Source organism: Lissotriton vulgaris, chromosome 2_1, assembly GCF_964263255.1.
Source record: "Lissotriton vulgaris chromosome 2_1, aLisVul1.2, whole genome shotgun sequence".
Taxonomy (NCBI): Eukaryota; Metazoa; Chordata; class Amphibia; order Caudata; family Salamandridae; genus Lissotriton; species Lissotriton vulgaris.
In genome coordinates this window covers 2,028,956,056-2,029,100,234 of record NC_141687.1, presented here as the reverse complement: position 1 = coordinate 2,029,100,234, position 144,179 = coordinate 2,028,956,056, and the positions used below count along the sequence as shown (strand labels likewise).

Here is a 144,179-nt window from a genome sequence, read left to right as displayed (position 1 = left end):
AATTTCTGGACCCATTTGATCCAGTGTAGGAAAAAAGGTCGATGGCGGTGTAAGGCTTGATCTATTAGGTGTGGCTTGACTCAAGTTGTCCATTCCTTCGAAAAACACATGCAATCGTATTTTATGATTTTTTTTTAAAAGATCTTGAAATATTTCAAACCTATTTACTTTTGCATGTGGCACAAAAGACAATATCTTTGTAAGGATAGATTCGGTATAGTTATCAGTGAAGTGAGTACTCAAGTTAAAGATGGGTATCTCATTTACTCGCGCCAATACTGGGCGTGTCTCGACACCAAGAATTGATTGTCGTCTTGGTAGGGGTTCTGTCCTTGCTGGTAAGCTTGAGGTGGTTGGTAATTCCCTTGATATCGTTGTCAATACCGTGGTCTCCATCTGGTTCATTGAGCTCCATGCCTGGCTAAAAAAGGAGGCCGATCCCCCCTATTGTTACCTGCCATATTACGACCTGGATTGTGTGGTTGAAACTGATTGTATCCTTCCACATCGGAATCTGATGTGTCCGAGAAGGTAGTACCCTTTTTAGGATATCTATTATATACAAGTTGGAAATGATCCTCCTGTATAGGCTCTTGTTGGTAAAAGTTGTCCGCCAGATATGGATATGTCTTTTCTTGACTGGCAAACTTTACATCTTTTTTTAGTTTTTCGGTCTTTCTTTTTAGTAAATACTCATTATGTGATGCCATCTCAGATTCTACATCCTCTAGTTTCTTCTTTGCCTCCTCCACTGCTTGGCTACTTTTGATTTTGGCCTCCAATTCCTGTTATTTCCTCTACTAGTGATTGAACAAGTTCCTTCGCAGTCTCTACTATAAGATCCCGGGAGCATCTATTGGCTATTAGTGACTAGCGCTCAAGAAATTTGCAGGTTAGAAACTAGAGACCCATTGTAGCAAGTATTCCATAGCTAAACACCCTTGATTTCACCCAAATGAAGAAGGGAAGCAATTCATACTCACCTACAGGAAAACACTCAAATAGTGGATTAGCAAATAATGGACAGAAAAAGTGGGTCCTGCATTGATTCATCAGGGAACATAAGACTAACTTGATTACTCGTCTGGATGCGTACCAGCAACTATATCACTGCACCAACCCAACCTGTGGTACATACGCTACTCTATCACCAAAGATGGCTCATGGGATTTCCTATTTAAATCAAAGTGTGGAGGCAGCGAAACTAGAAAAACCTTGTCACCTGGTGCTCAGAGGGCAGATTCAAATGCCTATCTTACCTCTCTCACTGATGACATGGGCAGAACGGTAAGGCACCGTGAGAATGTATACAACGAAGAACAAAACTTAAGCCTGTACAATCTTAAAGGGAACGACTCCTGAAGGGGAGACAGAAAAGGAGAACAGTCAACGGATGCTGATTTATTAACATACATTGGAGGGTGTTAACTTATCTAGAGAAGAATTCTAATCAGACCTACAATATCCTAAGCAATATCCACCCAGGGCTCCAGATGCTATATCTCTGATAACCATAGGTTGACTCCTACACTTGAGAATCTTATTGATATTTCTGCATTCAAAGCATCTCTCACAACTACTTCACTTAATAAATCTATTCTTGGCCACCAATAACTTTCTCTGACCCTCTCCTTGGTATGAGATAAACCTGAATGACTCTCACAAGCGTTATCAATCAATTTCAGTCTCAAATATTTGGAAGGAACCAGTCTACTTCTCTTGTGACTAGACCATTCATGAAGAGAGTTCCTCCTTTATATTCCAATACACTTTTTTGATCTCATCACCATTATCGTTCAACTTGCATCACTCTTTTAACTTACGAATCACATCCTGCAAGACTTGATCTCCATCCAGTTCCCTTTTCCATTGCTCTTCTTGTATGATACAGCCTCCGATTTTACACACATTAATTTCTTCATAGATTTCATCATCATAAAATTCATTGATTATGTGTTCATTACCAGATCCAACCACACACATTCTAGACAAACATTCTTCCACTAAATTCATTGCACCTGGGAGATATGTAAAAAAAAATCAACTTTAAGTAGGTGGTAATGCATTCGCAAATGGGAAGGGGTACCCATGCAAATGCATGCGGAAATATTTTTTTAGGTCAAGCAGTTCATCCCATTTTTCTTTAAGGAAAACGTGCTGCATTTGAAAAAAAACCTTCTTTATTTAAAAGCAGTCTCAGACATGGCGATCTGCTGAGCCCAGCAGGCCACCATCCCTGGGAGGCCAAATTGCGGAAGGCTCATTATTATTAATGAACCTCGCAATTTGCGACCCCATTGGGAATCGCAAACATTGTTAAACACACTGTTGTATATTTAATTTTGCACCACACAATTAGTCGCAATTTGCGAGGTGCAAAATAAAATGGTCGTACATCTGGCCCCAAGTGTGTTCGCTTTAAAAATGCTTCTGAGAGGCAACGACGACGAAAGAGAAACAAGCAACGACGGTGGCATCAAAAACAAAAAAGAACAGATAGTCGCAAGTGGCAGCGCATGCGCTGTCTCAGACCTATCCTTAAAAACCTTCAATGCCCTGTGGCTAGTACTCCATAATGCTTTGTATTAACTTCTTCAAAGTGACTTCATTGAAAAGCCTTTGCAACAATTCTGATCTCTCACATGGAGCCTCAGACTAATTCATAATGACCAGACACAATTTCAGATTAGTAACTATTGCGCTCTTAAGGCAAAGCCTTAAAGCAGCTGCCTTACCCTGTTAAATGCTGTCACTTTATACAATAGGGGTAAAAACAACAGTAGGAAAACGCTGGGACTCCATCTGCGATGCAACTCAACAGGGACTGTCAGCCACTTTGAGCGGTGTTTTTAAGTTGTTTGGGCTGGGGCACTTTCAGCCTTAGTTGCTGCGTTATTGATACAATAGACTGCATCCTGTTATTTTGTTCAGATTACCAAAAGAAAGATTGAGTTGGAGGTTGCACCTGAAAGTTTGATGCTGATCTATCCGCTCCAGGTACCCAGGCAGTTTCTTGCGCTTCTAAGAAGCCAGTTCAGGCAATGCACTCCCATATGGAGCACTCACACTGTGCGCTTGCCGAGCAAAAAGCTCTAGGAGGCTTAGGGCCTGATTTAGATCTTAGTGCTATGGACATTCAATCACAACGGTGATGGAGTTGCCATACCAACAAGACTGTGGTCCACCCGCCTGATCTAAATGTGGGCGGACTTTTAATCACAGCGGAGTCTACTCTGTGTCTCTATGATTAAACACCTCCGGCGCCTCAACAAACCCTGGCGGCAAAACTGCAAACGTTCCCCTCGCAATGGGAGCGTGTCTGTTATTTTGAAGAAGAAAATCCGACTTCGAGATTTTATTTCTGAGAATTAAAAAGAAAAAAGTTTGCCATGCGGTTGATCATGCTCGACGGGGCTGTGCCTCAAACTGTAAACTATTGACAGAACCGCTGCGATGGCAGTTCCTGGCAATGCTTTAAGAAATGATCATCATCAGTGTGGCGTTCATTTAATAATTTGGCAGACGGAGGTGCAGTCAAGGTGAGGGTGTAAATTGATCAGTCGCCCTGACTGTCAAACCTCCACCCTCCAAATTATAAATCTGTCTCTAAATTAGTATTTCCGAGACAGAAAAAAATGGAAATTGTTGTCGAATTAACTTCAGTGCAGTATATAAGGATTTGAACCTCTGTGGCCAGGGTAATGTACGGTGAGCCAGGGACACATGATCTTGCCACTACAAGCTCAACAGGTCTTGAGATGCGCAATTTTAAAGCTACTGTAAATTGTACATTTGGCGTTTTAAAAAAAATCATTCGTAATGCTGCTACTAGGATTGTCTGCAATCGTAGCATGGATCTAAATTATTTTAAAACTTTCACGCTGATACATTAATGAATTGTATTGGCAAGTGAAAAGTATTGGCAAAGCCAGTTGGTCTGGCCTGGGCCACCCACTGTGAAGGTGAATTATTTAATATGTGTTTATTGCCTAGGCCACAAATAGAAAGCAAGGCACCACCGAAATGTGACCACCACATGCTTACAATAACAAATATTTTACAAAACATTCATTGGTTTGGCTGTTTTACTAGTCATGCTTTTTATCTTAAAAGTCTGTAAGGTGCAACATGCACACTATTATCATTATTGATTTAGATGGAGACAAGATGTAATCACAACCTAAGTACTCATATGGTAGCATATTACAATGTTATAATGTCACATAAGCACTTTATAAATACTATACCCAACACAGCCAAAGCCAATTGCTCTGGATTTATTTTTATATCTGAAAGTACTTGTGGAATAAGCAAGTGGGTGCATGATGAGAGAGTGCATGATTAGACGAACCTAGGAGTGAGTGCAAGAACGAGAGTGTCAGCAGCAGCATAGAGAATGGGAAAGCAATGGGACAGCGGCCACCTCTAGCACCAAGGCCTCGGCTATCAGTGCTATCGATCACTGATCTTACCTATGTACACGTTTTCCACTCACTTAATCATCCCTCTCCTATAAGCAAAGGTATTGCATTCCAAGAACAATACCAAGCTCTGTCCCCTCAGAAAACAGTAGCCCTAGACGGTGCTTTTTTTTGGGCTAGTGTACACATCATCCTCTCTCATTTAGGCCTTTTACCAAGACGAGGCTTTGTCAGTGGAGATCTCGGCTAGTGGCCAAAATTCAAATGTTGGAATCGGGGCATTTGGGTTTGGCTCCCAGCTAATGTATTTGACAAAATTGTGCAAAGTTGAGAAAGTCAGTATGAGTTTGTCAGTTCTCAATTGCGAGCGATTCAAGAAACTGTTCCCCTTTGTAATACAATAGCAGAAACCCTTTGTGTGGCTCACATTTCCAAGGGAAATCCAAGGCGAAAAGCATGAACAGAGGTTATACACTATTTATAAAATGGCAAGGAAGCAAGACTTTGGCAGCAAGAACTATCGAATCAATTAAGGAGAAGTATTTTATCGTGCTGCAGCATATGGAATTGCCTCTAGGTGCTACCTTGCTGAAGAAGATCAGATTTGTCAAAGTTTAGTCAGCAACGACCAAGGACCTTAGCAAACAGGTCACCCCAGTATTCTCAATAAGCTCATGCGAGTATAGAAAAGGTGTCAGGTTCCATTTTTTATCAGACTTAGGGGCATATTCACGAGGATTTATCTCCGAATTATCCAAACTTTAAAACATCAAAAGTTAACACCCTATTCACAAGCTGGTGCAAACTGCAGTCAACACCAGTATTCCTGCGATAACTCCCCCCAAATTTATTTCCACAGTGGACACCACCAACTAACACTAATGAGATGCAGAGTAGGCGTTCCCATGCAAAAACACATGAGAAAAACACAACACCACATTCACAAAGAACTGCCAGGTCTGCGAAGTGAAGCAAAAACAGGGGATAACCCGCGGTAGCACCAGGGATTTTACACCTTCCTTTTGCTGGTGTTAAGCAGGACGACTACCTGCAGCATGGAAGGGAATACAGCCAGGAGCCTTTTAAGATGCAGGTATTCCAGATGGAAGGTGTCTGCCGAAGTTAGCACCATTAAAATAACAGTATTTATGAATAAAACAAATGGTCAGACTTCGAGGAAGCTGATTGCCGCGGTCACCAGGCTGCCAGTCTCACAGTGACACCCGCTTCCAGCAGGGGCAGTGTTAGACCGGGAGCTAAAAGTAGTGATGATGGGACTTTTCAGCCGATAACTCGCCATTCAGAACGTATCGCCGGCTAACGCAGGATTTTAATTCACCATTGCGATGATTAGTACGTAGGATTTGACGCCCCTTCCCTGTTACTATCGCCATGTACTGCAGGCTTGAAAATAGCCCACTAACACGGTGATATTAATCAGGGTTAGGCAGCGCTAACTTTTCTTGCGATGACTGACGATGGCGATAGTTATCGCCCGTCTTTGTGAATATACCCCTTAGTGTCAGAGTTATAGATAATATGTCATAACAGGTGCAAATATATCATAATGCCCCAGTGTCTAAGGTAGAGATTCTATATGTCAGCTACTTAGATGTCAAGGTTACAGAATGTGTCAGAGTTCCAGCTGCCCTCACCAAGCAGAACCAGGAGCTCTGCTGGCAGTGCAAGCGTCCAAACATGCTCTGCTACCACTATTAGCAGCTCTTCGAACAGTTTAGAAGGTCTAGTACTACACTGGGCCAGGGAGAGGAGTCAGTGCATGGTACATAGCTACCATCATTACTGAATCCTCTGTAAAGAGAGAACACACAGTGTCAGATCTACAGACTCCTAAATCAGTCAGGTGACAGACACCAACCACACCAAGCATATCTATGCACTCTATGGGACGCACTGGTCGAGCTCTGCAGGAAGGTCGCCTCAGAATGCTCATCTGCCATTGTGATGGTAGGAGGTGTCCATTTCCACCATTATCGCACACTGTAGGCTGCACAAAGGCCAATATCACACACATAAATCAAGATTATACATAGTGTCAGACTTATGTACACCAACATCACGGAAAGTCTAGATAGATCACAGGCGTATATACTGTGTAGGCCTGTAGGTTATGCGTGTGTTTGCAAATAAAAAGTATTACAATAAAATGAAAACCAAAATATCTGTTACCTATAACCTGATGATATAAAAGCGAGAAAGCAAAAGACCTTGTTAAATACAGGTTTTAAAAACAACTCATTAGCCAGCCGTTTTGAATCCCCCCATCTTTAGGACAGTTTCCATAGATTTAATAACAACTGTTGATTGATTCGATTCAACATGAAACAAAATTAGGCTACAATACTCACTGTTGTACAACCACATTTTCAAATTAATAGACGTAACAATTTCTTTCTTCCTTAGTCGGACACAAGCATAAAATATGTTCAGAACAACACAGACCACAGTGTTTGTCACAAACCATTTTACCTTTCAATAAACCCGGAACTGAGACAAAGGAATGTAAAGCAATTTAAACTGAAAGAAATTACTTTTGTTGCACAGTGTCAGCTTCTCCCAACCAAGCGAGACTCCGAGAGTCTACACACGGAGCTTTAAATGTAGTTTAGCTCCGCTTCCTCAAGTAGCACTCTGCATTGCTGTACAGAGTGTAGGAGAATATGGCCTGCTTCCTATGGCCACCCCCACTTTTTGCTGTGATTTTCAGTTTTTTCGACTTTAGTGTGGCTGTGGGCCTGCTAATCAGACCCACAGCCCAGCTGTTCTCTCTCTAAATTGATACCATGTACTTTAGGTACATACCTGATTGGGTATTGGGTCACCTTTGTGAGCCCCTGTACAGTGTACCATAGGTACCCAGGTCATAGGTGCATCCAAGGCCTACCAGGGGCTGCAGCATGTATTATGCCACCCCTTGCTGGGCATCCAAACTGACACCACAGGTCTGCACTTGCAGCCTGGAAAAGGTGGTGTAATCACCCCTTACTTAGATATAGTAGATCTATATCTACCTTATATATAGACACATATGCACCTATAAGTCACTTGTATGGTAGGCCTCGACAATCCTGGAGGCAGAATGCTTAGTTTTATGTGAGAGGGTGCCCTAGCATGAGCTAAGCCCCTCTGCAGCTTTCGGAACCATCTCCTTATAGCTGTTCTATGATATAATCATACCATATACTCTTAAGTGCATTATAATCCTCGCGGTTAATGCTAACTTTGGTTTTGCCTTATCAAAACATGTCGTGTAAGGTGTCAAACACTTTGGAATACTACCCCCCGCCAATTCCGGCGGCGGGGGTAGCATTCCACCCTTCTAGAGGGAAAAGACTTGTATGTTACTGCTTTACCCGGTTAAAGTTAAACAGAGCCCCAGCATCACAAAATGGATGCTGCTGCCACAGACACAAGTCTGACCTCCTGCTGCTGGACGACAGTCCGGCAGGGGAGGCCTGGACAATAGGTTTCCTGTCCAGGGAGGTGCCAGCACCTCCTCAGACAGGCTGATGTGTATTGGGACAGGGAGGGCTGCATCAGCAGATGCTTTTTGAGACACTGCCCTGGGCACAGAGGTGCTCCATGCATAGCCCTGTTCAAACCAGTTGCTGGGGCACTCCAGCCCCGCTCTGGTGTGAAACTGGACAAAGGGAAAGGGGTGTAACCACCCCTTCCCAGGTCCACCCATAGGAGGGACCTAGCAGGTAATCCAGCCCATTTTCTTAGTATAAAGATAGGTGCTGTGTTCCTAGGACTTTAGATTATCCTGGAACAAAACTCTGATACGAAACTCTTGGACCTTCGACGTTCTATTTTGACTAGAAGATTGAAGATATCTTCCTTGTGGTCAAGGAGTGACCACCCTGTGCAAACAGGCACTGCCAGTAACTTGCCAGTTTGCTTTGTTGACGCTCCCGCCGGACCCCGAAGACTCAGCTACACAGGAACTGGACTCTCAGACTTCTCTGACTCCGACCCACATCCACAGCAAAGCTGAGACCCGTGGTGGACACGAGAGATGTGGAACCGGACACCCTGGACATCCTGTATTAAGCTAACAGCTCGACTACCGAGGTATCCTCGCAGTTGTGCATTGGGTTACGAGAAGCCCCAGACCCGAACCCCATTTGCACCGAAGCTCAGCCCTCCACACTCCACGAGTGCCGTGTGGGTCCCGCTCTTGCATTTCAGCTCAATGCGTCCTCCCAGGTTGCTAGCCCGCTGGCTAGTGAGCCCCCTGAAGACCAACCTTTGAAACCAAACTGCTTTCCTGGTTGCTGGAGGCTTGTTCCAGCTTCCGTGCAAAGGAGAATTTCATCGGACCTTGCTGGTCTGCTCCGAAGCCAATCTTCACTTCCTGCGTGGATTGCGTTTGCCAAGGCTTGTTGGGTCCAGTCCGGATACCGACACTGCAGTCAACTAGATCCTTTGTGGGATAGCTCGAATCCAGCTCCTGGTTGTCATCGACACCTCCTGGTCCTCGTGGCTGCAGAGACACGCTTCACCTTTTCACCTGAGATCATCGCAACATCGCCTGGTTCCTTCATGGTTCCTTCCTGGTCACTGGCTAGTGACCCAGACTCTGTCCCCTCTGCTTTCATTTCATTTCAATCTTTATTTTGATCTATTTAGATAATAGAAGAAGTGCAAACAGTTTACAATCAATTTAAAATAATACCCGATAAAACAAAAATTAAAAGGCATTACAATAAGGCTGTTAAAATCAATTACTGTATGTTACATTTAAAAATCATCAATGCAGTTCATTTATCCAGAGTCTACCTCAGACTTCATATAGCGGGAGCGGGTGTGCCACATCGCTGTTAAAAATGTTGCCACCGCAAACACAATCGAGGGAGAAAGATCCGGCTTTAAAATTCTGTAGGCTGGGAGGTATTGACTGAAACCTAAGTTTTTAAGAAGAGGTACAAGCCAATATTTCCTAGATCTTTGATACGCATTACAGAAAAATATGATGTGCAGGTCGTTTTCCTGGTGGTATGAGCATGCCGGGCACTGTTCTTTAGTCAATGACTGAGCCCAGCGGTTAGTAAATGCCCTAATAGGAAGTGTACCGTAGCGCCACTGCATAAATAATTTTCTGGTCAGAACGGGGGTGATACCATCGAGGACATGCTCGAGATAGTATACATCTTTAGATTTAATCAACAGATTTGTAAGGGACCCCTCCCGTGTGCTCCCAGTTGAAGCCAGTAACTTCAGCTCATAATAATCCCTCGAGAGGAGTTTGCGTGGGATCCTACTGCATGCATTTTCTGGATCTAACCATAATTCTTGTCTTCCTAGGCTCTCACATGTTTGTTTTATGTATCTCAGCCATGGGATTTGTGTTGCATTGGGTAGGCGTAGGATCTCTTGGAGCTCAGTCCTATAATTCATAAGTTCTGGCGTGCTCCAGATATGGCACCAAAAGGTTATTGGTCTTAGTCCCAACTCCTTCGTGATTGGTCTCAGACCCAGGTCCAGTCTCATCAGGAGGAGCGGGGTGCTTGCTGGTAAAGCCGCCAACTGTCTGATGAATTTATTTTCGGTAGTCAGCAGATTTTGGACAAGAATATGACCCCACAGTTCCCCTCCATATAAAACTGCCCCTCTTGCCTGCATTTTATAAATTTGAAGCACAGGACCAAAAGGTTTATAGGTCGACCTGCTTGCCATCCTGCAAATGCCACCCGTTAACTGGACCAGTTTCATATTAGCCTTGGTTCGGTGCGTGTCCCATGTCATATCCTGATTGATAGTTACACCCAGGTATTCAAAAGTGCGAACCCTCTCGAGTCTTAGTGCACCTATGGTAGGGTTGGGGCGTGTTGAGGAGGGGGGTTGAGAATCATGAATTTGGTTTTCAAGGCATTGATCTCAAGCCCCCGCTCGACACAAAAAACTGAAAACCCATCCAAGACCCGTTGTATTCCCATAGGGGACTTGGACAGCAGCAGGGTGTCGTCCGCGAACATAATAGCAGGCACCCTGCTGCCATTTAACTTGGGGGTGTCAATATCACCCATCCTAGTCAGATGGGCGATTACCCCATTGACAAAGAGGCAGAACAGGGTCGTCGCAAGCACACAACCCTGTCTCACCCCCCTGTCAACGGGGAACCTTCCAGGAAGTGCCCCATTTCTACTGCACCTGACACGTGCAAAATTTCCCTGGTGAAGTCTTATCAAAATGGTCAGGATGTCAGCCGGAATACCCAGCTCCGCCAGTACGGTCCATAGTCTGCATCTTGGAACTAAGTCGAAGGCGGCTCACAAGTCCACAAATACTGTGTACAAGCTGCCGCCCTCGATTGCCGCAGTCTTCCAGAACAGAAGATTCAGACCGAAGATCTGGTCCATGGTTGAGACCCCTCTTCTGAATCCCGCCTGGTAGGGGCTAAGAATGTTGGATTCCTCTATCCAGTTTTGGAGGCGGTCTAGTATTAGCCTACCAAATAATTTCTGGGGTACATCTATGAAGCTGATGGGCCTGTAGTTGGCTGGGAGCAGAGGTGATCCCTTCTTAAATATGGGAACAATCTCTGCCCCCAGCCAAGTACAGGGGACCTCCATACCCCGCGGGACAGCATTGAATATAAGCACCAGATAGGGGGCCCATACATCCGGCTCCTGTTTAAATAAGTCACCCTGCAAGCCATCCAATCCCGGGGGGGCTGCTGCCGAAGGGGGAACCAACCACGCGGCATCCTCCTCCTGGGTTAATCCATCCAATAAACCTAAGAGGGGCTCGAAGTGACAGTTAAAATCACTTCCTACCAAAAAGGGTGTGCCCTGGGGGATGTCACTGAGAAAAACTGAGAGTTCCTCGATGGTATGTGACTCTTGCGTGATTTTTACCGGCCTGGAGTAAACATTTACCACGGCCAGTCTACTCAAGTTCCGCCACTCCAACAAAACACCAAGGATATCCTCTGAAGCTGAGGGGAGAAGTGTGGCCTCACAGCCCAGGTCGACAGCCACCCAGGTTGCGAGACCTCCAGACGGGCGCCCCTTGCCCCCCCATTTCGCTGGAATTGAGAATGCCGCAAAACCTGTGCGGGAGACAACCTCTCTTGCCCAGGTTTCCTGAAACAGGCATACATCTTTGCCCTCAATAAACGAACTCCAGTCTGGGCAATTCAGTTTGTTCCCCAGGCCAGCCACATTCCAGGACAATATCTTGAAGGAGGGTGGTCTGGGATTCAAGATAGAAAGAGAAGGTGTAACCGTGTTAATTGGGCTCGCCAATAGTTTGGCGATATGCGGTCGTTCCACTAGTTCGTCTGTGGATTCCTTCATGCTGGATGGGGGTCCTTTAGTGCTTGGGTGGGCCACTTTTTTAATGTTTTGCTCCTCCCGATAGTCCTTCTCCAAGGGTTTGGCAGGGCATGCAATAGGGGAAATGGTATTTCCTTCTTTGGAGTCCCTATGTAAATCACAGGCCTCCCACCTCCTGCCCCCGTTCTGTCAACCCACCATATCCAGACAGCTATACCTATTAAATGTTGGAAAGTAATCAGGCTGCTGGAATATGGGACGGTGGAAGTCACCTCTTTCTCTATTGCCCCAACCTCTCCCCCTCCTGGGGATTGTGTCCTATCCCTCCTTCTCACATAGATTAATCAGTGGTGGGTAAAAAAAGGATAGGGGTAGGGACTGAATAGATGTCTCCTGCTCAGGGTTCGACCAATTGCATATGTGGGAAACAGTCCAAGGATGCCTAAAGTTAATTAGGACGCAATCTCCGTTGATTGATTTCCTTGTGTTACCCAACCATGGGACTCTCCTTACCATAAGAACCTCATTCAATATTCCATAAGGTAGCGGTCTGTTTATGGTAAGCCAATTAGCCACCTTATTTTTCAGAGCAGAAACGGATTCTTTAGAATCGGGTTTCAACTCTGGTACACCGGCCAAAATGACTGTGTACGGGCTCGCCTCTGGCGGCAGGTTCATTGTCCCAAATTTTTTAGTGAAGACATGTGCTCCCTGCATGCCGGTGGCTTTCTTTTCTGGGTGGCTATATATTGGAGTATGATCAGTCGCCTGGGGGGTAGCAATGTGTGATGTGGGCGGCCGTGTTTGTGATATCTTGGGAGCTACACCAGCGTCCTTTACTATGGGCGCTGGTATGACCTTCTTATTTCTGTGCTCTGCCCCGCCTCTAGCTACATTGTTGTTTATTTTAAAACTGTCAGCAAGCTGAACAGTTGCTTTTTCTATAACCACTAGCCTGGCTTCAATCTTTAGCAGGCGTGCTTCAAGAGGTGATAGAATTCACTTTTCGATGCCCTAATTACCCTGTGATGATGTGCGAATTAGCATCATATGACTAACTAATGAATTTCATATATGTACCTATGCTGAAATATTATTCATGCCTTTGCTTATATTCAAATGTACGTGTGATCATATTAGTTTCTTAGCTTAGCCTGTGTGCCACCATTTTGCGTAACCCTCTGTGCCTGCGGGCCCTTCTCGCTCATATGCCCCTCCCGCAGGAATACAGAAATGTACTAAGACAGCAGTTTTCGTTTCTCGGCTTACTGTGGCCGAAACTAACAAGTCTCATTATCAGTAACGTTCTCATACCCAGAGACGCCGAAGCCTAGCTCCATGGCCTTGAGTAAAGATAATAATGTATCCCTTGCAGGTGCAGATGCCTGCTGTATGAGAGCATTGTCTACTGGTCTGAGGCTCAGTGATTTTCCACAAGGGGCGTACCCCTCGTTACTGTATTGCATTATAATGTATTGCTGTGATGCAGAGAGTCAGTCCTCTCGTTCGCACTCCTAGGAGTGAGGTCGGACAGGGCCCTCTCATATGAGTGTTGTTTGGCCTAATAAAGACTTTTGTTTATTCTTCTCCACTGTCCGGCTGACTTCCTGTATAGCGACTATAGGTGAGTGCGGTAAGTCACTCGGGTGGATTTGAGCCACGCTTATCAGATGGCGCCCGAACAGGGACCCCGCGATAAGGATCTTTCTCACCCGTAAGTGGGTAGCAGAAGACCGGGGACCCGCTGGTCGGCACGGTGGGCCCGGGATCCCATCTGATGCCGAGCTTGGTTCTCGCAGCGCTGCCCCACCCTGCTGATCGGGAGAGGTCCCGGTTCGGATCTTACGCCGGGGTCCAGAAGGCGGAACTTGAAGCTGACCGTGTTGGTCCTGGCAGCCGGAGGTGGAGAACGGTAGAGGTCGGTGCCGCCTACGGAAGGTGAGTGGTCCACCTATGATTGTTTGAGGAACAGGAGTGTTCCGGGAGACTAGGGTGTCTTCAGTGGTTTGAGGAGCCGGTGTGCTCCTGGGGCTATTGTGCTCCGGGGAACTCAGAGCGCGAGTTGGTGCTCTGACAGACTTGACGAGGTGGGGGACGTACTTAGGTGTAATTGTTGGTAGCGATCCGACCGGATGGTACTGTGGTGACGGCGTGGCTCATTGTGGGCAGACTCTGGTGCGCTTACCCTGAACTCCTAGTGTGGTGATTCAGTGGAGGTGTGATCTGGGTTTCCCGCGGTAAAGTGCGCAGTGATCCATAGTGCCGCACGGGTGGCGGATCTGTTCCCCGTCCTCAGAACAGTGAGTGTACTGTTCGGTCTGCGGTAGAGTCCAGGTTCCCCAGGACTTGGTCGACGGGCCTTGTCCCATTTGGTAACACGTGTTTGGAGATATTGTGTATGTGTGGGTTTCTTATATATGTTTATGTGTGTGTATGAACGAGCTCGAGCTGGTCTGTGGTGAAGTGTTTTCTTTCACACCGAAGTTAAAATGCCGTGTTTTAGTAAGTTACGTTGTTTTGGATGCTGTTGTCGACCCTCAGATACTAGACTGGCTGAGAGCCAACCCGCACCCCCAGAAGGGACTCCGAGCTTTGATATGTATGTCAAACATGGACTGGTCCCGCTTCTGTTTGGTACTTTGTGGCACCGATACACTGCTGATAATGTGGATTTACAATGGCCTTTGAAGGGTTCTTTCGATGAAGCTAAGCTGGACTACTTGCAGGACAAGCTGTTTGCTAGGCGTAGCCGTCAGAGTATGTTTGATTCTTTGCGAGTGTGGCAGAAAGAGGCCAGGAAACGCAAGATACGAGAGGAGAAAGAGGAGTATAAAAGGTCCACCAAGACTATGGCGCAGAAGGCGAGTGAGCAGGATGGAAGGGAGAATGCGCTACGTATGGAGCGCTCAGATAGACTTTGTAGGTTAAAAGAAAATAAAAGTTATGTAGTGCGAGAGGACGACCCGGATGAGATAGAAGATATTTTGAATACCCGACCCCCTCCCCCTTATGCCCCACAGCCCTTGTATCCCTCCTTGCCGATTCCAGCCCCCGTTAGTGGAGTTCCGGGTCCTTCGGCCACTGCCCCCCAACAATACTCGCCCTCGACACCCCTCATTTCCTTACTCCAGGCCACCTCGCCTACACCCTCCCAATTTTCTTTGGCACTCCCTAGTGTTTCAGCTAGTACTACCCCCAGTCAGGAGATGCTAACACCGAGTCGAGGCGCAGGTAGCGGACTACTGTCGCAGGTACGGAAGCTGCTTACGCGTTCTACAATTGGTTTAGATGAAAAAAGTATGGTGGCTAATCAGGCATGTCAGTGGGCCAGGAATAATATTTATTCGTTTGAAGATATTTGGTCCACTATGAAAGATTTTGAGCCCTTGATGCAGCAGCACGCTTTGTGGCACATGTCCAATGTATTGATACCGCTATGGGAGCAGGGTTATGGAGGTGTGGCCCCGGCGGTTTTATGAGATGTACAGGCTGGAGCATATAGAACGAACACAGGGGTGAAAGAAGTGATGAGTAGTTTGCGTGCACTATTGCAATACAGGAATGAATTACCCTCTGCCGGCACACCCCACTTCCCAGGTCTCCACCCAATGCGCGAGGTGCACCCTATTTTTCATCCCGAGGTCCCCGAGTTGTTAGATCCAGTCACGAAGGCTATTACTAGGAACAGGATCGATGCACATTTCCAGGAGCAATGGGTGTATACGCCATGGAAGAGAAGTGAGGTGTTGTCATTAAAGGCTCAGCTACCGGATTCTAGAAAGAATCCGACTGCCTATTACAAAGAGCTTACGGAAGCAGCGTCTTCTACTGTGATGACGTTGGCTGATGTTGAATTGTTTTTCGGGCTTTTGGTCCCGGTTGATGTGTGGCGGCAAGTGAAAGGTACGGATCATAAGGAGGAGCTGGGAGGTACATGGCAGGAGTTGCAGGATTGGGACAAGGAGCGTAAGCCAGGGGAGAAGCCGAAGGCTGAGATATTAGCTTTGCCAGGGCGCATTATAAAGTATATGCATTCTCTCATTCCCCCGAAAAAGGTAGATTGGGACAAGTTAACGGCTTGTAAGCAGAAGAAGGATGAGGCGGTCTCTGATTTCTTTACGAGGTTTGAGGAAACGTTTATGGATTTTAGTGGGCAGGATGTGTCACAGGATGGAGGGTTACGACTCTTCGTCAACAGGTTTGTTACAAACCTATTGCCTGAAATATCAGCCAGACTGCAAGCGTCGGAGAGCACGTGGACAACGTCCTCTCCTTCGGGAATACTCAGTATGGCGCAATATTATGAGCACAGGGAAAATGAGAACAAGGACAAGCAAGAAAAGAAACCTAAGGACTTAAAGACAAGGGTTTTGTTGCAGCAGGTTGCGAGAGGCAGAGGCAGGGGAGCGGTGTCGAGTCGAGGAGGTGGATTTGGGAGAGGTGAGAGTAGGGAAAGGCTGGGACCGAATCAGTGCGCGAAGTGCAAGCAGGAGGGGCACTGGTGGAGAGATTGCCCGCTGCTTCAGTCGAGTACTGGTGTAGGGCGCGGGCGTGGAAGAGGTGGTGGTGATCCTGGAAGACAGGTGGTACGATCGGAAGGAGGCGGGAGGCCGGGTGGAAATTATTTTGACAATACTACAAACAGGCAACAGTTGCAGAGTGATGGTGGCCAGCACTATAACGATGATTACTCAGTTGATGATTTGACAGGGTTCTCCCACAACTAGGACAGCGTAGGACAGAGCCTGGGACCAGTACTGATGGAAGTTGATCAGAGGGGACCTTATGTCGAAGGTGACTTAATGGGGTCTCAACAAACATTTCTAGTAGATACGGGTGCAATGAAAAGTTCAGTGGCTCGTTCTCGGGTCTCAGGGGCGGCTCTGTCTGGCAAGAATAATATATCCGTGGGTTTTGCAGGTACTCCGGTGATTAGCCCCATTTCTAAACCTCTCACGTTGACGATTGGCCCTTTCTCTGTTGATTCACCGTTTTTATTGACATCAAATTGTGGAGAAAATTTGCTGGGTCTAGATTTATTGAAAAGATTGCACGCTACCATTTATTGTTCCCCGGATGGCGTGTACCTTACTCTGGGCCCGAATGTTGCCCGCCCATTGCAATGTTTTTCAAAAGATGACCCGTTACCACCTGAATTCCGAGGCGTACCCGACAGCTTGTGGGCTGTCAGTGATACTGATGTTGGTAAAATGGATATTGCCCCGGTGTCAATAAGAGTGAAGGTGGGAGCCAAATTGCCCAGGATTCCTCAATATAGAATTCCTAGGGAGGGAGAGAAGGCCTTGCTGCAGATAATTCAAGATTTAATACGGTCTGGAGTAGTGGAAGAGACTGATTCGAACATATGTAACAGCCCTATTTTGCCCATCCTTAAAAGACGGTCGCCTGATGCTACTGATAATACTCCTGATGTTTATAGATTTGTGATTGATTTGCGGCATGTCAATAGAGTAGTGGAGCCACAGTACCCGGTGGTCTCGGACATCACTACAATTTTGACCATGATACCACCTTCGGCCAAATATTTCTCTGTCCTAGACTTGAAAAATGCTTTCTTCAGTATTCCAGTACATGAGGAAAGCCGTTATCTCTTCGGATTCTCATTGGCTGGCCGAAGCTTCCGCTTCAAGAGAATTCCTCAGGGGTACACTGAGAGTCCGAGCATATACAGTCAGGCTCTAAAGGCACAATTGGATGAACTGGAACTTCCACCTGGCAATGTCATGTTGCAATATGTGGATGATATCCTAATAGCATCGGACGACGAGCAGGGTTGTCGGGATGCTACTGTGAAATTGTTGCACCATTTGGCTAACAGGGGGCATAAAGTGTCCCTTCCGAAATTTCAATACTGTCGAACGGAGGTCACCTACCTCGGTCACCTCCTTTCGAAAGTGGGGAGGAGATTGACGCCGGAGCGCATAAAAGCGATCACTAACATGCAAGTACCTAACACGCAGCGAGAGGTGCGCGCGTTCTTAGGCATAACATCGTATTGTCGCCAGTGGATACCTAACTATGCGTTACTAACAAAACCCCTATTGTATCTGACTACCAAGGAAGTGCGCGAGCCCCTACCCTGGACCCCCGCATGTCAAGAAGCGTTTGAGTCACTAAAAACGTCTCTGTGTTCTGCGCCAGTTCTTGGAACACCTGATTACCAGAAGCCTTTTGTTCTCTATGTGCACGAGGCGGAAGGTTGCGCGCTGTCTGTCTTAACTCAGTGTTTCGGGGGGAAACAGAGACCGTGCGCTTACTTCTCTGCCATGCTCGATAATGTGGCAAGAGCGCTGCCGAGCTGTCTGAGAGCCACGGCGGCTGCTGCGGTTTCTATAAGACAGTCGGCAGGGCTCGTACTGGGAACAGACCTCACAGTGATGGTACCGCATGCTGTGGACATTTTGTTGAACAGGACACAGACGCAGCACTTAACTAGTGCTCGTCTTACGGGTTATGAGATGACTCTTTTTGCACCTCATGTCACCATCAAAAGGTGTGCTACACTGAATCCGGCCACCTTGTTACCTATCCCCACAGATACAGATACCAAAGACGATGACATACATGATTGTCTGTTTAGGACTGAAGAGGAAACAAAGGGGAGGGTGGATCTGACAGACAGGCCCTTGGACGAACCAGATGGGGAATTGTATGTTGATGGATCCTGTTTTAAATTACCAGACGGTACATCGACAGCAGCATATGCAATAACAACATTACAGACGGTGGTAGAGACTTCTAGAATACCTTACAATTCTGCCCAGGCTGCCGAGATTATTGCCTTACTGAGAGCATGTGAGTTGAGTGAGGGGTTGGATGTGAACATTTATACTGACAGCCAATACGCCTTTGGCGTGGCTCATAATTATGGGTGACTTTGGGCAGAACGGGGATTCCTGACCTCTCATGGACAACGCATCCAACATGGCCCCCTGATATTACGACTGTTAACGGCCCTGACATTACCCAAAAGATTGGCTGTGATAAAATGTAGCGCACACAAGACAATAGTGGACGATGTAGGGCGAGGCAACACTTTCGCCGATGAAATAGCAAAAGAGACTGCTAGAGAAAAATTACCACGAATGTTTGTGGCAGGACCAGCCAGATGGGTCCCAGATGTTCACATGTTCGCATACACTGTACAAAGTGTCAAGAACATACAGAGTAAAGCGACAGATGAGGAATTGAGAGCATGGAAGGATGGACAGGGACGACTGGATGCGGATGAATGTTGGACGGATGTGACAGACAAAAGACGATGGATGCTCCCGAATGCGTATGTTCTTCCAGTAGTGACGATGGCGCATGGGCCTGCCCATGTTAGTGCAAAGGGCATATGCAAACTGTTAGACCCAGTGTGGAGCAATAAGAATATCTCTAAAACAGCCACTCACCTAGTCCGTCAATGTATGGTGTGTTTGAGACACAATCCTGGAAAGGGTACCCCTGTCCCAACTGGAAATTTTGCACCCCCCTCTTTCCCTTTCGAGGTGATTCAGATGGATTACATCGAAATGGAAAGGGTCAACAACTTGAAGTACGTCCTTGTGGTCGTATGTGCTTTTAGTAGGTGGGTGGAGGCGTATCCAACGAAAGACTGTACGGCCATTTCCACCGCAAAAATGTTGATAAAGGAGTATTTCTCCCGCTTCGGATTACCTAGGGTGATCTGGAGTGATAATGGCACGTCCTTTAATGCTGAATTAGTGAAACAAATATGTAAAGGTTTGCACATCTCACAGAAGTTCCACTCAGCCTTGCACCTTCAGGCAGCAGGACTGGTGGAACGGTTTAACGGCACGCTCAAACTCAAAATGGCCAAGATATGCGAGAGTACAGGTCTCCGTTGGCCAGACGCACTTCCCTTAGCTTTGCTTTCAACGAGAGTCACTGTAAATGCAAAGATGGGCGTCTCTCCTCATGAAGTGATATTCGGCCGCCCGGCCAATATCTGGGGAGTGCCAAGACCTAAATGTTTTTCTGATGTACCATATCCTCTGTTGACAGATTATCTGTATGCTTTGACTAAAGATCTTCGTTCTATTCATCAGCAGGTAGCAGACAATTTGAAGCCGCTGCCGGAGGGGCCTGGACACACCATCCACCCAGGGGACTGGGTTGTGGTGCGACGATACCAGCGGAAGTCTTGTCTGGAGCCGAGGTGGTCAGAGCCGCGCCAGGTGCTTCTCACCACGCGTACTGCACTTCGGGTCGACGGAAGGAAGGCGTGGACCCATGCCTCACATGTGAAGAGGGTCCCACTCCCGTTGCCCTATGACCAATGGGTAAAGGATGGCATTGCTGATGAAGAACATGAAAATATCCCGAGGTATGTTCCTTTCTCGGATGCTTCACTGATTGGAGAAGAGCGAAGCGGAATTGAGAATACTGTGAGCTCTACCACTCCCCTTGTTACTAGTGAAGAGACACCAGAAAGTCCAGCATCTGCCACTGATACACCTGCTTTGTTTACTGATCCCGAAGTGCCAGGGAGCACTCGCTATAATTTGAGGCCCCGAAGAAAATAAGAAATAGTGCTGAAGTATGATGGACTAAACACTGGAAGAAGGGCTTAGTGGACATTCTGAATACAGAAGATTTAGTGGCAGGGATGGACTTGTAAGAGCCCTGGTGTTTAGCCGAAGATTGTGTTCTTTGAGACTATAGAGTGGTGCGGGGCCCAAATTAAGTGCTTCCCTCGTTTCAAATTGTTGAACAGCAACGGTGGAATTAGGTATGGACGGTAAAAGCCTGCCTGTGAGGCTTTGAAGGACACAGGGAGAAGATCCCTTTTTAAGGGTTGAAGAACCCCTCTTGCCGGTTGAGGATTGTCTGGGACTATTTTTTTTAGTAGTAGTGTGATTTTTATTTTTATTTTTGATTTTTGGTACTAAGAGTATACAGAATGTATCCCTTTGGGCGGCCCATTCCTGATGAGGAGCAGCCCTTTGCAGCTCCACCGAGACCTGAGCCTGATTCCCCCTGGTTGGCCCTTCCCCGAAAGGGAAAAATAGTGGTTATAATTGTCATTCTGATTGCCTTTCTAGTGACTCTTGGAATACTGTTTTTCCTAGATAAACATTATCCCGTTCATGTGTTTGCACCCACACCCACCGCTGTTCCAGAACATAATATGATTACTGTTGATTATGGTGAGAGAATGATGAGAAAAAATTACAAGGACAATGTTTTCATTAAGACTTTGCACCATGCACACGCCACTACCAACTTGACAGATTGTTGGGTTTGCGGGCTTTTACCTTCTGCTGCCTATAAAAAAGATAGATTCCTCGCTCTCCCTTTAACGCCAGTGAATAGTTGTGTGGGGTGGTATACTCTTATAGGTCTTGTTAAATATTTCCAGCAGCCAGATTCTCTGACTCCACGCCTGCAGAATAGGGGGTGGACAATGACAATGCGAGTGCGGCCTTTGCCTTCAGCTTCCCTTGGACGAATATATACTGACGGACGTTTTGACCAGACTTTTATAGAGACATGTGAGAAAAAGTTGGGTCGATTCTTGACACCTAATGATACTGATCGACTTAGGGAAAGTTTCATGAAATTGAACGCCACTTTGTCTTATAGGCATCCCCCAAAGAGTAACGACAGTTCCAAGTCTTTGATACCCCTGGCTGTGGTGGGTCCTTCTCCATTTTTCTGTATAGAGGGAAGGGGTCCCATAAAAGTTGGTAATAGCTCTTGTAATGTGACTGCTTCAATACGCCTGCTCGTTAGCCCCTCTTTGATTGCCCCACCCAGTGTCTATTTTGTTTGCGGTAATAATGGATACTTATGGTTGCCCGAGGGTTGGGGTGGGGTGTGCTACCTGGCCTATATGATTCCTCCTGTGTATGTGGCTCCCTCTGATTACCACAAAACTCATCGACGATTCCCCAGTCCTCAGGAACAGCCGCTAGAGCAGCGTAAAAGGAGGGAACTACAGGTAGATGACGTGGATCAGACGGACACCTCATACCAACAATGGACTGATTTTTCGAAGGGTTTGCTTCCTTTCTGGGGCCCTATATTCAACAGTAGAGCTATTAGACGACTGTCTAGGGTAATGGAAAAAGTGGTCCTAACTGAGGCTGACATTACGACTAACATATCTGTTGAGGTTCAGGCTATGAGATTATTCACGATCCAGAACAGGATGGTCCTTGACGTCATACTAGCTGATAGGGGCGGGGCCTGTCGCGTCATCGGGACGTCTTGCTGCGTTTACATCCCTGACTCCGCCCCGACTGTTAACTTGGCAGTACAAAAATTACATAGATTAGCGACGGAACTACATCAGGATAATGGGACCTGGTCCTTACAAGGGTGGCTCTGGGGTGCCTTCTCTTCCTGGGGTTGGAAAATATTGATGGGCTTGGTTGGTGTAGTGAGTGTCATACTGTCTTGCTGCCTTTGCATATACTGCCTCCCTCCATGTTGTTCAATGTGTGCTGCGAATATGGGTCCGAAGAAGAAGTTACATGGTCAATATACAACTTCCATGGTCACTGAAATTCCTGCTGATGCAAGTTGGTTGATGTTCATTGCAGAAGATGTTCTAGACTAAAGAAATAAAGTCCTGCCCCTAGACTGGATGTCGGCACTACCTTTTGCAAATAAATGAGGCTATAGTTAGCCAATGATGCTAAAAGGAGGGTCTGATAGAATTCACTTTTCGATGCCCTAATTACCCTGTGATGATGTGCGAATTAGCATCATATGACTAACTAATGAATTTCATATATGTACCTATGCTGAAATATTATTCATGCCTTTGCTTATATTCAAATGTACGTGTGATCATATTAGTTTCTTAGCTTAGCCTGTGTGCCACCATTTTGCGTAACCCTCTGTGCCTGCGGGCCCTTCTCGCTCATATGCCCCTCCCGCAGGAATACAGAAATGTACTAAGACAGCAGTTTTCGTTTCTCGGCTTACTGTGGCCGAAACTAACAAGTCTCATTATCAGTAACGTTCTCATACCCAGAGACGCCGAAGCCTAGCTCCATGGCCTTGAGTAAAGATAATAATGTATCCCTTGCAGGTGCAGATGCCTGCTGTATGAGAGCATTGTCTACTGGTCTGAGGCTCGGTGATTTTCCACAAGGGGCGTACCCCTCGTTACTGTATTGTATTATAATGTATTGCTGTGATGCAGAGAGTCAGTCCTCTCGTTCGCACTCCTAGGAGTGAGGTCAGACAGGGCCCTCTCATATGAGTGTTGTTTGGCCTAATAAAGACTTTTGTTTATTCTTCTCCACTGTCCGGCTGACTTCCTGTATAGCGACTATAGGTGAGTGCGGTAAGTCACTCGGGTGGATTTGAGCCACGCTTATCAGAGGGCTTAATAATGTCTTAAAAAGTGCGTCAATGTTGGAGAGAGTAAGGTCATTGGCGTCTGTATTTCCCCTGGATGGTGGAAATGTCAATTCTGTTATCTGCGGAAGTAGGTTAACGGTAAGTGGTATCGTGGTTTTATCTAATGATGTGGGTCCTTTTTTACTTGGTCCTTGTCTATTGCCCACTACTGTGCTGTTGTGCTTTGCGATTTTAGCCTTGCGCCCCCCAGGATTTTGTGCCCCTCTTTTTCTTTTTAGTATAGCTCCTTCCCTTTGCTCCTGGGTTGGACAGCTAACACTATCGTTAATATCGTCCGAGTTGGCCGTGATGACAGTAGGTAGGGGGTGGGTGGGCTGCGCTTGAATCTTGGGTAGGGGTAGAAGACTAAACTTATCGGGGGCACTGATATCATTGTCAATGTTAAAAAAGGTAGAATTGGTTAAGTTAGAGAGAGCTAGTGTCACATTAACCACATTTTCCCCGTTATCAGGGGCAATGCCATATATTCCAGTCTCCAGTCTATTTTCCGGTGTCTTTGCCTGGGCTATGGGACCCATAGAGGATCTTCTAACCCAATCTTTTTCTTGGGATATGCGCCTTTCAAGTATCGTGATTTCGTCAATCAAAAGAGACCCGGCTTTAGCAAAATAAGTGTCCAAAGTACCATTTGCTGCTCCCACAGCCAGCGTGGTCTTGCTCCTTGTTTCTCTGGTGGCCATAGTTCGCGAATTTAAGCTGTAATCATAAAACTCAACGAGAGGAGCAAGAGCAAGGGGATAGCCCGGTCCCGGTCTCGACCGTTCTCGAACGGCCTCAAACGGGCCGCACTTTGCCCGGGCTTAGCCCGTCTGGTCCCGCGCGCGTCCCGTGATGCGCGATGGGGGCGTAATTGAATACACATGGGGAGGCGGGCTGCCACGGGAAGAGGCACCAGCTGGAGATCGATATAGGAATGCTGGTCCTCGCAGTAGGCGTCCTTTCAGTCAGGGTCCGCACACAGTTCCTGGCAGTTTTAATGGTCCTCAGCAACTCATCCACCCAAAATCCGAGACAGAAAGAGATTAGGGCAGAATGACTGCAGCGCGCGGCACCTCTGCTTTCAGGTTCTTCACTTCACCGATTCACCCTTGGATCCACCCGGACACTTTTCCTCTGGTCGCCTGCAGCACTTCTTCGCAGATCTCCATAGAAAACTATGAAATCCGACAAGAAAAGACACCTATGCACCCGGCTTCCCTGGGTGAGGTAACACGAGTACGCCGCTGCTCCCGTGGGTCTTGACTCTCGAAGTGTCCTAGTCTAAAGGGGTTTTACCGTAGTCCATCCGGAAGTGTCCTTAAACAGTAACTTTGTAACTTCTTCGTTCTCCATTATAAGTCAATTGTAACTCGCGACTGTGTTTAGACTCTGCACGCGTCTCCCGTGGGTCTCCTACTTCCTAACCTTTGGTTGTTTAGTGTAGCCCAAGCGATTTCCTAGGCCCTAGGCCTATTCACTATTTCTGAAGTGGTTCTTATACCAGTTACTTAGTATATGGTTTGTGAGGCCCCTAGGGCATAACTGTATTTGTGCAATTTATCGTATGCTAATTGAGTATACTTGTGATGTACTTCGATCTCTGACCTCATAAAGAGTGCAGAGGGGTTGTGTTAGAAATAAATGCATATATATATATATATACCTGGGATGGTGTCCTTTCATTTGGTATTCAAGGGATTATAATTGGTAAAACAACGTGCTTCACATGCTCTCTGAAGTCTTAGCCTAAAACTGCTGGTCCATGCTACCACTAGGATAGCTTGTCTATAAGGTTGACTTTACAACCACCATCAATAAGGGTCGTTTAGACTGGTGCAAGGTGCCCACTAGAATAGTGGACATCATATGCCAGGCTAACTTCTCACACAGTGGTGCTAGATTCAACCATTTTAGTAATAGGAAGACATGCATGCAGACCTGTATCCATTAGAGCCAATGTCTGCATTCAGAGGCAGATGCATCTAGAAAAGTTGATGTATGAATTAGGCATGTTTTTAACTCGCCAGATCGTGAGAAAAATAGGTTATGAACCATTTCATTGAGAAACTAGAGATTTATTCTCTCGGAATTGTCTGTAATTACTAAATTCTAGACAATCAGCCATATGTTAAAATCAGTCTTTGTCAGAAACAAGACAGTGGTGTGTCTGTGATATAGCCATTGATGGAAAATCTATGCTTAGAAGATGAGCGAGTACTGAGTAAAGTGTAGCAGGTCCTGAGATGGATTGTCACAGCCAGATCTTAAATATTCAGTTTGCACGGACTAACATTCTGGGTTTTGGAATCCCATATTGAGCTATCACCCCCTGAGACCATTATTCCTTTGTTTGGTAAGTGAGAAAGAGGTATTTTGGAAGTGCCATCCGCCGCCAGCTTTGAACACTCAGCAACAAAATCAGGGCCGGACTGGCCATAGAGGCACCGGGCAATCCCCCGGTGCGCCGCTCAGGTGGAGGCCGGTTTAGCTACAAAATCGGCCCAGTACCAAGATCGGCCGAAAACCGGCCCCAGCAAAGAGCTCAACAGCACCTCCAACCCCCCCCCCCCGAGTGAGGAGGGGAGGGTGGGGGTGTCAGGCCAAGCACTTTGCCAGGGCCGGTTGGGGTTCCCAGTCCGGCCCTGAAAAAAATGTGTTCTAGGATGGTACCAGGTACTTTTGCCGGCCCAGAACAAAACTTTCCAGATGAAAGGGATTGCAGGAACATTCTAGTACAGTTTAACTGATCAGAGATTTTAATTTTGGGGGAATAAGATACCTTCTGTAATCTAGAAAATATGTACATTTGGATTACCTGTCCTTTCATAATCACTTGTTCCTGGCAACTCAAAGTAATGGGTTTTAACTGGGCTGGACTGGATTGGAAGTATCAGATTTAAATTCTCACTGATTCAACAGAGAGTTGTTTCTTGGCTAGATCATGTCGTTTTCCAGGAATGTTTGAATGTCCTAACAAATCTAATCTAAGTTGGAAGATAGTCTAGCTATTCAGCTTTCTAGCAAGCCTGGCAGGCAGTACCGGCAGGCATCTATGGGGAGGGGGGCAGGCACACACACAAAATAAAAAATATAAACTTACCTGAACGCGACGTCCTCCTCTGGTCCTCTTCTCTCCACCGGAACTGGCAGCAGCAACTCCCTGGACCAATCGGGGCGCTGCTCTCATGTATCATGAGAGCAGTGCCCTGGAGGGAGGGAGCAGCCTCCCTCGGCACTCCAAAGCGCTGTTTTGGCTTTGGCTTGCTCTAGGAACTGTTCAAAGTGTGCATGTGTGGCTGGCCGTCTCAAGACAGGCGGTCAAAAAGACATAAACACTATGAACAGTGCTATACAGGCCCACCCTCCTCGCTGCTGAGTGACATGCTGTGGTCACTCAGTAGTGGCCCCGCCCCCTGTCCTGACTCTCTGTTCAGGATGAGGAAGAACATTAATTACCATTTTATTTTTATGGGGCTTGGGGTGGATTTTAAGTGTTTAGCTGAAACTGTAGATACAAAATTGAAAGAAAAACATGGAGGCTTTTACAATGTCTTGGATGTTAGATTGGAATTGATAGTTCTGCTGAAGGACAACTTTAATCAGCATTACAAACAAGGACTACCCTGGTTTAGTCAGAACATTTAATACTTAACCAATCTTGAAAACCAGGAAGAAAATGAACAAATCCAAGGAAGCCAGAAGACACATCTGCTGTAAAACTAAATTGAGTCTGCATATAAAAATCAAGGAAGCAAAAAAGGAATGTTAAACAATCAATTACATCAGGACAAACACCTCACCTGATCTTTTCATGAACACAAACGTTCTTCCTTCGCAAACTTTGATGGAGGCATTGATGATGATTTCTGGGTTTCTGGACCCCCTGCCACCAAAGGATTTGTCAATGTGCCAACACAAGACCGAAAGCTAACTGGACTTCATCCACCCCACCACACACTGAGCAATGTTTAAGGGAGATGGGTTTCGGGAACGATCAATCCTGTGACACTTTACAGGGATCGTCCGTGGAATCCAACCCCTCTTTTATTAAAGGAAGGCGCACTCAATAACAAATGATGCCCATATTTTAATGATGTATTTTAACATCAATCACCCATGCTACTGCACAAGATATGAATTATAACCACATTAAAGGTAAATAAAATATTGGCTGCAATTTTTAACAAAATCATGAACAACATGTACTCAAACATATTGGCAGTATCACTTTATTTTAATACCATGCTCATTCTTCTATTTACTTAGCTAATCTTAACACTAAAATGAAAGCCCAAGTCGAGGTTTAAAGACTGCTTAGACCTGCATACCACAGTAAAGGTTATGTTCAATAAAATAGCAGTCTGCTAATCTTATCTCTGCTAGCAGCCGGGCTGAGGCTGAATGTCTCCTTCTAGCCTTCAGCAAAAGTAGGTGATGAAATGCAGCATGGCCTGTCTCGTCCATCACAAAGTTCCTCTCCAACCCTTCACACCCTATCCTTAGCTTATATAACATTGTTTAGTAATTGTTGAGTTTTTCAGGATAAACAATTAGGATAAAGTGGCCTGGTGCCCTTTTACTTATTTCCTTTCTGCACAACTGTGTACTTTGAACAATAGTATATGAAAAACTTGATTTACAAGCCCCTTGCGCCGCCGGTGCAGCACGTTGCATGACCCACCAGTGGCGCAGCCTGCTAAGGGATATTTACAAGCACAGGTAAAGTCACCCTGCGTGACTTAACCTGTGCTTGTAAATATCGCCCCTGTTCACGCAGCACTTTGAGGGTTAGGGGCGTGACATGGGTGTTGCTGTGGGTGTTCCCACATAACACCCATGTCCACTGATGCATTTCCAGATTTACGAGAAGTCGTAAACCTGGAAATGCGTCCGTTTGCTGCGACACCACAGGGGTGGCGTAACGAGGCACAACGAGGAGAAATGTTTATATTTCTCCTTGTTTTTCCTCTTTCAATGCGTGCTGCATTTTACAGCACACATTGATAGAGGAAATGCCTGCAGTGATTGCTTTTGTGCGGGAAGGGGCCCCTTACTTCACAAAAGCAATCTCCCCATGGTACAGGCATCCTTGCACCATGGTGCAAGGGTGCCTGCGCCAACGCATGGCAGCTGTTTCTGCGCCAGCGCTGGGCAGAGCACAGGAATGTGACATATTCTTGTAAATATGTTGCAATCCTGTGCTCTGAAAGTGCCGCAGCGTGGCGCAGCCAAAAGGCTTGTGGTGCCGCGCTGCAGCACTTTTTTGTAGATTTGCCCCTAAGTTATCCACTTTTCATTAAACATTGTCCACAACTTAACCATGATATTTAGAACAGAACAGTCAAATACTGATAATATATTTGAGCAGACTTGATTATCACGTTGCAAAGAAAAGTTATGTGAAATAAATGTGCATTATATAAATTATTACTATTCACATCTAAACAACTAACATGTGTAACCTAAGAGGGAAATACCTAGAAGAGAAAGACATAATAATCATAACAGTTCCATTCCTATAAGTACGTCTGTGTGAAATAAAGTCATACGCTTTGTACGCTTTGTACCCATCTATGTGTAGCTTGAGCATGCTGTAGTCGCCCTCCACTCTGAAAAGACAGTCGCTACCCATTGGGCTTAGCAAACCTCAGGACAATCTCAAGTCTTCCTGTGATGGCTAAAGTCGTGGAGAGAGTGGTCAATAAGTAACTTCGACAATGGCGAATGGGCACTGTAAAGCACAGAGGGCCATATTATCAAGAAAGGGCGATACAATATCGCCGCTGTTATCGGCAGGAAACTGCAGTTAAAGTGGCGATAATGGGCTTGATAATATGCCCTTGTGAATTCCCATAGAAGCCCAGGTTCTGGTGTAAACCTGGGCTTCTATGGGAATTCACAAGGTCATATTATCAAGCCCATTATCGCCGTTTAAGCGGCAGTTTCCTGCAGATAAAAGCGGCGATAATGTATCGCCCTTTCTTGATAGTATGGCCCACAGTTCCTTCACAACAGATCCCAGAGTCAAAGTGAATCAATCTCTATCTCAGCCCTCTAGAGTATCCATGGAGGTCCCACAAGGGTCTTCCCTATCGCCCATACTCTTCAACCTATTTCTGGAACTGTTAGCAAATGGACTAAACGCCATGAACATTCTTTTTCATATGTATGCAGGTGACACGCAACTTTACCTGAAAATCACCTCCCCTGAAGACTTCAAATCACTCAACTCCACCCTGACGAATACCCCAAACTGGCTAACCAAGAACCACCTCCTGCTCAACACTTCCAAAACCGAATTCCTTCTCATCTCGCCTCCTAATCACACCCCTAAAATAGGTCTCTGGATGAAACACCTCATAGCCTTCAACTGCTCTCCTCACATTATTGATTCAGCTAAATCCCTCGGAATCACCCTGGACATGCACTTTAACATGAAGAATCGTATTAGTAATATTTGCAAGGGTGCTAATCACCAGAAGAGGTTACTCCGGAATCTCAAACCATTCCTTCCACATGATTACTTCAAACAGGTGGCGCTTGTATTGTAGAGGCTAGACTATGGCTGTGCTTCGCTCAGTGGCCTCCGCAAATATACCTTGGCCCCTACTAGGGGCTTCCTTGAATGCAGCAGCCAGATTGATTACCGGTACAAAAGAAATGCACACATATTCCCAGCCCTAAAATCTCTAAATTGGTTGCCCGATGAAGCAAGAATACAGCTAAAGAATGCCTGCTTGGCTCACAAAGCCCTCTATTTTAAAACCTCCTGTTATCTGGCACATAAGCTAGAATTATCTGGAAGGGGTAGACCATCACAAAGTACAAACTCATTCCTCTTGAAACCACAGATTTTTCACCAAAAGAGAACGAGTCACAGAACTTTCTCAGGCTCTGCCTCGAAGATTTTGTACTCTCTCCCACCGTAAATCCACAGAATCTTCTCCACTGCTTCTTTCACAAAGGAAGTAAAGATAATTCTAATGAACAAGTTCCTGCCCTAAATGGCCATGGCTCATCTGTTTACTCATCACCCTCTGATTACTAACACTGGTGAAGCCCACAGTTGCCTGCTGTATGCAGATAAGTTATGTTTGTTCTTCTCCCAGTACGTTATTGTCTTGCTAAATGTGATTTTCTTTGAAACCCCCTCTGTTATTGTTCTTGCTTGCATACTTAAATGACGCTGGTCCTTCCCTTTATTATTTCCTACCCTTCTCAATTGTGAAGCGCTCTGGTAACCGCCTGGGTCATGTACGCGCGCTACAAAACTTTATAAATAAATAAACACAGGAACAAGATTATTGGTCAGAAATGGAGAGAATCGATTACTAGTTTACCTCCGGATTGGGAATTATGTCCAAATGGTTGTAAGAAAGTTGGGAAAGCAGTCCATTTATGTTGACCAAAGTATCATAGCTGTAAACGGAGTGTGTTTTAAAAATTATAAACAAACGTGCTTAGGTATGTACACACACACAGACCTAAGCATGCCTCTATCATACTTCAATCAATCAATCAAGACATTTGTTAAGTGCGCTACATACCCGTGAGGGTCTCAAGGTGCTGGGGGGCAGGGGGAGGGGAGTGCTGCTACTGATCAAAGAGCCAAGTTTGAGAAGACATCTGAAGGCCAGGAGATCTTGGGTCTGCCGTAGGTTGGTGGGGAAGGTGTTCCAGGTCTTGGCGGCGAGTTGGGAGAAGGATCTGCCGCCGGCAGTTGTTCTTCAGATGCGCAGCACTCTAGTGAGGGCGAGGTCAGCGGAGCAGAGCTTGCAGGTAGGGGCGTAGAAGCTGAGTCGTTTGTTAAGGTACGCTGGGCCGGCGTTGTGGAGGGCCCTGTGTGCGTGGATGAGGAGTTTGAAGGTTATCCTCTTGTTGACGGGGAGCCAGTGTAGCTCGCTGAGGTGCGGTGTGATGTGGCTGCGGCAGGGGATGTCGAGTATCAGTCGTGCCGAGGTGTTCTGGATGCGTTGCAGCCGTCTCAGGAGCATGTTTGATGTTCCTGCATAGAGGGCATTTCCGTAGTCCAGTCTGTTGGTGACAAGGGCCTGGGTTACAGTTCTTCTCGTTTCAGTGGGGATCCACTTAAATATCCTGCGGAGCATTCGTAGGGTGTTGAAGCAGGATGAGGATACGGCTTTGACCTGTTTAGTCATGGAGAGGTTAGAGTCAAGGATGACCCACAGGTTGCGTGCGTGGTCAGTGGGTGTTGGGGCTGTTCCCAGTGATGTCGGCTACCAGGAGTCATCCCATGCTGAGGGGTTGGAGCCGAGGATGAGGACCTCCGTCTTGTCCGAGTTCAGCTTCAGTCGGCTGTTCCTCATCCATTCGGCGACGGCCTTCATTCCTTCATGGAGGTTGGTTTTGGCGGTGAGGTTCTTTGGTGAGGGAGATGATCAGCTGGGTGTCCTCGGCGTAGGAGATGATGTTGAGGTCGTGCGGACGGGCGACGGAGGCGAGGGGTGCCATGTATTTGTTGAACAGCGTTGGACTGAGGGAGGAGCCCTGGGGTACGCCGCAGGTGATCTTGGTGGCGGTGGAGCTGAAGGAGGGGAGGCAGACGCTCTGTGTTCTGCCGGCGAGGAAGGATGTGGTCCAGCCCAGGGCCTTCTCTTGGATCCCGGCGTTGTGTAGACGTGTTCGTAGTGTGCAGTGGCAGACCGTGTCTAAGGCGGCTGACAGATCCAGGAGTATGAGGGCTGCCGTTTCCCCGTTGTCGAGCAGGGTCCTGATGTCGTCGGTGGCGGCGATGAGGGCGGTTTCGGTGCTGTGGTGGCCTCGGAAGCCTGATTGGGATTGGTCCATTATGTTGTCCTCTAGGTAGCGGGTCAGTTGTTTGTTGACGAGTTTCTCGGTGACCTTTGCCGGGAACGGGAGCAGGGAGATGGGACGGAAGTTCTTGCGGTCCATGGGGTCTGCCTTGGGTTTCTTGAGTAAGGCGTTGATCTCGGCGTGCTTCCTGCTCTCTGGGAACGGTGCTGTCTCGAGGGAGGTGTTGATGACTTTCCTGAGATGGGGTGCGATGATTGTGCTGGCTTTGTTGAAGATGTGGCGTGGGCATGGGTCAGACGGGGATCCAGAGTGAATGGAGTTCATGGCCTTGATGGTTTCATCGTCGCTGATGTTGGACCATGCGATCAGACGGCCGGTGGTTGTAGCTGTGGGGGTCTCGATGGTTGGTGGGGTGGTCGTGGCATTGAAGCTGTCGTGGATGTCTGCGATCTTGCGGTGGAAGTAGGTGGCCAGTGAGTCGCACAGGTCCTGCGAAGGGGGATGTTGTTGGTGTTGGAGCTGGGGTTGGAGAGTTCCTTCACTATGCTGAAGAGCTCTTTGCTTTTGTATGCGTTGTTATCCAGGCGGTCCTCTTGGCGGTTCTTATGAGTTGATGGTGTCTGCGGGTGGCGTTCTTGAGGGTTGTGTAGTTGTCTGCTGATCGTTCGCGGAGCCAGTTCTTCTCCAGTCTCCAGCATGTACGCTTGGAGGCTTGGAGGTCTTCAGTGTACCAGGTGTGGCTTTCTTGCTGGTGTGGTTGTTGGAGGGTGTCTTGAGCGGGGCGAGGGTGTTGGCGTAGTCATTTATCCACTGTTGGAGGTTGAGGGAGGTGGTGTCGGGTTCGGTGGGGTCGGCTGGTGGGTTCTGGGCGAGGGCGGTGGCTAGCTGCTTTTCCCCAGCAGCGACGGGGCATCTGTTGGGTGCGGCGATGTGCAGTCGGCTTCCCCAAGGTGAAGTGGACGCAGCAGTGATCGGTCCAGTGGGGTTCGGTGGTGTGGTTGAAGGAGACATGGGGGCTTGCAGAGAAGATGGGGTCGAGCATGTGAACGGCGGCATGTGTGGGTGTTGTCACAAGCTGTCTGAGTCCGAGGTTGTCGATCAGGGTGGTGGATTTTACTTCGTTTTTCTCGAGGTGGAAGTTCAGGTCCCTGAGGAGGATGTAGTCAGTGTAGGCGAGGGCGTGGTTGCTGATGAGGTCGGTGATGGAGTCGCTGAACTGTGGTCTGGGTCCAGGGGTCTGTAGATGAGGGTTCCTCTGAGGGTGGTGTTGGTGTCAATGTGAATCTGGAAGTGCAGGTGTTCGGTGGTGCTGAGGGTGTCGTCGGTGTTGGTCGAGATGCTGAGGGTGTTCTTGTGGCCGATAGCAATTCCACCTCCTGTTCCGTTGATGCGGTCTCTGCGGGCAATCTTGTATCCTTCCGGGATGGCTATGGCGATGTCTGGTGCTGAGGAGGGGGTCAGCCAGATCTCCGTCAGGAAGGCGACGTCTCCACTGATGTTTCCCCCAGTGATCCTGCATCGTCCTCATAAAAACCTCTCCAGGCAGTTATGATGGATGCGGTAGACCAGGACTCGGCTGCAGTGACACAGGCCTTCCTTACATACCTGTTTGCCTCCTTCAAAGCAGACTTACAAGAGCTCATGAGAAACCCATCCCAAGACCTGAAGAAGGTGAGGCACGACCTGAGCTCAATGGGTAATAGGGTATTTGTGCTAGAAGACAACAAACAAGCCAGGGGAGAAGAGGTTGAGATGCTGTGGTAGGAAGTTCTTCCCTGCACAAAAGGTAGGCAGAACTCCAGGCACATGCAGAGGACTTGGAGTATAGGTCCGGACATAACAACATTCATCTATGAGGAGTTCCGGTGGGCACCAAAGAGTCAGACTTTTGCAGTTATATCCAAGCGCTATTCCACTTTATCCTAGACCGAGCTGAAGATATCGCTTTGCAGCTTGACAGGATCAACTAGGTGGGCCGACCCGGAAATGGCAATCCAAGACCTTCGGATATACTGGTGTGTGGCCACGCTTTCTAGTTCCTCAAGAACATCAGGGACTTGCACCCCATATAATTCAGAGGTAATACATTGTCACTCCTCCAGGACATATCTGTGCTCACTCTACAGAGCCACAGAGACAAGGATGGCCACAGTTCTATCCCTCTTGGAGCAGAGCAACCGTGACATCTGCCTACTTCAAGAGACACATCTTTTAGCCGAGGATGAATACATAATGAAATACCGTGGGTTCCCTCGTCACTTTTGTTCCTCGGGACTCACGAAGAAGTGTAGGGTGTTGATTTAATCTCTCAAGAGCCTTTCAGGGAGAGGTGGTGGGTAAATTGGCAACGATTAAAGGCCAAATGCTCACATATCGCATAAAAGTTGGTCATCTCCATATGGCGCTCGCCTCCCTATATGCACCCAATGACCAGCAGGAACTATGCACTGTAGGGGCCCTGACACAAATACTACAATCTCCAGGCATGTCCATTTTGGTGCGAGGGTACCTAAAGCTTGTCATGAACAATGACTTGGACCAGTTGAGTCAGTGCTTTGGCCAAACTGGGCCTTCTCGGCTAGAGGTTTGAGGTGGTAGACAAATGTTGCCTGGGTAACTCATGGAGGCAATGCCATCCTACTGTTTAAGACGATACATTCTACTCCGCAGCCCACGAAACATATGCCTGTATTGACTACTACCTAGTCACCACAGAATACAAAACCTTATTAAAGATGTGAGCATTGCTCCTATATCCTTATCAGATCATGCCCTCCTTTGTTTTGGTCCTGTAGGTGGATAGGGTTGGTGTCCTGCCCTCACCCTGGTGTCTCTGCGATAGCCTCCTCCAGAACGGGACCAATCTCGCCACATTTAGGGCAGTGATTTCTGACTTCCTCCTGATCAACGACACGGGGAGACACCAATGGCCACCCATTGGGATACGCTAAAGTTGGTTGAAATGAAAGCAACTGAAAAAGACAGTACATGAGTTAGAAGCCATACACAAGCGAACAAGGGCTCGCAGGGTCTGGCAGAAACTAGATAAGGTGCAGACACACCTTAAGCAGCTGGACCTCCAGAGGGCAGAGTATGCATTGGAACGACAAACACAAATTAAATATAGGGAGTAACAAATGTGGCGGATGTTGGTCTTTGGGCCAAAATGCAAGTAGACATCATCAAAGTAATCCACGATAAAGGGGGCGGGGGGTGAGAATCCACAGGGACAAGCAAACCACTCTTACCTCAATTCAGGCTGACAGCTTGGAGGCCTATCAAAATTGAAGAGGTAATCTCTGCCAGTGCTAGACTGAAGCCACTAAAGTCCCTAGGCCCTGACAGCTTCTCTCCCCAATTCTGTAAAACACTCTGCAACTCACTAGCTCCACTCCTCACTAGACTTTTCAACACCTTCGCTGATGCCTGGACAATGACTGACACTATGCTCTAGGCCTCCATCACAATCATTATCAAGCCTGAGAAAGATAAAACACTGTGCTGCTCTAAGAGACCTAGTTCGCCTCTTAGTGTTGACGCTAAACTGTTCACGAGTTCCTGGCGCACTGCCTCAACTCCCTGATGCCTGGCCTGATCGACCCTGGCTGGGTTCATCCCAAATAGGTATGGCAGAGACAATACTGAGAGTATCCTCCATCTCATTGACAAGATCCACCAGTCCAAGAAGGAGGCACTGCTTCTTTCAATCGACGTAGAAAAAGCGTTGCTACAGTGCATTGGCCTTATCTATTTGCAACTTCAAAACATTTTGGCTTTGGGAATACGTTTTTCCGGTGGATTCAGAGTATCTATAGCTCCCCACGGGCCACAGTGGGTTAGTGGAGTATTGTCCCGGCCCTTTCCAATTCAGAGGGGTACACAAAAGGGGTGTCCACTTTCCCCTCTTCTATTGGCACTTTACATGGAGCCTTTCGATCACTGGGTGAGATCATGGGCAGACCCCAACATTATGGGCATCCCCTTTGGAGGGGCTTCACAAACCAACAGCCTCTATGCTGATGTTATAACAGCACTCACGAAGCAATATCAATCCTACCTGCTCTGGTGGTGGAACTTCGGTATTTTGGAGATGTCTCTGGGTTCAAGGTCAATTTTCAAAAATCCCAAATACTTGACCTGTCTTTTCCCAACACATGAAAAATGCCTTCACACTGCATTCAGCATTGCCTGGGCGGGAGCGTCCATACTGCCATAAGTAGGGAATCAGCTGGCCCAAACAGTAGACAGAATTGTGGAGACCAATTATTCTGCTCTCACCTCGTAAGTTCAGGCGGATGTAGATAGTTGGCACTGGCTTCAACTATCCTATTTTGCCATTATAGCAGCTGTTAAAATGACTATCCTTCTAAAGATCCTCTTCATCTTCCAATCCCTATCGCTGACACCTGCTAAACAGACCCTTTGGTCCCTGCAAATAGGGATCAATAGCCATCTGGGATGGAAAAAAGCTGCAACTCTGTAGACCGCTCCTGTACTGTAGGACAATCTAGGGTGGACTAGGTGTCCTTATGATAACAAGATGTTACTTAGCTCTGCTTCATGGTGGAATGGGGAGAACCAGCCACAGAAAAGCAGTGGTGCTTTATGGATCAGGCGGTGGTTGGAACTCACATTTGGAAGGAGCCCTGGCGGCCCTGTAGACATAGGGCACGGGGCATATACTCATCACCGGTGACTAGGTCCACCCTTAAGATGTGGGATGACATGGCACTCTGGGCTTAGCTGACTTTCTTCCCTTTCCCAATGACCCCCATAGTGGCCAACTCTGACTTCTTGCTGGGCATGTGGGAGGAGGGCTTCCACAGAAGGCAGGAGGGGGGCTGCAAGCACGTAGGTTGCCTGTTTGACAACCATGGGATGATCCTATTCGACCGTATGAAGACGGATTGTGTGCTGGAGGAGACAGACTGAAACCAATACTTACAAATTTGACACTTTGGTGATGCACTATTCTGTTCAATCGCAGACTGAGCAGCCCCTCACGCCCTTTGAGAGATGGGTATTCCTTGAGAGAGACAATTCTGCTACACTTAGGCTGACCAATGCTACCATCCTCTGGCGCTAAGGAATAGGGCGTGAAGTCCAGGACAGACTCTACCAATAGCCCTGGTCGGATTGCTAGATGGCAAGCGCCTAGCTGTGCATTACCTCTTTGCAGGAGTGATGGCGGGGGAGAGAAAGTTTCATGGGGTAAAATTGGATTTTGTTATTTATTTATATGTACATGACACTGTCGCCCCATGGGTTGTAGGTGGACAGCTGTGCATGAAAATTACCTAAGCATATGTTTAACCCTAATAAACAGAATTGATCCCTAAAATTAATGGTTTAAAAAATGGACATTTCAAAGTCCGTCTGCCAGTGATGGAAATGGAAAGACTGAACACTCTACCAAGAGAAAAAGCCTTCACTGGTAGGCACTGCTAGGGGCAGGGTTGAGGCCTCAAGGTCTGATTCAACTGGTAGCTTATTTATGGGAAATTTAGTTCTGGAACCCATTTTACTATGCCCATTTAGGCGCCAATGCTTGTTGTCCATGATCAGTGCAAACATTTGCAGCATGGCTGCTAGAGCGTGGTGTACTTAGCTTAAACAGAAGTTCAGCAACAGTATCCCGAAAATAGGGTCCAGTGCCAACAAAACAGAGAACCCAGCAAGGTGACAAGATGGTACTCCCAAGAATCACACTCAATCAATCTCCTTGCTGTAAGGTCTGTTTGAAGTGTTCCTCTTCTAGGAATTGATAGAGGACTAAGCTTGACCATTTGATATATGAGCTGAAATTTGGCTAAATGTTCTTGTCCATCATTGTCTGCCTTTTTTGAGAAGGCATTTATAAACAAACTGCCAGTCAGATCATGATGTTCCTCTTCAGCTAACCTGTTTGAGGCACATGCTTACATCAGACTCAGACAAGTGGTCCCTTCTTTCCCATCCATGCTTCAAACTTAAGGAACTCAATACCGAATGATCTGAGAGGGACCTTGAATCTGTTGACATATTGTTGGAAACTGAAGGCATGGCTCTGCTCAACTTTACCTTCTTCAGTTTAGCACTAAGCATGGGCGAATTTTGCGGATCTCGCGTTCGCGGATTTTGCGGATTTGCGAACTCGCAATCCGCAAAATCCGCGACTTCTCGCGAATTTGCGGATTTTTTTTTTATGTTCGCACGGGTTTCTGCAAGTTCGCGAGGGTTTTGTACAATTTCACAAATTGCGAAATTGTACAAAACGCGTGCGAACTTGCAGCAACCCGTGAGAACACAATAATATGAAGAGAAAGAAGCTCCTGGTCACAGGAACAGCACGGGGATTGCGCTCATGAAAGTCAAGGATGCAAAGGCCTCTACCCAGCATCACAGCTGACTTTCCACGGTAGATTTGTGAAGAGGCACACCTGTCCAGCCTCGAAGACGCTCATGATTGTTTTTGGGCTAATGAATGAGTCACTGAATTTGAGCATCAAGGGCCAGATGTAGGTAAGTAACATTTACCGAATCTTAATTACCGAAAATTACCGAATTTTACCGATTCGGTAATTAAGATTCGGTAAATGTGAGGGGTTGGTATGTAGGGAATCCAGATGTTCCCTTTTACCGAATCGGTAAAATTCGGTATTTACCGATTCGGTAAATACCGAATCGGTTAAGCCTATTGATTCCTATGGGCTTCAAAGCCCATAGAAATCAATAGGCTTTACCGATTCGGTATTTACCGAATCGGTAAATACCGAATTTCACAAGGGTGCAGGGGGTGTCACTTTGACACCCCCTGGCACCCCCTAAACAGGCACAGGTGCCATGTGGCAGGCATACCTGCCCTAAGGGCAGGTCTGCCTGTCACATGACATAGGTGTGCATGCACACCGGAATCGGTATTTTACCATGGATTTGTATTCCATGGTAAAATACCGATTCTGTAAGCCATGTGCACAAGGTACATTGCCTACCTACATTGCATTTTCGGTAATTTTACCGAATCGGTAAATATTACCGAATCGGTAATTATTTTACCGATTCGGTACATATTACCGAATCGGTAAATTTACCGATTCGGTAATGATACCGATTCGGTAAATTTACCGAAAATGTGCCCCTACATCTCAATAGCCCTTTACCGATCGGAAACGGCCGAAAATCGGTATTTTCGGCCGATTCCGATCGGTAAAGGGCTACCTACATCTGGCCCAACTAGTTCGAGCGACCATGTGTGTGTTACTATGCAATCGCCCCGAAGGGCGCAGGGGTCCCTTGAGTGAGCTGTCCATCATAGTGGGTGAATGGCGGGAAGACGGTGCAAACCGCGAGTGTGTGCGCGGGGCCAAACGTGCGGGGCTTCCATGCGAGTTCACATGCCTCTTGTGTGCATAAAAGGTCAGAGAAAGATCAGTTCAGCAGATGAAGAGAAAAAGCTCCACAGGAAGGGTCACAGGAAGGGCATTTGTAAATATTTTAGGATGGCGCCGGCAAGCTGCCAGCGCCATCCTAAAATACTTACTAAATTAGCTTCAACAGGAAGCTCTAATAGATAAAATAAAGCAGTTGCGAGCACCTGCTTTATTTTATCTATTAGAGCTTCCTGTTGAAGCTAACTTAGTAACTATTTTAGGATGGCGCTGGCAGCTTGCCGGCGCCATCCTAAAATAGTTACAACAGGGCAGGCTTGAACTTTTGCCCCCGGAAAAATACGCCGCTCGCGGATTTGCGGATTTTCGGTAAATTCGCGGGAGTTCGCGGATTGCGAATTTACCGAAAATCCGCAAAATCCGCGAGCGGAACGGATTTTCCGCCCATGCTTATTTAGCACTGTTCCTTCTCAACACAAATCTTCTGTTAGGAGTTCCCTGGTGAAAGATACACTTAATAAATAGAAATCCCATGATACTGTGATATGATATGTATCTTATAATTTCCTGATATATACTATGTGGGGATGTATGACGGTACGACGCGTACCGTCACAACGCGTTCCTTTACAGCGCGTCCCTTACAACGCAAGTCGTTACAACGACTTGCGTTGGGGGCGCGGATTTAGAAAAGTATAATTTACTATTCTAACACCAGTCCCCGTGGACACTAGGGAAGGTGTTGGAATAGTAAATATACTATTCTTAATCCTGTAGCGCCCTCCAGCGCAAGCCGTGGTTACGACTTGCGTTGTAACGGATGCGTTCTAAAAGCCACGCGGAGTAAAATCCGCGTGGTAAAGAATGTTTCCCACTATGTGGCATCCTCATAGTGTAATCGATCATGCACTGAAAGGCGGATGCAAGGGTAATGGTATTTATACTGCATGCTTATTGTTGCTTGGGCAAGAGTCTGCTCCAAATTTAATATAAAAGCAATGTGGACTTATAAATTCCTGTTTCATTATGCTTTGGAAGGTGCAACCATTAATAGCGATAAAGAAACTAATACTGCTTTCAAACTCAGTGCCAATTTCAACAATTACCATTGGAAGGAACAAACATGTCAGCTGAGTTTTCTAAATCACAGTTTTCACAATTAACTAATCCCATTTTGCGATCAGTACGTGAATCGCAAAATGAGGTTAGAAATGCATTATGAATCGCAAATTGGAGGGGCGTGCTTAGGGCCTACCTCCCAAATTTTGATTTAGAATGCTGTGTATCAATGGTTTGCGACTACTGATAGATTACAGACTTCTCAAATGAGGTGGTGGTAATCCATTCTTAAAGGGGAAGAGGTCCTTGTGTGATCCCTTAATGAATTTTTTTTAAACAAATGCATTTTCTTTCCTTAAAAGCAGGCCCATTTTCTTTAAGCAAAACAGACTACACTGAAAAAAGTACTTTATCAGAGACCCGATAGTCTGCTGTCCCCAGCAGCAAACATCCGTGTGATGGCTTTCAATTGGAGTGAGCAGCGACTGGTGATCTACCTCATGAATATTGATGAGGTAGGTCAATTTGCAAACCACTTGTATTTTGATTTTTTGTCAAGAAGACAGTGTGCAATTTAGTACCACTTTTTGAAATTGATTCTATGTACTTCTGGCCGCAGGCATCACTGGCAAAACCTGAGCCTTTTACAGCTGTGTTGTAACTTCAGAAAATGTTACCAGTCTGGACCATAACGCAGTAGTTGCCAGACCAGCAGAAGACTGACATAGGTACTGGAAATCCAAAGAGAAGCAAGAGACTGGAGCAATAGATGGGCTGAGTGGGCAGCAGACAAACAGCAGACATTCTTACATTACCTTAGGTATTAGTGGGAAGCTGCGGAAGTGGTATGAGCAGATGTCAGTCAGGACTGCTGAGGATTGCAGTCAGGACTGCTGCTCCATGCCAGCCACCTCACCAGGTTCGCCTGCTGCATTATGCGCGTACAAACGTGTGTGTGTGTATATATATATATATATATATATATATCACGAAAGATTCCTTACTTGAAAGAATCGGAGAGACACAGCGGGGAATACCAGAAGAAAATTTAATATCACGGGAGCCATGGCATGACGCGTTTCGGTCTGTGCCTTCATCAGATGCCTACTCCATCACAGCAAATTCCGACAGGCACCCGCAAAGTAGTCCCAATCGTTCTTCCGTTGGTGGATGCTCAGGTGGGTGGAGTAAAGTCACGAACAGTACTGCAGTTGCGTAGGCAGACTGCAAGTACCAGCATGCACCTCTCGCGGCTTGCAGGTAAGTTCCTTTCTCCCAAACCCTGTGTCCTTAGGTGGGCCCTGAGCAAAATGAGAGCGTGGGTTGCGGTTCTTGGCAGGCAGAAGCTGGTGAGTTAAATTGTCCTCCTGGGTCCCCAACGCTTCACCCGCATTTGGTCCAAACTCAATGTCGGCCTGAGAGAGATGATACAGTGATCCCAATCCCTCCGTGAAGTCACGAACTGCCAATGGTGCAGCTGCACCTTACTGAGACTGGATGCGGTGGGTTAGAGCTTGTCCAATACCTTGGAATGAGAGATTTGCCGAAGCTGTCCTTGTGGCTCTTCCCCTAGACGAAGCGGGTCTGCTCCAAAGCGCCCAGGACTGGCGCGGGATTATGTCACGAAAGATTCCTTACTTGAAAGAATCGGAGAGACACAGCGGGGAATACCAGAAGAAAATGTAATATCACGGGAGCCATGGCATGACGCGTTTCGGTCTGTGCCTTCATCAGATGCCTACTCCATCACAGCAAATGCCGAACAGGCACCCGCAAAGTAGTCCTTATGATAACAAGATGTTACTTAGCTCTGCTTCATGGTGGAATGGGGAGAACCAGCCACAGAAAAGCAGTGGTGCTTTATGGATCAGGCGGTGGTTGGAACTCACATTTGGAAGGAGCCCAGGCTGCCCTGTAGACATAGGGCACTAGGAATATACTCATTACCGGTGGCTAGGTCCACCCTCAAGATGTGGGATGACATGGCACTCTGGGCTTAGCTGAATTTCTTCCCTTTCCCAATGACCCCCTAGTGGCCAACCCTGACTTCTTGCTGGGCATGTGGGAGGAGGGCTTCCACAGATGGCAGGAGGGGGGCTGCAAGCACGTAGGTTGCCTGTTTGACAACCATGGGATCACCCTATTCGACCGTATAAAGACAGATCATGTGCTGGAGGAGACAGACTGAAACCAGTACTTACAAATTTGACACTTTGGTGATGCACCCTTCTGTTAAACCGCAGACTGAGCAGCCCCTCACGCCCTTTGAGAGATGGGTATTCTTTAAGAGAGACAATTCTACTACACTTAAGCCGACCACTGCAACCATCCTTAGAGACGACCTCTGGCGCTAAGGAATAGGGTGTGAAGTTCAGGACAGACTCTACCAATAGCCCTGGTCGGATTGCTAGATGGCAAGCGCCTAGCTGTGCATTACCTCTTTGCACGAGTGATGGCGGGGGAGAGAAAGTTTCATGGGGTAAAATTGGATTTTGTTATTTATTTATATGTACATGACACTGTCGCCCCATGGGTTGTAGGTGGACAGCTGTGCATGAAAATGACCTAAGCATATGTTTAACCCTACTAAACAAAATTGATCCCTAAAATTAATGGTTTAAAAATGGATATTTCAAAGTCCGTCTGCCAGTGCTGGAAATGGAAAAACTGAACACTCTACCAAGAGAAAAAGCCTTCACTGGGGCACGAGTCAGGCACTGCTAGGGGCAGGGTTGAGGCCTCAAGGTCTGATTCAACTGGTAGCTTATTTATGTGAAATTTAGTTCTGGAACCCATTTTACTATGCCCATTTAGGTGCCAATGCTTGTTGTCCATGATCAGTGCAAACATTTGCAGCATGGCTGCTAGAGCGTGGTGTACTTAGCTTAAACAGACATTCAGCAATAATATGCTCCCTTTTTATGTAAACATCACGCCAATAGGGTCCAGTGCCAACAAAACAGGAAACCTAGCAGGGTGACAAGCTGGTACTCCCAGAATCACACTCAATCAATCTCCTTGCTGTAAGGTCTGTTTGAAGTGTCCCTCTTTTAAGAATTGATAGAGGACTAAGCTTGACCATTTGATATATGAGCTGAAATTTGGCTAAATGTTCTTGTCCATCATTGTCTGCCTTTTGTGGGAAGGCATTTATAAACAAACTGCCAGTCAGATCATGACGTTCCTCTTCAGCTAACCTGTTTGAGGCACATGCTTACATCAAACTCAGACAAGTGGTCCCTTCTTTCCCATCCATGCTTCAAACTTATGGAACTCAATACCGAATGATCTGAGAGGGACCTTGAATCTGTTGACGTATTGTTGGAAACTGAAGGCATTGCTCTGCTCAACTTTACCTTCTTCAGTTTAGCACTGTTCCTTCTCAACACAAATCTTCTGTTAGGAGTTCCATGGTGAAAGATACACTTAATAAATAGAAATCCCATGATACTGTGATATGATAATGATATGTATCTTATAATTTCCTGATATATACTATGTGGGGATGTATGACGGTACGACACGTACCGTCACAACGCGTTCCTTTACAACGCGTCCCTTACAACGCAAGTCGTTACAACGACTTGCGTTGGGGGCGCGGATTTAGAATAGTATAATTTACTATTCTAACACCAGTCACCGTGGACACTAGGGAAGGTGTTGGAATAGTAAATATACTATTCTTAATCCTGTAGCGCCCTCCAGCGCAAGTCGTGGTTACGACTTGCGTTGTAACGGACGCGTTCTAAAAGCCACGCGGAGTAAAATCCGTGTGGTAAAGGATGTTTCCCACTATGTGGTATCCTCATAGTGTAATCGATCATGCACTGAAAGGCGGATGCAAGGGTAATTGTATTTATACTGCACGCTTATTGTCGCTTGGGCAAGAGTCTGCTCCAAATTTAATATAAAAGCAATGTGGACTTATAAATTCCTGTTTCATTATGCTTTGGAAGGTACAACCATTAGTAGCGATAAAGAAACTAATACTGCTTTCAAACTCAGTGCCAATTTCAACAAATACCATTAGAAGGAACAAACATGTCAGCTGAGTTTTCTAAATCACAGTTTTCACAATTAACTAATCCCATTTTGCAATCAGTACGTGAATCGCAAAATGAGGTTAGAAATGCATTATGAATCGCAATTTGGAGGGGCGTGCTTAGGGCCTACCTCCCAAATTTTGATTTAGAATGCTGTGTATCAATGGTTTGCGACTACTGATAAGATTACAGACTTCTCAAATGAGGTGGTGGTAACCCATTCTTAAAGGGGAAGAGGTCCTTGTGTGATCCCTTAATGATTTTTTTTTTAAACAAATGCATTTTCTTTCCTTAAAAGCAGATCCATTTTCTTGAAGGAAAACAGACTACACTGAAAAAAGTACTTTATCAGAGACCCGATGGTCTGCTGTCCCCAGCAGCAAACATCCGTGTGATGGCTTTCAATTGGAGTGAGCAGCGACTGGTGATCTACCTCATGAATATTGATGAGGTAGGCCAATTTGCAACCCACTTGTAATTAGATTTTTTGTCAAATAGACAGTGTGCAATTTAGTACCACTTTTTGAAATTGATTCTATGTACTTCTGGCCGCAGGCATCACTGGCAAAACCTGAGCCTTTTACAGCTGTGTTGTAACTTCAGAAAATGTTACCAGTCTGGACCATAACGCAGTAGTTGCCAGACCAGCAGAAGACTGACATAGGTACTGGAAATCCAAAGAGAAGCAAGAGACAGGAGCAATAGATGGGCTGAGTGGGCAGCAGACAAACAGCAGATATTCTTACATTACCTTAGGTATTAGTGGGAAGCTGCGGAAGTGGTATGAGCAGATGTCAGTCAGGACTGCTGAGGATTGCAGTCAGGACTGCTGCTCCATGCCAGCCACCTTACCAGGTTCGCCTGCTGCATTATGCGCGTACAAACACATATACATATATATATATATATTTCATGGGGAACAGGAATAATTGTCCAGCACTGTACTCCCAGTTCACTGGTTACCCCACCAGTGTATATATTATGTCAATATAATACAATATCCAATTTTCTGAAGGGAGAAATCTTCAAAAGATAAAGTCTCTTTATTTCTTTCTAGAACTTCATTGATTTCCAGATTTTATTAATAATGTTCTCAACATATCACTGTTCTCAACACAAATGTAATTGTCAATCTAACATCCGAGTAACAGCCAACGTCGGTGTTGTATCTGGACGTGTTTTGTGATTGCTTATGTTTATCAGATTCCCTTATTTATCACTTGTGGTGTGTCGACTAGAACAGACCCTCTCTGAACACGAATTCTAAGCATGTCCAGACACCATAATAAGGTAAACCAAGAGAAATTAAAGAGAGGTGTGAAGATAACATTATTTACATAACCCAGCTGAAACACTTGTTGGCTGTTACCCTGGTGTGAGATCTACCATTACATTTATATTGTGAATGGTGACATGTTGAGAAAATATGAAGAGTTTTAGTGAATCCTCGTTGCGCCAATCTAATGCCTGCTTTTGCATGAAGTTAGTTTTTGTTGCTGCCTCAGATTTACAGAACCTTTTAAATTTGCGGCAGCATCAAAAAGCAATGGGTGTTTTCCGCTGGAACACCAATTTAACGCCCCTTTCACACAGAAAACTGTGTGAATGGGTTCCATACTTACAAAGCAGCGTTCAGCCACAAAAAGTAACTTAACACCTTGTAAATATGGTGCAGGGCATTGTGCAACCGGAACATTGGAAAAAATGATGTTCCGGTGGTGCAATCGCCTAGTAAATATGCTTCTAAGCATTTTGAGAAAACTCTTGGCATTTTCAAACTTGTACAGATTCATCAAGGGGGCAGCTCACAAGAGGACGGGAGGGGAAACAAGTGTTTATTTGTTAATATGTTTTTTCGATTTACTAATATCATTGGTATCGTTTAATGGAGCTGCACAACATTTGACGGAGATTTAGCCTGTTTCTCTTGAAATTTTTAGGCTTGCGTGGCTTCCCCAGGGGTGGAAAGTTCCAAGTGGAGGGGGAGTAAGTGATCATTTGGCTAATAGCACTGGCAATCTGTGACCAAAATTTGCACACTGTGCAGAAACCTGGAAAGTTTCGTTTTCAATTAGTATGTCAAAGCTAATGCCAATTCATCGGTGGCAAAGTTAAAGTGGGGCAATAACATTTCATTTGCTTATAACTTTCATGTTTTAGATGAATCTTCATCAAATGTGACCAACAGTAGGTTACATCCATTGCAAGTGATGTGCAGATTTAAAGAGGTTGGGGGGGCTACAAGGTGGAGGGGTGAAAACATTTATAAATCACTAATCCCTTTAGTGCTGTTTTAAGGAACTTTACATGATTTGTCAGAGCCCAGCAAATTTTCCCTACCCAAAGTTTTCTCAATTTCATGCAGGTCCACCAGCCGCATCTTTCAAGGGGGGAGGGGAAAAAATGTTCGTTTGATCATATATGAGGCATCATTTCATGAATCCGCACAAAATATACTAGAGGTTTATAGGGTTTAGCTTTCTGTTGGTTATATCAATTTCTGAGTAGAATCCTTCAAGGGATGACATAGGTAAATGAGAGCAGTACATTTTTCATTCACTAATGTTGGTACTGTTGGATCTGCATGACATTTGGCAGGTAGCCTGGCAGGCACTGCCACCGCCATTTGCTGTGCACTGCCTAAGCAGGGTTGGGAGCAAGGACTGGCTAAAGGCTGTGCATGACACAGAATATGTACAAGGCGGTCGAATGCAGTATATGATGAGAAAATATGAAATTCAATGAAGAAAAACAAATAAAGTTTAGTTATGGTTCAGCGAACACAAAACGCCCTGACATTCATCAGTTGTGGTGTGCAATCCACAATGCACACCATAACGCCCATCACCAACCATACTGAGAACACTCCAGAGCGGAAAGCATGTAAAAATAAAAGACATTTCACAAAGGGCAACACGGTGGGAGGCAGGGGTTAATGGTGTGCATTATGACATCCACACCATAACGGACGAAATGAGTGCTCTTTTAGCTTTGTGTTTGCCTGAACCATAATTGACATTTAACTGTCGCTTTTTGAATGAAAATATATCCATAATAAATAAAATACATATATATTGAAGTCTTCTAGTGAGATCATAAACCACAAGACTGAACGCAGAATGGTTTGTAAATATCATTAGAGTGCTGAGATGACCATACAAGACCATATTATACATTGAACCCAATATGTATTTTTATATTGCATGTTTATCTTGTGGTTCTTTGCTTGAAAAGTGATTTTTTATCGAAGTGCAGCTAACAGTGGGAATTGGCGGGAATTGAATTAGAATGTGTAGTGTTTATTTACCTTTCTTAACTAAACTATTAAAAAAAACAATGGGCTATGGTGAGGGTCGGTTCTGTAGCTGCCACTTTATCGTATAACTATGGATGTACTGTATTTGCCACAAAATTAGCATATTTAAAAAAAAAATTGTTTCTATCTCAAATGGCTTAACTAATTCTGACTGAAAATGTGCTGCATAATTTGCATTTTTACTGCATAATTTAGATAACCTTTCTGCATAATTTGGTCCTACATGCCACATAGTCCTATTAGTCCTGACAATGTGAAAGCTCTGCAGAGAGGTTTTATGGATGTTGTTATGATTATGCAATACATGTCACAGACCATAATGAAATATTTCTCTATTTCACTCTTCCCTATGGAAAATGGGTTTTCTAATACTGCATTTTGTACATAAAGCACCAAGGGCCAGATGTATCAAGATACACTTTTGCGATTCTCAAATAGCGATTTTTAAGGAATCGCTATTTGAGAATTGCAAAATGGTATGTATGTAGAAATTCGCGATCTTTTAGCGATTTCTTAAACTTCCTTAAATTAGCAAATTGCTAATCGCAATTAAGAAATAATTTCCCATTCATTTCTATGGGCCAGTAGGCCCATAGGAATGAATGTGAAATTATTCTCACTTTGCGATTCGCAATTTGCTAATCGCAAATTGAGAATAGTTTCTCAAATTGAAATAAGCATGGGTGCACATGTGGTGCACATACATGCCCTAAGGGCATGTATGTGCATCACATGGCACTTTGAAAAATGCGAAAATTGGCATTTTTCAAGAAATTCGCGAATTACCACCAACTTGAAGTTGGTGGTAATTTTGCTTCATACATTGCATTTAAGGAATCGCAAATTTTTAGATTCCTTAAATGCAATCGCAAAATAAGGAATCGCAAATTTGCGATTCCTTATTTTGCACTGAAATTTGCTACATACATACCATTTTGCTCAAAGGAGTTCGCAAATTTCTGCGTTTGCGAACCCATTTCAGCTTCATACATATGGCCCCAAATATATAATTATATACATACATACTTTCAGGGTTATAACATCTGACTTCACTTTCTGTTCATAACACAAAAGCAATCAAAGTGAATGAGATGCATGTTCTGCAAACAAAATGATGAAACCAAGTTTCTTAAAGGACGATTTATTCATACGCAGCATTTTAGTTCTCAGTGCAATGTGCAGTCGGTCAAGTGCCCATGATAAAGATTCCAGTTTATAACAATGTTTTCAACCAAGCTTAGCTATTCACATAAGCTTAAAGCCAGAAGCAAAACATATATATATCCGAGAGATGACAACATCGATAAAAGATAGGAAGACATCTGGAATTCTTCACCTAGATCTGTTGAATGAATAAAAATGGTAGAGAGAATTAAATACATTTCTAGCTTGTCAATTTAGTTAACATTCTTCTTCCTGGTCAACTAGTAAATTGAAGCGCTACCAAAGTTCAAAAGTGCTAACAATTCAAATTTCGAATTAAAGATTATGCATTGTTGCATAAACCAGTTCACAAACAGATTTGCCCTGGTTTAGTTGACATTGATATCTGCACGAAACAGTGTTCCTGAAGTACCGCTGCATTCATGAGACACGTGCTCTTACTGGCAAGAGGGAATCCTTTGAATTAGAGGAGATTTGCCCACCTATTACAGAACATACACTTCGCTTTTGGCAAGCGCATATTGTAATTGTATTTATTTAGCGCTTATTACCCCTGACTAGGCGTTGAAGCGCTTTTTGGCAAGTAGCACGCTACTCTAGAATCCAAGGTTAGACTTTTTTTGTTAGCAGATTAGTGATGTTGTTTTGGTTTTCTCTGGGTGATTAGTGGTGGAAATTCCCTAAGTGTATAGTTTGAAGGGATATATTGGTTCTGGTAGAGTAGCAGAGGAAACATGTAAACTGTTATGTGAGTGGTGGAAGTGTGCACCTGTTAGTTGGATGAATAGAATAAACTAGTTAAGAGTTTGGGAAGGGTTATTTGTGAGTCCACAGTAGTATGAGAGGTTTGGGATGAGTCAGAGAATGGAAGTAGGAGCATAATTTGAAAGAGGTTTAGGGTGAGTCAGAGAGCAGAGGTATGGGCAGAGTTGTAAAGGTTTCTTTTCACTGGTGTAAGTGGAACATATATAGAAACATACCCCGCATAACATATACATACGTAGAGATGTTAACATATTACAAACATGCAGCATAAACTAGAAGTATGAAATTGGGCTATATAAGGAACCATAAATATTTACTAACTCAGGCATTCACATTTTTGCATAGTTTAAATCTCCCCACCCTCAATATTTCAATAGTTAAGCACTTATAAATACACTTCTCGTAATCATATTTACACATTGTGATAGATGAGTTATCATTAAAACATAAACCCCTAAGCATAGCCTCATAACTTATATTTTATCTATATATCAACCTATTTATATATAATAAGGATATAAATATATATATATATTTTATTTTTTTCTTCAGGAAATATAAAAGCATATAAATGTAGATACATATCCACCTTGATGATATATAGGCAAAACGTACATAGTTATTCACATTAACACATTATGTAATGCAATGTTTGTGTACTATTGAAGATAAGCCTACATTATAAACACCTATAGGTACAGGAGGGCTTTATTATTTACAAAGTGAGGCGTTCACATTTTAGCTGTGTATAATTTATATGTTTTAAATTATTTAAGTAGATAAATAGTTAAGCCCTCCTGTATGTTCCCTATAGAATATGCAATACGTATAATTATAGGATGCCATGCTCTCTCAGGCAGAGTATTTACACCAGAGACCAACATCTATCAAAGGTCATCTGGCAGCATACCCGGATTGGTGTCAGTACAACGCATACATTTACAACGACCTACCATTACAACGGAACTTTTACAACGCAAAAACGTTTACAGCGCATGTATTTACAACGCATTTTTTTACAACGCAGGTACCTTTACAACGCATACCATTACAACGTAAGTATTGGTAAATATATATTAATTTTATTATCGTAAATTAATTGAAAAAATGTATAATTTAATGTAATTTAATTTAATTTCATTTCATTTAATTAATTTAATTTAAAATTAATTTTAATTTATTTTTACCCTGTACCCCTGTACCCCAAAACCCAAAAACTGACCCTCAACCCTAAAAATACCTCTTTACCCAAAAACCCAAAACTGACCCTCAACCCCATAAATACCTCTTTACCCAAAAACCCAAAACTGACCCTGAACCCCAAAAATACCCCTTTACCCAAAAACCCAAAACTGACCCTGAACCCCAAAAATACCCCTTTACCCAAAAACTAAAAACTGACCCTGAACCCCAAAAATACCCCTTTACCCAAAAACTAAAAACTGACCCTGAACCCCAAAAATACCCCTTTACCCAAAAACTAAAAACTGACCCTGAACCCCAAAAATACCCCTTTACCCAAAAACTAAAAACTGACCCTGAACCCCAAAAATACCCCTTTACCCAAAAACTAAAAACTGATCCTGAACCCTAAAAATACCCCTTTATCCCAAACATATCACATTTAGAATATAATTATATACTTACCAATACTTACGTTGTAATGATATGCGTTGTAAAGGTACCTGCGTTGTAAAAAAATGCGTTGTAAATACATGCGTTGTAAAAGTTTTTGCGTTGTAAAAGTTCCGTTGTAATGGTATGTCGTTGTAAAAGTTGCGTTGTAAGTGATGTTTCCCGCATACCCTGCACCCTTGTCTGTGTAAGCTGAGGGCGGCTTCAGGCATGCAGCCTCAGCTTTGTTCATATTGCATGCTTTCATTATCGTTACCACTGCCACAAAAAGTGTGACATTTGGTACCACTGTTCTGTACTGAGCTGACATAATAAAGATCTCTAAAAACACTGGTTCAGATATCTTGTGTGTGTGGACTAACTATGGAAAAGGGTTAATGAGAACTTATCTATGACCTGTCAGTCTAGCAGGACTGTTTATAGTGCCAACAAGGATCTTTGTTCGGGTAAACTAGCGTAGCGTCTTCCTGAGACACCTGTTTACATGCTCTGCTGTGCAGATAAAGGGGGGGTGGGGGATGCATCTTTAATATCTATGGAATCAAAAGATTTCTACTAGGTGCAACCAAGACTTCTCTGCAAAGTAACAATATGTGGCATCACAATGAGTGTATTAACCCCTTCGCTGCGGCGGGAATTCCGCCGCAGAGCTAAGGGGGCGGGGGGCCGAGCGGCGCTCGCATGCTCGTGACGGAGCCGCTCCGTCACGAGCCGCGGTTGAGCTGTGCTCATGACAGAGCGGTTCCGTCATGGCCCCGCCCGCTCAATGGAACGTCCAGCGCAGGCGCAGAATTCGCGCCACGCAGGTGCGCCGAGAGGGCCATGACACAGCTCAACCGAGGCTCATGACGGAGCATAGAAGGGGTTAAAATGTGTTGTGGTGCATATCTACCATTCAACCAAAGTGTTTTCTAATAGAATATACAAACATAAATGCATAAATACGTGTTTACTGTCTTATTTAAAGAGATATTATAGTTCTCTATAAACCCCAGATAGGAATTCTGTGAAAAAATAAATGCCTTTTAGAGTAACTTGATGGTTATGATGGTTATGATCTGACACCTAACAATTACACAAAATAACCAGTTATGCTCATTACCTGCAGTCTTATAACGTCTCCATGCCCTTCCCACCCTTGGTGCACTGCTGAGACCTCACGAGCTACATTCTAGAAGATATCTATGATAACACGACTAGAGACATCACCAAGAAGCGGCCTGGAAACTGATTTGCCAACATGCATTTTACATTAATTTTTTGCACACATTTGGGTGTGCTTGGCTCCATAGGGTTGACGTACACACATCTTTCCCTCCTATTGCACCAGCAATGTTTGTCCTACACATGCTTGTACAGACCATATGTGGGTTCCAGCTTTACAAAAAATCTAAGAAGTCAGAGTAAAGGGTACATTCTGAAGTGCAACCTAGTAGAATACTGCACTTTATCAAAAATGTAGTTTAGTGAACAGTAATGAGGGCACTGAATTGAATTGCTAAATTCAAACCTATTAAAACTTTAAGCTGAAAGCTGTTCTTTACAAGCACTCATTTGCCCCAATGGGGAAATTGCTCTATATACATCACCTACTGGTCGGAAGGGACAGGCAATGGCCTTTGTTGATCTCCGTGTAGCATTTTCGTAACTATTCTTAATAATATCAATAGTAACCATAAAAAAATTCCACTTTTACCCAATGTCATATCTTCTGGCTCTGTAGACCTTCAAACTTGGCTGGAAAGGTTTTTTCTTGGGAAAACCTGTGACAAGGGCTAAGGAGACTCTTCCACTGGGCTGCCCTTTGACACTACGGTCCCCTCATGGCCGTACAATTTTCCAAAAGCAGCGCAGGCGCCCTGGTACACAGACATAGAACACTGGCCGGACCCAGTACAAATACCTGCCCACCAGTTCAATCGAATCTAACCTTGGGTGACATGTAAGGGGAGTGCAGTCAGAAATTGCACCCATCACAACGAAGGGTAATGACTGTGAATGCATTAACCTCGTATGGGGACTTCAACCGAATGCAAAAGCTGGGGGAGGGAGGGAAGCATGAAGATGACTGTGACAAGTATGAGCCAGGCATCACATGTCAGTAAGCATCTTTTAAGGCATAGCGACCACAATACACTATGAGCTGCAACAACTCTTGACTTCTTCAGGCACAGAGTACGTGCACGGAGGCTATCCCAATCACGGAGCAGGCGTCCTCTACATACTATGGCGTTACATTTTTAAACCCTGTGACTTTGTTTTTCTATTACTAGATCCTCCCAGTTACGTCAGAACTGCAACGGTATCCGGCTTTGCTACACCTTCCCCCACTTCAAATGCTCTTTCCCTATGATCCCAGTTTTTTGGCTGACCCTGTCATAGTCTACAGTATTTGGAGCACTAATCAGCCAAATATGATCCAGACTTCCCAACTGACACAGTATACTTTTTTTACAGCCTTAAATGGTGTGCAATAAATCTTTCTGTGGATAAAATGCATAGATGTAAAAGTGCTATTACAAACTGCTTTTTACCTTTGTACGCAAGCATTCATCGATCTTGTTCTGAATATCACCATAAACTGAATTGAACAATTCTTCCTTGGATTTTGTTCCATCCAGTCTCACTGGGGGAAGAAATAACATACTTAATACACTTAGACTCATTTGGAAAAATGAGTACATGCTGTCAGCAGTCTACCGAGCATGTGAGTGGGTAGATAGGTTGATAGAGGAAGGATGGTGACAAAGGGAACAAGCATTGGTTATGTATTGGTTTAGCCTATGTCAGTCAGTCAGTCAAAAGGGCTTTATTTCGATAATCAAATCTTAAAAAGCAGTACATACAGTATAAAAAGATTCAAAACAGTACATTCTTTAAGATTTCCATAAAACGATAACATTTATAAATGAGCTAAAACAGACACAATTAATAACTCAGATTAAATAATTAATTTAAGCCTTCTTGACCTGATCACCCAGGCCCAACTTAAAAATTTGGCAATGCCACACACAAATAAGGGCCTAGTGTCGTGTTTTAAAATTCTCAGGGCTACCATACAAGTGGAAATGGTTTACACCGGGATTTTCCAGGCCGATGTCAATTCTCTCACTGGTAAAATACCCAATCTAAATTTAATAAACAGGGCACTGTCTCTAGATTTTAATATTACATCGAGATAGGGTTCCTGAGAAAACACATCCTTTACCAAGATAAAGTCCCTTGAGGATCTACAAAGATCGGGGTTCGAGATTCTCTTCCCCGACAACCAGTCCCAATAAATCCTCTTCAGGGTAGATTTGGGCGGGGCAGTCCTAGAATACCATGACTCCCAAAGCCCTAACTCCCCAAGCAGTAATTTTACATCCCGCAGCCACCCAATCTTTCACCATCCAGGCAGTTCTAATATCTCCCTGAGACCATCTGCATAAATAGAAAGTTCTGGGACTCTCCAGAGGCGAGCCCAGAGAAGCAGAGGGCGCAGCCTTGCCTGGTCCTTGATGGGGCGACATCCCAAATCCAAAAATAGTGGTAAGGTTGGGGTACTGTAAGGGAGGGAAAGTAAATCTTTCAAAAAATTGGACTCTGAGCATGCTAACTGGTGAACATTCTCCAAACCCCAAAGCTCAGCGCCGTACAGGGCCCCACTAACCCCTCTGGCTGAATAAATGTCCAATACAGGAGCTATAGGTTTAAAGGAAGATGAGCGCTGCTCTTTAAGAAGAGCCCCTACCACCTTTTTATGGCTCAACAACATCTTTTAGAGGTGTGTTGACCACCTCATGGTGTCGGACAAACGAATGCCCAAATAATCAAATTCTTTGACCCTTTCCAAGTGTACCCGATTTAATAATGGTGGTTTCCCAGGCTTTTTCGGAGGATTGAGGATCAAATATTTGGTTTTATCTGTATTAATTTGAAGGCCCCTTTTCTCGCAAAAGAGTTGAAAGTTGTCGAGGAGATTTTGTAATCCCATAGGTGACTTAGAAATGAGCAGGGTGTCATCGGCGAAGAGTAGGGTGGGAACTCTCCTGCCCGCCAGGGATGGTGAGTCGGACAGACTTTCCAGAAGATGTTCCACCACTCCGTTCACGTACAACGAGAACAGAGTGGGGGCGAGCACACATCCCTGGCGGACACCCCTATTTACCTGTATTTGAGCTGTCTTCTCACCCTGCTTACCCCACCTCACCCGGGCAAAGTTCCCCGAATGGAGCTTGATCACCAAAGATAAAAGATAAATAGGCATTCCCAAATCGAGCAGAACCTTCCACAAGTGGCTCCGGGGGACAAAATCGAACGCCGTCCGTAGATCAATAAAGGCGAGATATAAGCTGCCTTTACCCAAGATGACCACTTTCCAATACAGGAGCATCAGTCTGAAGGTTTGCTCGATGGTCCCAGTACCTGACCTAAACCCAGCCTGCAGGTCTGAAAGAATTTTATTATCCTCCATCCACTGGAGTACTCTCCCCAGAACCACCTTCCCTGCCACCTTCTGGGACGAGTCAATTAGGCTTATAGGCCTATAATTTGCTGGGTCGTCCCTATCCCCCTTCTTAAAGATAGGAACGACCTCAGCGCCCATCCATGAATCAGGAAGGACTGCACCACAATAGGAAGCATTGAGCAATGAAGAGATGAGTAGTCCCCATTCAGTCAAATTTAAACGAAACAAATCCCCGGTACCTCATCTGGACCCGATGCTTTGTGGGGTACTAAAGAAGAAATTACCCTCTCCACCTCCTTTGGTGTAAAGGATTGGATTTCACTAAACTCAGCCGGACTCATTGGAGGCAGGACAAACAACCTGCCGAAGTCGGCCTGGGAGGAGGAGTAAAGTTTAGAGAAGTGGTTGAACCACACCTCCTCCGGACTATTGCGAGTTAGCAAGGAGTCGACCGGCCTATTTCTTGACCTAACTAGATTCCAAAAACCCCTCGAGTCCCTCCCAGCACTAGCCTCTTTCAGGTCTAACCAAAACTGGTCATCCCACTCATTTTTGGCATTATTAATGGCATTTTTATAAGCCTTCCTAGCCACCCCAATTCTCTCCGGGCTCTTAGACTTTACTGCTTCAATCAAGACCCTTTTCGCCCTCCGACATTTCTGAGAATACCATCCATGGGACCCTCTAGGTTCTCTATACAACTTCTTAGGAGGATCCTTATTGCGAGTCACAAAAAGCTCACCAAGGGCATCAATAGTGTTACAAAAAAGGGAGGAAACAGGTGAGAAAGTAAAGGGACTACCACCAAGATGTGGAGAAGTGTGGCTCAATGGTTAGAGCGGCAGACCCTGATGCAGAGGTCTAGCCCGGGAGCAGGGTTCAATTCCCCGCCTCGGCGGGTCTTGGGCTCAAAATTCCACGGATCTGATAATTCTCGCCTCGGTGCCTATTCTAATCATAGAGTCCCACTCTGCAACTCTGGGCAATAGCTTGCTTAATCTCAACAACGGCCCCCACAACGCTAAGGATGCCTGGCCTTCACCCTGGGGGTGCCCAGGAGTGGACGCCTCGCAGGGAAAGCCAGGACGGGTTCCACAGCGGTATTTGTACAAGCGCCTTGAGACCCTTGCGGGTGAGTAGTGTGCTATACAAGTATCAATTTACATTTACATTTACAAGACAAGTCATAGCCTTGGACATAATCAAGCCTATTCCATGGACCTTTCCCTCATCCATACTGACCTTTTGCCACTTAAGTCGCCTCCCACAGTTTGCCGGACAGACTTCACCAGTTGTTCGCAAGACTGAAACTTCCCGCGAACGGGGGAGAGCCGTCAACATTGGCAAAAGCGACAGGGAAAGCGGATTATGATCGCTTTCTGTAGAAGGAATTACAGCCATATCAGACATAAAAGCCCAAAGCTTATAATCCAATAAAAAATAATCTATTCTAGATAAATAGCCAACCCTATTAAAAGTATGCGAAAGTATGCGAACCATAAGGGTCCGACTTGGATCTACCATTAGCCGCCCTTAAGCCATACTCAAGAACTAAGGCATTCAGCTGTGTAGCACGTTTGGACCATCTTTTTATGGGTGCTAATGCTAAAGGTGGAATGCCCCTCCTCATGTCCTCCTCTGCTATCCCAAGGGTATCATCTGCAGTAAGGGGCTCAAACTTGCAGTTAAGGTCACCAGCAACCAAAACATACATGTTGGGAGTACACAAGCTGAGATCACGTTCCAACCCCAATATGGTGGGAGAGGACAAGTCCCTACAACCGCCTCTGGCATTGATGTTGACGATTTCCAAAGACCACTAAGAGAAAGTCTCATTAAATCAGGTGACAAGGAAACACACTGCCTAACATCAAGCCCTAATGAAATGCTGACCCAAATAAGTAGGCCCCCTGAGGGACGACCTTTCCCTGAGATAGAGGGAGTAGCCAGAATAAAGTGGGAGGTATACCCTACCTTATAACAAGGCTCGAGGCACCAAGGTTCCTGAAAAATACATATTCCAAAGGACTCCATGAACAAATTCCAGTCCGGATGATCTAAATTCTTGGTAATCCCCGCTATGTTCCAACAAACAATTTTCAGGGGAGTAACAATTTTTCCCTGATCCAATTGCAACTGAGAAATTGAAGGAGGTACAACACCAGACACAGAAGCAGAAGCTGCGTCCCCCAGCGCTGCACAATTACTCTCCAAGTGGTCCAAAACCAAAGCATCCATGCTAAAAGTACCAAAAAACTGAGTGGGCACAGTAGCCGGGGGGGAAAGAGACATCCGTCCATCCCTAATCTGCACCATAGAACAACTCACAGGCCTAACTATAGGGGCATGTGATCTCCCCTCTGTGTGAGAAAGAGCTACCGGTCAACAACCCCATCTCGGCCACTGAGGTGCTGGCCCAAAAGAGTGTGAAAACAAGCTATGAGGAGGGAGTTTGTGGTTGGATTGCACCTTTATCCTACCCCCCCCCCCCCCAGTTTGGCATATTCACTGACTGCTGGAAGGCTTGGCGAGGGTAAAAGTAGTTCAGCTCATGTGTATTCATTCCAGATTTACCATCTTTGGGAAAATGATTACAGATAAAACCAGCTACTCTGACATTTAGCCTATGTGATTAATAACAAACTAGTTCAATTCAATTCAAAATTTCTTTATTCGACTGACAGAAAAGCAGTCATAAAAGCACATAATACAGTAATATACAATTCATTCATAGTAGGAAATTTTCCAGCAAACACGTTAAAAAATAAGCAATTCGCGAGAGAGTTTTTTAAAAAGAAAAGATACAGTAGTCCAGTGTGAATGTACTTAGTCAAGACAAGATTACATCTATAATACAATTCAGCTTGGAATCATCCTGCCATACTTAATCTAAACTTCAAGGCTGTTTTTAAAAACTTGCAGGTAAAAAAAGTGCTATCTTCGTGCAACATTTGAAGGTATAGGAGTGCAGGCTTAATTTGTATAAAATTCATCCTTTTGAGCAAAGGTTTTAAAAACATATTTCGTGGACTCGAATAATAAGAACATAGGAATAAAAAGTGAGCCAAATCTTGCGGAGACTTATTGTCGCAGCCGCAAGTGGGCAACACTTGACCTCTATGGGCTCCACTCGGCACAGCTAGGAGCAGATGGTAGAGACCAAATCGGAATCTGCTCAGCAGGAAGCGCTCGTATCTGGATATATTCCATGATAAATATGGTTCGGAGAACACACAGGTCTTTGTTAATGTGTGGCTCCTTACGCTGGACTTCTTTAACTCAATTTCTTCCCTGACAAGTTGTCGCTTCAGTATGAAAGTGTTTTTTACAAAATTGACATCTTTCTTGGTGGTGTTCTGGGGTGTTAGGTAAAGGTCCAATCTACCCAGATCTTTACAGCAGTTTCTAATGTATTTCAACCAGGGTAACTTGAGTTGTCCTTCCCAAGTAAGGGCTTCAGCAAGGATGTTATGAGTCAGTGGTATAGATATATTGCGCCAGCAGTTTAACCAGCAGAGCAGAGGGTGTGCAGCGATTTTGTCTCCTAGGTACGGTGTGCCCAGTTCCTCATGTACAGAGAAGTTAGCGGTACTCTTTGGCAAACTCATGACCTGTTTCAGAAAGTTATTTTCAAGAGTCACCAGGGCATCTACTGGTAAGAACCCCCACAGTTCACTTCCGTAACATGCCACCGCAACGCTTTTTGCCTGATAAAGCTTCATTATGGCGGACACTGGAGTATTACCCAATTTACGAGCAAAATCCATTATTCCAGAGTTGGTCCTTAATATTTCGCCTTTCTTTTTGGTTATGGCAGGGCCCCATGTAAGTTTGTGGTCAAACAGTACTCCTGAATACGAAAATGTTTTTGTTAGCGGTATGTTTTCCCCATTGACTGAGAAGGGGTATCGTTTTTTGGGAGTTAATCCAACCGTCATGACAAAAGATTTGGAGTTATTGATATTCAGGCCACGTGAGGACATAAATTGATAAAAAGAATCCAATAATTTTTGGAGACCGAGTGCGGTTCTGGATAAAAGAACGGCATCGTCCGCGTACAGCAGGACCGGCACGCCTGTTTTCCCAATACGAGGGTAATCCGTGTCCGTTTTTACCAAGTGGTCTTCGAGTCCATTTATATATAAATTAAAAAGAAAAGGTGCAAAAATACAGCCCTGCCTGACTCCCCGGTTAATTTTAAAATCTCTCGTTACTTTCAAGTCTCTTGTAAAATGTACATTTGCACGGGTGTCGTTGTGTAGGTCGGCCAGAAAGTTGATCAAATTATTTTCAACGCCCATATTTTGCAGGACTTCCCATAATTTGCTCCTATCAACACAGTCAAAAGCCGAAGAAAGGTCCATAAAGGCCATATACAAAGTTCCCTCTCTTGCTTGGGTGTATTTACCACTTATTAGATATAAATTCAGACACTGTGTAGTTGTTGCATGTCCTGGTCTGAATCCATACTGTGCAGGGGTCATTATGTTGTTTTGTTTGGCCCATGCATTCAGCCTCTTTAGTAGTACCCCGCCCACTACCTTCGCAACAGAGTTTATCAGGGAGATTGGTCTGTAACAGGCCGCTTTTGTTCTGTCACCCTTTTTGTAAACAGGGATGATAGTAGATGCTCCCCAGGATTTAGGAGCCCCCACTTCGACCCCGGCGTTGATGACAGATGTGAGAATTGGTGCCCATAAGGTGATGTTAGATTTGAATAGGTCAGGTGGAAGACCATCAGGGCCCGGGGCTTTGTTACTGGAGAGACCAAGTATCCCTAGTTCAATTTCTTTAGTTGAAAAATGTAGCGGACTACTTTCAGGGAGATGAAGTGGTTTTAATGACTGTGGAGCGTCGCTCTTAAAAATAGATCCAAAGTGGGTGATCCATTCATTCTCCGGTATGACTGTACCGAGACTCTCATCATTTGGGTCCCATAAAAAGTGGCTTGTTTATTATGTTCCAGAATTTTGAGCTGTTGCCCAAAGTAGAGGGGTCGAGCAAAGATTCCCATGTTTTAATTTTAATTGACTTTTTGCGTGAAGCAAGGGCGTTTTTGTAATCTGCTCGAAGGGCCTTAATAAGTGCAGAGTCTCTCGGTTTGTTTTTAAGAGCAGCTTTTAATTTACGGTTTGCTGAAGAACAGGCGTGATCAAACCAACGAGGATGTTGAGCAGTTGTTCCCTTAGTGGTTACCGTCAATAGTTGATCAATTCTTTTGGACACCACAGCAAAGGCGGATAAAATGGATTCTGGTGGAGCGGAATTTGTGGCACAGAGCTTAAGTTCAGGTTCACATTGTAAAGCAACGGTCTCGTACAATTTGTCGCTATTTACCAGGTTCCATTTCAAGCGACGGTTGTTGTTGACCGACTTAAGTACCCCGGTGTCCTTGATGTTTTTTTGGAGTACTAGGGGGCCGCATTGTAGTTCAAGGTGCAGAGGATTGTGATCACTATGAATGCTGTCAAGAATATCAAAGTTTAAAACCTGTTGGACAACCCCAGCAGAAAGGAGGATATGATCTATAAAAGACCCTGACTCAGATCCTTTATAGGTTGGATTTTTGAAGGAAAAGGAGTCGTCTTTCATAGATAGTGCCATGATCAAGTTCATTGTATCCATTAGGGTATTCAGTTTAGTTCCACGATGGCAATGTGTGAAGTGGGGACCTGTTCTGAGTCCGCAGCCCAAGGATCCCAGAGTGGTTAAAAGAGGATTGCCGCAAATATGTGTATTAAAATCACCAAGAAGAATTTTATCCTGTGGCAATTTTGTCCCATTTTCATTTAGGTAACTTTCAAGATTGTCAATATTGCAGTCATTCGAATTGGCGACAGAGTTGTAGAAGTTAATTAGGGTTATAGCTTTCTTCCCCCTTCTGAGGGTCAGTATCTGTATATTCCTGCTATCCAACTGCACACGGTTAATCTGCATTTTAAGAGACAGACTAATAAATATTGCCAAGCCCCCCTTTGCCCTGCCACTGGGTGAAGGGGATGCGGGAACAAAAAAGCTTTGAAAACCCTCAATGAAGGTGTTGTTATCTATTAGCCATGTTTCCTGAAAACACAGGATGGTGTAATTTTTGACAAAAACTTCCCATGACGGGTCTTTGATTTTAGAGGCCAATCCTGCAATATTCCAAGACAATGTTTTGATTGAATTAGGGACATTGTGCTCTAGGTTTAATGCAGGTGTTATAATAGAAAGAGGGCACAGTTCTGGGTTGTCCCTTGTCACAGGGTTCGTCCTTGGAATTACAGGTGATGATTGAAGTTGGCAAACTGTAGGTGTAGGAAAACTGCCTACCTCGTCCGCTAAAGGGGCCAGGGCTTGCTTTGCTTGAGGGCTGACCGAGTGGCTTAATCTCATCGTGAAGGTGGTATTGGATGGAATGACCACTGGGGAGTTAGATGTTTTAGATGAAGTGGTCATATTTTCTACATAGCCGTTTGTCTTATCAGAAAATGAGACGGGAGACAAGTCAGATGGCAGTCAATCAACCTCATCCAATTGGTCGTGGTTGAAGAGAGCATCGTATCTGTTGGCTGTTGGAAACCCGTAGTCATTATATTGTGAGGTAGTATGGTTATAGGCTCGGTAGAAACCATGCCCTTGTCGTTCGGCTATTTCTGTTGGTTGGTAGTTGTACACTTTGTTTCCCCATGGGTGAGAATATAGGTGTTGATCTAGGCCCATTGGTATGTCTAGACGGGGTGGAACAGAGGCCAGCCAAGGTTGATTATTTTGCTGTGTCCTGTAAGGCCCTTCTTGGGTATAATTGTGTTTGGTTTTGTTCCTGTAGGTGTCTAAACGGACTGGATAAAAGTAGCTTAGTCCCATGGTTCAGATCAAACTGTTTGTCCCAGGGCTTCTCCAATCTGCGATGAATTTTGCCGGTCCTAGATATTTAAAGGTGACCACAATGCAGTCACCCTCTGTGGATTTGAAGCGCGTACCCACCCACTCTACTCTTTTGACATGTTGGATGATACCTATTATGTTTGGGGGGAGGGGCCTATGTGTGGAAAGCCATTGCATTACTTTGTTCCTTAGTTCCTCCCGCGTTTCCTCCCTGTTGTCATCAACTTTTGGTACCCCAATCATGACTATTGTGTAGGGGTTGGACTGTGGGGGTAGGTTAATATGTGTTAATGAGCGTGTTGTAAGGTCTGGGGGGCTGTGTTCCTGATTCTTTAAGTTGAGTGTTAACTTTAGGAGGAGCCGTGCGTCTCTTGTCCTCAGATGCGCCTACGTTTGTACTAGGTAGGTGACCCTCTGCAGCCCACTCACTGTCATCCTCATCCTCATCTATTTGGGTATTTGACGTGTTGAGTATGGGTGTCATTGTAATCACCGTGGTGGTGGGAACTGATTGTGAGTTTGGTGTTTGATCAGTTGTGGGTAGGCTCAGAGGTTGTGGTTTATTTAGCTGTCCTGTATTCTTTAATGTGTTACCTGCTTTTTTCAATGTTTTTGAGTTTTTTACATTAAGTGTCGTTGAAGATGGAACAAAGGTGGTAGGCGTATTAGTTGTTTTAAGCAATCTGAGGATACTAGAGGAAATATCATTTTGAGCCCTCTCAAATTTACTCAGCGCCCTTTCTATATTATCAATCTGGTGGCTAATAGGTTGTAGAAGTGTTTTGATTAGGGCTTCAATCTCTCTCATTGATGGTAAGATCGTACTACTCTTCTTATCAATGTGTCCTGTTTCCTCATTAACTAAAGAAATACCTAAGTTGGACTTAGTGTTTCCATGTGCATCATAGACTAATGGGGAAATTGATAAGGGCCCCCCCCGTATTGGGTCAGGGAGTTTCTCTGGACTTTTCTTCTGCCACATGTCTTTGAGCGATCGCTTGGGTTTGCCTGAGAGGAGATGGATTTTCCTTTTAGAGAGTTTGATTCTAGGCTTTTTTCGCTTGGTCTTTGGAGAGTTGCGTTGTTTTGGTGGTTGAGTTTCAGTTATAGCAATGGCTAATGGGGCATTCTCCACAGTGTGAACTTCCAGTGCAAAAGGGGGTTCTTTTGCCTGCTGGACGATATTTGCGCTGCTAGTTAGAATCATGAGGCTATTATCCAGGGTGTTAGCTAATAGCTCCATGGAAGAAGAATTAGAGGGTTTTTCCTTGATATGTGATCTTGGTAGTTCCGAAAATGATTGCATTAGAAGGGACTCCTGTGATGAGGCCGTGTCCTCCATATTTTGGTCTTCTGTAGTAGTATGTGAGGACAGATCTGGGAAGCATAGATTAGGTGTCAGAGAGAGCCTCCTCTCCGTGTCCTGAATGGCATCCGCCACAACATTTATAGTTTTTTGCAGCATTTTATCTATAGCGGTAATAGTGGGCAAAGGTGTACTCACTGTTTTTAGTCTGCTGGTGGATCGTGTGGCCATCGGAGTTTTACAAGTTTTGGTCATCTTGGAGCAGTATTTTCAGCCCCTTTACTCCGGTTATAACGTAGGGTTGGCTTGTGGCTCCGGAAGAACGTGCCTGGGGAAGTGGCCCGACCCGGCCACTTCAGGCCCCTGCGGGCCCCAGAGGGCCCGCCCTTTGCCCGGGCTTAGCCCCGGGCGTCCCGCTCGCGTCCCGCGACGCGGGGGCTCTCCTGCTTTTATCCTCCTCTTGCGCTCTCAGGAGCGCGACCCGCGTCACTGTGTACGCGCAGCCGCGAGGCCTGCCGGGATTTGTGGTCTCCCGGAGCGGCGGCGCGGAGTCCGGTGTCCTAGGACTCTTGGCGGTGGCGGCGGCGTCCCCTGGAGCCTTCTCTGCTGCTTAGCTGACTCGTGGCGGTGGCGGCAGAAAGGTGAGTGATTTCCCCGCTTTGCCGGGGCTCTCCTGCTTTTATCCTCCTCTTGCGCTCTCAGGAGCGCGACCCGCGTCACTGTGTACGCGCCGCCGCGAGGCCTGCCGGGATTTGTGGTCTCCCGGAGCGGCGGCGCGGAGTCCGGTGTCCTAGGACTCTTGGCGGTGGCGGCGGCGTCCCCTGGAGCCTTCTCTGCTGCTTAGCTGACTCGTGGCGGTGGCGGCAGAAAGGTGAGTGATTTCCCCGCTTTGCCGGGGCTCTCCTGCTTTTATCCTCCTCTTGCGCTCTCAGGAGCGCGACCCGCGTCACTGTGTACGCGCCGCCGCGAGGCCTGCCGGGATTTGTGGTCTCCCGGAGCGGCGGCGCGGAGTCCGGTGTCCTAGGACTCTTGGCGGTGGCGGCGGCGTCCCCTGGAGCCTTCTCTGCTGCTTAGCTGACTCGTGGCGGTGGCGGCAGAAAGGTGAGTGATTTCCCCGCTTTGCCGGGGCTCTCCTGCTTTTATCCTCCTCTTGCGCTCTCAGGAGCGCGACCCGCGTCACTGTGTACGCGCCGCCGCGAGGCCTGCCGGGATTTGTGGTCTCCCGGAGCGGCGGCGCGGAGTCCGGTGTCCTAGGACTCTTGGCTGTGGCGGCGGCGGCCCCTGGAGCCTTCTCTGCTGCTTAGCTGACTCGTGGCGGTGGCGGCAGAAAGGTGAGTGATTTCCAAACAAACTAGTTTTTTTGTAAGTTGTAGCTTAGTGAGAAATTGTGCAATATAAATTACTGAAACTCCTCTAAAGTGTTATGACTTGTTTATGGAGAAAGACAATGTATTGTGCGCTACTACGACTCAAGAAGATAATGCCAATTATAATTGTGAATCTGTGGGAAAGTGTGTAAAGGAGAAACACAGCTCTCAACATATTGACAGTGCCTCCCGCCCCCCCCCATAAAATGCAGTGGCCTGGAAAGCATTAAGGTTTAACAGCCTGATTCATCAACGGGCCGTTTTGCGAGCCCCTAATAGCGAATCGCTATGATTCGCTATTAAGGACTCGCAAAACGGTAATCATGTAGGAATTGCATAATAAAATGCGATTCCTACTGAATCCTTATTTGCGATTAGCAAATTGCTAATCGCAAATAAGGAATAACTCGCCATTCATTCCTATGGGCCAAAAGGCCCATAGGAATGAATGGGGAGTATTCCTTATTTGCGATTAGCAATTAGCTAATCGCAAATAAGATTGCGATTTGAAGGGTGCCAGGGGTGTCCACAGGACACCCTGTAGCACCCCTCAAATGAAATTTCACACAGGTGTTGCACACACACATGTCCAAAGGACATGTGTGTGTGTAACATGCAACTCAGAAAAATGCATTTAAATGGATTTTTCTGAGTTATTGCAATTTACCGCGAGGTCTGACCTCGCGGTAAATTGCAGCAAGAAATTGCGAAATCGCAAATTTAAATTGGATGTTGAATTGCATTTAAGGAATCTCTAATAGAGATTCCTTAAATGTAATTCCTCGCACATTTGCGACATCGCAATTAGCGATTTTTGCATTTGGGATGCTGAATCCCAAAGGTGTAAGCGCTGTGTAGGCGAAACCTAAAAATAAATAAAAGCATGTCATTTTAAGCTTGCACTCCTTACACTGCCAACAATGCAAAACCAACCTGTGAGGCATACAGCATTTTGAGTCATTTTTTCCATCAGCCAGCGGTTACTCTTTCTTCTTAACTCAAAATTAATTTGCTCACTTGGCACTTTATCTTGACGTTGAGATGTTTAAAACATGCTAAACGTCATTGAACTGAGCACCTCAAATAACTTGAACTTCAGCTGAGTGCTGGAATATTTCTGGCTTCTAACTATGTAGCAATGTTCTGAATGTGAATTAAAAGGCGAGTTATGCTTACATACTTCCTATACCTCCAATTAATCACACTTAAGAACACAAGTTGTGGAAATCTATATAGTGAAATGGAGATTTGAAGGATCAAATCATAGAATGAATACACAGGAAGAAATCTGAGGGTTAGACAAATATGGCTAATTTTAATATTTCTCTCTTTCCTTGTCACGCCTTCCTTGAACTTCACATTAAAGAATAAACTGATGTCACAACACAAATCAGAGTGAACTCGTTTGGTGGTGCAACGGGGCACAAAGAAATAGCCACCACCTAAAATTTGTGTCATCGTTATGTTTGTTATGCAGCTATTTAAAGACTCAGACAAAATGTTATCCAGTCCTAACATTTTTTTGATCTTTTGGTTCACAGTATTAAAAACTACACTTTTTACTGGACTGTAAAATGAAGCATCAGTGGTGGATTACTGTGCATACAAACTGCTGACATCCGAATCAATCAATTAAACCCCTTCCTTCCCTCAGATACACTTTTTTCTCTTTCCCTCAAGACCCTTTCTTCGATACTAAAATAGTACAATAACTGTTCAGAATCTACAAGGTAGTATTATGGAACAATGGGCTCTCTGACCCAGCAAGGGCCACCTAAAAGATGTATTTACAAATTAAAGCCAAAACCATACATACCAGGACCATCGGAGGACGTTAACCTAACATGCAGAGAACAAAAGAATTGTGACTGGCATGCAAAAGACCCACTGATTGATGCAAACTAAACCTGAACGTGAAAAAAGTTGTGATGGGCCCCACCGGGATTAAAAATTCAGCGATAATCTGTGCCAGGCCTGCAATTCACACACGTCAGGCGGGAAAAATCACTATAAAAGTAGAAAAAAAACCACCAACAAAACCAAAGCAACTGTGAAGCACAATGGAGGTAGCCGGAGCAAGTACAGAGGACAACCAGAACCGCACAAGCCCCACGGAGGACCAGCCTGGCACCTCGGGGTCAGGGAAGGGCATGGAGGAGAAGAAGAGGAAAGCACATTCAGTCCGCAGGAAAACAGGATTCTCAATCAATCAATCAGGGAACTGTAAGTGGGCTGCTCACCTGTGAGGGTCTCTTAAGGCGCTGAGGGGGTGGGAGGGTCTGCAGATCTATTTAGCTGAAGAGCCACGTCTTGAGGGCCTTCCTGAAGGTGTTCAGGGAGGGGGTGCGTCTGATGTCTGCCAATACCTCATTCCAGGTCTTGGCTGCAATGTGAGAGAAGGATCTTCTGCCTGCTCTGGCTCTGTGGATGTACGGGGTTTCGGCCAGTGCGAGGTTGGAAGATCAGAGGTACGTGGAAGTTGATTCTGTCGTTCAGGTATTTGGGTCCGTTGTTGTGTAGGCATTTGTAGGCTTGAGTGAGGATTTTGAAAGTGACTCTTTTCTCCACGGGGAGCCAGTAGAGACTTCGTAGCTGTTGACTGGTGTTTTCCGTGTCGGGGGATGCCGAGGACGAGTCTGGCGGTGGTGTTCTGTATTGTCTGGAGTTTTGGGAGTAGGGACTTGTTGCTGCCGGCTTAGAGTGCGTTTCCATTGTCCAGTCTGCTGGTGATGAGTGCGTGGGTGACTGTCTTCCTTGACTCAGGGGGGATCCACTTGAAGGTCTTGCGGAGGGTGTTGAAGCAGCTGGATGTGATGGCTTTGACCTGTCGCTTCATGGTGAGTGAGTCGAGTACAATGCTGAGGTTCTTGGCTTGGTTTGCGGGGGTAGGTGGGCTTCCAAGAGCGGTCGGCCACCAGATGCTGTCCCATGCAGAAGGGGTGGTACAGAGGTCGAGGACTTCTGTCTTCTCAGCGCTGAGCTTCAGGCAGCTGTTGGTCATCCAGACTGTGACGTCTTGCATTCCTTTCTGGAAGTTGTGTTTGGCAGTGGTGGGGTCTTTGGTGAGGGAGAAGATGAGCTGGGTGTCATCAGTGTAGGATACGATGTTGAGGCTGTGTTGTCAGACGATGGCTGCGAGGGGGGCCATGCAGATGTTGAAGAGGGTGGGGTTCAGGGATGAATCATGTGGGACTCCACAAGTGATTTTCGTGGGGTTGGAGAGGAAGAGTTGGTGTCTGATCCTTTGGCTTCTTTCGGTGAGGAATGATCGGATCCAGTCCAGGGATGTTCCTTGTATGCCTGTATCACGTAGTCTAGCGACTAGCACGCAATGGGAGACATTGTCGAAGGCCGCTGATAGGTCGCGTAGGATGAGGGCTGTAGAGTGGTCTTGGTCCAGGAGGGTGCTGATGTCGACTGTGGCGGCGAGTAGGGTGGTCTCTGTGCTGTGGTTGCTTCGAAATCTGGATTGGTACGGGTCGAGGATGGCGTTCTCTTCAATGAATGGTGTCAGTTTCCTGTTGACTGTTTTCTCTGCAACTTTGGCTACAAGGGGCAGGAGCGAGATGGGCCGATAGTTCTTGAGGTCAGTGGGGTCAGCTGAGGGCTTCTTGAGCAAAGGTCTGACTTCTGTGCGCTTCCAGTCGTCTGGGAAGGTGCCTGTTTTGAAGGTGGCGTTAATGGTGCGTTGTAGTTCAGGTGCAATGGTGGCTGCGGCTCTATGGTAGATGTGATGGGGGCAGGGGTTGGTGGGGGCCCCAGAGTGGATGCTTTTCAAGGTCAAGGAATTGTCTTCGACCGTGATCGATGTCCAGTTGGTGGGCTGGCTGGTGTTTCTGGGGGCAGGGGGATGTCTGTGGCACCTGGTGGATGGTCAATGAAGTTGTCGTAGAGATTTTTGATCCTGAGGTGGACATAGGTTCCAAGCTTGTCGCAGAGGTCATGAGATGGGGTGATATCTGTGGCTTTGCAGCGCAGGTTGGGGAATTCTTGATTGACATTGAATAGTTCCTTGAAGTTGGTGGAGTTGGCCAAGATTTTATCGGTGGAGTTGGCCAAGTTCCTCTTGGTGGCTCTGATCTGGTTGTGGTAGTCCGTCATGGGGTCCTGTAGGTGGTGTGTTTTTCGGTTGTCTTGGTGTTTCTACAGTTCTTCTCCAGGCGTCTGCAGATGTGTCTGGCTTCTTGGAGAGCGGTGGTGAACCAGGCGGCTTTCTTGGGGCGTTGACTGTCAGGGTTGCGTAGCAGGGTGAGCTTGTCTGCACAGTCGGAGATCCATGTGTGGAGTTCTCTGGCTGCGACGTTTGCATCGGGTGACCAGGTGTGGTTGTCTCGGGTGAGGGCAGAGTTAAGTTGCTTGTCTGTAACCTTGCACCAGTACCTTCATGGTGGGCGTGGGCCTGGTTTGGGTGCCTTGGGTTTGTTGATGGCAAAGTGTACGCAGCTGCGGTCGGTCCATGGCGGCTGCATTGTGTGGCTGAATTTGAAGCTTTTTCCTGCCGCAAAGATGGGGTCAAGGGTGTGTCCTGTTCTGTGGGTAGGTGTGTTGACAAGTTGTTTAAGTACGATGCTGGCGAGGTTGTCACGAAGGATAGTGGAGTTTGGGTCCCTGGGGTTGTCGAGGTGGAAGTTCAGGTTTCCAATGAGTATGCAGTTTGTTGAGGTGATGGCGTAGGGTGCGATGAAGTTGGTGGTGGCGAATGGTGTTCGGGAGCCGGGGGGTCTGTAGACGAGAGTTCCTTGGAGTGTGGCTTTGGGGGTTGTCTGGATCTGGAAGTGCATGCGTTCGGCGGAGGGGAAGGTTTTGCAGGAGGTGGTGAGGCAGCAGGTCCTCTTGTGGGCGACGGCGAGGCCCCCTCCTGGGTGGTTGGGTTGGTCTTTCCTCTGGATCATGTTTTCCGTTTGGGATGGCAGTGCTGATGTCGGGGGTGGAGAATGCGTTGGTCCAGGTCTCTGTGAAAAAAGCGATGTCTGGCGAGAGAGAGTCGAGTAGGTTCCATATTTCCATGGCGTGTTTATGTACGAAGCCTACTTTGAGGAGGATGCATTTTAGGGTGTCACCGATGCTGGTGTCGGCGGTGTTGGAGGCAGGAGAACTGGCCTTGGGTCGTGTTCGGCGAGGCATGTTGGCATTCTCTAAGTCTTCCAGGGTTGAGTACGAGGAGGGTGGTGGTATTGTAGCGATGGGTAGTGGGAGGTCCAGGGTTCCTGGCTGTAGTCGGGTCACGGACAGGCGCAGAAGGGCTTTCAATAAGTAGGGGAGGTGGGAGGGAGGAGAGGCTGGGAGGCGGGAGCGGGGGAATTCCAGGGAATTCCCGGGTGGAATTCCGGGGGCTAGGGGCTGCAGGGGCAGCAGTGGCAAAAGGAACAGGCAGGCACGAGAAAATAAAAACAGTAGTGGAATTAGAGCAAGATACAGATGGGCACAAGAGTGAAAAATTAAGAAGAAAAAACGTATGAGAAAAGTTATGGTGGTTGCAGTCTGGTCCCAGTTAGATCGGGCAGCAGGCGCAGGAACGGACAGCAGCCTCGAACCGCCCAAGGAGGAGGTTGGGGTCTGGACGGCACAGCAGAGCTGCGAGGAGAGAGTGGACCTAGACCGAGGGTCGAAGAACACCATCAACTACTGTTCTTCACCCCCACTGTGTCATTGGCAACAAAAAATGGAATATGGCTGTCCATTGTGGACAAGGTGAATGAAATGTCCACGGTCACGCATCAAATAGGCAGCTCATCCCAAACAGTCACAATGTACACTGTCATGCAGTCTGCATGTAAACATGTACAATGCGTCTACATACATGTGAACACAATGTTAAACTGCATCTCCCCTTCACATTGCAGAGGGAGAATCAATGCCTCCTGCAGAGCAGACACAACAACTCTTCCCTGATGACGAAGGAGACCTCCGCACCTTCGACACCGATGCCCTTCAAGAGCTCATGGACAGCTTCGGCACCCAACCTCCAGGAGCAGGGCAGCCCAGCTGCATCGAGGAGACCCCACCCCCTGCACAGACCACACAGAAGGAATCACCCACCACCACTGCTGTCTCCCAGGACCCTCACGAACAATGCATGGACTTCCAACGCCATGTGTTAGGGTGCGAGGAGAAGATGGCTGAATAGGTGCGGATGGGGTTCGACCTCATGGCATCCAAACTAGATGCCATACATGGGTGTCTAAGTCCCATCAGGGACCACTCACAGTCCCTAACGGACACCTACAGTCTGCTCCATGCTCTCCAAAGATCCATGGCTGACGTCACTGGAGTCCTGACTTGGAGACAAGAACAATTGTCTAGTCAGAGTGGCTCCAGCAATGTCAGCCGGGAGTTGGGGCACATGGAGAACGTGGAGCGGATGCAGGCGGAAAGAACGTCTGCACACCAGCAAAAGGTAGCTGGGTTCTTCCATGCCCTGCAGACCCTCATCCTGGCATTTCCACAAGGCATGGCGAGAATGAATGCTGCTGCTACCACTCCATCCACATCTCTGTGCCCTGAAGTGTCAGTGATTCAGAAAAGGGGGTGGTGATGGACAGAGTATCTGAATTAAGCAGACCACTCCTACCCAGTCCAAAGATCAGGGCTTGATCCATCACCGTTTTTTAGCTCTCGGCACCATCCCAGCTCAGAACCTGGCTACATGCAAATTAGTCTGTCCCTGGCCCAGTGCATCATGGGAACAGGACAGACCAAACTACCAAGCCAATGCTTTTACTGGAAAGGAAACAAGCTTCCGGGGACCGGTTTCTGGCATTACATCCGTCTTCGGCCCAGCTTGCTTGAATCCTGATGGTGCAGTGAGCAAGGGACTCACATCTGAGCATACCCTTCCACGCTTATGGTGGACAAAACGATTCAGAAAAGGGGGTGGTGAAGGACAGAGTATCTGAATAAAGCAGACCACTACTTCCCAGTCCAAAGATCAGGGATTGATCCATCACAGTTTTTTATCTCACTGCACCATCCCAGCTCAGAACCTGGCTACATGCAAATTAGTCTGTCCCTGGCCCAGTGCATCATGGGAACAGGGCAGACCAAACTACCAAGCCAATTCTTTACTGGAAAGGAAACAAGCTTCCGGGGACCGGTTTCTGGCATTACAGCCGTCTTCGGCCCGGCTTGCTTGAATCCTGATGGTGCCGTGAGCAAGGGACTCACATCTGAGCATACCCTCCCACGCTTATGGTGGACAAAACGATTCAGAAAAGGGGGTGGTGATGGACAGAGTATCTGAATTAAGCAGACCACTCCTACCCAGTTCAAAGATCAGGGCTTGATCCATCACCGTTTTTTAGCTCACTGCACCATCCCAGCTCAGAACTTGGCTACATGGAAATTAGTCTGTCCCTGGCCCAGTGCATCATGGGAACAGGGCAGACCAAACTACCAAGCCAATTCTTTTACTGGAAAGGAAACAAGCTTCCGGGGACTGGTCTCTGGCATTACAGTCGTCTTCGGCCTGGCTTGCTTGAATCCTGATGGTGCAGTGAGCAAGGGACTCACATCTGAGCATACCCTTCCACGCTTATGGTGGACAAAACGATTCAGAAAAGGGGGTGGTGATGGACAGAGTATCTGAATTAAGCAGACCGGTGCCCACTCTGATCAGCGATCACACTCGGCAACTCTGGGCATTAGCTTGCCTCATCTTCACTAACGGCCCCACCAGACCGCCGGGGATGCCTGGTCTCACCCTGGAGATACCCATTAAGGGACCATCTCTCAGGGAAGCCAGGAAGGGTTTCGCAGCGGTCGAAGCGCCTTGGGACCCTCCGGGTAAGTAGTGCGCTATATAAATGCCTATACATTTACACATTTACATTTACCCAGTCCAAAGATCAGGGCTTGATCCATCACAGTTTTTTAGCTCACTGCACCATCCCAGCTCAGAACCTGGCTACATGCAAATTAGTCTGTCCCTGGCCCAGTGCATCATGGGAACAGGGCAGACCACACTACCAAGTCAATTCTTTTACTGGAAAGGAAACAAGCTTCCGGGGACCGGTTTCTGGCATTACAGCCGTCTTCGGCCCGGCTTGCTTGAATCCTGATGGTGCAGTGAGCAAGGGACTCACATCTGAGCATACTCTTCCACGCTTATGGTGGACAAAACGATTCAGAAAAGGGGGTGGTGATGGACAGAGTATCTGAATTAATCAGACCACTCCTACCCAGCCCAAAAATCAGGGCTTGATCCATCACCGTTTTTTAGCTCACTGCACCATCCCAGCTCAGAACCTGGCTACATGCAAATTAGTCTGTCCCTGGCCCAGTGCATCATGGGAACAGGGCAGACCAAACTACCAAGCCAATTCTTTTACTGGAAAGGAAACAAGCTTCCGGGGACCCGTTTCTGGCATTACAGCCGTCTTCGGCCCGGCTTGCTTGAATCCTGATGGTGCAGTGAGCAAGGGACTCACATCTGAGCATACCCTTCCACGCTTATGGTGGACAAAACGATTCAGAAAAGGGGGTGGTGATGGACAGAGTATCTGAATTAAGCAGACCACTCCTACCCAGTTCAAAGATCAGGGCTTGATCCATCACCGTTTTTTAGCTCACTGCACCATCCCAGCTCAGAACCTGGCTACATGCAAATTAGTCTGTCCCTGGCCCAGTGCATCAAGGGAACAGGGCAGACCAAACTACCAAGCCAATTCTTTTACTGGAAAAGAAACAAGCTTCCGGGGACCAGTTTCTGGCATTACAGCCGTCTTCGGCCCGGCTTGCTTGAATCCTAATGGTGCAGTGAGCAAGGGACTCACATCTGAGCATACCCTTCCACGCTTATGGTGGACAAAACGATTCAGAAAAGGGGGTGGTGATGGACAGAGTATCTGAATTAAGCAGACCACTCCTACCCAGTCCAAAGATCATGGCTTGATCCATGACCGTTTTTTAGCTCACTGCACCATCCCAGCTCAGAACTTGGCTACATGCAAATTAGTCTGTCCCTGGCCCAGTGCATCATGGGAACAGGGCAGACCAAACTACCAAGCCAATTCTTTTACTGGAAAGGAAACAAGCTTCCAGGGACCGGTTTCTGGCATTACAGCCGTCTTCGGCCCGGCTTGCTTGAATCCTGATGGTGCAGTGAGCAAGGGACTCACATCTGAGCATACCCTTCCACGCTTATGGTGGACAAAACGATTCAGAAAAGGGGGTGGTGATGGACAGAGTATCTGAATTAAGCAGACCACTCCTACCCAGTCCAAAGATCAGGGCTTGATCCATCACCGTTTTTTAGCTCACTGCATCATCCCAGCTCAGAACCTGGCTACATGCAAATTAGTCTGTCCCTGGCCCAGTGCATCATGGGAACAGGGCAGACCAAACTACCAAGCCAATTATTTTACTGGAAAGGAAACAAGCTTCCGGGGACCGGTTTCTGGTATTACAGCCGTCTTCGGCCCGGCTTGCTTGAATCCTGATGGTGCAGTGAGCAAGAGACTCACATCTAAGCAGTGCCACACAGTGCGGCAGACATTCCACCTCACCTCCACAAAACAACACCACCCACATGTGAGGCACATGATACATCAGAGGACGAAGATGCAGAAGATTCTGCCTCAGTGGTAAGAAGGACGCAGTAGCATTCATCTCCACCATATGGCCTGTTTCTGCTTGGTTCTGCCCTCTTCATCATCACCTTCCACTGTCCCCCGATATACTCTGCGACGCTCGCCTTGGACCTCGACTGCCATATTCTGTTTGGTTACCAATGACACAGCAATCAGACTGCGGACTGAACTCTTCCTCTTCCGATGAACTTGTTATTCCCTAAAGGACTCTGGCTAGCCCTCAACGGGGCAGCAATGTACAGTGGGGCTTGCATGGCCCTTTACTGCTCCAGCTACAACACTCCACTGAATGTGCATTAAATATTCAAATTCACACAGATGTGTCATGTATATGATCATTCAAGTGTGAAAGTATGGATGAATGTAGGGTCAGTGATTCCCCCTTACGTCCATGTTGCTCATGTTGTGGGACTTGAGTCACAGGGTGCAACATTACTGATTGCGGTCTGGGGGTAGCCAACACTACAACAGAGACACACGCTTTAGTTACTTCCTTGTCCAGCCCAGAACGGAACCATGCCCAGAGCCCCGGGGTCATTGTTCACACTCCTACGCTGGACTGGCATACGCCAGGCCATCCCACTCCGCTTATGCTAATAGGGGGGACGACAACGCTACATGTCCCAGATATTCCCTATAGTGATCTGCTGATCACAGGTCTAGTTGTTAGCATGCCACAGCCACTTCCTGAGGGCTGGTTGACACCCACACCACACCCATCCAGCACCGGCATCACAGGACATGTGACCCTGCCAACAAAACGGGTGCACTTGCTCGAGGCCATTTCCACTATCTATCAGAGTGTGTCTGGGTGGTCATTATTTATGCATGAAGGCCTAGGGCCCTACCACATCACATATCCCACTGCCAGAGGTGACATGATGGCGTCCGCACCATGAGACACAACCATAAAGTGCACAGAGTTGGTGGCGCTGAGTTAGTTCCACCAGAGCTGAGCAACCTGCGATGATGTGTAGGCCTCAATACGCCGTCCTGCCAATCATGATTCGATTTGAATTGTGAGTCCGGCTGAACCGCAGTGTATGCCGAAGGCAGCAGGCAGCACAGACATGACTCCGCGGTGCGGTGCAGCAGGGTGCGCTGGGGTCCTGTGGCACAGAATCCTGCTGAGGATGTTGCACCGGCACGTGGTGGGCCCTCATGGAGACACGCCGGTGGCAGCAGGTGAGTATTGAGGCCTGGGTGTGCAGGGTCGGGCAGTCATCGCTGGGCGGCGGACCGGTCTGGGGAGCAAGGCTGGGGTGCTTGCGGAAGATGTAGGAATCATGCACTCTGCCTGGGAAGTTTGCGACGACATTGGTGAACAGGCCCTGGTGGTCCACTTTTGCCTGCACACTGATGGACTGTGTGTGGTTTCTGTTGCGGTGACTGTGTGCGGTGTCAGCAGGGGGCACAAGTAGTACATGTGTGCAGTCAATTGCCCCCAACACATGCAGGAAGCCTGCTATGGCGTGGTTCCCTTGCTTGGTCTCCAGCTGTTCCTGCGCAGTGTGGGGGAAGTGCAGGGGTATCAAGCTAATACAAACCGTGATGCTTACAGGTATGATAAATCCTGCCTAATGAGACCATAACAGAAGTTTGTGTGGTTGTAACCTTCACGGTCTTTTTGTGCAGGATTGATCATACCTGTAAGCATTCCGGTTTGTCCAAGTGCAATACACTGTGCCAGATTGAGTTTGTGACTCTACGGACGCTTGACCATTGTCACCCTTTGTCCAACAAGTTTCTGAATACTGACTTTACTTTCGGAGAATGGAATTGTATTGGGGAGTTCCCGCAGCTTATGCAGTTACTTGAATTCACACGTTGCCCTGTTGAAGTTCCCTGTTGGGCATTGACTGTGCTTTTCGTATTGTTTATTTGTGTAATTGTAATAAAGGACTGTTTTTGCACTACTGTTGACTACTGGACTTCATCACAGTGCGCACCTCCATTTCAGTTACTACAATCTTGGATCTGGGGCACAGAGGCGTCTAACAATGGCTGCCGTTGGGGTTGGTTGCACAGGAACACTACGAATTTGAATTGTTGTGGTGTGGATACAGGGACCCGCTGTTGCTATTGTGGACATGCATCCAAGACATGTGTGAGGAAGTTTGATACCGCTGGCCGTGAGACTCCTCCGACTCTGGATGTTGTTGGTTGGGAGGTACCAGGGGTCAACAGGTGCAGCACAGCCAGCAGCCTAGTCTAAAGAGGGATGTTGGTTGTCCGCTGTGTTGGTATTGTCAGCCTGTGTACAATGTGGCTCAGGATGTGGAGGAGGGTTGTCCTTTTGTGCCTGTATTGAGACAATGACTTCCTCTGGCATTGAATCTCTGAGGCTGGTGCGTGTTAGGTACGTCCACCGTCCTGTTCTGCGTTGCCTTGGTGGTAGTCCGGGGGGGTGTGGTCCGGGGGGTGGGCCTGGGGGGGTGGCGTTGGGTGTTGTGGACCTCTTGGGTCTCCAAGCTGCATGATCAGTGTCTCCATGACAACATGTGTTGGTCTTCAGATGTGGCTCTGGGCTTGGCTACCTTTCATACTGCAGGTAGTCGTCCTGCTTTACACCAGTAAAAGGCAGGTGTTAAATACCTGCTGCTAACGCGCCATATCGCCTGTTTTTGGATCACAGATCTGGCTGGTCGTTGAGAATTTCGTAAAGTGGTGTTTTTGTGTGTTTTTGCACCGGAACGCCTAATCTGCATATCAATAAGGTTTAGTTGTCGCTCTCATCGTGGTGATGTTTTTTGCTGCACCTATCACTGGAAAACTGGCGATGTAATCAGTTTGCACCAGCTTGAGAATGGGGCGATAATTCTTTCGCCACTTTTGCTGCGCTAAAGTGCTGATAACTCGGCGATAAATCCTTGAGAATATGCTCCAATGTTTCATGGATGATTTATAAAGGCACCAAGTCAGCCTAAAACGTCACACTGGAATAGGCAGCTGCAGTCTGCTGGCTGCGGTCACAGCTTGTTGTGTGATAACAGGACATAGAGGACAGGGAATCCTGCAACCAAAGTGCTCTGCTTTTTGTCCTGGTGGGTCTCTGAAGTTGCTAGAGACCCATGCAGCAGGGTGTGGTGCAGGGGTCAGTGCTCCTGACTCGAGAGCTGGGGATCCCAGTTCAAGTCTCTGCGTCCTCAGTTGGACTACTGATTACACACTTGCCTGCAAGCACTCAAATATGATTGTGCCCAGAGCAGCGAAAACAATAAATGTTAAGTCAGAGGGTCTTCACAGCGGAAAAAAGCTGTGCGTTGAGACCACTGCAGTGTTTCCGTGCATCACTTATATCGAGTGTTTGTGTGTGATCACTTAAAGTTAAAGAACTGTGCAGGTAAAACCATAAGAAAATAGTTCCCCAAAAGTGGATAGATACAGTACTTTGCTGATGGGAAACTGATAAGAGAAGCAATAGGAGGAATAAGCATTGGTAAATGCAGAACATATGCTACCACCAATAGAAATGGAGGAAAAGTAAGTGGCAGACACAGGAACCAATGAAAGGTTAGGAAAGTGAAAGGGCAGGATGTAAGCCCCTTCTAAGATGTATATGTGTTTATTTAAGAAGCTTATAGAGTGTGCAGCCACCCAAAAGGGTCTCCTGGTGCTCGAGGCAGACAGTAAGCAGAGATGCTAGGGCAAACTGCAGACACAGCAACATACCTGAGTGGGGAAGGATCTTGATTATGGGCATCATATAGTGAAAAAATAATCTGGGAGTCATCTGCATGTGAAAATATGGTGAGGCTAGACTTTTCTATTACTTTCTTTGAGGGGCAAAGGTAAATGTTAAAAAGTAGGGGACTCAATATAGATCCCTGTGGAACCCCCGAGGTCAGAGTTAGGGTCGTAGATGTATTGTTAGCTTATGAGACCTGAAACGTTTGATCTATATATTAAAAACAATCGATTTCACAAGCGCAAGCGCTATGCAGGCGAAACCTAAAAAAGGGGAACCCATCACATCCGCTAACATAGTACTGCCAGCATCAGGTCACCTCAACTACCAGTGCTCAGAGCCTGAAGTATGTGGACTGCAGTTAATTATTGTTTCTTATTTAGACAGTTTTCTCAGTGTAACTACCAGAATTTGCTCTCTCTAGTGAAGAGAGGAAATGGTGTGTAACAAAGGCAATCAGAAGGCAAACAACTGCCAGTGAAGGCACACTTAAAAGATGCTTTAAAAGTCAGAGGTTTTGTGATTTCTTGAGATAATATGGGCTACAGTTTCTTCCGATGTGTATATTGAAAAAGTTGGTGGTAATAGTCTAATGGTTAATAGTTGTTTGGAAGAGAACAATTTAGACTAGCAAAATGTGATGATAATTTTTTTGATTATGTTGAGTTGTTGTTGGTGATGTTTAGTACACAAGAACCTTCTTGTTGTGGGCGACATTCTTAATAAGTCCTACAGATGTAAGCTCTAATGCATGAACATAGGCGTTCTGGTTCTATTGGATGGGTGAAGATGATGCAAGATTAGACAGGTTTTCTAGAATGTATGCAATTTGTTGTACATCACTGCCACAGCTTGAGGTAAAGGGTGTTTTTAGGGTAACAGAGAGCTGTTTTTAGCCATCTATGTTTTTGGATGGCTTATCACCTGCTTCTTTTTTTTATTTTTATGAGTTGCAGTGTTTTCTTTATTCTGTAACCCTGACATGTTTCAGGTGTTGTTAGTAAAGTCTGCCATGGTATTATACTAAGGTGTAGGGATTTTTAAAATGTAAATGAGGTAAGGGGTATTACCTTTTGATACCATCAGTACAAGTGACATTTAGAGCATTTAGACCATTTGCATTCTCAGTTTAAAAAACATTAATATTTAGATTTATGTTTTTTATTTGACCAAACCATTAAATTCCTTTCTACTCACCCACATCTATCTGGAGATTGTCCATTATGTTACTGTGTTTAATATACATCGGCCAGACGTGACCATCAAATAGTCCGGGTGGATCAGGAACAGTGTAGTTTCTTGAACTAAGGACAAACAAACAAAATAAAGTAAGCAGTCTAATCAAATAAATCAATGTGGAGAAAGCTGGGTATTTACTATTGGTGAGAAAGGTGGTTTCATGGTTATTAGCAAAGCAAGAAGAAGTAGATAGCTGATGTTACTCCTGCCTGGATTTCTCTTTCTACCCTCATTCAGAATATTACAGCAAAGTCCATAAACCGCGAAACACCAACTGTAGAGGCTTCCATTTCAACTTCAATATCATTCCATCAGATACCTTAATTGAAATCCACCTAATAAGGCGCCCCCATGTAACACTTTAGAAATTCACAATAGTGCCTAAGTCAATACAAATATGGAGCTTTTTTCTTGGAAACATTTATTAGTGAACAACCTTGCATCCAATTTTCTCAAAGTATTCTACAAGGCTCTCCCTATACCCCTTAACCATATATATATATATATATATATATATATATATATATATATATATATATATATATATATATATATATATATATATATATATATATATATATATATATATATATATATATATATATATATATATATATATATATATATATATATATATATATATATATATATATATTTATATATATTTACACACACACACACACACACACACACACACACACACACACACTGAAAAAGACAGTGATGTAATTTGAGATGTCATGATTTATGTCACTGACCACGTCATAAATGATGTAATATCTGAGGCCATTAAGCAGGGCATTGCGGGGGTGTAAGTTAAAGTTAGCTCATGTAACTATTACTGCTGAATTTCACAGGTTTTGTGCGAGTGAAATCTAAGCCTAACTATAAAGTCCCTGTAACCTCTGTTTTTTTCATTACATTTCTAAGGTTTTTTAAATTCTATTTCCTAACTATAACGTCCCTGTAACCTTTGTTTTTTTCAGTGAATTTCAATGTTTTTTAAATTCTATTTCCGAACTATAAAGTCCCTATAACCATTGGTTTTCTGAGTGAATTTTAGAATTTTTAAGGAAATTTGTAAGGTTTATTTAAACTTCATTTCGTAACTGTAACCAATAACCTTTGACAATAGGTGTGTTAGAGAGAGCATGAGTGTCTCAGTTGGTGTATGAGTGTTTGAATAGGTTTGTAAGTGGGTGTGAGATAATGAGCGGGCTGTAAATAGGTATATGAGTGTCTCAGTGGTTCTGTGAGTGGGTGTATGAGCTTCTCATTGGGGTGGGCGGTAAACTCTGCTCCACCAGCAGTTTTTGCAGAGTTTTACCACTGCGCTCCACGTGGAATGCAGAGTTTGGCAAAAACTAGGCCAGCTGCCAGCAGAGCAGTTTACCGGAGCACTCTCACCGAGACTTCTTTCTCCAACCATTAGGGCGCCAGGAGGCCCCTTTGCATGTGGTTGAGAAAGGGGTTGGGGTTTCCGACTAGGTCTGAGCTATTCTGCCGTGGGGGACTTACTTGTGGATGTTTTTTAGCCCTGGGCGGTGATGGTCCCCGTGTCTAAATAAGACTCAGGGGGTCCCTGTACTCCCCCCTTCTTTAAATTATCTATGAGCCCACATGCTCCCGGGACCTGGCCCACCCGGGGGCTAAAGTGTAAAGAAGCGTGATTGGCCATGATTTTTTTTCGGTGGGAGCAGCAAAACAGCATGACTCCCACCAAAATAAAATTACTAAATAAAACGTTTTGCCCTCCCCTAGAAGGCCTAGGGGGTCAGGGTATTCCTAACCTGCCCCCTTCTCTTTTTAAAAAAAAACTTTCTTGTGAGACTCAGCTAAAGCGGAGACCCAAGATGGCAGCCAATACTTCCTGGCCGAAGTGTTTGCAGCCAATCACATTTCAGCATAGGATTGTCGGTTCCTCTGAGGATTCCCGTCCCTACATACACAAATTAGTTTTTTTTAATTTCTCCAAAACTACTGAACAGATTGACACCAAATAACCAAAAGCACTCTTTCTGGACCAAGAGCTAGATTTCTGCAAAGTTTGGTGTAATTCCGTTCAACAGTTTAGGCTGTAGTTCCCTACAGGAATTAACATTGGAATATACTTTTTTTGGCCCCCACTTTTTCTTGGTGTCTACTTGACAGATCACCCCAAAACCTTCCAAGTACAAGAATAACTGGCACACTTTTTGGGCAAAATTTTGTTAATTTTTTTCGAACTGTTAAAGATATAGGTAGGTAAAAAACATTGTTTTCTCCTATGGAAACTAGGTCCTAACTATAACAACCTCCTGCCGATATACATAGTTAAGGGGTATATGGAGAGCCCTGTAGAACAGTTTGAGAAAAATAGATGCAGTGTCATTCAGTAAAATATATATATATTGTTTGTTAGACCAGAATCCGCCGTCTTAGATAGGATGAGTATGATACACTTGTCCTATAACCTGTGCTCACTGTTAGGTAGCTTGGCAAAGAGCGGATAGGCTTAGCCTCAGGGTCAAAGTGGAAAGTGCTGGCACACATTTCACCCTTGCAACACACCGTGTAAGCTACAAAAAGACTCCACATTGTATGTTACAGACAGAGAAAACAAAACAACATACACATTGGATATATATGTTAAAGTTATATGCAATTCTCAAACTTTTCCATAAGCAGCAGTACGGTATGAACATATATGTACTAATCATAGGTATTCACTTGCCATGTTATCCCCTCAGCCTCGTAAGCAACATAAACCAATGTGCGTACTTCTCTGAGGTGTTCACAATCAAAGTAATCCCTCCCACATCAAAAGGGACAGTAAACACATATGCAGGCTGTTCAGAGGTATTCCACTTTCCCGCTAACACATTAGCATAAAATACGACATTCCCAATATCACATACCCCATACGGTTGTAAGGGTCAAGAAATCATAGGATTTGACTACGCCTCATGACCCAGCCCCTCAGCCACTCAAACTACACCAGCCAAAGATACATGTTGCACCCAGTAGTGACACTTTGATCAGATTGTCAAGACCACTTAAAGAAGAAGGAAGCAGCTCCGTGTTCCCCTCCATCCGGAGTAGGTCCTCAGGCACCCAGCGGCACCTTCATGAATGCAGGATCACTCTCTACACCCCCCCAGGCAAAAGATTGTGACACCAGAAGCGCATGCGCTTCCAATTTGGAGAATTGTTTCCCCCTCTGGCTGAGGTGCGAGCTGCAGTTGCTCAAGTCTGCCAGCCATGAGTGCACACAAGGCAACAAAACCCTTCGGGTCCAGTTACAGTATTTTCAACAACAGAGTATCTTGTGGTGTGGGTCCAGGAAGAGGAAGCCAGCAACCTCAGACTGAGGTCGCGATGTCTGGCACTGTCGCTCTCCCGCTTTGGTGGTCAGAGACCGTTTAGACTGTCAGTACAGTTCCTACAGATTCCGCAAACTTCCCCCAACACCCCTCAAACGCACCCGCAATGGAATGCGAGCTAGCAAAGGTTTCTAGTTGTAAGCTTTGGTCCATTGGACTCAGCAAACTTGCCCGTACTCCTTGAATTCCTCATGCTACAGCATCCCCAGGTGGGATTCTGATTGTTACGAGCACACTCCTCTGCACAGTGTGATTATTGCACACATCTGGACGTTCCTTGTCCCAATCGATGATCACTTCCACTTGTTTCTTCTGCACCCTGTGCGGTCCTAATGATCTTGTGGAAACGGAGAGATCCTTTCTGTCACTTGGATCTCTCTGGACAGAAGGCCAGCCAACCGGCCCTTGAAGAGTGCTTATGGACCCAATATTAGCCGCAAGCCAGCAACATCCAGGCAAAAAACACCAAATGATGGTTCCCTTCCTAAAGCATGTCAAGCCCTAGGCCACCACAAGTCTGCGAATAATCCAGTTGCAGTCCCTCCTGCAACAATTGTTCCTCTTGTCAATGTCCCAGCATCGAACCAGCGTAGTATGGTTCCCCTCCCACAAGTGTGTCTAACTCCTAAGGGCAGAGCCCCAGTAGTTATACTTTGAAGATGAGATCAGTACAATCGACCACTTATGAAATGCACTGGCCCTCTCTAAATGTTGTCTTGTTTGTCATTCTACCCCGGGAGGCTTAATCAAAATCTTTAGTGGGGCCAAGACCCTCCCCCTTGGAATACAGGTGCCAATTCTACCCCCAACTATCCGTCCCAGGACGGCTCCTCAGAATCAGAGGTCTACATTTTCCTTTGAGCCCCTTGTTTATGGCCATCTTAGCAGGAATAAACAGATAAATCTGTCCCCCCTGCACCCAGATGTGGATTGTAAATATATTGACAAAAACACACAGCCACAAGAGAGGAAGGCCTACTTTCCTAAAGTGGGATTTTAACGTTAGAAATGTAGAATTCACTCGCACCACCTGAGGGAATTTGACATTACTACTTAATTGATATCAAACACTATACTGCTACTCTTCTGCCTATAGAAAATACAGCTCAATAGCCGTTCCCCAGATCCATCTTTTCAATCCAATGTGAGAAGTAGACTATACTGTATCGAACATACCATCCGATGCCCTTCACCACCAGGGCATGTAGCACACAGGTGCAAATGCCCTAACTCTTCTCGACACTGCACACTGCCCCCAGGGAGTACTCCGATGTAGCGAAATAACACGGTTCTAAGCCCTTCCAACCGGAACCGGAATCGGCCCCAAAGTTTTACCCCTCCGCTATCCAACACTTTCCCTACTGTTGCACTGACTGGAGTTGGAATAGTAATTATTAGCTCTCCGCTATCCAACATTTTCTTTACTATTGTACTTACTGGAGTGGGAATCTTAAGTTTTACCCCTCTGCTATCGAACACTTTCCCTACTGTTGCACCCACTGGAATGGGAATAGTAATTTTTACATCTCCACTATCCAACACTTTCCCTACTGTTGCACTCACTGGAATGGGAATAGTCATTTTTACCCCTCCGCTATCAACACTTTCCCTCCTGTTGCACTCAATGGAGTGCAAAATTTAAATTGGAAGACTATTAAATATTTTTAATTAATATACATTTTTTATTAGATTTTATGTTATAAGTGTATGTAAATATATAAATGTATTTTGAAATTTTTATAAATTTATAAAATTATTAAAATGAATAGTTTAATAATTATTTTAAAGGAAATATATATATATATGTGGATATATTACATTTTATATATGTATGTTTAAATATTTTTTATTACATTTATTTTATTATATTTGTTAAACTGTATATTAAATCTAAAACAGTTTTTAAGTTAATTTATTATTTAATATATTTAACATGTATTTTAATTTAAATAAAAAAATCGATATTCTGTACATCTATATTTTTTACATCAATATTTTAGTTTCGATATTTTTGTACTTACAATTTTAAAAATAGGATATTGATATTTTTGGCATCAATATTTTTGCATCGATATTTGTGATGGGGATATTTTGGGAATCGATATTCTATCAGTGAACCCAGTTTACCTTCACGCTGAGTGTATTTTGCCATGTACCAGATCCAGATGTTTAATACTACCCACCTCAATAGAACTTATTTTATCGACCTCAAACGCATGAAAGATCAAGTATACCCACCAGGAGTTGATCCTATGACTATGGGTCAAACATAGATCACTGATGTTTGACACATTAGTGCACCACAAAACCTGTCTGTGGGAACTTGTATACTAATTTCCTTTGAAGTGCATTTACGTATTAACTGTGACAATGCGTTACTTGGGCAGTTAAACACTGAAGCTAAACATGTAGGGGGAGATTTACCAACTTTTCACGTAGCGCACTGCAGCAGCCACAAATGCTGTGCTGCGCTACATGAAAAGGAGGATGGAGGAGAGCGCCAGATTTACTCAAATAAGGCACACTCCTCCCCTCTCACTAGCGCCAGCACAGAAATCAGCTGCCCTGTGCCACGGAGACACCTTTGCGCCATGGTGCAAGGGTGTCTCTGTGAGTCTAGCATAGGTTTTGTACTGAAAGGATACCCTTCCAGTATAAAATACTTTGCTGAGACTCACTTCAAACCTTTTCCCTCTTTGTATGTGTGCTGTACAGTGCAGCACATGTGCAACATCTGAAAAGGAAGGCAAAATTGAAGCATTTCTCCTTCCTTGCGCATACTTGAAAGGGGCGCAGTTTTCCCATGCTGAAACCAGTCTACTTTACTTAGTAAATTGGATTTAGCGTTAGAAACCTTGGGTGGTTGCATGGGAATGTCAGTGCTCCACCCTTGGTAAGCCCCCATGGCACAAAGTAATTCAAAGCAGCACTATGCGCTGCTTCGCGTTACTTTGCTGCTATTTCCAGTAAGGGGCCTATTTACAAGCCCCTTGCGCCACCGGTGCGCCACTTTTTGTGACGCATTTTCCTGCCCCATATTACAAGGACAGGAAAAGCCACCCTGCTAATGCAGCACACACAGAAGGTGAGAAATGCCATTTCAGATTGTTTGTGCCGGAAGGGACACCTTCCTGCGCATTAACAATCATCCCCGTGACGCATGCTTCCTTGCACAATGATGCAAGGGTGCCTGCATCGGTGAATGGCAGCCAATAGTGCACCAGCGCAGGGGGAAGCACAGGGATGCGACATATTATTGTAAATATGTTGCATCCCTGTGCTTTGAAAGTTCTGCAAAGTTTTTGTAAATTAGGCCCCAAATTGGAAAAAAAAGATTGTGCACCGATTTAACACAGCGCAAAATCTTACTAAATCTCCCCTGAACTGTTTTTGAACTAGTTATCTGGTTTAGTGCCAAAGGGAACTTCTGTCTTCTAGCGTCTCGCGTCCTTTTATTATTTCACAAATATGACTGGTTCTCATAGCCGCATGTGTCAGTAACTATTTAACACCTCACGTCAGCCAGCCCCAGCTCAGTCCTGGAAGTGGCAAATGTAGGGATGCTAGACAGAACAGCAACAGGACAGTAAACACCAGAGCTAAGTACAAGGTGGAACTCGCCAGGAATGGCGGATAACTGAAGTGTTTATGTGTGTTCTGATTGTTAATTAGTGTAGGATTCAGTCTAAATGTATCGTTAACCACCTGACCCAGCTGTCTCAACGTTATTATCCTAGATATAATGCAATTCTCAAGAAATATATTTTTAAACTACCTTCCTGGAAAAAAAACGCTACCTGAGTTTTAGCTGCGATTTTTCGAAAAAAAAAGGCTTATTTACAAGCCCCTTGCGCCGCTGGTACGTCACTTTTAAAATGGGAAAAAGTGACGTACCGGCGGCGCAAGGGTTTGTAAATAAGCCCCAAAATGATAGCGGCCCAATGCTTAGGAACAGTGAGGCATATTACCTACAAACAGCGATATTTATCGCTAAGTAGGGATGGCGGCCAAATAATTATCGCCGCGCTTCACCGATTTTTATCGCTGAGATTACTTGCTATTAGCAAGGTTTATCTCAAAAACGATAAAAATCAGGTGAAATGCGTGAATATCGCTGACAATACAGCAATATTCACACATTAGCGTGAAACAGCTCTTAGCCATGGATAACATGGCTAAGAACTAGTATTAGCAGGCGTTAGCTTTTGGAGATAATCGCGCTTAGCGCGAATATTTCCATTGCTTCGCCTTTGTGGATAATAGGCGATAGCGATGTTAGCGACTGTTTTCAGTCGCTAAAATTTTGGCACGCCCACTTTGCATGTCATTAGCGATAATTATCGCTGACATGCAAAGCGGGCACCAAAATGCTCGCTATCGCCTACATGCTGTCGCTAACTGCTTAACGACAGCTTGGTAATTGGGCGATAAAATTATTGCCGCTTTAGTGAGAATAAGTCCCGCTAGTAATATACCCCAGTGTCCTTTACCATAATTCTCAGTTGGAACTTGAAGACCAGTGATACAGAATTACATTATTCTCTACGCCTTAATTAACACGATGGGGGCTTATTTACAAGCCCCTGGCGCCCCATTGCTTCACCTTGTGCCCGGGGGCGTCACTTTTTCCCAAATTAACAGGACTTGGGGCTTGTAAATAAGCTGCGATGTTTCTTACATCCTGCCTTTCACATTCACTGTGTAGGACTAGAGACCAGCCAACATTAACGTAAGGGAAATCCTGCTATTAATAGTACCCCCTCCCCCACAGCCCAACTGAGCAGGCAATATTTAGCAGGTGCTGACAGCTCAAGGCTACGCCCCTGAAAGACATCGGACAGGAGGTCTTTCGTTAATTAAAACACAAAACTCCACTTTAACTGCAGTGACAGTAGAATCCCACTTTGAATCTCACTGACGACAAATCGCTTGACTTCTGGGAGCTTGAGTGAATCATTACCACCACATTCTTAGCTTTCTACCCTGAAAAGTGTGACGGGCAGGAGAGGAGTGAATTTAGGGGCATATTAGCAAGAACATCGTTAAAATTATCGCCGTTTTAGCGGCAGGAAACTGCCGCTAAAGAAGGCGATAAAGGGCTTGCTAATATGCGTTATAGAATTCCAATAGAAGCCCAGGTTAAATGTGCAGGACATCTACCCTGGGCTTCCATTGAAATTCTACAATTCATATTTGCAAGTCTATTATCACCGATTTAGCGGCAGTTTCCTGCCGCTAAAACGGCGATAATTTTAACGAGGTTCTTGCTAATATGCCCCTTAGTGATGTAAAGCGTGTGTCAAACGTCCAGTTGCAAACATTCAGGTCTAAGGGGAGATGCACAGTTCGCATCTTTAACAGTAGTGTACGATATTACAATCTGTGTCAGAGGCGCTTACGTGTACAACGGGTAAACATCTGTCATACAAGTAGTGCCTAATACCAAGTGTACAAGCTTTTAGATTCGTTATATTCACAAGGATGCCTGTTTAAAGGTTACTGGCACAGGATTATCTGCCCACGGCCCGCCCAGGTTTTACTGCCCGCAGAATGACTAGGGGTGGGCGAGCCAACAGATTAACTGGGAGAGCCGAGCCGGTGCTGGGCCAAGGGTCTGGCTCGGCTCTTAGAGCCCGTGCACGAACAGAGCCTCAATATGTTTGCTATGCACACATCACGTGAAGTATGATAAAGCCTATTCAAACAAAAAAAAATAGTGTATTTCTTTACTATGTGGAAGCTTTGGCATTAGTACAGTGCACTGAGGAGTACTTATTAAAAGTGATCGTTTTTTAACATACACCATTAGTGAACTAAGAGGCAAGACAATTGTGATGTAAACCCTGTACACCCAGATTAATATAGAGCAACATTATAGTCTAATAAATGAAACAATAGGTTTTTAGATAACTGGAATTCTGAACTCACATATTTGAAAGTTCTGTCATGTGGGATAATGAAGACAACTATTGGCAAAGCCAATAGGTTTCACCTATGATAGTGCTGTTGGCTCTGGCAATATGTTTTAGCCATGTCGTATACCAGTGTGGCTGCTGTTCAGCATGGCTAAAAGTTAGTAGAGTGGGGTGGAGTGAGTTCGATTGGATTGGGTAGATTGGGGTAGACTTGAGTGGGGTAGATTGGAGAGGGGGTATATTGGGGTAGGTTGGAATGGAAAATTGAGGTGGATTGCAGAGGAGTGGGGTAGATTGGATTGAGGTTTATTGGAGTTTGGTAGATTGCGGTAGGGAGGAGGGAGAACATTGGAATGGAGAGGGGTAGATTGGAGTGGATTGGGGTAGATTGGATGGGAGTGGTGTAGACTGGGGTGGAGTAGATTTAGTGGAAGTGGAGTGGGATTGTTTGGATTTGAGTGTGGTAGACTGGAGTGAAGTGGATTAGATTTGGGGTACATTTGGAGTGGGGTAGATTGGAGTGGAGTGTTGCAGACTTGAGTGGGGTGGAGTAGGGTGGATTGGATTGGAGTATTGTGGATTGAGGTAGACTGGCGTGGAGTGGGGTAGATTGAAGTAGAGTAGGGTAGATGGGAGTGTAGTGGGGTATACTGGATGGGTTGCTGTGAAGTGGGGTAGAGTTGGAATCTGGTAGAGTGGAGTGGGGCTGATTGGGGTAGAGTGAGTGAGGTAGTTTGGGGTACAGTGGGATAGAATGGCATTGAATGGAGTGAAGTGGGGTAGATTGGGGCTGGAGTGGGGTAGTTTGGGGTAGAGTGGGGTGGTTTCGAGTGGGGTAGTTTTGAGTAGTGTGGAATGGAGTGTGGGAGACGGGAGTACACTAGAGTGGGGTTGATTGTAGTGAAGTGGGGTTGGGAAGACTGGAGTGGATTTGGGTTGAATGAACAGGGGTAGATTGGGGTAGGTTGGAGTGGAGTAGAATGGAGTGGAGCAGACTGGAGTGAAATAGGGCAGATTGGAGTAAAATGGATTGGGGTAGATTGGCAAGGCGTGGAGTGTGGTGGGGTAGAGTGGGATGGGGTAGATTAGGGTGGTGTGTGGTAGATTGGGATGGAGCGTGATAGATCAGAGTGGGGTTGATTGGAGTAGGGTGGGGTAGACTGGAGTGGAATGGAGTAGATTTTTAGTGGATTAGGCTAGAGTTGAGTGGGGTAGATCGGAGTGGGTAGAGTGGGGTGGAGTGGGGTATATTGTAATGCAGTATATTGGGGTGGTGTGGGGTAGATTGGAGTGGGAAGGCTGTGATGGAGTGGGGTAGATTGGAGTGGAGTGGGGTAGGTTGAAGTGGGGTACACTGCGATATATTGGAGTGGAGTGGAGTTGGGTAGATAGGAGTGAAGTACATCTGAATGGATGGAGTGGAGACTGGAGTGGGTAGAGTGGGGTAGGGTCGTTTGAAGTGCAGAGGTGTAGACGAGTGGAATGGGTTAGATTGGAGTGTAGTAAGGTAGACTGGAGTGGAGTGAGGTAGATTGGAGTGGAGTGGGGTAGCCTCAGTGAACTGGGTAGACGGGCTTGGAGTGGGGTAGAATAGAGTGGAATGAGAAAAATCAGGGGTTAATTTGGGTAGATGGAGTAGGGTCGATTGGAGTGGAGAGGGGTAGATTGGGATAGATGGAGTGGGGTGGGGTAGATTGGTGTGGAAGAGTAGACTGTATTGGAGTGGGGTAGATAGGAGTGGAGTGGGGTAGACTGGAATGGAGTTGGGTAGATTAGAGTAGAGTGAAGTGGAGTGGGGTGGATTGGGGCAGGCCGGCTCTAGGGTGGTGCGATTGCTGCCACCGCACCCGGCGCTGACTTCTGGGGGCGCTGCGTTGTTAACTATATATTGGTTTAAAAGTACCTGCTGCAGCGTTCCCTGCCTCCAGCAATTTTCAAGCAACAATCGAAATGTCAAGATAACTCTGGTGATTAATGGACCTACTGGAAAGCGACTGCGTTTTGTCTAGTGGAAGTTTTGACTCATCATAAACAAGCCCAGAGGGTTAATATGCTTGCTGCCAAGCACGTGTACCATGCAAATCACAGAAGTGCATAGAATGTAAATAGTTCCGTGGGTTACGGCTATTGTTGAAGAGATCCTTCTCTTACTTACAATTTATAAATTAAAATCCTAATATAGAACGGTGAGCTGTTAACTGTCATCAAAGCACTGCGTGAAAACTGCAGGTTAGAGCATTACGATTTTTCCCCCAAGTGTTCATTATCTCAATGTTGCAAAAAGGGTTCAATTGGGTAGAAATCAATTCTTATTAGTTAAGACAATCCCCAACCATGGTGGTACGTTTTAAATTCTTAGTTTGTGCTTCTCTAGATCAAGCACTCTTAAACTATACTGCCTACAAGTACTTTCATGCCATCTGACTTATATACCTTGTAGACTTCCTTTATGTAACATTTCCCATACAATGATTTATACATGTGTGATTCATTGTCTCTGTGTAACGTTTATGTGATGTAAAGTGCTGTGAGGCCATACACTGGTAGGAGTAGCACTATAAAACAAAAGAAAAGCATGGGACAGAGAGTGGTTATGGGGACTTGAGGGGCACTGATAAAGGGTGGTCGTGAGGGAATGCATAGAGAAGGAGGTCATTGGGGGGCGCCAACAACAATAGATGCACATGGTGCCACTAGGACGAAAGCCCGCCCTGAGGTAGGCTGGAGAGGAGTGGATTGGAGTAAATTGCAGTGGAGTGGAGTGGAGTGAAGTGGAGGGTGGTACATTGGAGTGGAGTGGTGTAGTTTGGAGTGGTATGGAGTGGAGTGGAGTTGTGTAGCTTGGGGTAGGTTGGATTGGAGTGGGTTCGACTCGAGTGGTGTGGGGTAGATTGGAGTGGAGTAGGGCTCAAACGGCCTTCACTGTTTACAGCATCCCTTGCAGCAACTGCGCTTGTGCGCTGTTAGGAAAGACCTAAAAAAGGAGCTTTGGTGAAATAAAATATTTGCCTAACATCACACAATCCAAGCAGGGAAGCCATGATTTATCCATGCTTTCTGGTTTCCCTTTGTACACATCGGCCTAACTTTTTTATGTTACAGCTTTATTTATACCTCTTTAAGCATTTTTTTTATATAGCGAGAACTAGACTCATAGGTCTTTACAGAGCTTTACTTGACCACCAGTCACATTACTTTTTACAGGCATGTAGGGATTAAGTGATTTGCCCAGTACCACAGGATGCTGAGCCAACACCAAGATGCAACCCTGCTTCTCTAGTTTTAAAGTCTGCAGCTCTGGCTGTCGCCGCATTCGGGGAAGAGGGAGAGCGGCAGGCAGAAGCCACTTGAAAGCTCGACTCATTCTGGGCTTGAGGTTCCAGCAGGACATTGAGCGGAGCCAAGGCAGGCTGCAGGGTCGAGCCTGGCACGTGCTTACAGTGGCTCGACAACCTCTTAGAACAACTGCCCAGAAGTTACTGACTACAAAAGTGAAGCAAGCAGGCACCTGCTCTTAAGAGACCCGGAAAAGGGTAAGGCAGGAGCGGAAGTAAGGGTGTAATGCCAGACCCTGGTGGAGGGCAACCCTTCATGGGAGGTCCCCATTCAGCACAATGCCAATGAATATTTTTGAGATATGGGAGACTCCAGGGGTCTTCATTACTTTCCGCAGGGGCGGGGCATCATCCGCCCCTGAGTGGAAGGGCAGGATGTGGAGTAGGGCGGAAGGAAACTCTGTGGAGAGTACGAGTCCCAAAGAGACAAGGATGCAAGCCATTTGTGGGAGCACTGGGGTTAATGTTTTTTCTGCTCCATGCATATGCATCACCTGCCACACAGTAGGCTCGAATTATAAGAAAAGTAAACAAACTCCTGTGTGTATAAAACAGACAGATATTTGTGTAAACACAAAAGTCTTTGCTAATGTGGATTTGCACTTAGACGTTTTTTCCATCGCGGCGGAAATATTTTCCCTGTTTCGAAACGTCTTCGCAAATAAGCTGAAAAAGTTTCTTAAAGATCCTCAATTTAATGCAGAAAATAGAGAAGCAAAACAAATGAAATGCCATTCGGTATTTTTATGCGAACCATTCACCCTCTAAAAGCAAAAGAAATGAAATATGCAAGGTGGTTGCACAGTTGTGCACATTTGTCCTCAGTCCCTCCCGGCCCGCGCGCACTCTCTCTCCTCACTCTCACATCACTGTTACAGCACACAGACTTGGCATGCCAGGAAACCGGAAGTTACCTTCGGCATCTGCATTGGTAAAGCATGAGAATGACGCAGCTAAACTAAAATGGGGGCTGCACGGCCCACGCACACGCACCCAGAACTACTGATACTCGTTAGTTCAGAAATACATCTTTTGTAAAAGCTGCACTGCAGTGTTTATTGGCCACATATGCAGCACATTATGAAACCTCAATTAGTTAATGCACTGCAGAGATCTGTGTCTGTAACCAGAGAGCCTGATAGGGAAAATGAAGAATGGAGGAACAAAAAACTGCACATCAGGGCCAGTAGCGTGGTTATTATTTTTTTTCTAAATAAAAAAGTTTGCTAATTGGGGGCTTTAACATGGCACTCACTCAGCAAGCCTTCAGTGCTGTGAAGGTACCGCCAATACGCTGGCAAAAATCTCCAAATGGGTGGACCAGCAACTATCCGCCAGAGTGTAACAGGTCCACCTGGTTCTTTTATGGTGAAATCTCAAGAGATAAATGGTCACGTATTGTGATGTATTATGATATGTAAAATTAGCCAAAAAAGCAGTAACATTTCTCCACCCCTCTTCCTGCAAAAAATTAACAAAACGTTTAAAATCTCAATCCAAAACTTACCTTCTCCTCAATTTACAAACGTCGTATGGAATGGAAAGAAAGTAGCGTTGGTGGAACAAATCAATCAGTGGTCTGAAAAGTAATAGATGTATATATTTTAATGATAATCTAACACTCGCCCAATTACATAACTAAATTAAACATGGCAAGGAAAAAAGTACACTATTAAGACAGTTTCAACATGCAAATACTTCCCTATTATGCAGCCACGGCCAGTCCATATGGATGGGGGGCCACTCCACCCCAATATCCCTCCTCTAACAAGTAGAGTGCCTGTCATGCAGAGGAACGGTCAGTCTCACACTCTTCTAGTTCAAGTCAGGCAGCCAGAAGCTAGAAATGCTCTAAATGCACAGGCGTCTGTCTGCTTGAGCTGAACTTTGTCAGGCCGAGGATTTCACAGTCCTGGGGCGGAACTCCTCATCCTGGCAAAAGTACCTCAAGGTCCTCCTCTTGTGACGAGGAGGAGCGTCGCTGATTGCCTTGGGCCTGGCTGCTTCAGTGTTAAGCCAAAAACGCCCAGGGCCCAGTGAGTGCCAATCAGTGAGACGTCATCACAGAGGGAGGTGGGGCGTCAGCAGTCTCACTGACCCCATCTCACTCGGTGCTGACTGCTGCCTTCCCTCCTGGGCTGACCCAAGGATAGTCCAGGAGGGAAGGCAGCAGTTCAAACCCTCCTGTAACCTCCAATGCTTCACTTTCCAAGATATACAGGAAAGGTGCATTTGATGTTTTTGAGGTTTGCTGCGTGCATGTATGAGTGTCGTGAATGGGTGTGTGTGTGTGCACATGTGTGAATGCATGGGTGTGAGTATGTATGTGTACGTGTGTGGCCCCCAGGCTCCACCCCTGCTAAAATTACCGGCTGCCACTGTATTATGACTATCAATACAAGTTATGTAATACATACTCGCATGTCCTTTTGCCAACATTTATATTTACTCACACTTTAGTAATTATATGTTGCTCTGTTTGCATGCTGTTCCTCCTTACTACCTGGTTGGAAATTGTCTATTGCCACAGACAGAGACAGAAAAAATCTACCCAAATATAGTGTTTATTTTAAATGTTTTATTGGGCTATATGGCCTTCAGTATGCACAGGTCCCCCACTTCTTACTTGTGCATCACTGATTGTTCCCATTCTGTTCCTGCTTAAGTGCATAAGTGAGGGTATCCTGGTGCTGAGCAGGTGTGAGTCTAGCCAAATCTAGTGCCTAGTGAATTTACTTGAAAAGCCAGCTCTTCCGCTTCTTGCTGAATTCAGGAAGCGACGAGGAGGCTCTTATGGGTAGCAGCAGGTCATTCTACGCTTTAGGAGTCAGATAGGTAAAGGGGTCAACTTCTCCAGTATTTCACTTTTAGGAGGCAAAACCAGCTTTTTCAGAATAACATTTTGAAAATAAAGTTGACTCTCTCTGTAATTCTGTTTACAACAGGCTTCAAACAGTGAAGCAGGTGCAGTGGACAGTTCCCAGGCTCTGACTCACACATAACCTGCATTTCAACCTTCTGAAAGTTCCATCTGATGTGATTCTGCGCTTCTCTGCTAGTGCTGAGCTGAAGAAGCTGTATCAAGCTAAAACAAAAAGAGTCCGTACCGCAGACCATCACTTGACAGAAGCTTTCAGACCCAGGTAAGCAAGGTCTGGTAAAGAGCACAGAACCCTGGCTGCCAAAGACTATTCAGACATGGCTGTGGGTTGCCCCCTATTCTGAGCTCCTCAACTGTTTGTTCCAGACTGGTACTCTGGGGCAGCACGCATGTAATGGCTCGAAGGACTGCTGAGACTTCTGCTTTGCCATGAAAACATGAATGCATAAGATTAGAACTCTGCAACAGCATCTACCTCTGCACTTAAATCACTTTGAGATCAGACGAGCCTAACTTACAGAAAATGGCAGCTAATCAGCACAGCGAGTCCCTTCAAGGATGCACTTCAGAGTAGAATCTTCTAAAAGGCCCCCCTTCCCAGGTCCCTCTGCCACTTCATCAATTTTAGAGTGGGAGGCGATGGGGTAGACGCAAAACACACTTCACCCCTTCCTACCATTGCTAGATTGGAGAGCCTTGTGCCTGATAAATTAGAATATGCATACCGCTGCTGCGCGCTGCTATGAAAAACTCTACTAGGAATCAGGGCAAAAGCAAATGGTGTAGACCCTGCTAGTGGCGCGTGACGAGTACATCAACACTCTTCAGGCTACTCCAGATGCAGTTATCTCTTTAATCACTTACTCAGCAGATAAAGGAATCCTTGCAAAGTTGTTTATTGATCTCTCAGCGATTCGGCATACCTTAATAAACTGGACAAATTCCCTCAGAACACGCACGTGAAAAGAGACCGTGAACCTCTGGCCTGCTGTGACAATGATCTTAGTTAGGAGATGGCCTTTTATGGGCATTTTGGTAGCAATCGCCTTTGACGGCAGAAGTTATACATTTCATACCTTGACTTCTGAAGAACCATCCAAAGTCTTAACAAGGAAAAGGCGGTCCTCTGGGCTATGAACACCCAAAATATAGAATCCAAAATATAAACATGCCAGAATATCGACTTCAAAATATAGATAGGACAGAATATGGAATCACCAAAATATGGTTAGTCAGTATATCGAAATTGGGGTAGGAAATATCGATTTCCATAATTTCGAATTTAAAATATCGATTTCCATAATATACATTTTTTTAGTGTTATGTATGGTGTATATGTTTTAAAATGATGTATTATTTTTATAATGTATGTTTAATTTTTTAAAAGTAATGAATGTTATGTAATTTAATTTTTGCGTAATTAAATTCCGCAGCGGGTTGTGGGTTTATGGGGGAATAGGGTGGGAAGTAATTTAATTATAGTAAATTAAATATTATTTTTTATTTATATGTATTGATAATTCATTGACTGATAATTAATTATTAACTGGTAATTCCTTTTTATTAATGGGTAATTCATTATTATTCATTGGTAATTCATTTTTATTAATTGATTAATTGATAATTATGTTAATTGTATTATTTATTATTTGGAGTGGGTAGTGGGTTTATAGGGAAATGGGGTGGGAAGTAATTTAATTGTAATGAAGTAAATATTTTTTTTTTATATGTATTGATAATTATTTGATAATTAATTATTAATTGGTAATTTTTTTAAATTGGGAATAACTTTTTCTAAATTGATAATTCATTTTTATTAATTGGTAATTCTTTCTAATTAATTTTTTATTAGTATTGATAATTAATGTAATATTATTTTAATATTAAACCATTACTTTCCCTACTGTTGCACTCTTAGGAGTGGGAATAGTAATTTTTACCCCTATGCTATCCAACGCTTTGCCTACTGTTGCACTCTCTGGAGTGGGAATAGTAATTTTTACCCTCCCGCTATCCAATGCTTTCCCTACTGTTGCACTCTTTGGAGTGGGAATAGTTATTTTGACCCCTACGCTATCCAATGCTTTCCCTACTGTTGCACTCACTGAAGTGGGAATAGTAATTTTTACCCTCCCGCTATCCATCGCTTTCCCTACTGTTGCACTCTCTGGAGTGGGAATAGTAATTTTTACCCCTATGCTATTCAACGCTTTCCCTACTGTTGCACTCTCTGGAGTGGGAATAGTAATTTTTATCCTCCCGCTATCCAACGCTTTCCCTACTGTTGCACTCTCTGGAGTGGGAATAGTCCTTTTTACCCTCCCGCTATCCAACTCTTTCCCTACTGTTGCACTGTTTGGAGTGGGAATAGTTATTTTTACCCCTATGCTATCCAATGCTTTCCCTACTGTTGCACTCACTGGAGGAGTGGGAATAGTAATTTTTACCCTCCCGCTATCCATCGCTTTCCCTACTCTTGCACTCTCTGGAGTGGGAATAGTACTTTTTACCGTCCCGCTATCCAACGCTTTCCCTCCTGTTGCACTCTCTGGAGTGGGAATAGTCCTTTTTACCCTCCCGCTAGCCAACGCTTTCCCTACTGTTGCACTGTTTGGAGTGGGAATAGTTATTTTTACCCCTATGCTATCCAATGCTTTCCCTACTGTTGCACTCACTGGAGTGGGAATAGTAATTTTTACCCTCCCGCTATCCATCGCTTTCATTACTCTTGCACTCTCTGGAGTGGGAATAGTAATTTTTACCCCTACACTATCCAACGCTTTTCCCTACTGTTGCACTCTGTGGAGTGGGAATAGTAAATTTTACCCTCCCGCTATCCAACACTTTCCCTACATTTTAAGCTTTTTTACATTATTTTAAGTATGTTTTATTTAATTGTTTTAAATATTTAATTACTTTTATATTATTTTTAATACATTTAAAAAATTCGTTATTTTAGTCCACTATATTTTAACAATCTGAGGGGCTTATTAGCAAGAACCTCGTTAAAATTATTGCTGGTTTTTTTACGGCAGGAAACTGCCGCTAAAACGGCGATAATGGGCTTGTTAATATGCGTTATAGAATTCCAATAGAAGCCCAGGTTAGATGTGCAGGACATATAATCTGGGCTTCTATTGGAATTCTATAACGCATATTAGCAAGCCCATTATCGCCGTACAGCCGCTAAAACAGCGATAATTTTAACGAGGTTCTTGCTAATATGCCCCTAGATTTTGGATTCGATATTTTAGTACCTACCTGTTTGTAGATAGGGATTCTATATTCTGTACTTCGATATTTTAGAGTCAATATTTTGGGCATTCTATATTATGTCCCTCGATATTTAGTCACTGAACCCCTCTGGGCAGCTGCTTCTTTCATTGCAAAAACAGCGCCAATTTCACTGTTTTCGAGTATTGCAAACTGGGCCATGTATTGGCTTAAAAAACAACTTTTAATCTGGATATTTTAAAAACATTTTATTTGGAGAGAATCAGCTTTTTCTTCAGACTTCTGAACGTTTGTCAGCTACGTTGGGATTATCTTTTGCATCGAGGTGGTCAAAGGCCACTGTGGCAAAATAAAACTTTTTCCTGCATTTCTAAATTACATAAAATATAAAGGGTAAGGGTATTAATTCTCATGACACCAGTGCAAAAGCAGCACCAGTGGATTTTCTAATACAAGCACCAACTGGAAATCTGTAGTGCAACATGTGATACCCCTAGTGGCTTTTGTAAACATTGTCTTCATGTACCTTCATAGTGATTCCTATCTCCCATGTTTGCAACCTCCACAAATTAAATGGCCGCCAAGCACATGCCATGACTGATCAGCTGATAACACATGGATGGGGAATTGGGTCACCTGTGCTCATGACCCTCTAAAACGTTTAAAGTGACAGCTTTCTTCTTGAGAATCTCCCTATGGTTCTGCTTGTCTCTGCACGCTTCTGCTGTTCAGTGTTAACTAAACACAGCAAGGACTCACCAAGAATTAAATCGTACCAACTCTCCCAAAAGGGCATCAAGCTAGGTGTACAATTTATATAAAGAGAAGCATAAACTAGAGGAAGCACTGCTGGCAGCCACAGGGCAGCCGAGGCTTTATGAACGAACATGTAATAAAGGTTAACACAGAGAAGTTCCAATAGATTCTCACTATTGCTCTTCTGAGACCTCACTGGAAAGTTGTCATCAACACTGAAACAGGCACAGAAGATGTAGTTCCAAATTGTAGGGTTAAGAAAGCTTAACTACCTATTTGCTTTATGCCAGCCATTACTTTAGTGTTTAAGATCCCCCTAAACAAGAGCATCAACATTTTTTAATAAAAAAGTATATACACACTGAAAATACAGGACATCATTTAAAACACATAACAAAAGTGACATGATGATTGTTTGAGGCGAAGTACCGTTCAAGGGATAGTTTAAGGTAAAAGCCTACATGTGCTGCGCGTGGTGATAAAGTACTGTGATAAAGTACACTACATGATTATACCTACTAGCAATAAATAATTATTCACATATGGCTCAATTGGTGGTCTAAGTGAATTAAAAACAATTTGAGAACGGTGATCCTGTGTACAATGGGAGTTGGGGTTAGAAGTGTGGGGGCTGGGTCAAAGGCGTGGCTGAAAAATCAAAATATTTTTTAGCTTTTTTCGGCCTTTCACCTTCAAGTCTCTATATCTTATATTAAGCTGGGCTTAAATCAAAAAATGAATGCAAGTCAAGTTGAGAAGTGCAAATCGTAGATTATGAAAGCTCTTTTAGTTAACGCACTGCAGAGGTCTGTGTGTGTAACCAGAGAGCCACAGAGCTGAATCCCGGTTGGTGCAGTGGAGAATAGTGACTTCTGTATGTTTAGTGCTACGAGGTCCCAGTCTGTGACAGAAGCACAGTGAATATGTACATTTTACACTGTACACAGAATAAGATAGGCTGGCACAAAATGCGCAAAAATGTTTAAGATAAAAATAGGACTTCCAAAATATGGATTTTAGTAATACCTAGACTGTAAATAGTGCTATTTTCTTTTATAATTTTCCTTGAGAAGAACACACCTCACAGCTCACCATTAACTCCCTTGTAATACCACTCAAAAAGAATAAACCTGTGTTATCAGAAAGCTTCAAGGGATTGTGTTAATTAAAGCCTATCCAGGTACCCTTTACATTTACGGATTAATCAGTTTTACAAATTTACATTTCTTCCAGGCAACCTGGCAAGAAGGTTTGTTTAGCTGCCTGCCCCTCTCTCGGTTTCACAGCACAGGAGACTCCCTGCCTCACAGTTACACTTAAGCATTTCAACTCGCGGAATTAACCATCCAGGATGGGTGTCTTTTTACAAAAATTAAGAGAACTGTTTTTTTTTTCAATTACAAACGTATGGGCACTTCGTGCCCCTCAGATCCCGCCCACTTTGATCACTGAGCTCTAATAATGTACATGTCGTTTCGCCACGCTACCTATGTTCTTGCTATGCCTTCTCAGTCCTTCTCCACCAACCAACCGAAAAATGTCAACAAATTACAACTTATAAAGAATCATGCTGTTTTAATAAATCGCCAGTCTGTGAACTGAGAACCACAACATCCCTCCCCCAGTAGGTGCTCCACTGGCTGCCCATCAAAAAATAGAAGGTATTCCTGGCGCTCTTAATCTTCCTCAAACTCACCACTGTTAGATCATGCATCAAAAGCAACCATCCCAAAATTCGGACTAACACTGAGTTACTAGGGAGCAACCATCTGAAAGGACTTGCACCAGACCATGGGAGCCCGAGAGACCCTAACATCCTGAAGAAGATTCTTCACATATCTCTCTTTAAGATGTGTTACAGCTGTTAATGATAGCTTGAGACTGATCGCAATTCAGCTCCTCCGGCAAGTGCACGCTGTTGACCTATCTGTTACTTTAGGTTGTATTTTTGGAAGCAAGCCTATTAGCAAGCACACCCTTTCTAGATGCATCACCATACACCATGCGTGTGAATAGGTGGCCTTCGTCAGTAGTAGTGCTGAATAATTGCTGCATGAGTATCACTAGAGTTATATTTGAAGTTTGGCATTTGCTGCATTTTGCTTCCACACCCTGAAGATGCTGAGGAAGATCTGCGATTAGCTCCCAAGCAACACCAGAAAAACTGTCACTCACGCCCTAGTCACCAGCAAATGGACAATGGGAACACTCTCTATGCCAGGATCACCAAGCAACTCACTAGAAGACTGCAGCCCACCAATAACTCGGCAGCCAGACTAATCCTCAACCTACCACACAGAACTACACTGGTTCTTGAGGCACTAACACACTCATATCAAACACCTCTCACACACATTTTAAAGGCATTATGCAATTCTGGCCCCACCTACTTGAACAGTCTCATCTCCTTCCACCAACCACCCAGACACATCTGATCTGCAGGATTCCTACTCACACCCATCCCATGCATTCACAGAACCAGGTCAGGAGGGCGGGAGTTCTCTATCATCGCTCCTAAGGCGTGGAAAGACATCCCACTCAACACCACAGCCTCCTCTCTTCTTGAATTCCACAAGACGCTGAAGACCTGGCTGTTCACATAACTGGCCTACCATAGACAGGGGTAAGCACAAACACCTGCTCAGCACACGGATACCCACGGTGGAGGATGGTGCACTCTACAAATACACAAAATATAGCTACCCATTTACAATCAAAGACTGCGCAGTACAACTTCAACAAGAACATTACCTACTTTTCGAATCAAAGGCAGTTAAAGCTTTGAAAAAATTCAGAAGAATAACGAAACAGATATTGTCTGCCAGCTTGTTTGATTATCCGACATACATATACAAAGACACGTTACAGGACTGCACTGCATACAGTATAAGCTTCACTGTCTTGTCAAATATCCCAGTTTAAGGAATGTGGCATTTTGAAACCTATGTCAGCTGTTAGCTTTGAATGTAAAAATGTTTTGAAGTGAAATGAATACCGTGTAATTATCAACTGGACTGCAGGCCAGCAACCCAGGAGTTGTCAGCTCTTGGCTGACTCTCCACATGATCTTGGCCAGCTCGCTGAACAGGATAGCCATGTCTAACGCCTAAGACAGAGGTAACTTTCTAGCCTGAGACACAGATACGTACATTATGTGAGAGATAACATCTAATTTCTGCCTCACATAATGTATGTGTAACCAAAGGTTGCTCTTCAATCCATTGTCAGAGACACACGCAATGCACTTTGTGTTTTACCTGTAGGTGTACAGGAGGAAGCCCTCGACAATAAGAATGTGGACCACCTCCTTCTTAGAGTCTTGGAGGAGATCAGCATCCGCTGTGTTGTTGATGCCATGCGAGCGCTCAAACTTGCTTGGGTCTTTTATCCAGGCTTCAATAGTGCTTACCATCGCCTCCATATCTAGTGCAGAAATAACTGGAAGCAAATAGACACACCAAGGATTAAGGCAACTCCAGACTCAGGTCTGTATTTGTAAACTAGATTCAAAGTAGAAGGCCACCTTACCATCGTACTGCTTAAATCCATCTTCAAATGCTATCTGGTCCTGGGGCTGAAACAGTATTAAAAAAAAATGATCATCAATTTCCAGGATTTTTGAGAATTATGTTTCGTGATAGATACAAATGATGATTTAAGTTTTGAGAGCTCTGACACTGCAGCCATTTAGATGTTTCATAAGTAAGTGTCATTTCATACAAAGAGCATCAAACTAAATATATGAAAAAATTAAGTGTGCTGTGTCATATCTTAGACAGGGCAGAACCAGTTTAGCAGAAGAAATTATACTGGGCAAGAGGCAGCGCTGTAGAAGAGAATTTGAATTTCACAGCAAATCTAAGGAAAGCGACTCAACCACGTATCTTTGGACTGCTGTGCAGTATCTCATCAATCGACATCCAAATCACTTAACCATGTGAACAGATGAGGCTTTTTCTACTTACAAAAACATCTTTTGTCTCTGGGAAAATGAACAGTGGAGCTGAAAATTAAGCCATTTTCACTCCCTTAGAGTCTAAATATTGTTGATATTTAACAATGTATCTATCTAGTTACCTAATCACAAAAGTGGAAATGCTTCACTGGCTTGCAAAACATTATACGCCTTGTACAATTATAGCATGCACAATTTTATCACAATAACTCACCTTAAAGAAGTCATCCTGGTGCACTACGCAACAGTTGGGTAAGTTGCTGATAAGTTTATTTGTAAGAGTGGTCTTCCCGCCGTTGGTAACCCTACAGGCAAGGATATATCAATTGTTTTTCAGGAGTCTACAACTTGTACATATTTTGCCCACACTGGGACACTATTGCCATCGTCTTAGTATTAGTTCAAGTTCAAGTTCAAAGCTTTATTTCGATATGCAAGATATCATAAAAGCCCTTACAAGATATAAAAACCACAATTCATAAGAGTTACATTTTACAAAAATGGGTTACAATAAAAACATTTGTATTACAATAAATGATTTAAAAGGCATATTAAACATTAGCAGGTTTGTGAATATTAAAAAATCAGCTAGAAATAGGGTCATCTCATAGCCTTTAATCTAATCAGCCAAGCCCAGCTCAGGAATTTGGCAACCTCGCACACTAGGCTTGTACTAGTATCAGTCTTGAGTATCCTAAGTGCGGAGGAATAGTCCCTGGTCCCGAGCAATAAGCACGCGGGTTTAAGCCATTTCTGTGTGGGTTTTACATAGGCCGGGCATGCAAAGAAGAAATGGGTTCACTTTCAGTGACACCTTTACAGATTGGGCAGTCAGGTGAGGTTTGGTATGGGGGCTTCCACTTGCAGGTGTACTCATGGAGGGGGAGGTTTCCCAACCTGAACTGAATAAACAGGGATCTGTCTCTTGGTTTCTTAATGAAATCCAAGTAAGGCTCCAAGCGGGGTTTTGGTTTGTTTAAACTCTTCAGTCAACCTTCCTTGGGCTGGGTTTCTTAGATCTTGCTCATCAACCCAATTCCAGTAAACTCCCTTAATTTCAGCCTTGGATAAAGGAACTCCAAGCTCCCAATCAATTGGCAAGCCAGTTTCGTGCAGAAGCTTCTTTAAGTTGCGGATCCAATTAATTTTATGGGCGCCGTTAAGGCTCATGACCTCTTTCAGACCACCTAAGTACTTTGAGAGCTCCGGGGTCCGCCATAACCTAGCCCAATATAAAAGAGGCCGTAGCCTGGCTAGGTCCTGAATGGAGTGACGACCCAGATCACTTAAAAGTGCTTTTATGGGGGTGCCCCTTGGGAGGGATACCAGCTCCCTAAGGAATTTGTTCTCAGATGTGATCAGGCTGTTAATGCAATCGAAACCCCACAACTCTGCACCATAAAGGGCGCTGCCCACAGCTTTAGCAGCGTAGATGTCCAAGGCAGGGGCAATGGGCTTAGAGGTAGACATACGATGTTCTCGTCCTAGAGCACCAACCACCCTTCTATGATTTAAAACCATTTTATCCATGTGTGGCTGCCATTTCAGGTTTTGTGTAATTCTAATTCCCAGGTAGTCAAATTCTTTTACACGCTCCAGTGGTTCTCCATCAAGAGTGATGGTGGATCTGGAAGACTTACTTGGGTTAAAGTAAAGGAGCTTGGTTTTCGATGTATTTATAACAAGGCCCCTAAGCTTACAAAACAAGCAGAAGCGGTTCAACAACTTTTGCAGGCCCACAGGGGTTTTTGAGACCAGCAATGTGTTGTCTGCAAAAAGCAGGGTGGGCACTTTATCACCCGCCAAAACTGGAGCATCTGCATTTACTTCAAGCAAAAAAGAGACCACACCATTAACAAATAACGAAAAAAGTGTTGGGGCTAACATGCAGCCCTGGCATACCCCTCGATTCACGGGTATTCTATCAGTTTTTTGGCCTTGAGACCACCATCTAATACAAGCATAGGTCCCATCATGCATGCGGGCCAGAAGATTCAGGATTGGTTGAGGAATCCCCATCTCCTCCAGGATTAACCACAGGCGGTCTCTGGGAACCAGGTCAAAGGCGGTCTTTAAGTCAATAAATGCCAAATAAAGACCACCTTTGCTAATGGTAACCACCTTCCAGTGAAGGAGTAACAACCTAAATACTTGGTCAATAGTACCCGTGCATGTCCTAAAGCCTGCCTGAAAAGGAGAGATGATGTTATTCTCCTCTACTCACAAGAGGATCCTCTCCAGGAGAACCCTGCCAACCAATTTCTGCGCAACGTCTATAATGAGCCGCCTTCCATGAGTTAGGGACAGGAGAACCTGCTAGCAGTGCATTTATCAGAGTGGTAAAATAAATTGCCCAACCGTCAGGATTGGCTTTAAAAAGGTCACCTGGCACACCGTCCTGTCCAGGAGCTTTAGCAGGTACTATTTTAGCTATTGCCATAAGGACCTCTTTTTCATCTACTCTAATTGGTACGAGCCGCCGGGAACCAGCATCCAGAGCACCGCTCAAATGCCCTGGGGCTCCTGGCTGTTCATTCCCACCATAGAGTTTAGCAAAATGTTCAAACCATTCTCTATCTGTTATATGATTTGGAATTTGGTTCGAGTCTTAGTATTAGTATTTTATCAGTGGTTTAATTCTCTACTGTGGGTGTTAACTGCTCTCAATAGCCCACCTCAAAATTAAGAACTTGAGGGCAATACATCTATTAGCATCCATTCCCCAATTTCATCCAACACAGACTGACAAATAGGTCAATTGTCCACATCTGCTTTATATTCCTGCTTCATGCTCTTAAAGAACTTAAAATGCAAGCAAACAACTGTTAGCAGCAGCATTCTATACAATTCGATTGGTCGAGCCATCCTCATCCATCATACCATGGCTCTAGCCTGCCACTGGTTTTGGGAACAAATTTTACTTTAAAAAAAACCTGTATGAATGTTTAAGTTAGGGAGCCAATGACTGACTGCCCTTTGAATGCCTCACTTCTTTGCTGGGATGCAGCTTAGTTTTTACTTCATCTACCCAAGGAAACAAAGGAAAAAAGGCAATACAGCTCTGAGGGCCTGATTAAGAGAGATATTCTCATGCCCACTCTTAACTTAGGTGTACAAATGACTGCATTTATAAGTGCAATTTGGCGTTTAGTATTCACACCATGTAAATTTGCTCTTGTAAATTAATTCACTTGCACACAAAGGAATGCAAAAAGAATGTAGTTTTACATGTGAGTATATCTACTCAAAGAGGGAGGTTGTGAATCATTCTGAGTGGGAAGACCTACAACAGCAGGTCAGCACCCACTAACATTTACAGACACTAACACATTTTTCAGCCATGCCAAATATACAGGAGGTATGCGCTTCCTGTACCCTGGCACCCAATAGCCGTTTTGAGTGGAAAGCAGCTGTGAGCTTGGCCTTATCAAAGGTTGACAGATGTGGAGGGAGCATGGGTCTCATTGTCTTAAGCATTCTGGCAATACTGGACAACTGCATTGTGACAGAGAATAAAAAGCACAGACCCAAGCCATCACTTACACCCTTTTAAGTGGCCTTCAATTATGAATTATTTAAGTGTGCAAGAATCTTTTTTTTAATTATTTTTACTTATTTCATTAGTGACATCAGAAATGTATTCATAAAACCCACCCCATCCATCTGGAAGGAGAACTGTCAAAATAGCAAAGTACAATAAGAACCACCTAAAATTCTAAAAATCCAGTAAATACAGTGAGGAGGCCAGCATTGGACCAGAGCGAAGAGGGTGCCAGACATTGCCTGCTATACCTTCCTACCAGTTTCCATCCTCTTCTTTGCCCAGTCTAGTACAATTTACTAGTTGGGATCTTCATGCTCCTTTTGGAGACGAGTATGTGCTGAGTAGGAGAGGCACCCATGCATAGTAAAGATCATGACTTAGATTGGTATTCATACCGCCCTTTTGTCAAAACAGGTCCATGCCCCGCCGATTATTTTAAAAGAAGAACCAAAAGGCAAGAAATGGTTTGAGTCTAAGGATAACTAGAAAAATCATAAAGACATATGTTTTTAAAGTAAGACCGATTTGACCTTAACAAATCTACCTAAAACCTAGATTAAATATAGGAGAAATATATAACCTCTAAGTGATATTAACTGTATGTATTTGTTTGCAGATTTGAAATGTTGTATATTTTGTGTACCTGTCCTGAAGAAGGTGTTTACAAAAAGATCAAGACACCGAAACGTGTCGACAAAAGGACAACTGTTTTAATTGATTTGTATATTTTGTATTCTATGTAAAAAGGAAAGAATTTTTTTAATTTTGTATTTTGTGTTGTATATGCATAATGATCATGACATTTGTGGCATTTAATGCCGGTTTTTAATAAAATCGGAACAAATATTTTAATAGTTTTGTGTTTGAGGTATATATTTCAGGTTCCACTCTAAATGGTTTGATAAGGTTTTGAGTCTCACAGTATTGGTTTGCACAGAAAGGAAACTCTTTTTGTTTTACATCTGAGTAGGAGAGGCACACAGTGGTAGAAAGAAGGGCAATGTGAATTCCAGATCCCTGACCAGAAGCCAGCAGCAGACTATTCTCCTTCCATTTCTTCCTGAAAAGGCTGCTTTAATGTCTCACAGGCCACAAGGATTCACTCCCAGCAATGTTTTCCAAGGGGGTTGCATAACCCTGCAATTTGAGTGCTTTACTAAACGGAATTAGAGAAACAAATATATTGCAGCCTCCACGCATTCACAAAAGCAGTCCTTTCCAGGCCTAATAAATGTCCCTGTCCTGAATTTGACTGCAGCATGGAGCCCAGAAGTAGGTGAGTACTAACCATCAGGTGTCCCCTCAATTGTTCCCTTAACCTTGTTACCTCAAGGATTATTCCTAAATAGTAAGAACTTGGGGAAGCCAATACGCTCTGCAGGAGCCTCACAAGACCTTATGGGGTCCCCAACAGGACCCACTATTGCCTTATTCATCAGCGCACAAATCAGATTCCTGTGTCCTGGACGCCTTGTAGTGCAGCACCAAAAGATGGAGTTTAGACGAAGAGTGATATGAGTTTAAGAATTCTTTCCAATAACTAAAAGAGGACAGAAACCCAGGGACCAAAATGTCCCAAGTACTTACCCCATTATTTTATACAAAAGGCATGGATGCCAAAGATGGCACTTTGCCTATATTTCACTTTGATATATCACAACATCAGGATTGGATCAGTTTAAGTTCAAGTAAAGGTTTATTGAATAAATAAAAATGATTGAAAAAACAATACTTTGTACAAACAATAATGTACCAATGCATAAAGACAAGAGAGAATATTTAAGAGTGCTAATGATATACAATACCCGCTGAGGTAATTGTGAACCTTTGAACATATTCATATTATTTTCTAAATTATACTTTTATTGCCTCAACAGTTATTGTATATCACTAGCACTCTTAAATATTATCTCTTGTCTTTCTGCATTGGTAAAGGATTGGACCAGTTTGATCGATCAAGAAATGCATTTCCTGGCCAGAGACATGAGAATGGATCGCAGGAGTGTGGGCCTCAGAGCAACTACCCAGGGATGGTTTCTGCATGAGAGCGTTGGGGCATTGCCCCACTCATATTTTGGCCCCCTGTGACCTATGTTTTATGTGCATAAATACCAATAAACTAATAAACTTGTACTCCAAATACCACATCTGCATTTATTTACTTTCCCACGGCAGGCAGCAGACAGCCTTCAGACGCGGGCGTCAGTGGTGGGCGTGGTTTAATTTTGATAGACAACACACACTAGAGCAAGCAAGCAAGCGTAGGGCAGCCAGACCCAAAGTGGCATGCCGGGTTGGCCAGCTACCTTTCTCCAGCCAGCCAGACATGCGCACTACATATTAGAGACTGGGGGTTGATCAATGCTGCAACCCACGGTCTCCTAATGAGCTGTGAGTTTCACGGATGAAGCTAGTCCTGCTGCTGCTCTCAGGCTGTGCAACAGCATGGGAGCAGCGTCTGGATTGACTGCCAGACACGTGCTAGGCCAGGCCTAGACCCTTGGTGTTGGCAGCATGGCACAGCAGATGTGGGGGGCTCTACACTCGATCATGACCACTGACTGCAATGGTTTATAGTAAAGCCATGCAGTGATTGGCCATTTCTGCCGTTGTCGGGCAAGGCTGCTCAGCCGATGCGCCTCCCCCTCTTCTTGAGCCAAACATTACAAGGGTGCGAGGGTGAGACCTTTGCTTTGGCCAGGCTCAAGTCACGTCGCTAGCATTCTTGTCCTGACTCCAAGTCTTGTTGTGTGACTGTGTCACGAAACCGTAGATCCGCTTGATACGCGACAACCCTTTATGAAGTGGTGTCCATGTCTCTAGTCTGTGAGTGATTTAAGTGAGCTGGGTGCAGGCCCTGAGAATCATGCACGTACAGTGACCACGTTCAGCTGTCTGTGATATCAATGCCTGCTTTTTGCCTAGAGTCATCAGTATTTATAGTTTATTTACATGGGGATATGTGCGCTGGTGTTCCCCCTTGGCCTTAAGTAAATAAATCCTGTTTCCCTCCGGAACACATGCCTGACTATGTCAAAAGTCCTGAAATTAAAATACCACACCTGAGTCATGAGTGTCCTCCTCTGTGGCCAGGCAGGCCTGAGTCGCCGTTTTCCTAACTCTGGGGCCTCAAAGTCAGGACAATGTTGTGTGATCCAGTGCAGTAGTCGAAGTGGGGGATCTGAAGGGCACGAGCTGACGTAAAAAAGACATTTACTTACACTACACCTGAAGCATTTCAACTATCAGGATGGTTGTATTAAAGACAACTATCCCTTATGACAGTTTTAATGCTTCAGATGCAGTGGCTGCCTGAGTGGGCCACAAGGAGGGAGGGGCGATGTAATTTTTTTTTTTTAAATAAACACTTACCTTGCCACTAGTTCCCGCGCCTCTGCTCATGCTCTCCTCCGACAAACTCCATGAACAGGAAGCACAGACAGGCTTCCCTGGGCAATCAAAATGCTGCAATGCAGCGTTGTGATTGGTCTGAGCATCGTGCTTCACTGCTTAGCTAGGGAATGGGGGCCTGAGCATGTTCTCCACGCAGGCTGTAATGCAGCCTGCGTGGAGAGCAGGCAAAGTGCGCATTACCATTTGGCTGGCTCCAGACACCCGTCAAAACAGTCATGTGCACTTAGGAATGGGCAAACCAATCCTACTACCCTGGCCTGCTACGAGAGAAGAGCAGCCCACCCACAAAGCAGCACGGAAACTGAACGGCGCCACCCGATCATAGAGGCGTGGCGCCCTTAGTGGCATCTGAGGGCGGGAGCCAGCAGGGATGTTTTCAAGGCGGTAGCAAGGACAGGGAAGAGCCAGCACACGTCATCAGGGAGGCAGGGCCGACCTTCCCTCCCCTGAGGGTACAAAAGCCTCGGGGGAGGCTGAACTAACCCTCTTTGTCCTCTTCCAACAGCTCCGGCGGCAGCAGACCAGCGAAGAATTACCCACCCACCCATCCCTGCAACAAGGAAGAGAATGGCGGGGTCCCAGGCAAGAAAAGGGTGTGGAACTCCCCTTTTAGTATGGACTGGCTCCCCATGGAAAGGGCAAGCAGTCATTGTGGAGCTCTGAGCTGGCGGGAGAGGGGGGACTGACCTGCTGGTGGTCCTGACCACTCCTGCCCTACCCGTGATGACGGGGTGTCGGTTTATGAACATTGGAGGGGGTATACCCCGGTATGGTTGTCACAAGTAGTGGCCGATTATTTACCTGCGGCTCTGTTGACCGGAGGGCGGTCAACTTAAGGAGAGCAGGCTATCTTGGTTGTGGCCTGCTGGCACAGCCCGAAGGACAAGCAAAAAGGCCCCTTGGAGAGCGGGTGTAAATTTAATGACAATCTATAACTTTGAGATTATTTAATGCTGTTGTGTTGAGAAGCAAGTATTTTAAAGATTTACCTTAAACCGTAATCAAGATGAGTAAAGGATTAATGTCACTGCTTGAAGTTTTAATAAAAGACTACGCGGTGAACGACAACAACCTGCTTCATGTCTTTTATGGAAGGGGGGGCGACTCGCACCCGGTAGGCACACTAATAAAATGATAACAACTCAAAGTTATTATTGTGTTATACTTCCTTCAGTTGCACTGCTTAAAAGCAGCGGGTCGACGCTCCTCTGACATAGCAAAGGACGAGCCACTGTTCAGATGAAGTATAAGGACAGGCCCGAGTCTCCTGTGCTGTGAAACTGAGGGAGGGGAGGACTGGGAAACACAAGCCTTCTTGCCAGGGTGCTTGCTTCCCAGAAAGAAATGTAAATGTGCGCGCCAAATGGTCAATCTGCAAACGTAAAGGGGGCCTGGTCTGTTAGTAATTTTGGCTTTGATTGATGGAATCACTTGTAGCTTCCTGAGATACACGTTTATTGTTTTTCAGACGTATTGTAAGAGACCTACCAGCTACGATGTAAAGTGTGTGCTTTTAAAAGACAGTTACCAAAAAAATCCTTCCTGAAGACACATATTGTGTCACATCTATTCCATATGATAGGTATTGTAAGGGAGCTACAAGCTAAGCTGCGTGAAGTGTGTGCTTTTAAAAGACCAATATTAAAAAAATGCACTACTAAGTTCAGCTTGCAAAAAATCAATATTTTGGAAACACTTTTTATCTCAAACCTTTTTGTGCATTTTCTGGCAGTCTATTTTATACTGTGTGTAATGCAAGTTTAAAATGATGACTTGCATGGTAACAGTGCTTACTGTCAGGCTGGGACCTTGTAGCACTAAACATACACAACTCACTATTCTCCACTGCACTAACCAGGATTCAGTTCTATGGATTTCTGATGCAGTGCTTTAACTAACTAATAGAGGTTTCGTAATGTAGAATAGTGCATTTCCTACTGGTTAACATAGCTTATATTTAATTTTCATTTAAGCTGTGCATTATTTTATATGTAGTTACTGTGAGGTGGAAGACTGAAAAAAGTTACAGAATATTTTCTTTTGTAGCCATGACCACATGCTCACCCACCTCACCCCCTTGCACGCAGCATCACAGTTCCCACAATTTTATAATGCACTTCGACCACCGATGTGATCCTCACGATCACAAATAAAGGGCAGATCCCCTTTCTCATTATATCAATGAAGGTCCCTTTCACATATTTGACTTAACATTCATAAAACATCAAACGCATAGAGCAATGCGCGGGTAGTATTGTACGTAACACATAATCAGCAAAACGTGAGCACTGAACATCAGTTGCCTGGGGAAATGAAAAGACTGAAAATAAAACTAAAATGGACTTGAGAGGATGAAGCATGGCTGCAACATTAACAAACTGAGACAGCCACAGAAGAACCCCTTATTTAAAGTACAAGGTGTGCATAGTTTAGTTTGAAACATGGTGAGCAGGCAGGCTGCAGGCCTCGATGTGTAGCAGTCTGCCCTCAGGGTTTTTTAAAGAGAATTTCAGGTTGACTGCTGCACGATTATGTTTGATTTCTCATGCGAGCGTGTCCTAATGTGGGTCTTACAACACGTTTTAGGGTCGAATGCAGCCTGCAGGCGCCCCTTAGCTGCAGAGGAGGCCGGGGTGTAATATTCACAACAAAAGTTTCGGTCACTTTATTATACATAAAGTTTATGTGTGACAAAAGCCTAACACACAGGTCTCCCTTTTCTCAAAGGAGGCCGGCATTTGTGCTCATTAGCGTATGATTGCTCACACAAAGTGCAGCGCTCTAACATAAACCATCCCTTTTCTCTCCCATTGTAGGGAGTGGTCGGATTGTAAAATCGTTGGGCACTTACCATCATGTTCCTGTAATTTGTGTTCCTCTTAGATAGTATACCCTTTCTCTTAACATTCTTGTAGCACAGCACGATTGTGGCGTACTTCACAAAATCCTTTCATTTTAATAGTGAGTAATTGAAACAAGCACTTCTGCCAATGCCTACCATTGATTTGCCAACGCTAAAATTAGGGAGCCTTTTCAACGGAATACCCTTTTCACCTAAAATTATTTTTACAGGCATTGTTGTATGCAATAACTTGGCTTTGAGATATAATTTATGTGTTTGGTTGACACTACTAAAGTATGTTCTATCATTCTTTTCAGCATCTGGTAAAGCCTGAGAAACTTTATCTCATTTTTAGGCAAAGAACAAGAGGACCAAACCTCATTTGCTGCTCTTGTACTCCCTACAACACAACAACACCAGCGTTTAAGGTAAGGAAACTAATTCCGTATTATTTTGACATCGTAGTTAAGGGCTATGTATGTAGTCTACATAATGAGTGGGACTATCACTGCCTTTGTTTGCCTGCTAGCCGCTCGTGAGGACTTGCCTTCAGCCTTCTGCCCGCGGACCTTCCGCCTGCCTCCCGCTGCCCTGCCGCTTCTCCAACCTAAAGCGGGGCTGCTGTGAGGAGACCGGCGAGGGGCGGACTCCATTGTCTAGCAGCCCTTGAGGTTTGCCGCGTCACCATCAAGCGCCAGGAGGCGCATAAAACAATCACCAGCCCGCATCGCGGGACGCCCGGACGAAGCCCGGACAAAGGGCGGACAGTCTTAGACAGTCCGAGACTGTCCGCGACTGGAATGGGCCCTATTCCACGCCTCTGAAGTAAGAAAAATACCCATAATATCTTTTACGCAACTGTATATGGGAATCTAAGCTGGGCATTCTACTTCCTCACCCTTAGTACTGTTTGAACTTATGACTTAATATATATTATCTCAGTGCGCTTACTTACTAAGTGTTCAGTATGCCTAGAAAAGCAGCCCAAACTACTTCCAACACTTTAGATAACTACTTGGTTCAGGTGGTTACGAAAATAAACAGCGAAAGGAGACAGTCACTGGGATTAAGCCAGTCACCTGTTCTCCAACCCATGCGCCCAACTCAAGCATCCTCACAGGTAGAAATGCCATCGTTGGATGCTCCCATTGACCTGATAGATATTAACACACATGCAGGTGATAACCATGATCAAAATACTCTCCCGGCGGCCGATTCAGAAATCTTCGTCGTGACCGAATCAGAAAATGACGCTAACTCTGACCCTGAGACACGTGTCCAAACTATAGATGAAGATCCCTCTTCTCCAGAACAGGAAACTCGACCAGCTAGAACATGCAGAAAGACCCAGTCAAAACAAGCTGGTCTACGATCAGGACTAAGGAGGAAAAGGGCATCACCCCCTGGGAAAACCAAGGCTAAAATTGTGGAGTATGGGGATGATAGCGTAAAACGCATAATGGATGATGAGCTGTTCCATAGGATAGCCGAAATGTTTGAATGTAAAATTAAGTCCATTATTAAGCCTATGGTAGCCAAAATTGATAAACTAAACGCTGAGATAAAAAAAACGGGTGGGATTCAGAGTAAGGTTGTGGGTGAGATTGACAAACTAGCAATACTAGTTTCAAAATTGGTAGAAGTAACTGGGGAGAATGTTGTGAGTGCAACAGAGGAGGGGGGCGGCCCGACGCCATCTATCAGCCCGGCTCAGGTTCCAATAAGCACTAATAATCACTCTGCGGCCACAGATGGTGGTCTGGCAATACCAAATATTCTGCCGGTATTATGCCAAGAAATAGATTCCCTCCAATTTATAGAGGAAGCCTCTCCAGTGGTACTGGTGTTGGCCAATGTACCACCCCTGGCGAGTGGTCAACTGGAATCCCCAGCATCACTGCCCAGTAAGGCGCTGCATTGGCTAACAGGAAACATGCAGATGGCGCCAGGAGGGAAACAGCAGCTAGCGGGTGAAATCAAGACAGCGAAAAGGGTTGCCTGGATTGGGAATCGACCAAAAAGGTTCATAGGAGACTGTGTAGCGGTGACTTTTTCCTATCCGGCTGTCCTACCCAATGTCTTGACTAATATTCTTCGGCCCCAAAGAAGAAGTGGGACTGTTGTCCCCCTCACTTTAATTTTTTTTTACGGTGAACAGCAAAATGTAACATTCCCCAAGACCCCGGGGCCATGGTGGGACACTGTGAGAAACAGATGGGGAACAAAGGCTCCAGCTAATGAATGGGGAATGGATTTGGGAAATAGATTTGGGATCCTATCGGGGTTAAATGATTGTGACTGACTTGAGAGGGGACGTAATATTGCATGCTCCATACCACCTGGTGATCACCAAGTGGGAGATCCTATAGCTCAGACATCTACCCCGGCAAGTGATATTCTCACACCTCAGATAAAAATAATGAGCAAACAAAATACTCTAGTGGTCTTAAAAGGAACTAATGACCTTAATGATCCACCTGTTTGCAATACTATTAACAGCGCAAATGCAAAAATAACTTTAAATTTGCTGGTAATAGAGAATAGTTTGAGTGAAAGTATCTCATCCCAAGAGTGTAGGGTTAGTCAAACCACTAGTATGGAACTACCCAATGGTAATGTTCCTGCTCAATTTACCTTGGTGTCATGGAATATCGCAGGCCTAAAAAGCAAAACAACATCCTTGGACTGGCTAGCTTTCTTGGAAACTAAGGATATAATCCTCCTCCAGGAAACTTGGCAGGTAGCCCCAGAACCAAAGCAAGGATACCTACACTTCTATATTTCAGCCACACCGAGTCTACGGGGAAGGCCAAAGGGGGGCTTGGTGACATGGGTAAAACAGGACAGTTGGCTACAAATAGCTCTGATATCCTGCTAGTCAAATTCCAACGATTACACTGTAAGGACCTCTTTATTTTTAATATTTACTCAAGGGGGCTTCCAGGCGGTAAACCCACTGAGGCAGTTGACCAGCTAGATATTCTTCTTAAGCAATATTGTTTGAACGGCAATGTTATCGTTGCTGGTGATTTTAATTGTTGTTTTGAACCCCTAGATAACTATGATATAGATCTTACGGTGGAAGAGGACTATATTTGGGAAATCCCTCAGCTGTCCCTATTACCTAATAAAAGAGGGTCAGAGGCCGCATTACAATTCAAAGTTTTATGTGTGGAGCACGGGCTACGGGCCACTAACGGAAGAACGGGTTCTGACAAACAGGGTGCCCCTACCTTTAATAATGGCACATCACATAGTCGTATTGATTATATTCTCTCTAACAAGGAGAATTGGTCCAGTGTTGATGATATGTGGATAGAGCCACGAGCTGAAAGTGATCATGACCCACTAATTTTGTTATTTAGGTTGTCTGATCTACCTAAAAGTGAGGGACCGAGGGACAGTGTGGAAATTGCCCTCTCGAATGACCACAGACGAATCAGATGGACCAATTGTGTAACAAATGAAGATAGAGTTGCAGCTATGAGGGACTTAACCACCCAGGCCATCATAGACCTAAGGAGTAACTCCACTGCGGAGTTCCGGTATCTAATGTTAGTAGGATCCACAATGTGTTTTTTAATAAACTGAGATTTTTCTTCGTTAAAAGGTTATTAAAAGACAGAGTAGGCCTGTAAGGAAGGAGGATCAATGGTACGATAAATTCTGCAGGGTTGCTTACAGGGCCTTGTCAGATGCAGTAAAGACTAAAGATATAGCCAAGATAAAGGATGCCCGAGTCGTGTATAAAAAAACACAACTCAGGGCAAAAGGTGAATGAGATGATGGATACTGGAGGGATCTCTTGAGAGCCAGCAAAGAAAGATCTATGTCCTCCTTCTGGGATATGGTTAAGTGGGGAAGGGGGGTCAAAAGAGGCGAACCCACGAACCGTGTGTCACCAGACACTTGGGTTTCCCACTATGCGTCCCAGTTCGCTTCTGAGGATGGAGATGAAGATGGGTGCGAGGCACTTCTGTATACAACTGTGAGTGCTAGCTACCTATCCTTTACTAAAGTCGATGTTCTAAAAACTCTGAAAAACATCCCAAAAGTGAGGGCCCCAGGCTTGGATTCTGTTCCTGCAGATCTATTTATGCATGACAAGGACCTCTGGGCTTCCTACATCCAGTTGCTAGCCAATGGCATTGCGAAGGGTTTGCCTATTCCAGAGTCCTGGAAGGGAGCCGAGATTATCCCAATCTTTAAAAAAGGGGAGTGCTCGGATCCAGGCAATTATAGGCCTATTAGCCTTATCGCATGCATACAAAAAGCAGTGGCGAGGCTTCTGCTGCAGCGTATCCATGGCTGGATAGATGAAAATGACATTCTGTCGCCCCTACAGGCAGGGTTTCACAGCCATACTAGTACCATTGATCAAGTTTTTAAATTTGTTTTATTATATTGGCGTGCAGTGCTACTTGGGGGGGTATGCTTTTTGCAGCCTTCGTTGATCTTAAATCAGCATTCGACTTGGTCCCTCGTGCTAAGTTGTGGAAAGCCCTACAAGAACAGGGCATCCCAATAGATATCCTGTCGTTATTAATCAGATTGCACGAGGATAATTTTGCTCAAGTCCAATGGAATCAGCAGGGCAGAGTAACTGACAAATTCCCCATTGCAAGGGGAGTACGCCAAGGATGTGTATTAGCCCCAACCCTCTTTTCGTTATACATCAACAGGGTGATCAGGTACTTTAAGCTTACTGGAGGAGATTATGGGTAACCCCGGAACTCTCCCAGTATGCTCAGGGCTTCCTCGAGGTTAGAGACTCGGACAAAACTCATAAAATATCATGGATGAGGGAGGTGAAAGTAATTTATATGGCTATGGGTCTATCTCCACTATGGGATGACCCTGTGAGGAATGTTTTCCCACCTAAGAAAACACTCCGCGATTTGTACTGGAACATGGTTGGGGCAAAGAGCTTTGGTCGCTGTATCGAACCATCCTTTACTACCGATTTCTTAGAACTCAAGCATGTACCGGCCCTAGAACCTTATTGGGATTGGATTACCATCCCAGGGGACCGCAAGAAGTACCATCAAATGAGGGTGGGGACATTACCACTAAATGCTTTAACTTCGAAATGGCGTGGGAACCAAAGTTCGGTGTGTCCCTTTTGTCCTGAACAAAGGGAAGACATTGGGCATGTATTGTTCGCCTGCCCAGAATATAACGCACCCAGAAGATCCTGGCTAAAACCGATTTGTGTTCAGTTAGGCCTCAAAACTGATAGTGAGGCCATTAGGATTTTAAGAACTGATACCTCTCAGCCAGTTGTTATAGCCATGTCTAAATTCTTTCACTGGATGTGGATAATTCGGGCTCGTAAAATGAGTTTGCAATAACCCCTGGGCCCGCTGTTACACGTTGTTATTCAATTTTGTAAAATGTACTAAGAGACTGATGTATTTAGCATTGAACAAATTTCTTTTTTAATACTGTTTTATTCCTTTTAATATAATATATTTAAAGATTGCAATCATGGATTTTTTTTTAATAGCATATTGATGAGCTAGTTTTTTTCTTTTTAGATAAAGTTGAAATGATTAATTGTGGATCTTACTATCTGTTGGGTGGGGGGGGCAAGTATGTAAATGTATTTTCATGATTGAAAAATATCGAAATAAAGACTATTTTGAATTGAATTGAGTGGGTGGGTGCACATCAGTAATATTTTGAGGCATTAGATTATGTAATCAATATTAAAAGATAGATCTGAATGTTGAGAGTTCCATTGAATAAAATTAATTGTATCAGGGATTATAATGGCTGGTATAAGCCTTCTGCTCCAACATTCCAAAGTTTGTCTTTCAGTTTTATCCTTTTTCATTTGGAATATTCTACCCTCAGTGGATGGAATGTAATAATAGCATTATATCCCAGATGCCTGGGACTACACCGGTTGGCAAAGGCCCCTCTCCCTTGCCCTGTTATAGGCCCTTTCCTGTAACTTGAGATATATGTCTGCTTCAGGGCCTTCAGCAACCAGTATGGCATACCAAGGCAGCAGACTATAAGGCTATATTTAAGGCAGCAGACTATAAGGCTATATTTGTGACAGTCATATTGTGCTAAGAGTGGCCGTTGAAGCTATAATGGACATGAAATGCATTTATACAGAAATATGATATTTTTTGCACCAAACCTTATATATTGTACTTTGATTACTGACAGGTAACTTTAATATTGGTAAGGCACCATGAATACAGTAGAGCAGTATTTGCAAAGCCATTTATTGTACTGAGACGTGAAGAGAAACTTATTGTAAAACAATTAGGACCTGACCGGCCAGACCTAAAACTACAACAAAGTGCCCAGGGCAGAGGGAAGACTTACAGATGTACATTCTCAAACAACTGGTACTCAAAAGGTGATTGGCTTAGAGGGTGTACTACAAAAAATTCCCTGTTTTGCTTCCCCTGCTTGCTGTTTGTTAGTGATATTCTCTGGACAAAAAAAGGAGTAACAGACCTGAAGCATTTGTTGGGTAAAATAAAGAAGCATGCACACACAGGAATCCATGGTGAAGAGACAGAATATCGAGTTTAAAATGTTGACATACACAGATATCGAGTTTTAAATATCGTGATACAGAAATATTGACAGGAAGAATATTGTGGTCAAGAATATCGACTTGCAGGTAAGAAATATTGTTTTTGGAAATATCGAAGTTGTTAATATCGTTTGCAAAAATATAGTTGTTTAAAATGTCAATGTTTTAATTAGTGTTATGTGTATTAGTATGTATTTTTTTGTATAAGAATTTGATTTGTATTTTAATATATGTGTTAAATTTGTAGAGGTTATTAATTTTATCTTAATTAAATTTTGCGTTTTATTTTCTGGAGCGGGTTGTGGGTTTATAGAGGAATAGGGTGGGAAGTAATTACATGATATTAATTTTTTTATGTATTAGTATTTATTTATTTTAGATTTTATAGTGCTAACTGTGGGTATTAATTTATTATTAATTATTAATTAATTGGCTGTTAATTAATAATGAATGGGAGCGGGTTGTGGGTTTATAGGGAATAGGGTGGGAAGTAATTCAATTATAATAAATGTATTAATATTTTTTATTTATTTAACATATATTTTACAGTGTTAATTTTGGGAGGTATTTCATTATTAAATATGTATTAATTGGTTGTTAATTGTAATTAATTAATTTGTAATTAGTTATGTTAATTGTGTAATTGTTTTAGGAGTGGATGGTGGGGTTTATAGGAGAATAGGGTGGGAAGTAATTTATTTATAATTAATTAATCATTGTTTATTAATTAATGCTAATTAATAATTAAAATTAAAATATGGCATGTGTGTCATTAATTTTTTATGTAAGTTATTGGGTTTATAGTGGTTAAGATTGGGAAGTAAATTATTTTTAATTAATTAATAAGTTGTTAATTGATATTAATGTATTAATGTAAAATTAGTTATGGAAATTGTGTAATGATTTTTTAGGTGTAGGTTGTGGTGTTTATAGGGGTAGAGGACGGAAAGTACTTTATGTTTAAATAATTAATAATTAGTTGATTATCAATATTAATGTATTAATTGATAAATATTTATGGTTAGTGTGTATTGGTATTTTGTGTGCATTTTGTTTTTATTGCGGTAACGTTTGGGGAGTAAATACATTTTTATTGTTTTACATTTTTTTTAACACATTTTTTTATTTAAATGTGGGTTGTAAATTGTGTGGTGTTATAGGGTAGGGAATAAAAAATATTACATGTATGTAATAAATAATGTTTTTGTTTATAAAACATTCTTTAATAAAATTGTTTTTTGTTTTTAAATTATTGTTTACTTTTTAAAAATAATCTTTCTAGTTATTTGTTAGATCTTTTTAATGTTCTAATCTGTTTCTATATTTTGTAATATTTAAAACTTATATAAATGTTTTATTTTTTTGTATTGTAAAATCTTGTGTGTTGTTGTTAATTTGTTTGTTTTTAATTTTGAACTGACTCCAGTGGAAATAATAATTGTTACTCCTCTGCTATCCAACACTTTCCCTTCTATTGCACAAACTGGAGTGGGAATAGTAATTATAACCCCTCTGCTATCCAACACTTTCCCTACTGTTGCACCCACTGGAGTGGGAATAGTAATTTTTACCCCTTCGCTATCCAACACTTTCCCTACTGTTGCAATCACTGAAGTGGGAATTGTATTTTTTACCTCTTAGGTATCCAGAACTTTCCATACTGTTGCACTCACTGGAGTGGGAATAGTAATTTTTACCCCTCCACTATCCAACGTGTTCCCTACTGTTGCACTCATTGGAGTGGGTATATTAAGTTTTACCCCACCGCTATCCAACACTTTCCCTACTGCTGCACTCACTGGAATAGGAATAGTAAGTTTTACCCCTCCGATATCCAACATTTTCCCTACTGTTGCACCCACTGAAGTGGGAAGAGTAGTTTTACCCCTTCGCTATCCAACACATTTCCTACAGTTGCACTCACTGAAGTGGGACTAGTAATTTTTATCCCTCCGCTATCCAACACTTTCCGTACTGTTGCCCTCAATGGAGTGCAAAATTACATTTTAAAAACTATTAAATATTTTAATGTTTGAATCCATAATATAATGTTTTTTTAGATTTTATGTTTTAAGTGTATGTATATATAAGTGTATGTATATATATATATAAATTGTTATATGTTTATCAAATTATAAAAGAAATTTAAATAGTTTATTAATTGTTTTAAAGAAAATATATATACATTTATTACATTTTACATATGTATATTTCAATATTTTTTAAATTAAATGTATTTTATTATATTTGTTAAAATGTATATAAAATCTAAATAATGTCTTTAAGTTAATGTTATTATTTAATATATTTAACATTCATTTTTATTTCATTAAAACAACGATATTTTGTACATCTATATTTTTTACATCCATATTTTTGTTTCAATATTTTTGTACTTATAATTTTAAATATAGGATGTCAATATTTTTGACATCGATATTTTTGCATTGATATTTGTGTATGGGGATATTTTGGGAATCGATATTCTATCAGTGAAGCAGAATTCATACGGAAATCCTGACGAGACTGGAATGTTGGGAAACACACCAATTGAAGCCCATATAACCGACGTGTCCCGCAAATTAATACAGAAACACAATGAAGCAGTTGACAGGAATAGACACAGACTTTCAAAAATAATTGAATGCATTAGTTTCTGTGGTGCTTTTAAACTGGCATTATGAGGGTATGATGAATCTGAAAGTTCCTCAAATCCAGAAGTCTTGTGGATTTAATAGTAAGCATAGACAGTGAAATGGAAGCACATTTATCAAATGCTACCGTCTTTAAGGGCACCTCTAAAATTATACAAATTGAACTCCTTGAGTGTACGCTAGACATTATAAGAAGCCATATTGCCCAACAGTCAAAAAAACACAGACTTTGTGGCTATTCAGGCTGATGACACCACTGATGTGAGTGTGAAAACACAGCCTGTATTAATATTTCAGTAGCTTGACAATCACTAAAGTTGTGGAGAGGTTCTATGGTTTCACACATTTAAGAGACTCTAGTGCACTTCAGCTGTACTATGTGAACTGAGCTTGAAATTTCAAGAGAAGCCTCAAAAACAAAAACTAATTGTACAAAGCAAGGATAGTGCTTCAGTAAGGAGTGGAATCTTTAGTACAGTACAAAAAAAGTATTAGAGATTTGTACCCTAATGCCCATTATGTGCACTGTTAAGCCCATCAACTTAATCTAGCAGTGGAAAAGATCTCTGAGCCCCGTTTTTTCTTTTTAGATGTAGGAGGCATGGCAGCATTCTTTTCACTTTCCCCCAAAAGAACGGAAGTATTTTAGGTAATTGTGGCCGAAAGGCTTCCAAGGAGACCCCCAAATCGATGGAACTTTCACATATGTACAATCAACCTAAACTCCAATATAGAGTTGATCTTGAGAAATGTTTTGACACCATAGAAGCCAATGCTGACTTTTAATCCAAAAGTCAGAATGCCTTGTAGTGTTCTAGCAAAGCCACGGGAACACTACAAGACAGAGAGTTTCAGTTATTTCTGTTTTTATTTAATGAAATAATGCCTTGTGTCTACATATTATACAACCAGTTACAAAAACGAGGAATAGTTGCTGTCTTTGTGCAAAGAGCTACCAGTCTGTTTGTGACCAGCATGAACAAAGTCAGAGAAGGGACTGACAATTTAGACAGCAGACTGCCAATTGAGTCTAGTTTCTCAAACTGCAGGAAAAACATCAGTAGTCTAGTCAGAACTGCAAAGGAGATATGTGACACTACGATTGTGCATGCACAGAAACATTTTTCTTTTACAAAGCATTTGGTGAGTGCTCCTTTACTGCAAAGTGATCAGTTTGCAAAATATGATACTTCCTTCCCTGAGCGAGCACTGAGTGAGGCTGTGGAAACTTATCCTATGCTCAACAAAGAGGATCTGAGAACTGAGTTAACTGTACTGTACTCAATGCATGTGTATTGTGAGGCCACTGGTGCCATTTCTTTGCTCACTTTAATTCAGAACTTAATACTGTAAAATCCCTTACAGAGACAGTGGCTTTACTAAAAATAGTCATTACCACTCCTATGACAATAGCATAGTTGGAACAATGTTTTTCTGCTTTAAACAGAATTAAGACATTCCTGGGAGCACCATGATTGAGGAAAGACTGTGTGCTTTAGCAATGCTCTCTATAGAGACCTTGTTATAAGAATCCCAGACTTTAATGTTCAAGTGAAATATGTTAATCCTAACATATCTTGAATGCTACTAGTTTGTGACCTGCTCAGTTGTTGTTCCTCATCTGCTGTACAGATATTAGAGACACTGAAATCACTGGTGTATGCCTGACTGCAATCCGTCTAATATTTACTTTATGGTTGTTTGTTCTCAATGAGACGTACAGTGCCTTGTAGGATGCCCTACCTCTTAATGTGTATTCCTTGCTCTCTCACTGTGTCCAGTCCGACAAATCACAATAGTTTGTATTATCTCAGTACATTTAATTTCTAAAGGTATATCCATATATAAAGAAATCAGTGAGGTACTTAGCATTGTTATCTCAAAGTCTGTTATGAAGTTCTGTGGTTATACTGAATATGCAGCTATCTAGGTTTTTATCATATGAAATCTATGTATGTCATAACTACACTTTCACAATTGCTTTAATAGCCTTGCTTTCTCACATTTTCTTGAAAATGTACCATGTGCCCACTCTTTTTCAAAATGTTCCAGAGGCGATAACTCCCGCGAACCCACCTTATGTCAGCCGGGTTTACTTGCTACACTCGCTCACCACAGTGCACTCAGCCACAACTTTTACTTGATAGTAAAGATGTTCTGGCTTACTTTATTTTCAAACAGAGACCTCATTTTCAGATAGCATAAGCGGTTAAGTTTCCTACTGACCATATCTATGTGCATTAAGGAAGTCTAAAACTATACAACTGGTGTGATAGTTTAACTAGTTAATGCTCTTGCTACAAATCTGTGTATTCTGTATTTAATACGGTTAATATCCAGCTGCAGAGGATTAACTGTTTCCGGCAAGTAACAGGTTGTATTGTTTATACAACAGCTCTGCAAGATAATGAATTTGTTGCAGAGCACCTTGTCTACAACGCTAGCTCCAAGTTTTAATCCTGGAAAAAAATTACTCAGAGAGATACTCCGCTTCAAGTAACTGCCTGTAATGAATACATTTGATAAATTGTTGGTTTGGGCTCAATATTTTGTTATTTTAATGTTGAGAAAGTTGGTTTCACTTATGCCCTTGTTACGAATTGCATGGAGTGGTATCCCCAGACAGCCATTGATCCACACAATTGTGAGTGGTATGGTGTTTACAGGCTCGAAATGTATGGGGAGTAGAAACTCCATACCAGGTTCTAAGGGGGCGTGTATTCCTACCCAGTAAAACTGTCAACGAAGATGGGTAGAAGCTGCAGGCTCAGGTCCAGCCAAAAGTCCGACAGCCCTAGGCAGCATCACGGGGGGAGCAGACAACTCAACCACAGCAGGGCCGCAGCCTCCCTCTGCACAGAAGCCCCACCGGATCAGAGCAGGCGGTAAATATCATCAGACTCGTTCCTGGAATAAGGAAAACGTGTATATATAGCCAGTATTACGGGCCCTCGCAGTTGTTCCCTATTTTAAGGACTAAAGCTTGTTATGGCTGGAGAATCCAAGCCTCCGGGCCCACGGTATCCCTGAACCGAAAGGGTTTTTTGCGGCCTTGGTTGAGTAGAAATAACAACAGAATGAACTTTCAAAACCACGAGAAGGCCTTTTGTATTGTGTTATATAAATGACACACATTAGTGTGCTGATACTCATAGAACTGATGCCGAGCTCGGGAAAGCAAACTGCTCTCTCTAGTGCCAGTTTGTGTGAAATACAAAGAGTTTGTTTGGGGCTGGTGTAGTGTAAATGTCTGGCTGATCACATCTTTCGGTTGTGACACTTGCTCCAGGACACAACCCAAACAAATGGAATTACAAGTGTGTTCTTTGAGCGTAACACTTGGGGCGTTAAGAGCAGGTGGGAAAATAGACTTCGAACGCGCTCCTTCCTACTACAGACAGCAGCACTGCTGTGCAGTGACATAATGCAGAATGTAACCTCCCCTCCCCCCACCTAACAGAACATGACGAGGGGCCCCAGAGTCTCCCATATCTCACAGATATTCAATAACCTTGGGCTGAATGGGCCCCCGTGAAGGGTTGGGAGCACCCCTCCGTCTCATGGGCCTGCGTCACGCCACTGCTGCTACGCGCAGGGCACACATTGACGGGGTGGCTTCGCTTAGCGTGTCTCGGCGTCGGCACACTGCGAGGGCAAAGCCTTCGGAGCCGACCCGGAACCAGGTTCCGGAAAAACAATAGCCTCCAAACGGAACCCGACACCCCCGTCCCATAACCCACTCGGCCCATTAGTCATTGATAAAACGTATGTCCACCATTAGTCACCTACACCTGAAGCTCGCCGTTAGTCACGCGCGCCTCAGGGTCAACATTAGTCATTCGCACCTTAGGGTCATTCTAATGTGTTTGCCACGACTCCCTCAATCAAAATGTTTACTTTCGGCTTTGTTGACTTTGTTGAGCTAATAATAGTTCTCTCCGCTACATACACACGTTTAAGAGCGTTAGGGCCACGTGGCACTGCGCTCTATACATAGCAGAACTGAAATAAATAAGCAACTCAAGCGGGAGAAGTTACTGTTGCCTACTTGCATATAAGTATTTCCCATACCTACCAGTCGTGGTATGTCACTCTCAGCACACTGTGGTACTATTCGGGGCTGTTACCGTCTGGAGCACGTGCGGCTGATGTGCGCAGTCAGTTGTGACAGCTGTCCCTTTCCTCCCTTCCCCCTTACTCACCCTCCGATTCCGACGATGAACTTCATGGTGACTGCGAGGAGCGGCGGGGGCGGGACTGTCACTCACACCGGGCTCTGCGTTGGGAAGGCTGAGGGGCGCCGCTTGTCAACTAAAGGCATCGAACTCCATGTTGTTGGAGGAAGAGCGGGCTCCCGTGCTGTCGTCCGGGGTTTGGCCGCGTGCTCAGGGGAGTCCCAGGCAGCGCGAGCCAGGCACGTAGAGTGAGGCTCTCTGATGAGGAATAACCTGCCGGCGCACCGCCCAGCCATTGGCTTATAACCAGTCCGCACCCGGCCGCGCCCACCAATGACAAGGGGGCATAAGGACTCACCCATTTCAGCACAAGCCACCGCCCAGCCAGCAGCTGCCTGGAATTGCCCCCTCCTACCAAGAGACCCAGAGCAGTCTGTGTCATGTGTGTGTGTCGTGTGTGTGTCATGTGTGTGCGTAAAGGAAGGAAGGGTCATGGGAGAATTGTTCAACTCTAACCAACACCGCCGAAGAAACACATTATGCTCTACAATATAATTCTGAGATGTATAGCACGAGACAAGTTCCAGCACTGTCCACACAGCTCCATAGTGTACTTCACACTCCATACCATGTGCTACAGATACCATGGACAGGCTACATCGATTGACAACTTCTACCAACGAGTTAGGATACAACATTGAAGAGATACAGTAATAAAATATATCTAGTGCACAAAATACTTTTAATCTGAATGGTAAATAAGAATAAATACAGTTTCAAATGAAGCCACAGAACTGCCAGGCAGAACCTCAAAACACAAAGAAAGAAAATCTATGCAGGGCAAAATATTTAAATCGAATGTTTTTTTTAAACAGATTTTAATGATCTTTTCGATAAAATAGCATTGCAACAGTTCCGGTTAGAACATCTGTTACAAGCTCTTCCCCAGTAACTACTGTTGTTACCTGTCAGAGCGATTTGAGAAGTCAACTAAAGTTAGAACTATAACAGTGAGTATCCTACACTCCTTTCGCTGCGAGTCATCAACGTAGTAGTTCAGATATAGAGTACCGGAACAGTGTATGCAGCAATCACCCAGAGTGCATTTGTAGGGCAGTGCGATGTAAGATCAGTATATTAGTGTTAAGTCGTGCATGAAGGCCTCCAAGTATCTGGTCACCTCTATGTTTCGCACCCCTCTTTTAGCGTCTCCCATCAGTGTTCGTCCCTCGCACCCTGCCCACTTCAGGAGTTCTTTTTTCCAGTACTTGTTTTATCTTGCGCTTTGCTAGTACAAACGCTAGGGGGTTCATTAGGATGGCGGGTGGACTTAGTCCGCCCGCCATCCTATCGGTCTTTGGGACCGCCCGCCATAAGGGCGGGGGTCCCGTGGGGGGCATTAGGATGCGCCCGCCACTGTAGTGGGCGCATCCTGCATGTTTAGTAGTGTGGAGGGCGGGGCTCTCAGCACCGCCCGCCACAATGTCAAACATGCATGAATGCATTTGCATTAACAAAGCAGCAGGCACCGCTCGGTGCCTGCCGCTTTAATAATGCAAATGCAGGGGGGTCCCTGTGCACCCCCACCTCTCCATCACTCTGGGGGCCCGCAGGGGGCCCCAGAAGTGAAGACCGCATGCCTGCCGCCACGGAAAGGCATCTATCCTGGGCCATCCTAATATGTCTGGCGGTGTAAAATAGACACCGCCACCATGTTAGACCTTTTCTGCCCCGGTCGCAAGGCGATCGGGGGCGACCGGGGCAGAAAAGCGGCGGACCGTCTTTCCGTCCACCGCGGTCACCCCCGCCATACTAATATGGTGGGGAGGCATGTAGCTGAGGATGGCGGGCGGATTGCCCCACCAGGCCGACGGTGGCTACCGCCCGCCATCCTAATGACCCCCTAGGTCTTGACATTTACTAATGGCTTTAGTTTTTGCTGTGTGGGGGAACCACCCAAACAGACACTGGGCTCGAAAGTAAGAGAGCTCCCTATCGACGACCTCACCTACTGTTTGTAGCAACCTTCCCAGTATTAGCGCAGCTGGGGACACGCCCAGAACATGTGCAGGATATGTGCTCATGCTTCGCCACAGTGTGGGCAAGCACCCCCTTCTATTTGAAAGTATCTGCATATGCGTTCAGGGGTCAGGTAGGCTCTGTGAAGACATAGTAATTTATCAATTTGAAGCGAACGTTTTTAGATACTCTAGGTAGCCCAGCAAGTATATTGTCCCAGTCCTTTGCCGGGATCGGGGTGTTCAAGTCCCCTTCCCAATGTAGCCGTAATACCTCCAGTGGACGCAGTCCGCCTGTGTTCAGCGCTCTGTACAGGCAGGACACTGCCTTAATAGATAACACCTTAACCCATTATTGCTGGCAGGAGATCGAAAAACAATCTAGGCTAAGCCAATCCGTATTCCCAGCTTTAAAGGAACCACTTTCCGCATTACAGCTAGACACAGTCTGGCACACAACAATGACCTACTCTGAGTTTAAAAATGCAGCGAACAAAGCCATCAAGCATCACTCATTGTTAATAGACAAAGCTGCCCTGGCCCAGAAACCACACGCATGGGCCGTGATGCAATCCTACAAAACGCTGAAACCCCAACCATACCTGTCAGAACACTTTTCATACCAAAAAAAAGCAGAACCTGACACCATTAAGTCTGGGATCATTCCCTTCGAAAGATCTCACTCCAAAATGGAAACATGAGAAAGGAATGTCGCCTCTGCTGACAAGGAGACAAGTCACTATTACACTTCCTATGTATTTGTCCTGCGCTACTAGATGTTCGGAAATCACTCCTTAGAGAAACACTGAGGAGAGAACAAATAAGGACCTGCAGAGCGGCGGTCATAAAATGTCCTGGAGGCTCGGCAGTGTAAATGTCCTGCAAAGCATTAAAACTTTGGAACATAGAGGCAAAAGATCTCGACAAGAACAAATTGCAAGAGGGGACTGCTTTGCACACCCACATTTTTAATTTCATCGTTCATTCTCTTTTAGTACTTGCAGCACATTACATCCTGGAGAAGCAAGCAAGTCAGTTTTTAACTTATCTATCTAGAATGTTTGTTCTCCTCCACACATATTAATCCTTTTTTAAAAAAAAATTATTAAGCAAAGTAAACAAAAGAATACATTTCACATACCAATCCTTTGGCATTTCATGCTAATTTCCTATTTCATACATATCACATACATATCTTAGTGGTCCTGGAACAGAGAAAAAGTAAATCAATCATAGAGCAAGTCCATCATTCCATATCCTTACCCAAATTCTATTTACAATATTTACATTATTGTGCAGTGTTATTTATCGAAGCCCTCTATAACATCTCTTTACCTCCTATCTTCAAGCCATCTAATCATAGGAGCCCAGTTCTTGTAACCTTTCTCCTTGGCTCGTCGCCCCTTAATCTCATATAATGTCATCTCCTGACAGTATATATTCAGAAGTCGATAGAACCATGCTAGATACATAGGCGCTTTAATATCCTTCCATGCTGTAGCAATCAGTAATCTAGCTACTGCCACTGTTATAAATAGAAAATCTATTTGCGATGAAGATAGACCGAGTCGATTATCATATCCAGAACCAGAATTTCTTTATACCAGTTTTTAGGGGTGTCCGTTTGCTACATGTGGAAAACATATGTATTATATCTGCTGGGCTAGCCTGACACCTAGGGCATTTATCGTTTTCACGCTTCCCTCATTTAAATAGCTTCGCAGGCGTATAGTACAAATTAAATATAGTTTTATAGTGTTGGGATTTAAGATTTGCTGAAAGAAATATTTTTTTTGCCAGTTCCAATCATCTATCCAAATCTATTTCTTCATCTTCAAGATTTCTGCCAATTTAGTCTTGTTTTTTTCCATATCATCAAGAAGATTTCCCAACAAAATATTACAGTACTCCCCAATCTGTGCCTTCCCCCTATAAGCCATTTCTAATAATGGTATAGTGTCATGATTAAAAGTCCCTCGTGGCAGTGTCTTCAAACAGCTCCAAATGTGAATATATTTGAATTGAGATCGTTCAGCGCCTCAGCAACGTCGGAATCCAGGAGAAGGCACTGGAATGGATCATCTCCTTCCTCGACGGAAGAACACAGAGAGTCCGTCTACCACCGTACAAGTCAGAGGCCACCGAAGTCATCTGCGGCGTCCCTCAAGGATCCTCGCTGAGCCCCACCCTCTTCAACGTCTACATGAGCCCCCTCGCGGCCATCGCACGCCAACACAACCTCAACATCATCTCCTACGCTGACGACACCCAGCTGATCCTCTCCCTGACCAACGACCCCGCCGCCGCCAGAGCCGACCTTCACGAAGGGATGAAAAACGTAGCCGAGTGGATGACGACCAGCCACCTGAAACTGAACTCAGACAAGACGGAAGTCCTCATTCTGGGCTCTTCGCCCTCCGCCTGGGACGACTCCTGGTGGCCCCCCGCCCTGGGCACCGCACCCAAACCGACAGACCACGCACGCAACCTGGGCTTCATCCTGGACTCCTCCCTCTCCATGACCAGACAAGTCAACGCCGTCTCCTCGTCGTGCTTCAACATCCTGCGCATGCTACGGAAGATCTTCCGGTGGATCCCCACCGAGACCAGGAAGACGGTCACCCAGGCCCTCGTCACCAGCCGACTGGACTACGGCAACGCCCTCTACGCCGGAACCACCGCCAAGCTCCAGAAGAGACTCCAGCGGATCCAGAACACCTCAGCCAGACTCATCCTCGACATCCCACGACACAGCCACATCTCCGGACATCTGAGAAACCTGCATTGGCTCCCCGTCAACAAAAGAATCACCTTCCGTCTCCTCACCCACGCACACAAAGCCCTACACGATCAAGGCCCGAGCTACCTCAACAACCGCATCAACTTCTACGCTCCCAAACGCCATCTCCGATCAGCCAGTCACGCCCTCGCCGCCGTCCCCCGCATCCGAAGAACGACAACAGGAGGAAGGTCCTTCTCCTACCTGGCCGCCAAGACCTGGAACTCCCTCCCGACCGACCTGCGCCTGACCCAAGACCACCTCTCCTTCAGGAAGAAGCTCAAGACCTGGCTGTTCAAGCAGTAGCAGCACCCCCCCCCCCCCCCAAGCGCCTTGAGACCCTCCAGGTAAGTAGTGCGCTCTACAAATGTCTTGATTGATTGATTGGTTCAGCTATCCCCTTTTGTTTAACCATATCCGAAAATGGTATAATCTCTGATTTTCCATTATATAAATGACCAATTTTATCAACACCTGCCCTTTCCCACCCTTTCGCCATCCAATCATCAATCCTACTGGAAACAGTGATGACCCCCACAATGGGGTATATCTGTTATAGCTTGGGATTTTTAATACTTTTGTACTTTCATCCACACCCTCCAGGCAGCTTTTATGCATTTGAATCGTTTTTTTTAAATAATAGCTAGGTTCTATTTCCTCAAAAACAGACAAGAGGCTTCATTGCGTCCAGCTAGATGATAGATTGAAGGTAAATCATTTTCTTTTCTAGACCTATCTATTAGGAGAGGTCCCATCACTTGCATGGTCGCTGCCCAGTAATAAAATAGCAGATTTGGAGCCGCCCAACCACCTCTGTCTTGTGGGAGTGTTAGAAACTTTAAGGATCGTCTAATTTTTTGATACTGCCATACAAAATTTGAAAACATTGCCTCCATTTTCCAACTAGCTATAGCCGGCAGTTCCAAGGGGATAAAACAGAATAGGTATAGTAGTTTTGGAATAATTTTCATTTTCAGTACATTAATCCTCCCGACTATAGTTAGCTGAATTTTATCTATCCGTCCTAAATCCATACCTATTTCAGCCAGCATTTGCTCCAGATTATTTGGCCATATCTTATCCAAATTAGCTCCTATCTTAACCCCCAAATATACTGCTGATTTAACTTGACGTTGGTCTTGAATGTTAAATTGCTTTGAGCAGATTATCTGTGTCTTGCCTTTATTTAGTAGATATCCAGATCTATATCCAAATTCTCCCGCCATCCTTTCAATTTCTGTGATTGCTACCCCTGGCTCGGACGTAGTGATGGCAATGTCATCCACATAGGCCAGTATTTTAGTTTCATAGCCACTGGTTATTATTGGTTTCATTTTAGGATTCAGAAGTAGCTGTTGATTAAATGGGTCTAAATAGATGGCGAAAAGAATTGGGGAACGTGGGCAGCCTTGCCTTGTCCCCCTAGCTACTTTTATGGTTCCTGATGCATTTCCCATGATTTGTAATTTGGCTATAGGTCTATAGTACATTGCACGAATAGCTGTAATAATTCGCGGGCCAAACCTTCATTCCAGTAACGAATCCCATAGAAATTGCCAGGCCACGCGGTCAAATACCTTTTCGGCGTCTAAAAAGATTACAGCCATTTCTTCCCCTTTGGGTTCTGCAATATCCAGTAACTATATCACCCGTCTAATGTGATCCGTAGTTCCTCGGCCTGGAATAAGACCATGTTGCCATCTCAATACTAATTTGGCTATAACTTTCTGCAGCCTATTTGCTAAAACTTTTGAATAAATCTTTGCATCCAAATGTATTAATGCGATGGGATGATATGAACCAGGTAGCTCTGTTGGTTTCCCCTTTTTGGGAAAATTATTATATCAGTTTCCTGCCAGGAAATATGTGGGATACCCCGATACTGTACATCCAGGAATAAATCGTGTAATAATGGAGCCAATTCTGGCTGCAACATCTTATAAATTTCAATCAGGATTTTATTCGGGCCTGAGGCTTTTCCAGAAGATATGGAAGCTATTACAGTTGTTATTTCCTCCAATGTAAATTCCTCTTCCAATTCTAGTTTCATTTTTCCCTCTATCTTACTCATTCCAATATCTCTTACCTCACTTAGTGATTGGGATAGGTCCATCTGATCATCCTGATACAGATTTTGATAAAACTGCTCAAAAACTCCTATAATTTTATCCATAGTCGTCTCAAGCTGACCCTCAGTATTCAGTAATTTTTAAATATTGTTTTTAATCACTCTCTGCCGAGTACAGAGGGACAATAATTGACCTACCTTTTCCCCATATTCGTACATTTCCTTCTGATGTGCCTGGTATGTCTGAGCAGCCTGTACCTTAAATAGTTATTTATTTCTGCTTTGGTAATTGCTATTTTAGTCTGCAGTTCTCTGAGTACCTCCTGCCCCGCTTGTGTAATCTGTTCAGTGTGCATTATCTCTTATTCGGCCAAGTTCGTCATTAATATGTTAACCATATTTCATTGCTGTTTCCTCTGATATCCTACATAATTTATTACTTCCCCACATAATCCTGCTTTAAAAGCATCCCATACAATAACCCTTGGGGCACTATATCTATTCATATTAAAATATTCCTTAGCCCATCTTTTAATATGACACTTAAATGCTTCTTCTACTAATAATTTGCGATCAAATGACCATTGTCGCATTTTCGATCTTTTTAAATCTTGCCAGTCTATTTCCAATAGCAATGGATTGTGGGGCTGAAAAAATGTGGGGTAGTTTACTTATTTCCATTCTTACCAACATCAAAGTGGAAACTATAAACTAATCTATGCGTACATATTTTTGGCGTGGATGTGAATAATATGTGTATCCGGGATCGTTGATGTTTTTATATACCCGGGCATCTGACAACCCATGCGTTTATTGACACGCTTTTAGGGCCCGGTGGACGTGTGGTTTCCTGCCTATATACTGGGAGGAATCCTGTCATAAAACCCCATAGTGTATATTGAAGTCTGCACATACTATTAATGGAGTTGGCCAAGCTGCCTGCTCAACCTCAAGGTCCCGCCAAATTTTAGGGTCGTCTTGGTAAGAGCCATAAACAGTAACTATTGTGACCCCTGTTTCTTATGTAGCAATGGCCCATCTGCCCCATTTATCCGCCAGTGTACCTTTCAAACATCCTACATTTTTCTGCATAAATATTGCAACTCCTCTTATCGTTGTCGTTTGTGATGAACATATTATCATTTCATAGCCCCTTATCTGCAGATATTTTTTATTGGCCCATGAAATATGGGTCTCCTGTAAACATATAATTTCTGGGTTCCAGAACCGTAAAATCTCATATACCCTGTCTCTTTTTTTCCTATTGATCAGCCCTCCAATATTTACCGAGCAAACCAGTATTTTATCCATACCAGTTTATTAGAGTCCATCATCTAAAATGACCATTTTCAACTTTCTTTGTTTTTTTCGCCCCTTTATTTTCATCTACCTTGCTTGAATTTTCCCCCTTTTATCCCTTCCCAAGCCCAACCCTCTTTCCCACCCTCCCTGCCCCCCAAGCTCTCCCCACCCTCCTTTACACTGTATATGAAGGGTTTTTAGTGATTTGGGAGGAAAAAAGGCGCTCTGCTAAGTCTACGGTTGTGTCAAATGGTAGTGAGTGTACGGTGCCACCGGGTAAGGGGACACATCCCTAAAACCCTTGAAAGTGTCTAAGGAAACCGTACACAGAGTCAATAGCAAGTAAGTCCTGGGCACACATGAACAAGGTGAAAATCCAATTAAACTAAATCTAATGTTCCAGAAACAAAAAGTCTCAAAATTCAATCAACAGTATATTCATGTTGTTTTATTCAAAGTAACACACGAAAACCAGCCGACACGTGTTTCGTCGCCAATGGGGGTAATCCCGCGACTTCCTCAGGGCTTGGAGAGAGTAGTGAAAGTCTTGTAGAAATGCTGGGTGGTGATAATTCCAACCCGGCTGGCGTATGGTGTTCCCAAAGAAGGACTACTCTGAAATTGTGTTCTAAACTAGCAATCAAATAGTACCGTACTCATAAAAACTAAATGTTGGTGTAAAATCCTACACCGGCTCTGTTGCTTATAGCTAATAGTGTTGTGAAAGTCCAAAGAAAAATATTCAACAGGTATAGAATGACCAAAATATATGGTGTTCCTGAGAATATCAGAAAGTAAATGTCTATGACAATGGAGACCCATATTTGGGCAGGCACGACGAGCAATACGTAATCAATCCCGGTGGCTTCAGCGGATACGCTGAGGCTGTATTTAGACTGAATCATAAAGTAGGGTGGAATTGTCATAAGTGTGTGCCCAGGACTTACTTGCTATCTCCCCACCCTCCCCTACCCCCCTTAGAAGCTTCCAGACCTAGGTCTGGCTTAAGATGAAAATGAAGTCTCCTCCCCAATGCATTACCCCCTCTCTTATTTCCGTTACATCAAAAACAATAACATTTGTTATAATTATTATATCAATCCACAGTTAAATATAGCACACATCCGACACCCACCCTCATAGCCCTCAACTTAGCAAGTATTTTTTTTAAATTGTTTTTATTAAACATAAGTGACAAATACAAATAACAAGACCATCATGCCATGGACATCTGCAATACAGTATCAGCGAATGTGGGTTCCAGCAGTACAGAATCATGCAGGAGTATCAAAACTGGGCTCATGGTGCCTCAATGTCCTCACTTATTGGATCAGTTTCTGGCGGTGTGCAGATATCTCCTCGGTAAGCATTCCAGACATCCCATATCTTCCCCCATTTGCGGGGTCTCCCTCTGGCCACATAAACAGCTCTCTCCCGAAACATGCACCAATCAAGGTCATCCATCCACTTCCAAATCTGGGGGGCTCGGCAAGTACTTTAGGTTAATCAGAAAGGGCCACCTCACAATGGGTGGATGTGTATCCAGGTGTCATTGGAATACAACATCTTTGTTAAAATACCCTTCACACACCAAAAGGGCCCTTGGTGTCATGCTTCATCATCGGGGTCTTCCCGTCCCGCTGCGGGGCGGGGCAGTGCTGCGACAAGCGGATACGCTGGAGCACCTTTTAGATGGAGGTGCTATGTGTTGGGAGTGAGTGTCAGTGGGGTCAGGGGTGATATCTGGTGTGAGTTAAAAAATACCTGGCCTAGTGGAAAAAAGAATTTTATTAAACACTGGCTGGTATTATTAAAAAGAAAAAGTGAAACGGAGAGATAGAGCAGGTGAATCACCCCTTCCAACCTTGGGACCCACAAGCTCCCCAGTACAATTACTATGGGCAGCAGCCTTTTTTAGGCCAGCGCCGAGGCCCCAGAAGGGGAAGAAATCGAAAAGGCAATCAGGTTCACTGGAACCAACCTCCAGAGACCGCCCCGGGTGTATCAACACGGAGCCAAACAGCCTCCACCAGCCGGGGAACTTAGTAGTTAACCTGTCGGACCAAGACCTCACAGAAGACCAAGTGAAGGTTCTGTCAAAAGGTTTAGGCTATGTACCTACGAATAAAATGGATAAATTCAAAGTTTGCCAAGAGATGAAAGAATTCATGAGGAAACTCAAACTTCGGGCTTTCTTTCAGGATGCCACTAACGTAGGTACTGAGGAGTCCGACACAAGGTTGAAGAAAAAGTCAACTTTTACCCCACTAGACTCTACCATACCTGTAGAACTCCTGACTTTTGAAAAAGCAGTAATGGAAGATCTTGAGAGGTTACCGAACAGTGACAAGATCCCTTTTAGGAACACCTCCCGTCAGGAACAGGCTGCACTGCAGGAACTTGCTAATAACCAGACTATTGTGATAAAACCAGCCGACAAGGGCGGGGCAACGGTTGTACAGACATACAGTAACTACGATAGGGAATGTAAAAAACTACTGAATGATGCACGAAATTACCAGGTATTAAGAGAAGATCCCACAGAGGAAGTGAGGATCTCGATCCAGATAATGATTGAGGAAGCGAGAGCACACGATTGGCTGACCAGAAAGGAGAGTGAGTTCCTAACCCAAGACAAACCAAAAGTACCGTACTTTTACACTATACCCAAAATTCATAAGGACGCCCCTTATCCACCTGGGCGTCCGATAGTGTCGGGTATAAACTCTATCTTGGAACCACTATCTAAGTTCGCAGACGCATTCCTCCGGCCTATTGTGCAGAGCACCGATACCTATTTGAGGGATACCAAAGCAGTCCTTCAATTGATCAAGGATGTTCCCTTTGACCCGGAACACGATCTTCTTGTGGGACTTGACGTGGAGAGTCTATATACAAGTCTTCCACATAGAGAAACCCTGGAGATAATAGAGGAAGTATTATTCTCCACACCATGGGATTACCACACCCCCAGACAAGTGGTCCTCGAATGCATCTCATTGACCCTCACAAAGAACTTTTTTCAATATGAAGATACCTACTACCTCCAAAGACACGGCACCAGTATGGGGAGCACCTGTGCCCCCAGCCTGGCAGGTCTTTACGTCCATCATCTGGAATCCACCAAGATCCTGGATCAGAGCAATCCCTATAGGCATCATGTACTCACTTGGAAGAGATACATAGACGACATTTTTGTCATCTGGAAGGGTGACCTAGACTCGGTTACATGTTTCATGAACTGGCTAAATCAGCAAGATCAGTTCTTGAGATTTACTCATACTGCTTCCAACGAAAATCTAGTGTTTCTAGATCTGAACATCTTTCCTAAAGGAGGCAAACTTGCTACTAGCACTCATTTCAAGCCGACAGCTAAGAACAGTCTACTTCTGTACAGTAGCTTCCATCCACGCCACTTACGTGAGAACCTTCCATACGGACAATTTCTCCGCTTACGGCGCAACTGTAGCAGCATAGATGATTTTAAGACTCAAGCGGCAGACCTGGAGAGCAAACTCCTGAACAGACAATACCCGGCAAACATTGTCCGTAAAGGTCTGAAACGTGCTCGCAATAATAACAGGGAAGCCCTCCTGGACGACACGGAAGCAAAAGAACCAGATCCACGCCCCATTTGCGTTACCACCTACAACACCAACTCCAACAAGATCACGAAAATCGTGAACAAACATTGGAGGGTTTTATCATGTGGCCAACTGGATTTTCCTAAACCAATGTTTGCACATAGGAGGGGAATGAACCTAAAAGATCTCCTGGTACACACAAGACCAAGATCAACGGGTGTAATTGAACCCCCTAGAGTCGCAGGGATTAGTGGACACCACCCCTGTGGTTCTTGTGTATCCTGCCAGTACACAAAGAAGAGTAAGAATATCACCTTTTCTAACCACTCTACATGGGAGCAGCGTGCTTTCACGAATTGCAACAGTCGCAATGTGGTGTACTTGATCACCTGTCCGTGTAACAAGGAGTATGTAGGGATGACCAGTAGACCCGTGAAAATTCGCATGGGAGAACACCGCAGCAATGTACGCTGCAACAGGACATCTACAAAAATGTCTGCCCATTTTGCCACTATGGGACACAGTGTCCATGACCTAAAGTGGACTGTTATTGAGATCTTCCCCAATGATAGAGAGCTTCTATCAAAAGAACAACGTTGGGTGTTCCGTTTGGGGTCACATCGCACTGGCCTGAACGATGACATCCCATGGTCTCAACTGCACACGTAAGGCGTGTTGTACTTTGTGACAATGCAGACACCTCTGTCTCCAAAAATGGACTCTTTTCTGTTTTGTATGTATATAAGAAAACTTTTTCTGTTTGTAAGAATGGCCCCTGCAACATAGACTTACTACATTACAAGTTCCCCATATATATTCTCACCCCTTCCAGCCAACCTTGAGGTTCCGTGACGATTGTAAGTGGTGTTTTTGACTCGCACGAATATGGTCGAGTCTAGTATCTATGAACCGCAAATGACGAGTTTAGTAAGTGTGCGCAGTTTCGCTGTGCTAACTTAAACCGTTCGTTTGTTACGTGGGCTTTTCATCTGTACCCACGGGTTCCATCTTAGATACGGCATCCATTTTGTCTCTTGCCCTCAAGTAGTCAGCGAACGGACGCTGTCCGCTTCGCGACCCTGGGACTCCCAAGATATTTGCGGAAGACACATGTCCTTTGAAAGTGTCTTTATGACGAGGGGGTTGCTACTGTAAGGCAGGTGGCGCCGCTTGAGGCTCATCTTGCCGCACGGACTTATTGTCTCAGCCGTGCATCTCATTAGGCACGTCCCTTTGATGCCTGTATCTCGTGCTTCCCGGCACCTCCCCTTTTACACCCTTTCCGATCTCCCCACTGTCTCCGTCTTCCTCTGCACCTGTCTTCGTTCCTGTTTCAATCCACTTTACTGCTGATTGGAATTTGCTAATGGTGGGAAGATGGGTTTTTACAGTTGGGAACCGCCAAATGTTTCCGCACTTATGTTCCGGACCTTGTATGTTTCAAAGCGACCAAAGCGACCCCTCTGGGAGCTCGATGTGGGAACTGAGTTGTAAACCTTTGTGTTCAATGTTAGCCTATGGGTAAAAACTGTATAAAAGGAGCGATCCACAAAACCAATTTGAAGCAGTCTCCCCAAGTTGCACGTGGTGTGCTTGTCGTGACTTCTGTGTTCCCTGCAGTAAATAAACCTTGACTCTTTGACGCCGAAGGAAGTGTCCCGTGTCTCTGTGACTTGTACGCCGGAGCAGGTTACCCACGAAGGTTTCAGGTGTTGTGCCCTGGCACCGCTGGGTCCAAAAGAACCCAGTCCTTCAGTTGGCGCCCAACGTGGGGCTGCATCAGTGGTACCGGTCCAAGCCCGACGATCGTGAGGAACTTCGTGTGAAATCTCCGAGGGAAGGTGCACCCCGCTTCATCGATCCTGTTGTCGAAATAAGTGGCCCGAAGACTTTTCCCGCGAAGATTCCCGCCTCCTAACGGCTGCGACGGACTGCTGCCCTGACTGTAGACCTGTTTTGGCGCCTGGCGTAGACCTTGGTATAGCGAGACGATAGACGGGCCTTCCTGAGGACGCCATTGATCTTTGAGTTAAGTATTTGTGGGTCGCTCCCAGAATCCTTGGTTGTAGACACTTTAGCGAGTGTCTTTGTTGTAAACACTAGTGGTTTGTTGTTGTTGTACACGCTGTGTGAGTGTTTTTGTCGGTGACACTTTGCTAGCGTAACTTTGTTGTTGTATTTGTTTGACGACTGCAGCCGCCAAAGACCGAGGGTTTTGTTCTTGCTGGGACTTGGTAAATCCCGTAACCCTTGAAGTTTGTGAAACTCGGCTAGCGTGCAAGATGCCTGGTCGCAGTACTTTGTTCAGTTGCTTTAGACCTTGTGGTGCGGATTCCCTGCTGGAGGACTCGTGTCCGATACCTCCGGTAGGAACTCCTACTTATGACTTATATAGCAAACATGGGCTAGGCCCGATTGCTTTTAACGATTATTGGATAAAATATACAAAGAAAGACGGCGATCTTCGTTGGCCACCTCACGGTAGCTTCGAAGCGTCGATCTTAGATAATTTGGAAATTAAGTTGTTCGAACGTAAATCTAGGCCGGCCATGTTTGATGCCTTTCGGTTGTGGCGCAAAGAAGCCCGACAGAAAGAGATCAGACAGAATAAACGTAGTGAGCGAGATAATATTGCTACTATTGTAAAGAAAGCTGAGCAGTTCCAGCGTGATAAGGAGGAGAAGGATAAGGAAGTGTTTGAGAGGCTGCAACGTATGACCATAGATAAATGCTATCCTGCTTTGCCTACGGAGTCGGATAAGAAGGAAGAGGCAGTTGAGGATCCTTTAATGTCCTATCTTATGAAGTCGCCGCCTCCGTACGTACAGGGTACCGCAGTTCCTGTGGTCCCTGCCGTACCTGTTCTCCCACCTGTTATTCCTCCACCTGTTCCTCAACCTGCACCCGCTCTTCCGACTGTTCCTGCTCCTGTGCCTGTGTCTATTCCTACTGCTCCTCCGCTTCCACATACTCCTGCTCACACTACTGCTCCTGTGTTGTTAACTCCTGTCGTTGCTAATGTCTCTACTCCTTCTCTTGTTAGTCCTGTGTCTTACTCTTGTCCCTCTACTCGTAACCGTAATTCTCCCATTGCGGCTAGCTTCTTTCAGTCGCTCGGACCTGTTTTCGGGTCTGCTGGTTCCGATGGTCCTCAGAGACGTAGCCAGCTTCCTGCTAATAGAGAACGCGCTGCACTGTACAATATGGCGATGGGTTGGATAGACAATCCGCAGAGAAATCCACCCCGTGTTATTCTTGAAACATTTAGTCAATTCAACATACCAACTCAGATATATGTGTTTGACGAAATGTGTAAACTCCTACATGATCAGATAGCGGCAGTTGCGCCTGACGAGGTGCTGACCGCCCTGTCTAATCTCCGGCTTCAGTTTGCAACTGGACTGATTGTCGATACTAATGTCCGACGTGCTATCGAGCAGTTGCTGTCTTTTCGTCTAGCTCCTATTCCTCATGCATTGTTCGTTGAGGATATTGAAAAACAACCAGATGGGTCTGGCCAATATCCTATGCGTGAAGTTCCGCCAGTTTGGATGCCAGGTAATCCTGGGGCGAATCCCCCGGTTCCGCCATTCTTCCAGAGAGTATGGATACACCTCCCATGGAAAAGATCGGAAGTGCTTCAGGTGAAAAAAAATTTGCCTGATCCTCGCAAAAATACTGCGGGGTATTACAAAGAATTATCGCAGCTTGTGGATGCTACGGTAATGAATCTTGCCGATATCGACATGTTGTTCGGTAACGTTGTACCGCAACCGGTATGGGCGAAGATTCGTCAGGAAAATCACGCAAAGGAACTAGGTGGTACTTGGGCGGCCATTGTAGCGGCAGATGGGTTGCAAGTCGGAGGCGCTAAGCCTGAGCAGCTGATTGAACTTCTTCCCCAGCGAATCATTACATTAATGAAGACGCTTATGCCAGCTATGAGGGTAAATTGGGATAAGTTGTCAGCCTGTAAGCAAAAGAAAGATGAGAGTGTTTCAGACTTCTTTACGAGGTTTGAGGAAACATTCGTTGATCATAGTGGACAGGATATGGGTACTGAGGGTGGACAAAGGCTGTTTGTGGATAAATTTGTATCGAACTTATTGCCCGACTTGTGCAATAAATTGAAGAATTCAGAAAGTGCGTGGGCCGTTTCTACCTCAGCTCAGATTCTGGCTACGGCACAATATTACGAAAATAGAGAAAAAGAGGAAACTGACCGCGCTGATAAAAAGACAAAAGAGCTGAAAACTAAAGTGTTGTTGCAACAAGCATATCCGCCGCGTTCTAATCAGAATGCGTCTCAACAGAATAGATCACAGTCGCAATCGAATCGGTCGCAATCGCGTAATGATTCCTCTTTCAACAGATCTTCCCTAGGGTACAACCAATGTGCTTATTGTAGACAGGAGGGACACATTAAATTTGATTGTCCTGCTTTAAATGATCGTAATAGTGGTAATTCGTCTAGAGGGGGCCGTGGTGGCTCGCAGAATGCATCACGTGGTAGAGGTCGTGGTGCTCAGAACGACCGCTCTGACAACTCATCAAATTCTAATAATTGTTTCGATCAACGTGGATCATCACAAGGACGATCTGCGCAGTACAATGTAGACGATTATTACGTCGATCAGGGGACTGACGACAGTAATTACTAGGACAGCCAAAGACAAGGAGAGGGAGTGGTATCAGTTCCGGTCGATCAGAGAGGGCCTTACGTCGCAGTTGCTACATCGGGCGTCGTTGAGCCTTTTCTGTTGGACACTGGTGCAGCGAAAAGTTCTATCATGCATTCGAAACTCCCTGGCGCACCTTTGTCTGGCTTAACAAATGTATCCGTTGGATTCTCTGGCGCCCCTGTTAGCAATCCAGTTTCGCGCCCTTTGCCCCTTAAAATTGGGCCTCGTGAGCTCGAAGCTCCGTTGATTTTAACCACTGGTTGTGGTGAAAATCTTTTGGGTCTGGATTTGCTTAAACGTTTGTATGCAACTTTGTATTGTTCTCCTGCGGGTGTAAAGCTTACGTTCGGAGAGAAAGTAGTCTCTCCCATGTATTTGTCCCTCGATAAGCTTCCACCGGAATTGGATTCTCTTCCTGCGTCTTTGTGGGCGACGGGTCCAAACGATGTGGGCCTACTTGATATCTCCCCTTATGTTGTTCAGTTGAAGTCGAATGTGCGATTGCCACGTATTCCCCAGTACCGTATCTCCCTTGATGGTGAACGAGCTTTGTTAGCGATCATCTATGATTTGATCGAGAAAGATGTTATTGAGGAGACTCGGGGAAACGTGTGCAACAGCCCTGTACTGCCCATTCTTAAAAGTACTGATCCTACCAAGCCGCCTGTTTATCGTTTTGTTATCGATTTACGGGAGGTAAATAAAATTGTGGTTCCTCAATTCCCTGTTGTGCCTGACATCACGGCGCTACTGACTCTGATTCCAGCTACTGCTTCATGGTTTTCGGTGATTGATTTGAAAAATGCGTTTTTCAGCATCCCGATTGCCGAAGAGAGCAGAGACCTTTTCGGTTTCTCTCTTGGAGGACGTAGCTTCCGGTTCAAAGGCGCTCCTCAGGGCTACTGTGAAAGTCCATCGATTTACAGTCAAGCTTTGAAGGGTCAACTGGATGCGTTCAGGTTGCCGGTTGGTGCGGCTTTAATCCAATATGTCGACGACTTATTGGTGGCTGCTGATACTCAGGACATTTGCAAAATTGCTACGGTATCGTTGCTGCAACATCTCTGTGAGTTAAATCACAAGGTGTCACCTTCTAAACTCCAATATTGTTGTCAAGAAGTAACATATCTAGGTCACTTATTGTCAAAGGAGGGAAGGAGATTGACCCCAGAGAGAATTGCAGCAATTGCGCGAATGGCTGTGCCACAAACCCAAAGAGATGTGCGTGCCTTTCTAGGTATCACGTCGTACTGCAGGCAGTGGATTCCAAATTTTTCATTGCTAGCGAAACCATTGGTGGCTCTTACGTGCAAGGATGTTCCAACTCCTTTACCATGGACGGAAGAATGTCAGAAAAGTTTTTCTGAATTACGTGATTCATTGTGTTC

The 144,179-nt window shown here is 44.7% G+C and overlaps 1 protein-coding gene across 1 annotated transcript; it reads right to left on the bottom strand.

Annotated features, from left to right (window-relative positions):
* Positions 1-48,789: 48,789 nt before the first annotated feature.
* LOC147733684 (nicotinamide riboside kinase 2-like) lies at positions 48,790-126,687 on the bottom strand. Its single transcript, XM_086958263.1, has 8 exons — positions 126,386-126,687; positions 103,385-103,475; positions 102,744-102,789; positions 102,473-102,653; positions 93,852-93,923; positions 79,691-79,797; positions 53,763-53,854; positions 48,790-49,006 (listed from the first exon to the last, which is right to left on the bottom strand). Exons 1-8 carry the CDS (start codon positions 126,409-126,411, stop codon positions 49,001-49,003), a joined length of 621 nt encoding a protein of 206 aa, XP_086814389.1. The 5' UTR covers positions 126,412-126,687; the 3' UTR covers positions 48,790-49,000.
* Between the last annotated feature and the right edge of the window lie 17,492 nt (positions 126,688-144,179).

Coding starts and splice junctions, on each gene's coding strand:
- LOC147733684 (XM_086958263.1), bottom strand. CDS start 126,411: ATGAAGTTCATCGTCGGAATCGGAGG. Junction 102,790..103,384: donor ACCAGGATGACTTCTTTAAG/GTGAGTTATTGT, acceptor ATACTGTTTCAG/CCCCAGGACCAGATAGCATT. Junction 93,924..102,472: donor TTCCTCCTGTACACCTACAG/GTAAAACACAAA, acceptor ATTACTTTTCAG/ACCACTGATTGATTTGTTCC.